The sequence below is a fragment of the Diadema antillarum genome, unplaced genomic scaffold, assembly GCF_040938485.1.
Source record: "Diadema antillarum isolate AM-2024a unplaced genomic scaffold, OU_Dant_1.0 seq00000692_RagTag, whole genome shotgun sequence".
Lineage (NCBI taxonomy): Eukaryota > Metazoa > Echinodermata > Echinoidea > Diadematoida > Diadematidae > Diadema > Diadema antillarum.
The window spans coordinates 77,365-221,543 of NW_027271597.1; the positions used below are offsets into that span (position 1 = coordinate 77,365).

At 39.3% G+C, this 144,179-nt stretch overlaps 3 protein-coding genes across 3 annotated transcripts; 2 read left to right on the forward strand and 1 right to left on the reverse strand.

Annotated features, from left to right (window-relative positions):
• Window positions 1-31,743: 31,743 nt before the first annotated feature.
• On the reverse strand, window positions 31,744-33,384 carry LOC139737397 (cytochrome b-c1 complex subunit 8-like). Its single transcript, XM_071648073.1, has 2 exons — window positions 33,196-33,384; window positions 31,744-32,082 (listed from the first exon to the last, which is right to left on the reverse strand). The coding sequence occupies exons 1-2, from the start codon at window positions 33,347-33,349 to the stop codon at window positions 31,988-31,990; spliced, it is 249 nt and encodes an 82-aa protein (XP_071504174.1). The 5' UTR covers window positions 33,350-33,384; the 3' UTR covers window positions 31,744-31,987.
• Window positions 33,385-42,842: 9,458 nt separating this feature from the next.
• On the forward strand, window positions 42,843-101,955 carry LOC139737393 (probable phosphorylase b kinase regulatory subunit alpha). Its single transcript, XM_071648068.1, has 26 exons — window positions 42,843-42,960; window positions 45,151-45,309; window positions 45,939-46,155; window positions 46,559-46,641; window positions 47,305-47,385; window positions 47,895-48,035; window positions 48,697-48,855; window positions 49,833-50,051; window positions 50,754-50,940; window positions 51,985-52,119; window positions 54,233-54,342; window positions 55,175-55,319; window positions 56,751-56,906; window positions 57,797-58,094; window positions 61,440-61,846; window positions 69,426-69,601; window positions 70,275-70,384; window positions 71,238-71,316; window positions 72,226-72,462; window positions 75,420-75,549; window positions 75,983-76,081; window positions 77,738-77,838; window positions 78,854-79,024; window positions 79,876-79,982; window positions 81,019-81,169; window positions 101,414-101,955. Exons 1-26 carry the CDS (start codon window positions 42,883-42,885, stop codon window positions 101,651-101,653), a joined length of 4,176 nt encoding a protein of 1,391 aa, XP_071504169.1. The 5' UTR covers window positions 42,843-42,882; the 3' UTR covers window positions 101,654-101,955.
• A 30,459-nt stretch (window positions 101,956-132,414) lies between these two features.
• LOC139737394 (uncharacterized protein F54H12.2-like) lies at window positions 132,415-133,743 on the forward strand. Its single transcript, XM_071648069.1, has one exon. It carries the CDS (start codon window positions 132,415-132,417, stop codon window positions 133,741-133,743), a length of 1,329 nt encoding a protein of 442 aa, XP_071504170.1.
• The last annotated feature ends 10,436 nt before the right edge of the window (window positions 133,744-144,179 follow it).

Below are 144,179 nucleotides of genomic sequence, written 5' to 3' on the forward strand. Positions count from 1 at the left end.
GATTAAATTCAAAGTTAGGTTTCATATTTTGTTCAAATTTTAACCCTCTGTACAAAACCTGAACTTTACACAGGAACTAATGATGTGTATGTGAGTGTGTACTTACAATGACCCTGAATAATGGACCTGGATACCACCTGTTCAGAGCTGTGCTCTAAAACACATGAATGCTTTATTAATTATTCATGAGAAATTGCTCTGGACACTGCTAGTCTGAATTCCTAGCAAAGGGTGAAATACATGCACATGAAAAGAGTAAGCACATGTTTCCATGTGATTGCATACACCACATTTCAGAATGAATAAAGACTAGCTGTGATAGTGAAATTCCTCATGAATAAATAATGGAGCATACAAATCCTGGCCATTGTTCAGGACCATTGTCTTGGTGTCGACTACACACTCCCATACACACCAATTGACTTCTGTGCAAAGTTAAAGTTTTGTACAGAGGGTTGAAAATAGAGCAAAATCTGAAACCTGACTGATAAATTAATGTTTAATTTAACGAAACTGGATAATGCTGTCAATTTAAAATTGCCTCCAACAAAATTGTACACTATTCAGCGATTGTTCATATCAATGTCAGTGTTATCTGATATACATAGTTTTTGAACTATCAAGAATCAAAAGTGGGAAATGTTTTTTTGTAACACCTAGTATTTGTATGCCTTTGATAACTTGAAACTAACATTTTAAATATGTAGACAGTGATAGAGATAATCGTCTCGAATTATTGCATGATTAAATTTGTGCTTGTTTTCTCTATTTTACTGTAATTCCATTATTATCTAATTTTCATCATTTTCTCATTAATTTCCAAGTTGTACCAAGATGTGAACTGAACATAGAAACCAAAATACTTTGGTTTCTCGCTAAACTGTGATGCGACCTGTCATGTTAGTCTCTGAGAAAGTCCTTTTTTTTCCTGTCTGGTGTTCGTTTCATAATAGACCAGTTCGTAATTCCACTTTGCGCATGAGCAGAAAAAGGTCATTTGTACCAACAGGCGTTTTGGTTTGTAAATTCACTGAGATTAGTATCTGCGATGCGATGAGAATTCATGTGATCCTAGTCTAAATGGTGCTAGCCAGCACATCCACCTGACAGCAAGAATGGTATTTCGCAATATAAAAGGAAATAAGCTGTTACTGCATTCAATATAAAACAATGAAATGGATGCCTGCTAAATTGTCAACAGATGGAGTATTCTGATCACCGGATCTCAACGCAAGTTAATTTTTTGTTTGAAAATGAATTCCATAAATTGTTACGTCGGGCAAGCTTATGCATTATGCCGCTTTAAAAACGAGTGAAGTGCCTAACCAACTGAGAAAAAAGAAAGGTCATTTCTACCAATGTGTACATGAGTTTATTACGAACTGGCTTAATTCACTGCTCACTAACCTCATTGACCACTATATTCTAAAGCACACAAACCCCTCTTTATATTCACTTTGACCTGATCACTTTGCATTACTGGAGTATTCTTTTATTTCAAAACCATAGAGCCAGTCTATCAATATTGGTACTGTCCATTTTGACTCAAGAAGTAATAAACGAAAATATTCGGAGTTAGCTCATGGGCACACTGGTCCGAATGACCTTTCTTCTTCTTTTTCAGTCGGTTAGGGGCACTTCACTCATTTTTGAGTGACATAATGCGTAAACTTTACGTAACAAATATTATGGAATTCATTGAACCTGTCCAACCAAAGAATGAACTTGCGTAGACCAGATGACTAGAATGATTTGTCAATTTACACCTGGGAAAGCATCCATTTCATTATTTTGCATTAAATGTATTGACAATCTCTTTCTATTGATATTGCCAAATACCACTTTTGCAGTCAGGTGGACGTGCTGGCAAGCAGCATTTATAAGGATTACATGAATAATCATTGCATCCCAGATGCTTACCCCAGTGAATTCAAACCAACATTCTTGTTGGTACGAATGACCTTTCTTCTATACTCATGCGCAAAGTGGAACTGCGGACTGGCTTATACAACATGTGTTCTGATCATGCACTTTGCCAAGGCCTAGATCAAGGACTGGCGTTGTATTTCGTCGTTGTTATTGTATGTGTGTGTGTGTGTGTGTGTGTGTGTGTGTGTGTGTGTGCGTGTAGGGGTGGGGCTATTCCCTATGTTCTTTTTTTTCACTCGCCCCAGTGATGAACTCATGTTGTGCACTTTAATGGACCTATCCACCTTTAACAAGTTCAGAGGGAACTGCTTTGCGAACAAAGGCGAATGGTGGGGAAAATTAGGATTGCATAGGGGAATGGCTACGCATCAGATTTCCATTTTTCAAACTGCTGTCGAGACCAGTGGGTCGATTCGCGAAGGGAAAGGTGATACTCTAGAAATATTAGATGCTAGCACTTCCAGCCGGGAAACCCGCTTTTATCATGCCGTAAATCAGAGTATTAAAATATTCTGCAAGATTACACTGTAAAAGCGCCATCTGGGGAAAGAGAGTGTGTGCCGTAACAAACTACCATTTTCCTCCACCAAGGCTTCCTCACACTTCTATGAAAACGACAACAACAACAAAACTCTAACTTCTTAACTCTAGCTTTACAGAGAGTTTTTTGCATTACTGAGTCATTGCACTCATAGGTAATTACGTATAATACCTTTATGCAACTGCCTGGTTTGAGACAGATTCCGGAGTTTCGAGGCTTCGCACACGAGAAGAAAAAGGTCATATAGTGGGGCGGTTTAGCTCGAAAATTTGAAGGAATTGTGCATTTTGTGATACAAGCACCAAATTTGGCACACATGCACAGTATCATGTTGCAAACATTTTTAGATATTGGGCCACTCGGAATTCTGTCTTTATGTCCGCCATATTGGATTTTAAAATGGCCGCCATTTGAAATCTACATTTGCGATTATCTCTGGGTCTAATGCTGCTGACTCGATTCTGGTGTCTAAATGTATGCTTTGGGGGACAAGGAATCCAATGGTAACAATCTCCATTGCGTATTTTCACCAATGGGCCGCCATATTGGATTTCAAAATGGCCGCCATTTGAAATCTACATTTGCGATTATGTCTGGGTCTAATGCTGCTATTGACTCGATTCTGGTGTCTAAATGTATGTTTTGGGGGGCAAGGAATCCAATGGTAACAATCTGCATTGCGTATTTTCACCAGTGGGCTGCCATATTGAATTTCAAAATGGCCGCCATTTGAAATCTACATTTGCGATTATCTCTGGGTCTAATGCTGCTATTGACTCGATTCTGGTGTCTAAATGTGTGTTTTGGGGGCAAGGAATCCAATGGTAACAATTTGCATTACGTATTTTCACCAAATTGGCTGCCATATTCGATTACAAAATGGCTGCTTTTATACACGGCCACTTCTCGATCTACATTTGTTGTTATCTTTGGATCTAATGGCTTGATTCAGGTGGTGATGGTAGTAGTAGTTGTAGTGGTAGCTGTAGTGGCACTGATGATACCAGAAATGTTACATGGTGTCATCCCAGGTTCATCGTGATGCATGCATGCCTGTAGACAGACAGAGCTGGTTTTTGTTCATGACAGTTCCACCATGCATGTCCAAGAGGTTCACACTAGCTCATGCTGTGCGAACTTCACCATCAACATCACCGTACCTCACCACAACTGACTGCAGGTTGTGCCTCATATGTCAAGAAGATAAGATGGAGACATTGGCCAAACCTGACCAATCAAAGAGGAAAGACATTGGTAGTGGGTATAGTTCACTTGCAGAGAACTTGATCAAATTCAGTGAACTTTTGGAGCTTCGCAGGATCATTTCACTTGGAAAGACTCGATGATGGTCATGACATTGAAGCTGCGATGGTTGCACACGATGTACAATATCACCAGACGTGCAGGCTCCAGTAAACAACACCAAACTACAGAGGGCACAACAGAGAGCACTCAAGAAAGAAGGGCAGAGCGATGAGGAACAATCTTTATGGAAATGCACCAGGACACATTCACGTTCATTGAGTACAGAGACGGTCCCAGAAACTTGTTTGTCTTGTGTGTCTGCTGTTTGCGGTCTACAGTATTGGTTCCCATCCTGGAATCCTTCGATCACCCTAGCAATAACCTCCGGTCCCGCAACCATCCAGCGACGAAGGCCACTAGCTAGGGTTCTCAGTGAGCCCAACTGTGCGTCACTGTCTCCTTTGATGCAGGCATTATCCTGTTCATGTGCCTGGTCAATCGGGATTGAAGAGAACACCCTCTGTGTTTTCTGAACTGTGAAGTAGCCTTCACTGAATTTCCTGGCTACGTCTGGGTGTTTGGTAGTGAGTTCGGCCATGTCCTTTAGGTGCACTGGTATCCATCAAGCATAGGTGGGACCAGCTCTGTCAGAGCATCGAGGTACATCATCAATGCTCCCTGCCTGAGAGAACGCACATACACTAGAACCAACAGTTCTAGTTCTAGCACAGTTACCCAGCAGCGAAACTGGGGGATGTTGTCTCGTCTATGGCGACACCAGTCTTCAAACGTAGAAAGGTCCTCTGCGTCCCTAGTTTCTCCCAGTCAGTAGTGGTTGTAGGCATGGTGTTGCAGGATGTACGGTGTTGTTGCAGTCACTTGATGTGCTCTTCTTGTGCGCAAAAACATGAAACGTTCGCAGGAATGAGTCTGCTGTCCCTGCTGTCACGCTCGTAAATTCAGTTTGTACATGTGCTTGCACCCAATCACTCCCTTGCAGTCAGTCCCCCAGTGTTTTCAGTACCGCCATCTCAATGTGGAGACCACCAAACATCACCACTATGTGGTCTTCACCATAACTCTCTTGCCACTTCCACTGTATCTGCTTGGCCAAAGCAAACAGTAACTGATCAAAGGTGACCACTGGTGTCTGTCCAGGATTCAGGTGTCCTACAGCATTTTTCACAACATCCATTGAATGCCGGATCATGGCCACAATGTGGGCACTTTCCAGGAAGAGTGGAAGTAGCGACATGGGCCAGATGACTCAAGTATCTGGTGGCTGTTGGCTGGCATGAAATGCAGCCCAAGATGACGAGAGAGAGAGATTCTCAGGCCAACGTGTGACAGTCTGTCGACCAATTCCTTCTTGCGTGTATGAGCATGCAGAAACGTCATCCCTATGTATGTTGAAAGTGGGGTCTCCTGTGCAACACTGTGCTTGACACAGGTGGATGATGTGGTGCCACATGTTCACCTGTGTTTGATGCTGTTGAACTTCAGTATCTGGGCTGCGGTAAGTGCTGTAGGGTTAGTGTCTGCGGTATGGGCCTTGATGCTGGGTTCCTCTAGGATCACACTGACTAGAGCAAGCAGCAACGGTGGCGCAGATTCTTCTTGACATCCTTCAGGGAATCCTGTGAAGGGCTTGGCTTCTCCAAACATGTGATGGCGAACAACGCGTGCAGCACGTACGGGCAAGATGAACTGCATCACTATCACTGTCCAGCTGGCAGGATTTGTCAAGAGCAGCACCGAGATCTTCTTTAAATGCCATCAGGATGTCTCTCCCCTTGGTGTGCGCCCGCATGTCAGGAAACTGATATAGTAGTCTCTGTTTCAGTCGTGTGGAGTGGACTTTCGTGTCGAGCTACACTCCAAGCTGTTTCATTCTGGACTGATAGAGGTGGACAAGATCGGCCAGTCTGAATACTGGTGTCGTCTCCTCATCTTGTCTGGTTTCTTCAATGTAGAGGACAAGTTAAGCGAACACAACTGCCGACATTGCAAGCTTTTTGTCTGAGTCCTGTAGTCCTGTTGACTGGACCTTTCTTGTGCAGTTGTAAAGTCCTATCAGGCACTGTGGGTGATACTGGGCGTCCAACGCTACCCTGTCCCCACCATTGAGACGGCTAAGCAGTTCTGTATCTCCAAGAAGGGTTGCACAGGCACGTACCTGTCTGTCCATTTAGAATGTTGCAGCTTTCCAAAGACTGTTAGCCCCAGTAGGCTATCCACAGTAGAAACACGTTTCTGGGACCTCTGTACTCGATGAACATGAATGTTCCCTGATGTGTTTGCATGAAGATTGTTCCTCATCGCTCTGCCCTTCTTTCTTGAGTGCTCTCTTTTGTGCCCTCTGTAATTTTGTGTTGTTGTACTGGAGCCTGCACGTCTGGTGATATTGTGCACCGTGTGCAACCATCGCAGCTTTAATGCCATGACCATCATTGAGTCTTTCCAAGTGAAATGATCCTCGAAGCTCTCAAAGTTCACTGAATTTGATCAAATTCTATGTAAGTAAACTTTACCCACTACCAATGTCTTTCCTCTTTGATTGGTCAGGTTTGGTCAGTGTCGCCATCTTGTCTTCTTGACATATGAGGCATAATTTCCAGTCAGTTGTGGTGAGTTACGGTGATATTGATGGTGAAGTTCGCTCGGCATGAGCTAATCTGAACCTCTTTGACAAAAACAAAAAACCAGCACTGTCAGTCTACAGGCATGCATACATCACAATGAACCTGGAATGACACAATGTAACAATTCTGTTATCATTACCGCCACTACAGCTACCACTACAACAACTGCCACCACCACCACCAGAATCAAGTCATTAGATCCTAAGATAACGACAAATGTAGATCGAGTAGCAGCCATTTTGAAATCCAATATGGCGGCCCATTGCTGAATATATGCAATGCAGATTGTCACCATTGGATTCCTTGCCCCCCCCCCCCCCAAAAAAAAAAAACAAAACAAAACAACAACATACATTTAGACACCAGAATCGAGTCAATAGCAGCATTAGACCCAGAGATAATTGCAAATGTAGATTTTAAATGGCGGCCATTTTGAAATCCAATATGGCGGCCCATTGGTGAAAATGCGCAATGCAGATTGTTACCATTGGATTCCTTGCCCCCCCCCCCCCAACATACATTTAGACACCAGAATCGAGTCAATAGCAGCATAGACCCAGAGATAATCAGTTCAGTTCAGTTTTTATTTCTGCATTTCAGAATCAATACAAATCAACAAATCAACAAAATACTTACATAGTCGTTTACACAGCTAATATTCGCAACGTTTGGATCTTACATACATTTTCTTTTTTTCAAGAACGAATATCATATATGAAAGGAAGCAATAGGAAATGATAAAAATGAAATGCAGGGGACCATCATCATAAGCTAAGCTTGACGAGGAAGATGGCCCCAGGTAAAGAAATACATAGAGAAAATCTTGCCACTCACTGAGTGGGGGGTAATTGTGCAAAGGGCACAATAAAGAGATACATAAAGAAAATCTTGCCACTCACTGAGTGGGAAGTAATTGTGCGAAGGACGTGCGGTGCAGTGCGGTGTGCATTGTGTTGGGATGAATCTTGGTTTGTACGTTGAGTGTTATGTTGTGTATCAGTGTGATGAGGTGAATGTTACTTCAGTTATGGCCGTGAACTAATTGTTTAGGGTGTTTATTGACCAGGTGGTATGAATATTTATGTGTCAGAAGTATACTGGGTTATGAGGGTGTTTTTTAGTTCTCGTTTGAAAATGTTCAACGACGTACATTGTTTTAAATTAGGGGGTAAAGAATTCCAAATATCTGGTCCATTATGTTTTAATGATTTTTGAGCTAAAATGATTCTGGGGTTTTCGAGATGGTAATCGGACGACTGACGTGTTGGATATGAATGAACGGTGGAATTTGGAGTGAAGAAGCCATCAAAAATTTTTGGAAGACAATTAAATGTATATTTATACATAAAAACAGCAGTTTGAAAGGTGTGAAGATCCTCAATTTTCAATGTTTTTAGTTGACGAAATAGGGGATTGGATGGGGATAAGTAACGGGAATTGGTAATCAAACGTACAGCACGTTTTTGGAGGGTAAGAATTGGATTAATTTTAGTTGAGCCACAGTTTCCCCAAACGATATTGCAGTATGTGATATGTGGTAAGATCAATGCATTGTATAGAATAGTCAGGGAATTTTGAGAAATGAAGTTTTTCAGTCGATATAAAATTCCTACAGTTCTTGAGACATACGTGTGGATATCATGAATGTGATCGTTCCAAGTTAAACTCGAGTCAATTGTGATTCCTAAAAATTTAGTAGATCTTACTTCAGTTAAGGATAATCCATCAATATTAATATTATAACTGCTGTTAATGTTCTGTGAAGCAGTAGGTTTAAAACGTATAAAATTTGTTTTAGAGACATTAAGGGATAATTTATTACATATGAACCATTGGGAGACTTTGTCTATTTCCGTGTTCAGAGTATTAAACAGTGTTTCGAGGTTCTCATGGGAGTAAAAAATATTAGTATCATCCGCAAAAAGTATAAATTGAAGAGTTTTTGATGTATTTATTATATCATTGATATATACAAGGAACAATAGGGGGCCAAGAATTGATCCCTGGGGAACACCACATACAATATTAGAATTCGGAGATTTAGATGACTTAAATAGTACATATTGCTTTCTGTTGGATAAATAATCAATAATCCAAGAAAGTGCTAAACCACGAATACCATATCTTTTTAATTTGTAAATTAATATATCATGATCTATGGTATCAAAAGCCTTTGATAAATCCATGAAAATTCCTATAAAGTGTTTTTTATTTGCACAAGATTCAGTAATCTTATCTAACAATTGAATTATAGCTAAATCGGTGGAATGGCCCTTTCTATCGCAAATGTAGATTTCAAATGGCGGCCATTTTGAAATCCAATATGGCGGTCCATTGGTGAAAATACGCAATGCAGATTGTTACCATTGGATTTATTGCCCCCCAAAACATACATTTAGACACCAGAATCGAGTCAATAGCAGCATTAAACCCAGAGATAGTCGCAAATGTAGATTTCAAATGGCGGCCATTTTGAAATCCAATATGGCGGACATAAAGAGAGAATTCCAAGTGGCCCAATATCTGAAAATGTTTGCAATATGTTAATGTACATTTGTGCCAAATTTGGTGCTTGTATCACAAAATGCACAAAAAGTTTGCTAAGCTGCCCCACTAATAAGTACCAAAAGGGCATGTTGGTTTTTACATTTGCTGTTTGAGTATCTAATGATCTAATGTTTGTTCATGTAAGTCTTATAAACGATGCTTGGCAGCACATCCACCTGACAACAAAAGTGGTATTTGGCAATATCAATGAAAGGAGACTGTTAATACATTCCATGCAAAAATAATGCAACGGATACTTTCCAAGGTGTTAATTTACTGACCATTATAGTCACCTGGTTTTCGCTACGCAAGGTCACCTTTTGCTTGAAAAGGACTGATGAATTCCATAGTTGTTACGTCAGGTAGTCTTATTGTTTACGTCACTTTGAAAACGATTGAAGTGCCTAATCAACTGAGAAAAAAAAAGACTTTTTTTCTGAACCCGTGTGCACATGAGCTAACTCCTAACTGGGTTATTGATTCACGTTGAAAATTAATTGGCATATTTTGAGGCGAATCAATTTCTTTACATTACGCAATCTACAAAAGTCAACAAACGGTATATTCAAACACACAAAGAACTCATATCGTGCACACATACATTCAAACCTCCCACAGACATCTTCCAAATTATTTCATGCGATATATGTCATGAGTACAGCTATCTGATTTTTCTCCTCCCTTTTTATCAATTTTTAATAGAAAAAATCTGACACTGCCTAATCTTTATTTTTTATTATGTATATATATATATATATATATATATATATACATAGTCACATACACACACACACACACACACACACACACACACACATATATATATATATATATATATATATATATATGTAATCAATATTAAGTTGTTTATGCAAGCACGCCAATGCTTGGGGGGGGGGGGCGGCGGTGGTGTTGGGGGTTTGAATAAACAAAATCTTTTTCAATCAGGCAACAATGAAAGAATCTATATAGTTTGGGATTTGTTGTTGTGTTCGGTGGTTGTTGTTTTGTCAACTTTGATATATAACCAATGTATCGTATTACTTTTTTTCATTGAAAGATAAAGATATATCGTCCAAATTGAGCACCAGATCGTTACATTTCAATTCTAACAACGCAAAAGCTCCCTCGTGGGGGAGGGGGGATACCCCCCTCCCTATTTCCTATTTTTAACCCCCACATAAAAAACTCCTAGATACCTGCCTGGTTTAAATATGTGAGTCTAGGAGACTTTAGGTTCATGACTTCTATAATGATTTCCAGCCCTATCTAAAGCATTCCACCTAGTAACGTCTTGGCGCCAAACTGCTTTCCAAAAATCGTTGAAAGGAATTGACTGACTGCGCCAGACTCATATTTTTTCCCTGTTCAGGTAGAAGTGTCCCTTGGTTCATTGACCGAGAGATAGTCGTTTGATGATTGTTCTTGAGACATGATCAGGGCAGTGATTTGGCTCAGTCGGTAGCGCGTCTGCCTCCAGATCCAAAGGACCCGGGTTCGATTCCCGAGTCTTAATGAGCAACGTTGTGTGTAATCATAACGTTGTGTGTAATCATATAGGCAAAACACTCTGCATGTCCCTCCGATAGGACATGAAATGGAGGTCATGTGTAAAACAGTCAAAACCCATGCCCGAAAAAGATCCCGCTTCATTCATTTATCGTAAAGAGCAGTTTAAGTAACCCGGTGAAGTGGTGCTACCTCACATTCAACTGGATCCCTTGGAAGACCAGCTAGTGCTGTTGAATATGGGTTATAGATGGAAAAATGAAGAAATGGTGGATAGCGAATGTAGTAACTGTTCATCGAAATATTTTTCAATTTTTTTTTAATTTGCACCAAATCATGCAGAATGAGAAGAGTAATGTAAAGCTTTTAGTTGTATTCTGTTACTTTGGTATTTGCCTCCGATGCACAAGACTATATTAGTGACGACACAGCTTCAAAGTAAAACAAAACTTTACAGAATGCCAGTGCAGACAGTGCAGTTGAACGCAGAACCGTCTCTTCAGGATAGTAGACAAATTCAATTCAATTCAAAGGTTTTATTTTCACTTCTTTCAACAGAATGTACAAAAAATATAGATTCGACATACGTTTGAAGGAATGATACATAGATAGCAAAGGATAACATTTGTCAATAATCATTACAAATTTAGGCATTTTTCATACAGACATATTTATACATTCTGCCAAAAAAAAAGTGGAGGTACCCACTCAAAAGACTATGCTTGTACAACGTGGGCACCTCACAGGAAGAAAAAAAAAGGTGAAAACTTAACTACAAGTGTGCAGGATGAAAAAAGAAGTGGAAAAGGGGAAAGGGAAGAAGCATAAATACAAGTAAAGAGACGAGACAACTAAGAACAAAAAGCCTAGATCAATCGGTACATTCAAGATCAAACCAACAGAGACTATTAGCCATATTAGAAGTGTAGAGCATTAAAAGCGACGAGAAAGTGATATATACAATTGTATGGAATTGCTGATAGCAGAACACATTATCTGTTCTGTGAAGGCACGTAAGTTTGCAATAGGAAAAACAGGGGATGCGATGCGGAATTCCGCGAAAGACGCGACCTAACAAGCCTATGAAAAATCAATAGCATCCTGGTGCTTACAAAACCTACTTACTGAAAAAGATAAACAAACAAAATTAATTTCTTTCTGTTACATTATAAGACTTAAGAAGGAATGATTTCAATCTTTTTTTGAATGAAAACAAAGAAGGAGCATTTTTTATGTCTGGACTAAGGGAGTTCCAGAATCTTGGGCCTGTATATATAACTGTCTGCTGAGCTAAAACCGTTCTAAGCAGGGGCAAATGAAATTAATTAGACTGTCTTGTTGGGTAACTATGGTATGTCAGGTTACGAGGAAACATAGAATCAAATATAAGCGGAAGACATTTATTATTATAACTATACATAAATTGTCCTAAATGAAATAAAAACAAATCCTTAATTTTCAGAATCTTATTTTCAGAAAACAAAGAAGCTGTATGAGAGCAAGGAGCGGCATTACAAATGATTCGAAGTGCCTTCTTTTGTAACAATAAAACCCTATCTAATAATGTTTGATGCGTGTTTCCCCATGCCAAGATTCCGTAATTTAAATAAGGTAGTATCAAAGACGAATACAGTATGAATAATGAATGTTGGGGAAGAAACAATTTGAACCTGTTAATGACGCCTATATTGCGTGAAATGATTTTACAAACATAATCTATATGAAATTTCCAAGAAAGTTTATCATCTACTGTGATTCCAAGAAATTTTGTATATGAAACACTTTCTAAAACAGTGTCATCAAAATAAATATCCATATTCAAATTATCTAAAGTGTTACTAAAAAACGTATACTTGGTTTTATTGATATTCAGGGACAGCTTATTAGCTCGTATCCAATCTCGTAAATTTTGTAACTCCGCATTTACTGTGTGCACAAGAATATTTGGATCTTCATGTGAATAAAACACATTTGAGTCATCGGCGAAAAGTATGAATGATAAAACTTGGGAGGAAGCACATAAATCATTAATATAAACAATAAACAACAACGGCCCCAATATACTACCTTGTGGCACGCCACACATTAATTCTCTCGTATCAGAGTTATAATTGTTTATTGAAACATATTGTTTACGATCAGTTAGATAACTCCTGAACCACTCCAAGGCCTTCCCACGTATACCATAGTGGGACAACTTATAAAGCAATATATTATGATTAATAGTGTCGAAGGCCTTGGAGAAGTCCAGGAAGATACCGATCAAATGAGAGTGATTATCTAAAGCATGTGCTACTTTATCAATAAAATTCAAAAATGCATGAGAGGTGCTATGCTTTTCTCGAAAACCAAACTGGGAGTTTATCAGAACACAATGCGTCTTCAAAAAATTCATTGTTCTTTTATATATAATTTTCTCTAAGATTTTTTATATACAAGATAATAAAGAAATAGGTCTATAATTACTAATATCCAGGTTGTCACCATTCTTGAATATAGGAATAACTTTTGCTATTTTCATTTGTTCCGGAAACTGACCGTTTGACATTGACAAATTGAAAATATACACCAAAGGATCCACAAGAGAATATATTGCTCCTTTTAAAATCATATTGCTTATATCATCATAACCTGGAATTTTTTTGTCTTTTATTTTTATTTTTTATTTTTATAGGAACACGTCACCGCGACAATACCTTGGATTACCCCCAAAAAATTGTTTTTATTTCCTCTGATTTGCTCAAGATATTTTAGTAATCGTTGTAATTCACAAGGTGCGAAATTCATCAGCTGCAGTAATGTTCAGCTGTTCAGTATGCTGAAGGGAAACGATATATTTGGATGGAACTGGCGCTAAACACTCAGAGAAAACAACAGAAAATTGAAAGAAGGACAATACATAGGATTGCGTTGATAAAAGTACTTGCTGTTAAAGAGGAAAAACTCCTAACTATGAATTCCACCAAAGGGCATTAGAGGTCAGCTTGAGCATGGCCAATTGGGGTGAAAGTGCGAGTGATATCGAGCACGCACGTACATCAGAGAAGGAGGGCACTTAAACCCTGGTCTTGTTTCCCCCGTCACTCCGCGTCCCCTGTCGGCGTGACGCCACGCAGTCAAGAAGGAAAAGATAGAAAGATATTGAGAAAAAGAGATAGAGATAGATAGAGAGGAGAGAGGAGAGAGAGCGAGAGAGAAAGAGACAGAGAAAAAAAAACCGATCAGTTGCGTGTCCTAATTGACAAACAGGTTTCGTGTTTTATTGTCGATCGAGATTTGGCATCGAGCATCGATGAAATTCTATGAAAAGGGAAAAAAGGACCAGACAATGAAGAAAATGTTCCGTTCAGATGGTCTATAATAGATGTATGAAAAGAATATTTGCACGTGACCTTTCATGATAGAAAGACGATGTCGCAGAGAGTTATAAGGCACTAAACTTTTTTTTCACCACATATTTTTGTCATATTCACCTTTTAGCGACAATCCCCTTACGCCATTAATGTGTGAAATCCTAGTTGGACATCTCAAACGATATTCTAGAGCAATTTCTCTTTCGGGGTGTTAAAGTTCACCTATTCTGTTTCCGCGAGCAATACCACTGTTCAGTGAAAACCTGAGAAAATCTAATATTCAGCTACTTTTGCTTTAATCTTCAAATTTCATTAATCTTCTACCATACTGTTCATTCGAGTCATTCTTTTTATCAAATTCATCTTCAACATTGAATGGCACTGTGTAATAGGTTAATGCATTTTTTCCCGACATATTATTAGAAAGGATGCTTTGCTTACAACTTTCTGGTCAAACTTTGTTCCTGATAATATGCCTCCCCGCGCGAATGCGAAACAAATCCTTTGATGTTCGCAGCATCTTTTTAACCTATTTTTAAAAGCTTTTTAGGAACTTGAAAGCTTGTCCACACGCCAATGATGAATGCGGTCTCTGACGGTAACCCAAGATATTCGTTTTAGATCGCCGACATATTTCACTTGGGGATGGCGATGTCACGGAATGGTGTTAAGATATGACATCAGTAGCTATTTATCCAATATCCAGGCGCCGCAAGCCTGGGTCAGTGGTCTACTAGTAGTTTTCTGCAATGTGCTCATGCTATTTAATGTGAATGACAATCATGCAAAGAATATAATCGTATTTGTGAGGTTTCAGCCTGTTCGAATGGGCGTGTCTTGACTTGTGTCGACGAGATTAACCCATTTCTTCACTTCTTTGCAATCATCTGTGCCATAATGTATTCCATTCGTGCCATGTACCAGGTATTTTTCAGTGGAGCTCATATATCGGATAACAGATTATTTAGTTATAGGTTCCCGTTATAACTTCCCACAGAATGTTCTCTTACTGTCTCCCACGAAAACTTCAACAATATCGAAATAAAGGAATGTTCATCCGGGCTAAGGGGCTCAGTCATCCCCAGTGGCGGATCCTAGGGCGCCCCTTTATGTATATGTATATATATATATATATATATATATATATATATATATATATATATATATATATATATATCAAAGTATGCATGAAATTGCACAATGACCAACATAAATATGAAGAAATCTGCCTGCCGTGGGAGGGGAGACATCCCCCTTGTCATCAGCCGATTGAGGTGGCACCATTTTTTTTTTTGCTTGCTTATCAGCTGATAAACCCAGAAGTGGCACCAGAAATATAAACTGCTCCCCCCCCCCCAACTTTCAAAAACGCAGCGCCAGCCGTGGCTCGGGCTTGGTCCCTACGCTTCCTTGCTTTCTTCCCCCCCCCCCCCCCCCCTTTACGGAATTCTTGGATCCGCCCCTGCATCCTTGCATCACCCTCTGGACAGGAGATGCTTTTCTCTGTGGCCTTTCTCTCTTAACTATGGGAAAAAACCATGCCAAATTTACTGAGAGTTTCTGTTTGATAAAATAGTCGTTAATCACAGCACAAAGGCTGTATGAACTGAAATGTCAGGACTTAAGGAATTTAAGAAAATTTGAGAGAATTGTGAGGGTTGTTTCAGTGGGCATGGCCTTGAAATTTCATTTCCTTGAGAAGACGGGTGTTAAGATAACATACCGCACCAGAAGGTCCTAATTAGCTACATGATGAACTTCTGAGAACCACATCAAGTGGATGATACCTAGTTCATTTCATGGCCGAAATACAATTTGATCAAATGACTCTACCAATCAAGATATGAAATTGAGGAGAAGTCTTGCATTTCTTCTTTTTTTAAATATGATTATATAGCCCCCTATCCAAGTCTTACATTTCTTTTTTAATATATGATTATATAGCCCCCTATGCAATCCCAAATCCCTTCCCTCACACCCATTCTCTCTGAGAGGCATGACGCCTCTTCCCTGGATGTGTGAAATTGGATCATCACATTCTGCCCTATTCCTCGTTTGCCTTCATTGAAAGAAAGAGGGGGAAAAAAAGAAAGACGTTCCGGAATTGGGTCAGCCACTTTCAAAGTATTATCCAACCCATTGTGAAGCTCCTTTTCCCCGAGGCTCAAACGTCTAATCTCTATCAAATCTACAATAAGTCGTGTGTCCTCGATGCCCTCGTTTCATCTTTTTCCCCCCTTCATTTTCACATTTATCCCAATGTATAAAGGAGAAGAGTTATCTCAAAAAGTTTGAATGAAGTCGGCGATATCAACGAAACAGATCAACGACAGTTTGAACTAAGTAGCAAGCTCGCCCGCTGGATAAAACACTGCTACAGAACCCCCTCCCCCTCTTCCTCTCTCTAATTCTATCTTAAACGGAACGAAACAGTTTCAAATGCACATACTGTATTGAAATGATTTAGCAGGATTCGGCAGTTATAGTGTGAAAGTTGGCTGGTTGCCTTGTGAATAGCGTGGTAGGGTGAGCTGATTTTGATATTGCTTCATTACTAAATAAAAGTTATGATTTCACGGCAGGGATTAAGGCCTGAATAGACAAAGATAGTTATAATTTTAGTCATTACTCGCAATTTTCTTAGAATGTTCCTGACATGCCAGCGGACATCCAATAACTGGGGCGCTGTGGCATAGCCGATCGGAAGACCTGAGTTCGAGTCCCGCCCAGTGCTTACGTCCTTGGACAAGATGTTTTTACCCACAATGTCCCTCTTGACCCAGGTGTATAAATGGGTACCTGGCAACGCTAGGGTAATAACAATAGCAGGGCCCTCTGGTAGAGCAGTGGCAACACTGAAGAGGCTACCCTGGATAAATAAGACCTTATTATATTACTATTATGAATAACGAACGCACAATGACACTCACATATGCAGGATAACCCTAATTTGATACTTAATCTTAGTCTTTTAAGTTTTATCTTTATTTTTTTATAGCTTAAATGGTTTACACGAACAGTAACAGTTGATTAAACCCTAAGTAGGCCGGACTAAATTAGGTACTAGTAGATACTAGAACCGAGGGAAGGGGGCTCCCCCCCCCCCCCCCGGTCTCAGGCGTCGACAATAAAATGTGACGAAAATCGGCACTCACATTTCCTACGACGTTATCAACAAAATTGTAGAGTTGATTTACCCCCAAATATTTATGCTAATTAATGCTAATTGATACATAATGCATCATCAATGAAATCAGAACGTTTCGATCACCCTGACCCAAACATTTTAATAAGAACAGTCAATGAAGAACTGAAAAAGGTTATACAATGGATATACGCAAATAAATTGTCATTAAATATTCAAAAAACAAAAGTTATGCTTTTTAGTAATTCTTTAGATAGCCTCCCAGGCAAAATAACATTTGATACTACTCCCTTAGAAGAAGTTTCTCCTTTAAAGTTCTTGGTGTTTGCGTCGATAATAAGCTTTCTTGGAGGAATCATATTGATAACATATGTAAAATTATATCACGTAACATTGGCGTAATTAATATTAGCTTCCTTCATCTGCATTATTAACTCTTTATTCTAGTTTGATATTACCTTATTTAAACTACGGGATTCTTGCTTGGGGTAGTACATATCAGATGTTACTTGATAAACTTCTTTATTGCAAAAGAAAGCGCTTAGAATGATTTTTAATTTACATACCCGAGAACATACAGATGCTTTGTTTTCTGACCATAAAATATTAAAAGTAAATGATTTGTATGTGTTTCAACTTGGCCAGTTCATGTTTAATTACAACAGTAACTTTTTACCTAAAATATTACACGATTCATTTCATCGAAACAGTCATGTTCATAACTATATATGTGTATGTGTATAACTGTATATAATTTACTCATTATTTATCTAGCGATCCACGTCCGACAAGCTTTGCTTTTTAGTGGATCACTGTTTTCCATAATTGAATTTATTTTCCGCTCGCCCACGAAGTATTTATACAGTGTTTTTCCTAAATATTGTACATGTTATATGTTGTTCTATAATTTGTCTCGTATATATATTACATGAATCTTTTGCAAACGTTTGAACAATATTTCATCACATGTATACTTTGTACTATGTTTTTTGATTTTCGATGATTGGAAATAAACTATGATTGAATTGAATTGAATTGAATTGAATTGAAAGATCCAAAAATCCATAGGTTTGTTGGACATAATTATTCTTTCAGTGTTCTTAGCAAAGTAAGTGAAAAAATTGTGCCATCAAAATATAGTTTCTCAAGTATTTCATTGTTTCTTATGTATATTTCTGTTTTTCAACTTTTTGTTTTTTATTGTTTATTCGAAGAAATGTGTCAAAGACACTGTTTAGAGCATAAATGTATGTCATTAATTGATATTATGCAATAAAAGCAAAAATAGTCATACTTTTATTCACGTTTTTGAGCAATTTTGGTCCAACATGCCTGAACACATTTATGCGTAACTTTGTGACCTTGCTCCCGAACGTCACAAATTTGGTGTCAAAAGATGCGGGAGAATTCGTGAAACATTGCAGCGATAACTTTTTTTTTGCAATGGCTACATACATGACATGGAATGTCGAGGGGCCGCTGAGCCGCCACCCCCCAGCCTAGGTAGGGTTAAATGGCCTTTTGTGAATGCAGGCCTTAATAGTGTTTCAATATTTCTGATGAATAAAATAGCATCAAGTCCTCAAACATTCGCTTATTGTGTCAACTCATTTCCGATCTCAGTATGCTCAAATCATGTAAAACCAATTACACTTTGTTCTTCATTGTACATGTTGATTGTACTGTTTGATTGTTGTGCTATCCACAATCAAAATTTAAAGAAACGTGTATCTGCTTACTCATAAAAAGATTCGTCTGGTTATGTTGTTTTTTTATGGGTGTGGGGCTGTATTTATATTAAAAAAAAAGTTTACGCGCCAGTCACGAAGTGAATTGAAATTATTTATTATATATCAAGATGAAATATCTGACAGCAAAGAATAAAAATTGGTACAAAATAATTGTAAAACACAAATAAGCCTGCAAATTAGATTAAAATATGCCATGCCTCGTTTTTAACTCTAAGCATTGTTTTGCAATATCATCATCAACCCGAATCAGTGGTCAAATCAGAATTTAAAGTCAATCATCTTGAAGATGTGTGGAAAATACGAACCACTTTGAGGTCCTGTTGATGTGCTCTCCTCGTAAAAAGTTGAATTATTTATAGTGCAGTTAGTTGATGATATATGACCACAGCTTGTGCGTGCTGATATTGTAGCACAGCTGTCGTGGGGGCTCATTTTATCGTGTTTGTCGCATGACAATCTGCTGTCTTTTCTTCTTCAGAACAATAACAGCCACCATCGTTGTCCTCATTAATGTCAATGTCTGCATGACTCTGTACGAGAGTGTCACAAAAGATTTGTTGTTGTTGTTGTTGTTGTTATTGGTGGTGGCGGTGGTGGTGGTGGTTTTGTTTTCGCTCTTTGTAAGTTGCTGCTGTGCTGGTGTTCTTCTCCTTCTTTTTTTTATAGATGTTGTTGAATTGAATGCTGTTGTGACGCAAGTAGCTTGCGGGTGGCTGTGTGCCGTGGTTCGCTGTCATCGCCCGTCCATTTTCATGATCACTCAAGAGCCGTCGCTTCCCCGCCGGGAGCATAATCCCCAGTGCCCCACCCCTTGCACTTTTAGGAGTGCGTAGACCCATCCCTGCGCTCCCAGAAGCCGTCACCGGCTGCACAGCTTCAGTGAGATGGCTCGGTGGTTCAACTAAGTTATTTAAGTCATGAATACCAATAATATATTCTAGACAGGAGACAATGATTCTTCTTTACAAGGAAAATTTCAATTTGGTTCGAAGAAGGTGACATTGAAGCACATTGAAATGAGAACTTTAAAACTTCTCTAAAGGGAACGTCGTTCATGACCTGTAGAGACATCAGCTATCTTGTTTCCATTTATCATATTTATTTATAGATCTATTCAGCAAGAACTATTGCAAGTCGATATTTAATTCTGATTTGTTTGGCGTGGCTGCTAATTACAAAGCAGCGAATGCTCGAGAGCAAGCATCCACTGGACTAAAGGGTTTATTCTGTGTTTTGTTTTTTACCACTTTGAGGGATCAGGCAGTGATAGGGGCTAGAGCCAGTGACCGTGTGATTCATGGTCCATGGTCCGCGTGTACATGTACGTCACGAGTTCAACTCCCACCAATCATACGGCCCACGAGTCATACGGCCCGTGAGTTCGACAGTAAGCAAACAGGGCCCACGAGACCGACACATTAAGTCCCGTGTTGTAATGTCGTACTCTTAGACTGTTCTTACCTGGTGTCGAGCTCGTGGGCCTAATTTACCTAGTATCGAACCCATGGGCTGTGTGACTCTTGGATCTCTTTTCAATGTCGAACTCGTGGGCTGTATGACGTGTCGGTGTCGTGTAATGACATCCATGGTCCTATACGGCGAACAACAAAACTTCTTATGCAATCGCATAAGATGTTATTTGTACAAGTTCAAAAGCTGTGCACAGTTACAAGAGGACTAACTCGAAATATCGACAATAGCAATAAGCGCAATGAGGACGCACATTACAACAAAAGCTGCATGATAACGAGCATGATTATATTCTTGGACAGAATTGGTGACAACCACATTTTGTATATTATTATCATCTGGTAGATGGGTTAATATCTCCGAACGAATAGATTTCGAAAATACACTTTTCTTAATTGATGTCAGGTAATAAAGGTAAAGAATGACTATGCGAGTATCCTTTACATTAAACTTACGTATTGAATCATGGTCCAAGGACTGTCTGAAACGGCGAGTATTTTGGGGTGGGCAAGGGAGACGGGGGGGGGGGGGGGGGGGCATGGCCACCTTCCAGAACAGTGAACTTGAAACATCCTTTGAGTGGATGACAATTGCTTTCCATTATGTTCTTGACATTCACCACTGTCCGGTTGTTTTAAAGTGCTCGAACCGAGGTCAGTTTGGGGACTTTTTTTCCGTCTGTTCAGTTTCCCCTGCATGGTTCGATCAATGCTCGCCTTTTCTTTCTTTTGTCATGTAAAAGTGTACTCGAAACAGAGCGTCATCATGTTTTCTATGATTGATTGACTAAAGGAGGAGGGGGAGGGTCATGTTAACATGTTTCTATACCTATTGTTGTTGTTGTTGTTGTTGTTGTTGTTGTTGTTGTTATTGTTGTTGTTTCATTGGAACGGACTGGCTATAGTCTTTCCAATATGACTCATCGAATCTTCATCAGCGACAGTTTCGAGATGATGATTTGCATTCATTCTTGCACCTGCTCAAGAATGTCCCCGTGAAAGCCCAACGGTTAATATTGTGCATTCTCCTCCTGAAAAAAAAACAACCCACCACTTTCTTTGATCTTTGATTTTGATAAGGTGATTCCTCTGTTGTTATTGCTGTTTCATTTTTAAAAATAATTTGTAGATACAGGTTGTGGTCGCATAAACTAACAATTCTATCAAGCTGGGAGACGTCTTTAATCAGAATTATCGTAGAAATTGCCTGTTATCATGCCGACATCTGTATGATTTTATGCGGAGCAAGAAGGATGTTTGCCATCGCATCCACTAGTGTAAAGTAAGGGGAGAAAAGAAGAAAAGAAAGATAATAAAGAAAAAAAAAGGTGGATGAAACGCAACCCTGAGGAGTACCATTCAGGGTTGCAATTATTGGGACCAAAGATTTCCGGTTTTGACTGATTGGACACAAACACTAGGGACCGTTAAACATACGGACCTTGGACGTACTTCCATATCATAAATTCCGAAAGGAGTACGATCGTACTATTCATATCAATCTAAATGTCTGTGAAAGCGTGATCAGATGTTCAAAAGACATCGTGGGCAATGTGTTTATCTACAGACAAGCACGGGGAATATTTTCGACTCTTCTGTTTGGAAGTTCTACACCTGATTGGCATCTAACGAATCATTAGCCGCTTTGGAAATCTAAATGAGGAACTATCTTAGTATTCTCGTAACATTGGATGTCAATGATTGAATTAGTTACGTAAGACTTCTCTCTGGCATTATTGATTCGCGATATATTGTGTCGATTTCTTTCTGTGATGTCACAGGTAGAAAGATCTAAGCATTCGACGTTTCCATTTGAAAATCATCCTCAGGGGTTTGCATCCCCTGGGCGTGGTTCGGTTGTTGGTGTTTGCCACAGCCTGGCAAAATTAAGACACATTTCGCAACAACAGATTCAGCTTAAAGGGATGGTAAAGTATTTGTTGAGGTGAGGATTCAGCTTCAAACTTTTTGCAAGATACTTGAAAACACTTTATGAAATGTTAACAAGCATACGATTCTAAGAATTCAATGTCTATGTGATGGAAATCAGGTCTGAAATGGCTGAGATATCTAAAAACAGAGTAAAACAAAGCATTTTAATTAAAGGTGGATCTTACCTTTGTTTTGGGTATCTCAGCCATTTCAAAACCGATTTTTATTAGCAAATTTTGAAATCCTCTTAGAATTATAACGTTCTTTTATATTTCATAAGAGGTTTCTCATTATCTCACGAAATCATCACTCAGACGTTAAGAATCTCAACCCCATCTCAAAATCGAAACTGTAGCATGCCTTTAAGGGCAAAGTAAGTTTAAGATGAAAGATTAAAATTTGATATGTAAAACAGTCAAGATTGGATCAAAATCGGATCAAAATGATTGAACATATGACATTGTAAAGTTTTGTCACCACAGTTATCGAACAGTTAATATGAGTATGCAAATGAGTGAGCTGAGTGAGTGACAATTTTCCATGGATTGTTTGATGTACATAAGAAAAAAACTGACGTAAAATTCAATATTGTTCCGCTATAAAAGTGTACAAAAATAATGATATTCCTGGCTGAATAACTCCAAAACAATGATCAACCAGCTATGATTTGGGACTGGGGCATGATTTAAGTTTGAACAAAAAAGAAGGAAATTTCAAGGATTTGTGTACAAGCTATATGACAAGCTGTGAGGCAATGACATCTTTGAGACACTCATTCGCAATTTTCATACTGACTGTTCAAGAAATGTTTTGTGAAAATTAGTTTCCCCAGCTTGGTATGTGCGCTTAGATATTAGATTTTCAAATAATTTAATCAATGGATGATAAAAATAACTCAACACTTGGGCTAGATAATTCAGTTTGTTGGGGGAGTTTTCTTGCAACTTTAATGGGTAACCAAACAATCGTCTTATCTTTTGGGCTGAAAATTTCACAAATATTCCGCTAAAAGTACGCATCACTACGTTAAATTTCAATTCTAATAAATGTAAAAGTCCCCTCGCGTGGGAGAGGGAATACCCTCTCCCGCAAACTTGATCTCCCCGCTCTGTTATTGCCGCACCTCCTCGCTAACATATTCATGCACCCCTTCCCCTCCCCCTCCCCATAACACCATTCCTGCATAATGCCCTGCTTGAACTCGACTAACGTCACTTGCACTCCATCACATTCACTAACCTGAAAGTGTTCAACCTGAAAGAGGTGGTTGACATCTTCAGCAACACAAATCCGTGAAGGATGACGCTGAACTGAGGCGCTAAACTTGTTACAGCTAGGTTACAATATAGTATCAGCACGAACATAAGAATAACGATTTTTTTTTTCATTTTCGGATTATCAATCTCAGGAACAGCGAGCCTTTGGAATAACGAACCTTTCGAACAATAACGAATCTTCGGAATAACGAACTGTAACCGAAGTCCTAATCACGGGCCTTGTACATACAAACCAGTTTTATATTCAATAATTTTTCTTTAGCCTTTCTGACATTGCCGACAGTAGACTAAACTTCGCTCAAAGTGAGTATGTAGTAATCTATCTGAGGCAAACACTATGGCCCAAATTCACAAAGGTGGTACAAATGAAACCATGGTTTAAACCATGGACAAAAACCATTGAGCGCCAAGTGTCGCATGGAATATTTCGTTACGAAATCAGTCATTTCGTCGGTGAAATGATTATTTTGTAACGAAATAACAACATTTTGTAACTAAATGAACATTTCGTCCACGAAATGATAATTTCGTTAACGAAACGGTCATTTTGTCGACGAAATGACCAATTTCGTAACGAAATATTCCGTGCGATACTTGGCACTTCATGGTTTTTGTCCATAGTTTAGACCATGGTTACATTTGTACCACCTTCGTGAATTCGGGCCTTTAAGCCTAGATTTTTTTAATAACGTCTGCTTTGACACATCATGCTAGTTTGTTAAAGAACGCGTCACCACATTGCATATATTCGTCAGCCATAAAGAAATTATTCCAGCTTGAAATCGGAGGGAGCAATGACATGCAAGGAATCGTCTTAATGTCTAACATAAGTTTTTTTTGTATGAAACATCGCGGACGACATCAAGGAGGTGAAAAAGCCTAAGTACCTCAATGCTGTCTGTCTGTCTGTCTGTCTGTCTGTCTCCCTCTCTTTTCTTATTACTTCTCTCCAGATCCTTTTCCCACTCTTCTATATTATTCTCGCGCATACACACACACACACACACACACACACACACACATAAACACACATTTATCTTTTTTTTCCATTTCTGCAGAATGTCATCCACATTCTAGGGTTTTCAGTTTCCCTTTTTTGTTTGTTTTGTTTTGTTTTTGTCGGGGTTTTTTCTTGGCGGGGGGGGGGGGGGGGGGCAAGGTTTACCGCAACTCATTTCCTGAAGTAACTCTTGTACATTTCCAACCATTTTACGAATCGATAGAGAACCTGTCTTTGCTCTGTTTCTCACAGTCTTTTCATCTCCTCACTTTTTAGATTCACACCTAATATAACCACGTACACGAATACCCGTCGATGCAATACACGTCCCCCCCCCCCCCCGTCTCTCATATACATCCTTTTTCTCTTACCTTCTGTCGCTTTCTTAATGTACTAGTAGCTCCTGCGGTTTTGTTCTCGTCAAATCAATATACTTTATAGACGAGCGGGGAAAAACCACATATTCTAATAAGGGTTTCATATATAATCTGTAGGTTGATAAAAAGATTATTCAGAGAATGCAACTGACTACGTGGAAGTTATGTTTGAATGCAAAGTAATTTCCTGTAATCTTTCCGTCAACGCACTACGGAAAGTTAACCGTTTTTAAAAGAACACAGAATGTCAGAAACACGGGTGGAGGTTCGAATGTGTGCATATCGCGATATAATCTGATATAGAAAATGATGGACTTTGCTGTGATATGACGGAATGAAACAATGATGTGCCTGGTAATATATGATACGACATGATAACGTAGTTGGCCGATGTAAACAAAACTAATGATGTAAAAACTGCGATACAATGTGTTATATCATAAAGCCATAATATGCAAGAAAAAAAAAACCCGCATTATGATCTAGTGTCGTTTAAGGGTACAAAGGCACTACTACAAAATTGTACTCATGCCTATACATTATTTGATGCTCTGCTGTGTTCCAGCCCATGATAAACTGCGAGTCTTCCCTACAATTTCACACAAAGGAGGGTGTTAATGTAATCAGGAAATATCATAGTGTTGAGCAAATAGGTATACAGGCTCAGGAAAAGAATCAATGAAGAATTAATCCGTATAAGACAGAATAATGTTTGATTGATATTTTCTGAAATAAAAGTAACCGATCAGCAAGAGCTTTTAAACAAAAAAAAAATCTAAAACGCAAGATCCTACAGAGATTAGTGAGTCTTCAACGATTCTATCTAGTATGACTTACAAGACCACTCTAGTCAAGTAATGATGCCACCGCATTATTGAAGGATTGCTTTCACGAAAATACAGAGTATTTCTACCAAAAATAATCACCATTTATGATTCGGAAATGTGTTTAAATAGGTAGCCTTGGCGCGAACTATAGGTACATGGCATACATACAGCGTCACTTTGTGCAAATACATACGAAGACGTCCGAGTTACATGAATAACGTTCCAGGGAGACTGTTCGGACACCATGATTGATCTCTAACTTTCACGATGTTATCATCATTGATGTAACAAGTAGTGATGCATTATTATAATTATAACAATAACTGCTAATACTTGTATTATCATCAGACCGCGCAAACTGCTTGTCGAAATAGAAGTTGGTCAAAGAGCAGGTGGATGGTGCACGCGATTGAATGTTGATAGTCTAAGTCATGCGGTGTGTGAGTGATTCAACATTAACAGGAAGTGTAAACACGAGATCAGAACAGAAATGGAATGTTGATTATTTCTTTTATCTTTATTGTCTTTTAAATAGCATAAATCATTCTGATTATCTTTTACTTGAATGCCAAACTTAAGGCTGATAGATTAATTTTTCTTTCTTATTAAGATGCGAGAATGATAAATTAAGGTGAGAAAAAACGGAACAGGGAGGAAAGCAATACCATTTTATCGTAAAGCTGTATTTTTTTTAAGGGACCCAAATCTATGGATTCAAATCGAATTGTTTTTGTTTGTTTACTTTGAGTATTGTTTACTTGTTTCATATGGGAAATGGTTTCAAGTTTAACGGATCCCTCTGCGGAATTTGAGTGAAGACATTTCTCCTCAGAATTTCATGACATACGTGAAATCTTGCAAGAGCAACAAGCAAATGTCTCATATTTCATGTTTTTTCGCAAACCTTTTTGTGTGTGTTTTTCTATAGCATGTGGAGAATTCTTCGGACAAAAAAAATCAACAAAGGAAGGGAACGAGAATGCTGCAAACAGCCAGAGGGGGAACAGCGCCCCCGGGCATTCAATGTTATATTGTTTGCTTTTCGTCTGCTCATCACGGATATTACACGGTTGGCGCGACAATATAAAAGATGTAAGCCTATACTATTTACAGGTGTTACTCAAAAAAAACTGCAAAGGCAAAATTAAATTCGCAAAAATTTCGATGAAAACGTCTGGCACTGCACGTTTGAAATACCGTTTGATAAACACCCAACAACGATAGACAAACACACAAAAAGACATGAAGAAAGTGATAAAATTCGGTTTATTTCAGAGGAGAGCAAGACGTCGGGAGAATAACTTGTAAAATCCAGGAGCATTTATGATGAAAAAGTAAAGATAAAGAAGGGATAATGTCAATGACTCACAGCTCACCTCCGATAGTTAAAAAGTTTGGGATGAGTTGACATTCTATTTCACCCCTTCATGCCGATAACCGAATTCAAATTGGGTTTCTGTCAACTTTGTCAGCTACAATTTGATTTACCGAATCATCTGAATTCGCGCCCATAGCAGGGTTATCTGAAAGTCATTTTGAGGGCACGTTTTAAAGTATGATTTTCAAGTCTTACCAACGAAAGGATGGAATACCCGCAGGATCAAATCGAGTGAAATGTAATTACAATCTAAAGTGACCTTAAAATCAACTAGGCAATGAGAAAGAACATCTGGTCTTTATCCACATCGTTTTTGTTCTTTTACCCCTCTAGAAAAGGGCAATTCGCCTTTGTCGTCCGGTGCAGGTTTGTTTACTCCTTATCCTTCGAGGGAAGACCCTAGGATTGTCGATCACATCACATGCAATTTCGTTACTTCTGAGGAGAGTGTTGTTTAGCAAACTTTGATTGCCCAAACTGAGCAGACGATGTCCTAATTCCAAAAAAAAAAAAAAAAAGCAAAAAAGAAGGAGAAGAAAAAACCCCAAACTGTACAAACGTGAAAATGTTTGGGCATTGTATTTATATTCGCACTGTTAGGCCCCGATCTGGTCAATGCTAATCAAATTTTCACTGTCCTGTCGTCACAGATAATTTAATGATAAGGAAGACGATACGTCCTGGCTGAAAAAACAGAGGTCAGAGAAAATCGCCCGTAGAAGATGTTATAAATACTATCGTCTATAAAAGAGTATTTACAAGCAAATCGATATATTCAAGAGAAATGTAAAACAATTCACTGAACGACCCACAGCGCATTGATATTAAAGGTGATTGTTATAATCGATTCATACGATATATATACACACACAGACACACACACAAGCACGTGCACACACACACAAACGAAAACAAGACTGCTGCATTCGAAAAGTGATAACGTTTGTTCTCTCCATGCTTTATAAATCGCGAGTAAATTGAACTGATGAGAGAGAAAAAAAATCGTTAACAATACTTCAGGTAGTTTTGTGCATGTGAGCGTACACGTGTGCGCACTCCATACCCAGAGGCCTTATTCGTATTTATATCTAGTGTCAAGTTCCCGTCTTTTTCAGCTCTCGCACAAGACTCGACGATTTTTTTTTTCTCGTAGGCCTATTGATAGCGAGTTGACATTTGTCACATCGATGTTACTTTTATCATAAACACGAAAAGATTGTCTCAGTATACATGGTTACCACACCAGCGGTCATTGAAGCCTTATTATCGCTTTAGTATTTCCAACAACCCTCGGTAGATGCGAGTTTCACGCTTCTAGAAGACTAAGAAACAAACAAAATAACCCCCCCCCCCAAAAAAAAAACACACACACACAAAACAAAAAAACCAACCCCCCCCCCCAAAAAAAAAACAAACCCCAAGGCAAGTGCCGTAATGTGTCTCGCCCACAAACGTACAATACCTTTTTTTTATGTTGTTCGCAAATGGACCTATGGATCAAAAGTTAGGAGTCATAATCGAATGCACAGTACACCCCCGCCTGTGACCTTTGACCTTGTGGTGACCATCAACTCCCCATGGTACATCTACCATCCAAGTTTGGTCACAAATAGACTTACGGATCAAAAGTTATGACCCATAATCAAAACACGTCCTAGAAACTTAACATTGGGCCCTAAAAGTTCAGTGACCCCTGCCTGTGACCTTTGACCTTGTGGTGACCATCAACTCCCCAAGGTACATTTACTATCCAAGTTTGGTTACAAATTGACTTACGGATCAAAAGTTATGGTCCATAATCAAAACGCGCCCTAAAAACTTAACATTGGGCCCTAAAAGTTCATTGACCCCTGCCTGTGACCTTTGACCGTGAGGTGACCATCAACTCCCCGAGGGACATCTACCACCTAAGTTCAGTCACAAACGAACTTATGGATCAAAAGTTATGACCCATAATCGAAATGCGCCCTGAAAAAATAACATTGGACCCTAATAGTTCATTGACCCCTGCCTGTGACCTTTGACCTTGTGGTGACCATCAACCTCCCAAGGTACATCTACCATCCAAGTTTGATGACAAATACACTTACGGATCAAAAGTTATGGCCCACAATCGAAACGCGCCCTAAAAACTTAACATTGGGCCCTAAAAGTTCATTGACCCCTGCCTGTGACCTTTGACCTTGAGGTGACCTTCATACTTGGTAAAAGGTAAAACTTTGTATGACCACTCTTCCCACCAAGTTTGATTCAAATTGAAGCCCAGATTAAAGAGTTATTCAAGTTTTTATAGCGTTACGGACAGACGACGGACGGACGGACGACGGACGGACAGACGCCGCTGGCGATACCTTAGTCTCCCCTCACCTCCGGTGGGCTCGACGAAAAAAAAAGGGGGGGGGGCTAACTTGAACATGGTGTGTTTGTGTGATTTTACACTCGATAGAAAATTTAAAAAGGAACACATGTTATTACCAAGAACAAAAAAAAAAGTGCTGTACATTTTGATTCGATCACCTTTCTCATGTTATGACTGTATGATGTATTTCGTTGTTTCGTTATTTCGTTCGAATCTTGAAATTGTATATTTGAAAAGCTTGCTTCCAAAAGGCGCTAAATCCATTGAAAAGGATGGATTTAGTGCCTTTTAGAAGCAAGCTCTTCATTTTTACTCACCATTTTTGAATTTGTTTGTTATATTTGATTAAGTTCCCCTTCAAATTCTTGTCTTGTGTTGTTGACTATTTGCTATTTCACTGTGTTTTATTCGTGTACGGACAAGTTGAAAAACAGCCTTTGGCCGATTCTTTTTGCCGTACTTAAATAAACGAACAAAACGAAACGAATCATTTACCTGATTCCAAGTATTTCCTCTGTTAGATTCAACTACAATGTATTTCTCAATAACTTTGTCAATTGATTTTGGGTTATATTCTTTCATGAAAACGGAACGCAGAAATTAAATCAAATATAAAATATAAGAATGTTCGTATCTCCCGTTTAAGTAATAAGATGAATGTGTACATGTAGGAAAGCAAACTTCCCTCTACATAAATCAATGGGACTATTGAGATTATATAATGTTCATTTTCTTCATCAAAACAGGCATACATTTATTGCTACTTTAATTCTATTGCATTTTGCTTTTGCTTTTTCTTTAATTTTTGTAATCACTTCTAATCTAGGCATTCGTTCATTACTCATTCATCATGTGCTTTCAGACAAAACTGGGGGCATTTCATGAAGCATTTTGTCCGACAAAGTTGTCTGACAAATTTGCTCTCAGCCAATCAGAAGCAAGGATTTCAGTAGCTTTTAACACTTTGTCAGAAAAATATCTAACCAAAACGCTTCATGAAATGCCCCCTGAAGTGTTTGCATAACAACATGAAAAAGTTGATCACACAGATTTTGCTGATGTATTGGTCCAGATGTTTAAAGAAAAAATGTATGTACAGGTTATACAGATATGCTCACACATGCACACACACGAACACACACACACACATACACACACACACACACATCTATTAAAGGTACATATTTGTAACAAGATGAGCATGAATCTGCAAAACATACTGAAGGTAAACACACCCACACAAAATCTCTCTCTCTCTCTCTCTCTCTCTCTCTCAATCTGTATAAAAACCTTGCTCCCTATCTGTACATTGTATCTTTCTAACTCTAATGTAAACAATACGTGTATCATTTAGAATATTGTATTGGTCTACAGAGTGTATAACATCAATTCTGGTCTCATTTCTCTCTCTCTCTCTCTCAAAAAAAAAAGCAAAACAACAACTACTGTATATATATAAACATTAGCAAACGATGTGGACACATACATGTTGTAATAATGTGTACACATGCAGCTGGCAACAAGGTCAGATTTCAGATTCTTTCAGCAACTTAAGTGGTCATTCAATGATACATGTACATTGTATTAGCTATGTCTACACTTATTATGTATACATGTACGTGCATGTATGTACATATCTATTACAAGAAATGGAATACCGTACTGTATTCAAGACAATTTCAAAATTCCCAGAAAAAGCAGCAATAATACACTGTATGTTCAATTCTAGTAATCTTCATTACTTCATCTTATGTGAACCCAGTTTCCTGCAGGCAAGGAAGTAAATGGAGAAAAAAAAATGCATCACACCTGCCCTTGTGAGTTTGTCGTACAGTGGACGACTTGTTATTATGAAGTAAAAATTCATGTTCCAAAATCATCATCTACGTATCTTTATATACTTAACTGTTCAGCTACAGGTGTATAATAAAATTTCGTTACAACCAACAAAAACTGCTGGGCCCAAGGACTTCATTCTTACAGAAGTCTCCTGTAAATGCTCAAACATGTTTGTACCTTTGAGAGATAGTTTCTAGATAAACATGTAGTGACACATAACAGATAACTCCTGACAGGTGCAGATTCACATGTGAAAACTTTCCAAAAGCATTTATTTCAAATTCTTGTTATCTCCTCAACAAGCATTCAAAGACAAGAGAAGACATGGCAGGTAAGATTGCTCTCCGGGGCTGAACCACATACATTGGAATATCCAACATTGTGGAAATCTGTGACATTCACTATTGTCAGTTCTGTTTGTAAATTCAGATTCGATCAAATACTGCCTGATCTCTAAAATCCTTGAGGAAAAATTTGATGACAAAATGCCTTGTATATTTCGTGGATTGATTAAAATGCAAGCACACTATGTGGACCAGTATGCTGTGCAAATAATATGCTTGGAACAAAACATTACCCGGTAACAGAAACTAGAGCGGCAGAATATTTCTATTTTTGCACTTGCTCCTTCTCTCAACTCTGCCAGACCACTTCTTATTTACATCAATAATTCAATCTGAACCAAGATACAATATATAATCTATCATTGTCCTCTATGTCCTCACTGGGGCACAAACTCTCAATAGTCCACGTTTCCACGGTGACAATCCTCCAAGATGACGACATGGCATGGTAGAAAGTCTGAGGACACACAGCACTGTGGACAGGGAGGACGATTCGGGTAATGAGTGCATCAGAGGACTGTGGTTATTCGTCAGCAGCAAAGTCTGCCAGGTCCTTCCTTTTCGACTTGGCGTTTTCGCTCATGCCCCAGGAGTAGATGAGATATGCAAGAACAAAAGCTGCCAAGATGGGGAGAGAGATGGAAAGAATGTAATGCGCTGAGCCATGCAGTAATGGTCAGTCACTTGCTATGTATTGCAGTCAAGCAGGACGGATGGACTACAAATAAACTTGATGCTAACCAAATGTTTCAACTGAGAGCAACAAGAATGCCCATGCTTTGACAAGTTACAACTTTCCCCCTTTTAATCCTTCTCAAATGATAACAGTATGTTCAGATGCAACACAGTCGCCTATCACAAGGGTGGAAAATTCCCCCAAACAACTACACATTCTTGAGACTATCTATTTCCAGCCGAATGAGAATGACATATATCTTAACCTGTTGAGGACGGGCCAATTTTACTACAACACACATTTCCCATGGACACTTGCCTGAGTATACTCAGGACTCGTTCTAAACGATTTTGATGAACTTTTACCCTCCTACAAGTTATCCAGATTGAAAGAAATGACTGCATGGACTTTTCCCAGCAAATTTGTTTAAACAGTGAAACTGAAGCAAGTTTTTTTTTTTTTCTTTGCAATACTTAGGCGCCCACTTTGAATAGCTTTAAGAGATTGTACAATTTCAGTTGAGATAGGGCTACAGGTTTCTAACGATTGTAATGATTTTTTTTTTTGTATAATGAGAAACCTCTTATGAAATATGAAGAGCATATAACTCTAAGACTAATTCAAAGTTTATTTGATGAAAATTGGTTTTAAAATGGCTGAGAAAATCACAACAAAGCAATTCTAATTAAAGATGGGACCTGCCTTTTGTGAGGAAAACTTTGATTTACTTTGATTTTGGATATCTCAACCATTTCAAAACTGATTTTCATCAAATGAACTTTGAATTCCAATTACAATATCGTATGTTCTTTTCATAAAGTGGTTTCTAAGTATCTTGCAAAAAGTTAAAGGCTTAATCATCATCTCAACAAATACTAACCATCCCTTTAACATGCAAAGATGCCAAAACATCATATGAACATATAATTTGTTGACTTCAATTATGCTCATTTGAAACTTTCTTAATCAGGATGGCAAAATATTTATATTGATTCAGCACAATTTTGCCAATAGATATTGACATGAAATAAAAATGGAACAGCTGGGATACTCACGTGGCGTGACGATGAAGACTTTTGCTCTGAATCTCCTGAAGAGGTTTGGGATGCCTTTGCTGAAAGCCCCCGCAAATGCCTTTTGTTCATGGGGTGAAAGGGTGTAGGTGATCACTCCCCTGAACTTGGCCAAATTTCCAAACTTGTGACCCATGGTTGCTTTTCTCTGACAGCTGACAGTTACCTGCAAATATTCTTTTAACAAAAGAAAGTAGAGAGAGCGTGCAGATATTAGTATTCCCTTAAAAATGGAACCACAACCTACAAACACCACAACGCTTGTACAAACTCTAACACAGCACCACACAATAAAGTGAATCTCTAAATGAATAAAATTCTATTGTCTTGGGGCAAGTCTGTGGTGAGCACACCGAGCTGGGCACAATTTGATCTTAAACTGAACTAGTGTACACGTACAACATTGCACGGATGTAGGTTTTGTGTGTAAAATTGTTTCATTAGCCATAATTAGACCAAAACATAATTTTCAGATACAGGTTGGAATTGGTGAAATTCTTTGTGCAACTCTTTATCAAATCCTGTGATGTGAATCCACATGTGGTACTCGGAATGTATTCACAGCACATAAACATTGAAGAGTCACTGGATCAAACTGTACTTGAACTTAGCCCAAGTTTTTTTCATAAGTGAGGTATAGGTGTGTGTGTGTGTGTGTGTGTGTGTGTGTGTTTGTGTGTTTTTATCATAGGTTATGGGGAAGGAATCTATAATAGTCAGCATTGGCTTGAAACAACAATAGCAATTTTCTTTAAAAGAGACATTATTATACATGAAACAGTACACTACATGTGTACATGGCAACTGACATACAATGTATGAAGTCTGTAATGCACAATTAAATACATTTCAAACAATAGTGCCATGGGTTTTGAATATACTGTACCTACATAAATCTGTCATGTGATATACTGTTTAGATAAGAGTGTTCTAGTGTATTCAAAGGTTGACCTTTGCCGAATAGAAATAGAAAAGTACTGAAAAAAGATTGGTATAACTTGTTTTTACTTCCAAATATTTTAGATGCACTAATAGGATTAGTAAAGGGGTGAAACACAGTAGCGGCAACTGACAAAAGCAACTGTTGTCTAGAAATGGATTAGACAATATTCACCATAATTTTCAAACAAGCCTTTTTATTTCTTCAAGACATTTTGAAGTAAAACACTGTCACAGTGAAAAACAAAAATTGTTTTTCAAATATTATTTTATTATTTCTGTAGCATCAGTTTGTGATGACACCTCATTAGATTTCCCTACAATCCCATCATGCCAACAGCTATAGTATCAAAGAATCAAGTAATCAATTCCTATGTGCCATCGTCATTTACATCAAAAGCAATGTTTATCTCTCATTGTCAAATACAATGTACATAATAGAAATTGAAATTGAAATTGAAAGGGTATTTTTATTGAATAATGTCCATTGCAGCCCGCAGGCTGGATTGCAGACATTTTACAGAAATAAGCATGAATACCATACAATATGTACAAGATTGTATAAATACTTAGAATGAAAAAAAATATCAAACATATTTGTTACACAATATTAACATTCAAAACGAAACAAACACATACATGTACGTATTATACATGTACAATTTCTAACATCACTATTCTCATTACCATAAATAATCACGATTACTTTAAAAATACCTGTAAATTGAACTTCTTTCTAATTTTCCTGTTTTCCTTTTTCTCTTCTTTTTGTGTTCTTCTTATTCTTCATTTTCTCTCTCCTTTTTTTAACTTTACATTAATATCCAGCTTTCACTTTTTTTACTTCAACCTAGAGATTATATTGAACTTTTTTTACTTCAAAATAGAGATTATATTGAATCACTTGGGACATACAATGTGCAAGCACATACACACACATATAAAAGGAATACACACAAACACACACGCGCGTGCAAAAACAGATTAGACAGAAAGACAAATAGGGCCTTCATGTATCAAGGTCACATTTTGAGACTGCACCACTACATGGCAAGGCAGCACGAGGAAAAACAAAATTGCAAGAAAGCCACCATACCATTGCACATGTATGAATTGCACTGCAAGCACTGACTTCAGCATGCAAAAGCAAAGTACAGTCAACCTCGCACAAGTCGAAAACTCGGCCAAGTCGAAGCTCCAGAAAAGTCCCAATGTTCTCTTTACTTATTTCTTTAAAATAATCTTTCAAAAGTCGAAGTTTTACGAGTTGAATCTTGTTAGTAGTTGCAATCAAATTTGTAAACAATAGCATCAAATTCCCAGACAGTTTTCACTGTCGTAAACAGTTTTTCTTGTCGCAAAGAAAATTTGAACATGTTAAAAATGTCTTTGCGACAAGAAAAACTGTTTACAACAGTGAAAACTGTCTGGGAATTCGATTGCAACTGTTAATGAACCCTGGTGGAAAATAAAATTCCCTAGAATTCGCTACGCTCACAAACATTTGCCTCTCAGTGAGATACCCCTGTAAATAATTGCAATCATGTTGCAAACAGTTTTCGTTGTCGTAACCAGTTTTTCTTGTCATTAAAAAAAAAAATAAATTGCACATGTTTGAAATTCCTTTGTGACAAAAAAAGCTGTTTACGACAGTGAAAACTGTTTGCAAATTTGATTGCAACTGTTAACAAAACCTAAAATTCCCTAGAATTCACTACGTTAGCAAACATTCGCCACTCAGTGATACAACCCCATTTTAGGACTGATTTTGTGGAGCACTTAAACAATTTGCGAAGGATGCGAATGGCAAACTCCAATATTCCGAAAAGTTTTTATGTAAATGTATTCTGACAATGAAGCTGAAAAAAAAAATTCCTGCGCAGTTTGTGCCAAGTTCTCACGATGCATGTGCGAATGTCATGTGCACCATTGCCAAAGTACAGTCAGTTAGGACCTCCATACAGGAAAAACACACGACATAATGCAAACAATGCAAATTTTTAAATGATTATCGGAGAAATGTTTCCAAGGAGATCAATAGCTATCTAATAAGGTGGAGTTTTTCTCTTTCTTGTATTTCTTTCTTTCCCTTTCATTTCTCTGTTGTGTGTGTGTGTGCCAACAGTTTTGATGACCAACACTAACAAGCATTTGTTGAAAATGTAGTGCTTTAGTTTAAGTTTAAAGAGGTCATACTTTGTACAGGGTGTGGATTTGCCCCCAAACATGCACCAAACGTCCTTGAAAATGTCTCAAAAGGTACATGTGTAGGCGCGAACAGTTAATATTGCGGTTATGTTTTAACATGATCAGAACAACTTGGGAGATTTCACGAAACATACGTGAGACATTTTCCAAAATTTCGGGGGCTGTTTGGGGTTTCAAAAAGATTTTGCGAACATCACACATATCTTGTGAAGGTCTTGCGCACATAATGAGGGTTTAAGAAATTTTTTGAGAACAAATCATTTGACTTGTGGAACAAAATCATCGCCTTGCGCCTTGTAGTTTAATGAAATGTTAAATTTTACTCTAGCTCGACTAGGATCTAGACCTCTACTCTGTTTCTACTGCTCTTCTCCTTGAGACATAAAATATAAAGTTTAGACCTAGTCTACACGAGATTTGTTATAAATATAGATCTAATACAGTCTCCATGGTCTCTAACTTCTTAGCTGGAACTCTTAGATTCTATCATGATGACCGCCATCATCATGTCCCTTGTAATGGGATAATGAATAGAATCTATCGACCTTGCCTTGGGCTTGTCTTTGATGTCCCTTGTAATGGGATAATGAATAGAATCTATCGACCTTGCCTTGGGCTTGGCTTTAATACGACCGACGTCAAAGACAAACGCTAAAATAAGTATATGGGACTACCGTCAAACCATGCCTGTCATCAATTGTCAAAGCACAAGAAATGCCCTAAAATATTATGAAAAGAATATCAAAGGGAACCAATCCGATACGTCAAGATAGAAAAGAGAATATCAACATATATTCCTCAACATTAAATCTGTCAAAAGGCAAAATATAAGGCAGTATTCTCAAAAATACATCACTTACGCAAGAAGAAGTTCACAACAGAAAGCCAGGGAGACTGTCCGACAAATCAAACGCAACGAAGTAGGCCCAGATAATTCTAAAGACGGTCCAGACCGGTGCCAATTTGAAGAGGACATATGATGATAATTATCATACTACTAGTAATTCTGTTTTGTAGTGCGTGCATGCTGTAGCCGCTGATCTTGATTAGTGGTCTTTGATATACAATGTAGTTACAAAGAGATCAGTGGCTCTCCAAGGAGGTACATACCAGGCTCGCCTAGTACAGAGCTACCAAGTCTCACACATTCCGTGTGAGACTCAAGCATTTAGGGGCCATCTCACGATCTCACGCATTGCACCCATTTTTCTCACGCATCGGGCGAAGTCTGCAACTTGGGCCTATAATAATGAGCATAGATCAAAAGATTAATGTGATAGTTGCAAATGAAGGTATATTTCCCTTAAACCTTTCTAAATAAGTAAAAAATGGTCACTTAAGTATGCACCTGATCGCACCATTAAGAGCTAAAAATTGAAAAAGCTCCATACCGTGGGAGGCCACAAGGGGAAAAAAAAACCTCCCACACCCTCGCTCGAGCGCACATTCGCATGCCAAGATGCCGAGTCATGAAAATCTCACTCATAATTTTTTTTTTTTTTATTTTTAACTTGGCATCCCTGCTAGTACCTCCTACCACAAATAATCTCATTGCATGACACAAGAGTAGCCCTGTGCAAGTCATTTCCAACAACAGTCGATCACTGCACTGCAGTGTATAGGCCTAGAGCTTACTTAGTTTGGCCCCTTTAGCAGGCTACATCGAGCTCCATCCAAACTTATGTGGATCATTTCATTCTTTTAAACTCAATTCAATTTCAATTTGTTTTCACAAACCATTCACATGAAACACAAACCCCTTGTGGGGACAAGTACATTGTTTTGCATAGTTACAAAAAATGAACTATGAGTCAATGTTTACATGGAATGTTGCGTGGGGCTTGAGAAAGCACAGCTTGTTGTAAGGTCCCTTCAAATAAAAAAAAAAAGGAAATATTACATGTAATAGATGAGTGGAAGTGATATACAGTGTATTGCAAAATAGATAAAGGGCTGACGTGAGAAACAAACAAACAAACAAAAACAAGAGGGAGATGGGGAAGCCAAGAGAAGAAAAGAAGTAAGAACGGAGAGAATAGTAACATACGGCAGTACAAGTATTAGGCGTAAATACACACGTTGGTTATTAAATCAAGGTCATACTCATCAATCAACATATGATGCAAAGAGGTGTTTCTTAAATCTTTGCTTGAATACAGATAAACTGGGGGCAGATTTAACATCAATTGGCAAATTGTTCCAAAGCTTAGGACCAGAATTAATAACAGTGTTATGTGCAAAGGTCGTGCGTGTACGAGGTATATGGAATAAGTTTTGCTGACGAGTAGAGTAATTATGAACATGACTATTCGTTGCATAAACTGAAAATTTGACACAATGAAATTTCATTAGGCCCTTTGTCAATAGGATACCTGCGATGCCAACAAAATTAATGTAAATATGTTTTGTGGTGTTTTTCATAATGCTGCATGTGTTGATGAAGCAAGGAACTTCCTCCATCTGAGCAAATACCCCCAAATTAATGTAAGCAAATTTTGTGGAATTCATCTGGCGTGCACTTCCAAGTGCAAGGTTTTGTATGCAATTGCAAAAGGTTTCAGAAAGAGAAAAAGCCTTAATCCATTATCATTATTTTGTTTGATACCAACAATAAAGTGTTATAGATGGAGTGGTAATTACCTTTAGACTTCGTAATCCTTTATGTTTGGGTTCTAAAGCATACAATGCGATGTCTAATTTTCCTCTTCGCTTTGAAGCCATGGTCAAAATGGTCGCCGCCGGTCTAGCTGCACGACGATCGAAATTCGAGAAGAAGAACTCTCCGTTTTACGTTTCATTGAATTACAAGCTGTAGGTCTTTCAACAGTAGAATTCATTTAGAAAAGTTTAGTAAAGAGTTCAAAGTTGTTTAAATGACATGTGTGCTTTTACTCCTCCTACCTCGTGATGCGCAAATTGAAATGAAATGAAAATTAGGTCCTCTCAACTGATGAGCACAATGGCGCATGTTTTTTTTTTCTATACCTAAGGATACAGGACCTAATCTTGCTTATAGGCCTGTCTGATACAGCTGTATCAGTATCTGAGCGTACTTTACCACAGCGTTATCCATGTGTTTCTGCTATTAAAAGTGTTTTTGTTCTTGTTTTTGTGTTTTGTGTTTTTATAAGGGCAGTTTGACTCGCTGCTCCAATTCGAAGTACATTTTGTATATACTACATTCATTGTTGTTGGCACATCGAGAGATGAGCGAACTGCGGGGGGGGGGGGGGGGGGAGTGGCCAGTGGGGCGGTGGGGTTATTTTCTGCTGTGGGGGCGCTAGTCCTGATTACTGAATGTTCTCTATTGTCAAGGCACTTGGGTACCACCTATACTCATTGGTGGTGCAGAGCATGACTTCTAGGAGAGCAGTTAGTTCTTTCTCCGCCGTAACACCTCCCTGGTACCGACACTATAGTGGGAAGTTTTACTCTCAATGGATGGTGTTAATCAATTGTTTGGACAAAAGAGATCACTTCTGTTTAAAGGGATAGTACAGTATTGGTGGAGATGAGAATTGGACTTTTAAATTTTTGCAAGATGCCAACAAAATACGTATGAAATAGTACAGAGCATACCCTTTAAAGAGGAATTCAAAGTTTGTTTGGTGAAAATTGGGTTATGAATGACTGAAACATCCAAAAACAAAGTAAAACAAAGCAATCGTGATAAAGTGTGGGTCCCACACTTTATTAGAATCGCTCTGTTTTGGATATCTCAGCCATTTTAAAACCAATTTTCATCAAATAAACGTTGAATTCCTCATGGAATCACATGCTCTTTCATATTTCATAAGAGGTTTCTCATTATCTCACCAAAAAATGTTAGAAACCTGTAATTAGGTCTCAACCAAAACTGCGATCCCTTTAAGCATGTATTATTTTGAACAACAAACCTGGTGAATTTTCACAATTTGCAAAGAGAGTCTTCTCCCTCTATAAAACGTTTGTGAAGAGGCTACACCCCCGTAAATAATGCCAGTGTATATCTTGGCAATCAATGACTTAAAGACCAAAGATATAAAACACTTAATTGTTTCTTGACCCTGGCCTAATCTAAGCATCAGTCATCGCCACAGCGCCACAGGGGGAGGGGGGGGGGGGCACCGCGAGAGGAGGAGATTGTTTTGGTTTTGGCATGGGCTATGTAGCTCCATGGTGCGTGTGTGTTTACGTGTGTGCACCGGCAAACTTGGGAATGCTCTCCTTCTTATTCCTGTATTTTCGTTATTTACCGGTCAATTTTTTTTCGTTCGAAATGTAAAATGGATGACCATAGAATTTCTCAATAGAATATAAAATTGAAAACTTTAGAAAGGATAGAGAAAATTGAGTTCACCTTGAATGGTCTGCCACAGGCAGATATCCTTATCATGCTCTTACGTAATACGACAGCTGCTGGAGTCATTAAACCCTGGCTTGGCCTCCAGGTTTGTCACGCCTGAGCAGAAAGTTAATTTGCAATGGACAAATACTTCGACTCCCAACTCCCAAACGAAAAATCTTTAGCGAGGTATAGCACCCCATCAGCTTCGTGGAAGTGGGGTCTCGCCTCAAACGAGGGATTGACGGCATGCGCCCTAATTCATATTTTGAGGGAAAGCTCTTACATCATGCTTGGTTCAGGCATATATTTGTTTTTGATAACTGAAAGTTGCTCAAGTTAACGAGCAATTCCAGTGTGTTAAGAATGACTATTTCCTGCACTGTGTGTTCCACCATGAAAAAAAAATAAAAATAAAAATAAAAATGTGATACTCCATGGGGGGAAACGGGTAACTGGGATCGCCCTTTGCTTACCTTCTGTTGCTGAACATGACTGTTTGGACCAGGCCAGTTTACTATAAAACGCCTATACTGATATGCAATTTTTTTTAGGTTTACACTCAGTTATAGACCTTACAGGTAACAACCGTTTCCATCTATTTGCGCAAATTCGAATATTTCGCGAGGTTTTTATTTTCGCGAATTTCGCGAGTCCGGTGCTATTCGCGAAATTAAAGACACGCGAAAATATCGATTCTGATCGCAATGTGGATGTGACGTACGCGTGTACATTTCTCCGTTCAGTACAAGACTCCACGATCGCGAATTTTCTACCACTCGCGAAATCGTCGAGAATTCCCGATTCGCGAAAATTTAGGCTCGCGAAATATATGGCGTATACAGTAGAACATTTCAATGCGTCGCAACGTGAAGTGCTATAAATGACTAGACAGTATAATAGTACTTTATTATAAAATGATGAAGCAGATTTTGTGTACGGTCAACGTTGGTTGAGAGCCTACACGTGACCAAGATTTTGCTTAATAACGCATAATTTTGCTTATGACCGGTCATTAATAAATTAAAATGATGACCGGTTGATATAGCACTTTCACTAGCTGCTTTCACATCGCGACGAAGACCGGGCAAGATTTCAAATGACAAGTATCTGCTTCATCATTCATAGGCTAAAGGAAATAATACACATCATCTTGTTTCGGCATTTGCATATCAGTGATATATACCCACACATAGTTAATGGTAATTACTATCGAAACCAATCCGAACTGGCGCTCTGCATGACCAGTACTCGCCTCGAGCTTGTTACTACGTAGTAGATTGTGTGACGTAATAATAAGTCAGAGTGGGCACGGGTAAGGGAGGGTGGATGGATGGCGGGTTTTAAACACCGAATGTTAAATGTATGAATATCAGAAATTATGTGGATGTCTGTTGGATCTCCCTGAAGGTATTTTTAAATTTATGTGTATGTATGTTTTTTTCTTGTTTAATATATTATTCTTGTATCCGTGTATATCTGCATGTTTTTATGAAATATTTTATTGTATATGTGCTTTGTATGAAGCGAATAAAGAGTATGATAATGATAATGATAATAATAATAATAATAATAATAATAATAATAATAATAAGTGGGTATCATAGAGTTATCCATCTCTATGGTGGATACTCATTGTACTGATGTCCCAAAGAGACAAATCTCTTTGTGATGTCCTCACCTACGTCATTAACGTCACCAGTGATTTGTATGTTTTTTTAAAATCAAAATCACACGGTAAGCAAAATAGATACTAGTACTTGTCACGTGTTCGCTCTTAACAGATCATGTGATTATGATCTTCTTCATTATTTTTTAAGTGTTTTCAAAATGCGCCAATTGCACCTGTACAGATATCACCCCTGTAGCCTTTTTCAAATTGGTAACAGATGTACATCGTAATCAAAATCAAGGTCTACTTTTCAAATGACCCAGTCGTACAGAAAATTTTACTTGCTCGTTTTTTTCACACATGAGTCACAAAAGATATGAATAAAAGTTCAACAATATTTCATTAAGAAACAAATTGTAACCTTATTTTTTTTTAGATCATCTGTGATCCAGCTGAATGTTTTATAGCAAGTTTTGCACGAAATATATTGACCTTATGGTAGTTTTGGTGAACGAGCCTTTATTAGCTTTACAGGGAAAAATGTAAACACCTTGATCGTCCCTCACATCGAGGAAACTTTCTCATCATGAGAAGTAGAAGTAACTCTGGTGTCCGTTTGGACTACTATTATCGTTTGGTATCAAAAACTATTCTTGCTTATCAGGTAGGTATCTCATACCCATTTTGATGACATGTATGCGATAGTATCAGACAAGCTCCGGCGCGAGATCTCGCAAGAGCTACGTGTGGAGATATGGGTGTGCATGTACCTGGTACTACAGTAGTAATGTAGGTCAACCCTGCCTGCCCTGCTCTAATATTTAGTACCCCTGCCCTGCCGCGCCTGCGGCCGCATTTGGAAGCCTGGGTAGGTCTAACGTTAGATGTAAAATGTTTATGTGGTTAGGCTGTGGGATCCATGGACCATAGGACCTTGGCTGGAGCTGTCTAGGTAACCAGTAGAAATTGTCTGCCAATGAAGCCGGTTATGTTTTCATTGGCGTGCGTTTGTTTGCTTGCTTGTGACGCGTGTGTTTTGTCTGTCTGTGTTTATAATTATAACATTAAAAGTACGGATTTGGACACAAGGAACAGTCACTTGCTGCACTAGTGTAGATGCAGTAAATTCAAGCAAGCCGCCCGTAATTTGACCATCCATAGCACCATCCAAAATTCAACCACAGGCTACATGTCGGTCCAGGAAATCGGCTCATGAATGAGGGGGCTGTATGGGTTCTTGTTAAAAGCAGCTACTACATACTGTATGCATCTGGTTGAGCTGCCAAAAAACACCCCAACAACAAAAACAACAAACAGAAACTCATGGAGTCATGCTCTACTATAATCCTGGGGCGCTCCTTGTACACAGTTATACTGTGGGGGCGCCCTGAGTCAAAAGAGTGCTGCCACTGTATGTACATTAAAAAAGAGAAACAAATTTTCGCGCCAATACAACTTACAAGTTTCGTATTTTACCAGCACAAGGCTTACTTTTATAAAATACATACGTTTCTTACCTTACTAATACAATATGTTCACTTGTTAATTTCCACATTGGTACCATGTAGTCTTGAAAAGACGTTTTTTGGAATTCATCTCCATCCCTCCCGTTCAGTCTTTGGCTTTCGATGCAACCTTTGTGTGGCACTTTGCGTGTTGGCGAAATGAATACGCATGAGAATCGCGATGAATACACATGAGAGTCATGATGATTTTAGCCTTTGAACAAGGCCCTTTCACTGCGTGCTGTGTAGTGGCGAGCGAAAGGGTTTGGGTGAAGGTGCCCACACCAGCAGAGAGTCATTGATTTGGACAGAAATGGACTATCTGCGGACTAATACGTTCCGCATATCCTCTTGTCGATAATTGGAATACATCGGGAAGTATTCAAATTGACACATTTTGTAGTATAAAGGTGAAATTTAACCGCGATACTAGGTCTTCCCAGCTCCAAAATCCTACAATGCGCAGCCCCAATGCAAAGCGTTGGGGCTGGTCGCAGTTGGCTCTACTCTAATTGTTGTCCCCGCCGAACGAGTTCGAGCAGGGGACTATGAAACGGGCTCCATACGTGTGTGTGTCTGTCTGTCCGTGTGTGCATCCGTATGTGATCAAAATGTTCAATTTGCTACTTCTCTGTCATTTATGAGCCGATTTTGATTCTGTCTGCTTTATATGAGAGCACTACATGGGAGCTTTGAAACTTCTACACAGAATTTCAGTTGTGACCTTTGACCTTGACCTTTGACCTATATTGTACATTTTGCTACAAAATGCTACTCCTTCGCCATTTCTAACCCGATTTCGATTCTGTTTGCTTTATGTGATGGCACTAGCTGAGGGCTTCAAAACTTGTACACAGAATTTTGACCTTTGACTTCTTTGACCTTTGACCTTGATTTTTTGACCTGTATTGTACCTTTTGCTACAAAATGCTACTCCTTCGCCATTTCTAACCCGATGTCGATACCGTTTCCTTTATGTGATGGCACTATGTGAGGGCTTCAAAACTTCTGCACAGAATTTTGACCTTTGACTTCTTTGACCTTTGACCTTGATTTTTGACCTATATTGTACATTTGCTACAAAATGCTACTCCTTCGCCATTTCTAACCCGATTTCGATTCTGTTGGCTTTATGTGATGGCACTAGGTTAGGGCTTCAAAACTTCTACACAGAATTTTGACCTTTGACTTCTTTGACCTTTGACCTTGATTTTTGACCTACATTGTACATTTTGCTACAAAATGCTACTTCCGACGGGGACATATATTACGCACCGCGTAATTTCTACTTTTCCTTGTTTATGTATAAATTTGTGTATTAAGTCATTGTCTTTACTCTGTCCATACAGAATCCAATCACAGGCCTGCTGCAAGCCACTGCAGATCAGAAACACGCCTGGGTAAGGGACAATGTGTACGGCATCATGTCTGTCTGGGGCCTGGCCCTGGCCTACCGCAAGCAGGCTGATCTGGATGAGGACAGAGCCAAGGCCTATGAGCTGGAGCAGGTCAGGTCAAAGTTCAGTCTTGAATGATGCATCTAATCTGTTTCTGTGGATAAATTGTGTATAGATGTTCTATTCAAAAGCAGAAAAAGATCATTTTGTTTACACAGAAATTGATGCATTTAAAGGACATTGCATGGAATGTATTAGAGTACCTTTTTCATCAGTTTGATTTGATTTCTACTTTATTTATGGAATTATTTAGAGCTCTCCTTAGATTTGGTGTCGAAATAACATAAGTAACATTGTTTAATTGTGATAATGGAGAATCTCCTTGTCTGATAACAGAAGAGTTGGTGTTCTTGATATTCTAGCTTGAGAGAAGGATTCTTTTTCATCCACCAAATTTACTCAAAGTAAAGGGAGAGTACCAATATACACAGTTGTATAAGCATTATTTCTTCCAATGCTGTAGACTTGTGCGCAAGGAATGTTGTCTTTAAGGTAAAATTTCATTCATTGTACTTGACAGACAGTTCCTGGTACACCAGACATAAAGAAGAAATTTACACAACATAGGATTGTGTACCCTAGTAATTCTATGTGTGAATTTGTGTGAAAAGTGATTACTTTCTCTTTTTCTCCCTTACAATGGCATCATTAATGTACCTTTGCTCCTGTTGCCATGGCAGCAAGTGGTAAAGCTGATGCGGGGCCTCCTAACCAGCATGATGAAGCAGGTAGCCAAGGTGGAGGCCTTCAAGCTCTCCCAGAGCCGCCTGGACTCCCTGCACGCCAAGTACGACAGCGAGACGGGCGACCCGTGCGTCAAAGACACCGAGTGGGGCCACCTCCAGATTGACGCTACCTCCCTCTACCTCCTCATGCTCTCACAGATGACTGTCTCAGGTATCCATCTTTCATGCCTTTGTGTGTGTGTGTCTGTCTGTCTGTCTGTCTGTCTGTGTGTCTGTGTGTCTGTTTACAAGTACAATGTATGTCTAGATGTCTGTTCGTGAGACTCTCATAGTTTTATAAACATTTTCAGAGATAAAAGTACTTGAAGAAATTAATTCTAGGTTTAAAAAACAAGTGGTATAGAAGGCTGGAGACCTGTGAGTAAGATCTTGTCAGATGTGAAATGATTGCATCTTGTTGAAAATCACACCCACTGTCCATGCCTGTGTCATTTAACATTGTTTTTACTTCATAAAGGAAATGTATAATGCTACAGAGAAAGCTCAAGGGAAAGAAAGATATTCATGTATTAACACTGTATGTTCTTTCTTGTACCATTCTTCCTCTGTTGCAGGTTTGCAAATAATCTTTACATTGGATGAGGTTGCGTTTGTGCAGAATCTCATCTTTTATATTGAGGAGGCATATCGCATTGGGGTAAGTACTGTCTGTCATTAGCTGCAATATTCATTGCAAGTCATTACTGTTTTAATCAACAGTGTACCATGTATGCTGCTGCCAAGTTGTTGAGCATTCATAGTTCACAAAGTTCGTCTTTGGATGGGGTTGGGGTTCTGATACCTCAAGTCTGAGAGTCAAGTGGTTTTAGATCTCTGACCAAAAGGAATATTTATTTGTTTGCATTGTTTGGCAAACACTCTACACATGTTTAAAACTATACAGATAACTGGATGAGCGTTCGTTTTATCACAATCAGTGGAAATTACCTATGCTTGTTAAGACTTTCGCCTGCTGGCTCTGCAGGCTTCTTCAGCCCGGCCCGTCGGCCCGTGGGAAGTCCTTCTCACAGCGCTCGATCTGAAGAAGCCTTCAGAGCCAGCAGGTGAAAGTCTTATCAAGCAAAGGTAATTTCCACTGATTGTGATAAAACGAATGCTCATCCAGTTGATTTTCCAATCAGATGAATCTGTTTAGTGAGTATACAGATAACTGTAGTCATGATGTCAAGACCATGGTTTACATGGTACATGTGGAATACATTAGTTTGTTTACACTAAAGATAGACTATGTTTGCATTCCTACATAGTGTGTAGGTATGGTTTGTGAAATTTATATCAGTTTTCTCTTTCGCATCCACAGGATTATGGAATCTGGGAGAGGGGTGACAAGACCAACCAAGGCTTGCCGGAGCTTAACTCAACTTCCATTGGCATGGCCAAGGTACTAGAATAGACAGAGCATTACCTTGAAAGACAGATGCGTCTCGACCATGAAGATATTACGATACGCAATGCAGAAAAACAAGTTGTACATTTTTGTTAAGTTGTCTTTGTTCCGAGGAGAACTCACTAATGATGCCATGAAAGTTACGTGTCACTGAAGAGGCACGATTACATTGATTTTAACTTACTCATTGTGCATGCAATAACTACTCTAGCACAGCGTGATTTTATAAGTGTTTTGAGAGCATAAGAACAGGTTTGAACAAATGACAGAGGTATTATGATAAAGTTTCCTCAGTCCGGTGTTTCCCATTACTTCCAAGGATGCCATATTTTTCTCACTGGTTTGAAATTCAGCGGATACTTTGATTCATCACATGCATTTCATCCTTGTCACAAGTTGGGTATTTTCACAGACTTTCTGGTGTGGAGATTTGCAGTTTGTCGCTGCTTTTTTCAAGGTTCCAGTAAGCTAGTCTGTGTCTAAATCCTGTGTGTTCATTTTAGGCTGCAATGGAGGCCATCAATGACCTAGATCTGTTTGGAGCAAGAGGCGGCCCCAGATCAATGATCCATGTCCACTCAGACAAGATTGCCCAGTGCCAAGCCATCTTACACTCAATGCTGCCCAGAGAATCTAGCTCAAAGGTGAGAGGAAATCCAGAAAATGTGTTGAAGAGGGAGGCATTTGCTTTTTGTTTGTTTTGATTTAGAAAAAGCCTAGCAAGACAATATGCATACAATTGTGATTTTCGCCAGCCAAACAGCCTTATCAGATGGTTTTCACATAGCATCGCTAGTATTATTGAGATTAGCCCTTTATGTGCCAAGTTCATGTTTTCTCCTTTGCATTGGAGTGCCAGTTACACATGTGCTGGCTTACAGTGTGGTGTTATTACCCAATCATAATACCGGTATACCCAGTGTCTATGTGTATTGTTAAGTGACTGATTCCATTGCTTAGAAGAAACAGATCATCACAGTTTTGCTTCTTTGCCCATTTGTGATTCTCTCCCTGTAGTCAACTTTTGTTATCTATTTTAAGTCTTCATATGAATCTGACACTGACTTAATACTCAATAGCCACATTTGGTATTACTCTGTTGAGCCAGAAGATCAGGTACAATCATCTCTGATACAGTCTGTGCGTAAATGAAGAAAACAAAGAATCCAGAATTGACAGCGCTTTCCTTTCGTGACAGTACCGCCAAGTTAATCGCCAGTTCCAGTGTACAAAAGTCACTGTAATCATTTCATACCGACTGATAATTTTGTCTCATGAAGTCTTGTTTGTGTAATAAACTCATAGGAAATTGATGCGGGTCTGCTGAGCATCATCAGTTACCCTGCCTTCGCAGTGGACGATGAATCTATCGTGAGCCTGACACGGCAGCAGATAGTAGACAAACTGCAGGGACGATACGGGTGCAAGAGGTTTCTGAGGGATGGACACAAGACCGCAAAGGAGGTACAGTGTGCAACATTTTCAAGACAATGACAAAACTAAAAGAGTGTGGCAAATAAAGTGCTCCATTTTGGCCCAGAAATAAGTGCTAAGTCACTGCTATAGGATATATAAGCACAGCACCTAAGATGTCACTGTAAAGCAATACTGACTCCACGTTTAGATTTAGATTGATTTGCATGCAAGAATTGCTGTGCACATAGGTGAATGACTCAGTTTTGAAAGTCAAGTTGAACACTCACAACATAAAAAAAAAAAGACATCAGATGCTGTTTCTAGGTTTAATGTGCATGCTTGTACTGCCATAGTAATGATATTTGGAAGACAGCTTTTGTATCATGTTTATTTGCTGCAGAACGTGCTTACAAAAGAATTGATTGTTTGTCAAAATGTTAGTATCAGTCAGATGCCATCTTCAAAGGTCATACATCTATCATTAATCCATTGAGGATGAGCTGATTTTGCTTTAACTAAAACTTCCCCATGACACTTGCCCAAGTATACTCGGGACTAGTCTTCAGTGGGTTAAAGGTGTTTGAATCTGGGTTCTGATGATTTCTGTCTGTGGAGCATTGATAGCCGTTGTCTCATTTGGATGTGTAGTTTGGCAAGATAGTATCTACTTGTCGTGTGGCTGCCTACTGGCTGATACATGTTTTCTAAATACAGTGTTCTGCTGATTTGTTTTTTCTTTTCATGTATTGGTAACACTCCCTGCACTTTTATCACTGTACAAGGCAAAAGTATATATATATATATATATATGTATGAAATTATTCTACTATTGGGTGCATATGTCTACATTCTTATCATGTTCCTGAAAAGGTTCTTCTTCTTGCTGTTCATTTTGACAAATGCAAGAACTTGTAGTGAGGTCTCCATCACATCAGCCTTTCATAAGAAGAACTAATCATTGTTGCAGCGCGTATTACACGTGACATTTGTAGTTGGCTTATTGTCTTGGTGTATTCTTTCTCCAGGATCCCAACAGGTTATACTATGAGCCGGCCGAGCTGAAGATCTTTGAGAACATAGAGTGTGAGTGGCCCCTCTTCTGGACCTACCTGGTGATGGACGGGGTCTTTCGGGGGTGCAAAGAGCAGGCAGACGAGTACGCCGAGGCCCTGGAAGAAATCATGGTCCGGAATAGCGATGGAACGAAGATTGTGCCTGAACTCTACTACGTGCCCTCAGACAAGGTTTGTGTACTCTGGGGCATGCACAATAGAAACTCTTTGTACTGTAGCACTGACCAATAGCTAAGTCTTGTGCAAAAGACCTAGGAAGCTGTATTTATAAGTGTATGTTACAGTGATAACTCCTGAAGATGGATATTGATTATTCTTTCACACATGCCTATAATGAATCAGAGAGGTAAACGTATGTGGGATTCCACTCAGTAGAGTGCTCAAAGCGCATACATACTAGTATCATTACCCCAGTCTCTGGATACGTTATTTTCCACCAGCACTGACGGTGCTCACACTCTCTACTCCCTGGGGAGCATTCCAGACAGTTGCTATTTTACAGGCGCGCATATGCTGATCAACCAACATAAACACTCTCATATCCTACCGGGTACCCATTTATACTCCTTGGCGGAGAGCAGCAATATAGATTAAGTGCCTTGCTGAAAGGCAAGCATGTTGGGCTTCGTGGGGCTTGAACCCACAAACCTAAATCACGCTCATGTGATTCAGAGACATGCGCTCTTATCCACTCGGCCACAACACCTCCACTTCAGATAGAAAGAAGCTATGGGTAACCTCTGATTTTGTGTCATGAGTTTAATGGCAACATTAAGATTTTGAAAAAGTAGCATCTGCAGTCTGATAGTAAGTGTTTGTTAATTTCTGAAAGTATACGTCCACATGTGTCCCCTTGTGTCCTTCCAACATCAGGTGGAACTGGAGTACAAGAACCCCCACAGTCAAGACCGGCTTCCCGGAGGGAAAATCCCCCAGCTGTGGGGACAGTCCCTCTACATCCTGGGCTCCCTCCTTAGGGAGGGATTCATAGCCCCCGGAGAGATTGACCCCCTCAACAGGAGGCTCTCCACGGAGCAGAAGCCAGACCTCGTTGTGCAAGGTGGGTCTGGGCTTGGATTGGACATTGTAGAGTATACAAATGACGCACAGGTCTGAGTGCGTCAGTCGGAATTGTGTGCATAAGGTAACTATGGATAGCCGAGTGGGTTTAGGCTAAATTCCATAGTTACCGCATGCACACTATATTCCGACTAACGCACGAAAAGACATGTGCGTCATCTGATTTATAGAATGGGTAATTTTCTTGTCAAAAACCCATTTTTCTATCGTGTTACCCGATGACAAAATTACTGGATGCATTTTCTTTTGGCTTGCCGTAAACGAGCATGCATCAGTTTTTACTGGACGCACGGCCAGCCGTGCATCAGTTTTTACTGGACGCATGGCCAACCTGAGTGCGCGAACGCTTGCTTAGTGCGCAAACCTTTGTTACAAGTACGCGTACTCTTGCTACAAGTGCGCGATAACATGTTTACCACTGTGACTCAGCGTACGTAGCGTGCGGCCAGTAAAAATCAACACATAGCTCTCGACCAATCAGATCGCAGGATTCTCGCTACCCATTCTATAATTAAAACTGCCCCACTGCAGCACATATGCTGATGAAGCCCACAGAGGTTATGATATTCTGACATTGCTGTTACGAAGGACGTGTGGCTGTATGGTGTTTACCTTGTGGACTTTGCTAGTTATGTGCTAAATGCAGAGCCCACAGTTTATACATTGATAAACAAAGTTGCAAGATCTCTCAATTCTTTTAGGATGTGAATAGAGCATCAAAGTTAACTTAATTCAACTTCATTGCCTATGATTGAAGTCAAAAGCAAAGGTCTCAAAAACAAAAATCAAAACAGTAATCAAAACATTATCGAGGGGGAAAATGTTGGTGGAATGAACAATTGAATTTACCTCACGTTATCAGTATTCATGTGTGTATGTGCATACCATGCACATACAATTTTCAAATTTATGTAGCAGGTACAGCCACTTGAGTTATCACACCCTGTGCGCATTACACGTCAAGCAACCCCCCCAGTTAATGAATATTTGCTTTGCTCTGCCATGCTATTCAAATTTTTTCCAGTTGCCTTGCTGGCTCAAGACAACTACATCCTGGACAAGATGCGAGAGCATGGCTTCCAGATTCAGACTGTGGCAGAGGTTGCCCCTCTCCAGATCCGACCAGCGAGGGCGCTATCCAGCATATCAAGACTTATGGGTAAATCTTATATGAGAGGTTGAAATTAGATAATGTAGTTGAAACATGGCTTGTTTTTTGGATAAAAGTTTCAATAGTTTGTATGAAAAGTTTTGACAGCGTGGTATCTAAAGGCTATGCAAATTCGCAGCAGTGAAAGTTTTCATTCAGAGATTTTGTCTAAAGTTTTATTTGAAGAGCTCATCATACTATGATTGTGAATTCTTCTATTCTTGCTGATTAGATTGTGTGGACCTTTGAAAGGTAAACAAGATTACATTAGTTTGTTGCGGGGAGCATATAATCTTAACAACAACAACAATGAATACAATTTGGAATCAAGGGATCAGATAAATGGACTTTTCATTATCTTATCATTTAATACACCTAAGGCAAGATTTAGCCTCATTTTTATAGGATATGTTGTCCCCCAACCTCGATATCACATTTGTTTAGTTTCTCTATTCATTTTCTCTATCACATGAATTTGAAATAAAGCTGCTACTTTGCAATGCTGTGTTGTGTTGTCTTTAGGTTTCTACCAAGTTGATGCCCAGAGCATCACATAATGTTAAGTCTAATTGTAAACTGGTTTGCCATGTATGAATACATATCAAAGATTATCATCTATGTAGGACGTTTTAGCAGTGCATTAAAAACGCGTATTGTTGTCCGCTCAATTTTTACCGTTCAATATCAGACCATATTGAACAAAACGCATAGGCCAACGTATTAATTCCTCATAGGCTGCCGTTGTTACTTGCCGTTCAAGATCATACCATATTTGATTCTGTCTCGCCTGTTGCGCGAGCGCTTGCTGAATGCTCAAATGCTTGCTACTAGTGCGCGTCATTTTGTTACAATTCACAAGTGCGCAAACATCTTGCTAGTTGCTTGTTTTATACGCAGTTTTAGGGGCTTCCCCTTTTCAGCGCTGGGATGTGACTGTCGACTGCTGAGTCAACTTCAAAGACGAGTAGAAGCTTGGTAATTTTGTGCAGTTTATGCTTGCTCTACTGATTGTATAGACAGGGCTCGACACTAACGGTGGCCCGGGGCCACCAAAAATGCACGTCAGGCCACCAAAATTTCAGAAATGAAGAATTTGGTGGCCTGATTGGGCCACCGAAAAAGGTCGGATGTTTGCCTTTGGGCCACCAAAAATAAAAGTTAGTGTGGAACCCTGGTATAGATGATAATGATTATATTGGATGGCCTTGATTCATGGAATACCATGGAATATTGCACTCGTTAGGGTTAATATTGCACTCATCTTTGATTCAAGCAATATTGGCTCTAACTCGTGCAATATTTCCTGGTATCCCATTCAAATACAAATATTGACAAATTCTTTATCAAAGGAGTGAGTGGATATTGTGGTTTTACATTCATCATATTGCCACTTTGATGCACCTAGGGCTGTCCCAGTATATTCAAAGTATGGTGAGCTACAAATTACGTAGCCCTCATACCACCTGGTTCTCAACAGATGCCAACATTTGGTCACTTATTTTTGCTTCTACCTTTGCTGCTATTTAGTTCTTTATGTGCAATGTTTGCACGACCAACTTAGTTGACGCCGCGCCAAGTTCGCATATTCTGCTCAAATGCACAAACCTGCCCAAACATGATAAATCGCCAAATGCCACAGTGCAGTGAAAGTCTTTATGGCGCATCCATTCTTGTCACATGTAGCTTGCAATTTTTTATGTGGTGATTGACTATCAAGCAGTGTGCCATAAGTTCTCTCATTGTTTTGTGTGCAAAAGTATCTTTACATTAATGTTGTTACTGGTCAATTGAAAGAAGAGCAGTCATAGCTTTGTTAATTTTCACATCAAAGCAGAGCTTGGCATTTTCTCAACAACTTTTCTCATTGCATGTCCAAGGTAATGCAAATCTATTTAAAGTTACACAGATTTGAAAAACAGAATGTTTTCCCAAAGCAAGACTACATTGCTCTCTCAGAATAATGTGGCACACAACAGGTTTACACCATGACACATAAAGAGCTAACATGCTTTTTTGAGCTCTACTGAGATTCTTTGAAGTGACGTAATTGAGACATGGATGTCTCATGAAACCCCTTGGAATCTATTCTCCTTAGAAACTATTACACATTTATTTTCTGAAGGTCACAATGAAAAGCTTGGTCTGACTGGGAACGTCAACAAGGAAGTGGGGCTGCTGAGTACCAGCAAACTCTACGCACTGCACGGGACGGTATTGGCCTTCCTGCCCCAGGTAATCCAAGCCCCAAGTGGATCCCTTTACTGGAACATGACACCCATGTTTGTACGAAGACATCCAATCCGCAAAGTTGCTCTTCACCACGGGACACAAGGAAGAAAAGTGGGATGATTCTGTGATGACTTAAGTGTTGGGATATATATCTGTAGATATGATCCCTATTCTTTAAAGCTAGGACAATAATGTGTCTTCATATATTATTGGCACTACTACAATGTAGGAAAGGCACTACAAGTTCTTGGTATTATTTTTGTCATTGCATAGATCAATATCATGTGTCATTTATGTTTTGCTTTTGTTGGACATAACTACTTATGTCTATGCGATTGACTCGTATCAAATGTATGCAACAGACAGTACTTGTTCCCATATTTCAAGAAGCAAAATATTTATTTTATCATTTTGATTGCTCTTCATTCTTTGAGATTAAGTCTGTTGAAGTTCTTGTGGATTGTTAGAAACATGAGCAAACCTCGTTTGCAATATTGCATGAGAGTTGCACATCTTTTCTTCACAAAGTCATCATTTTAATGACTTTCAATCATATCCATATAGTCACAAAAATTATCTGTTCATGAGCTTTGATAAAATTGATATAAATGTGTGGGCTGGTCTTTTGAGCACCAGCCAGGCCAGTATTATTGTCTTCAATTTTGTTTTAGTGTTGTTTTTTTCTCTACAAGGGACCAGTCACAAAACTAAATGTGCATCACTATGTTAATAAAAATGTAAGGATGTGTAATTCAGGCTTAAAACCAGTGATTATCACCAGTATTTTATCATTTGTTGAGCTGACCTGTTTCGCCTTACTCTGCTGACCCTTTAGTTCATGGACCACCACCAGTTCTATCTTGCCCTGGACAACAGCCTCCTGGCAAGCATCTCCATGAATGATGTCTCCTACCTGAGGTACAACTGGCGGGAGCTTGGCCGACCCACCATCTGCATTGAAGTCAGGCCAAGCATGATGGGTAAATAGTCTCGACAGTTTTGATAGGTTTAATGTCACTTTCAACACTGGAAGATTCATGGTGTCAGTATCGGTACTGTATCGGTACTGTTACGGTGTCAGTATCAGTACTGTTAGGGTTCAAATGTGTGTTAGTAAACTACATACAGTGCACTCCCGTAGTAACGAAATTCCGGTAAGTAAGTAAAAGGAAGTAAAAAAAAAAAAGAAGGAAGTAAAAATTCAGGCCGCAAAATCATCCGCTCTTTGTTCTTTATTTGTTCGGTTATAACGAAGTTTCGATGTAACGAAAGAAAATTGCCGGTCCTGAGGACTTCATTATAACTGGAATCCACTGTACATACATGTAATTGTTGAGGTATCTAGTTATATAATTTTGTAAGTTGGAGAATAAGAGAGAGTTTGGGTGTGTGTGTGATTGTGCTTGTGTTTGTTTCGTGTTTGTGCCGTTGTGTGTTTCTGTCGGTGTGTAAACCGTCCTGCTCTATATTTGACTCTGTCCATGATTGATAGCTTTACAGTCTGTGATTTTTCCTGCCTGGAATGGGATGCAACTCATATCAGGCATTGTCACTGGTGTATATTTCACACATCAAATCAAGCAGTGTAATCTTTATGCATTTAAAAGCATTTGGAGCCTTCATTTTATTTCATTTCATTTATTTATCGTCCATAAAATGGAAACTCTTCATGAATCAAGTGGCATACATAATTACACATATATACCTTATGTCCCCAAAAAAATTACAATGGGACCGTCTGCAACAATAACTTTAAAAATAGTGAATCAATCCAAATACAAAGGGTATGAAAATATAACTTATTACCCACATCTTACCAAAAAAAAAACCCATCCGATTTGCTTCAGTGGTCAAAGAGAAATAAGGATCTTTGTAGAGCATGTCGGGAATCCCTTCCCTCCAAGTTTTGTCCATTGTGTTCACAGTTCCAAGAGCATCAAGTACTGAACTTGGAAGAAACAGGCCCATGACATGCTTAACAACAATCCATATTTTTCTGTGACCACTTAACCAAATTGAATGGGGTTTTCTGCAAAGTGTAGGTAAGAAGTTCTAGTTTCATTCCCGAAATAGCATTTAGATTGTTCAGTTATTATGAAAGTTATCAATGCAAAAATCAATTGTAATTTTTTGGGGGGGACATACTGTAGAGCACACATTTCAAAATGAAACACAAAAGATGATAAAACCCCCCACACATTTCATTAATTCATTGTATATTAAAATAGCACAGAAATCTTGACACCCAATAACAAAAAGATACATCCACCACATAAAATATTGCACCTGTTTCTTCTGAATAAAACCCACACTTGGGGATAATGATGACTTTCATTTTTATTGCTGTCCTGAGGGGATCATTCTCATTTACCTTGCTCTGTAATTTTTCTAATCATGATTGGAATGGCCAGAGGAGGATGAGCTGCACACCTCCATGCTGAACCTCTTCAGGAAGTTCCAGTCAGGCTATGTGAACGGGGTCCAGGTTCAGATGAGGAACCTTTCGGACCTCATCAGCACGTCGTGTGTGGAGAAACTGAGCTACCTCGAGAGCAGCCACCATCCAGGTAAATTGGAGGCGGGATGAATTGGGACCGCTGAGATGCGCTTTGTAGCAATACTGTAAAACATGATATATTCGCAGCATGAAATTTTCGCGAATTGGAGCCACGGCCTTTTTCGCGGCATGAAATTTTTATGAATTGCCATTGGCATTCAATGCATACAGTTTAGACAAGAACTTTCGTGTGCATTTTAATTTCAAGAATCTTGGCGCTCACGAAATTTGCGAAATTAAAATGCACGTGAACATTCCTCATTTTACAGTAGTCTTATTGCATGTTTGGACGAAGCCGGTCCGTCTTGACGGGTGAAACGCACCAATAGTATATCAAAAAATTTGCACTCTGCCAATTTCCTGTCTCTCGCAGCATTATGTTTAAATGTCTCATGTGAATTGGGCAAATAACATGAACATTTAAATGTCCACTGCACTTCTTCACGTTCAGAAGTCATGTCTCAGTGACTTTGCAACAATGTATGTGTAGTGTGGTCCTTTTAATGTCAGAACATTATACTGTAGAAGTAATATTAGCAAGTAAAGTCAATTCAGTTACTATGAAAGGATGATAATACTGTAAACATTGAAATGTTTGTGGGACATTAATTTTCGCATATTTCGTGCTAATTTTGGCTAGCCAAATTCTAAAACCTGCAAAGATATCTTTGTGATTGTCTTTGCAAATTTTGAACTTATTGAATCGCGTGCATCGATCACACAGTGCGAATTCAAGAACTTGAAAAAAAATAATAAGTTGTGCAAAAATATTGATGTCTACAGTATACATGGGTAATAATACTTACTGGATGCTGGTTGAGGTATATATAAAGTAAAAATATTGATGTTGAGATTGACAGTGATGAACATTCCACCATTTCTCCTCTGTGTACACACAAGGCCTAGAGATTTCCCAGTTCCTGGAACCGTCCAACCATGTATCTGAGCCCAGCCTGCGAGGCGCCGTACATCACCACCCACCCCACCACCACGACCAGGACTTGGACGTGGCCCTGGTGACGTCCACGCCGATCGACATCAGGGGCCCCCAGGCTGGGGCGAAGTCGGAGCACGGCGTCAAGCGGCGCTCTTCCTTCCACGGCAGCATTCAGAGGACTCGCTCCATCCATATTGAGGACAGCTCTGCACACCAAGGTAACATATTTTTACCTGAGAGTTTTCAACTCTCAACTCTCAAGTACATGTACAACCAAAGAAGGCATTAAAGCTCTTTAAATGTGCATGATAATTGATGTTGCGTGCATGAGGATCCAAACTGATGACAGCCAGAGGTAATCCACTTAAAGGGATTTTTTTTCCCTCAATGTAGGTAGACCTTCTTTTCCATATATTTATTTTTATTTTCTGTTTTGTTGTTGTTTTTTAATATATATTTTGTGTTTACTGCAAAATAGTCACATGGTTTGTCAATGAGGAATGAAATGTTTGTGAATGTTTCTTTATTCGCATTTATGACTGTTTATAAAAGTTTTCTTTTATTCAGCTCTTGACACAATTGAAAGTATCAAATTTCATGAGTAATTTTTTTTTTCAGGATGACCCATTCAAAATGAAGGCTCTCCCCCATTCTCTTCAAGATACTGATTTTTCTTTAGACTTCATAGAGTGCCCAATCACTCTCTGTTGACAGTGTGCTAAAATACTGTCTATATAAGGCTTTAATTTAATCACTATAGGAAGTCATGTTTTAAGGCCCAAAGGCTTTATTTCACTGCAGTGAAGTATTTTTATTCTCATTTTGTTTACTCAAGATTTTGACTTTCTTACATTCCATGTCACTCAGAACAAGCAATTCACGATGTGTTCATTATCTACATACTTTATGAAGAAGTAGATGCCTTGAAGTGGACTGACATAGAACAGTGCATGAAAAGCTGCCGGATGAATGTTGGTTGTTGATTGTTATTATGGGTAAACCAAAGAAAGGAGAATATAACCCTTTTCATGTCTTTACACTGTGTGGCTATACTATCTACCCCTCTCCCCTTCCTGTGATTTCAATCTTGTCTGTTCTTTATTAAGGGTAGGATGATGAGCTTGCATTGTGTTCTGGACCAAGTGGCATCATTTATGTCTGAAAAAAAACTAAAAAATATTGTTTTTTTAACCAAGAAGATGACTGTTGCCATTAATCTATAACTCAGGATAAATGGAATGTCATTGACTTTTACTGCTGAAAGTAGAGAGCATTTAGCCATACAAGTAATTGCCATGTAAGTACCTGCAGAATTGCATATGTAGACATTTTCCTAACAGACATGAAAGCATATGAACAACTTTAGTTATAACTGCCTCATGTGAAGGTGTGAAGTGTTTGAGTGTTTTATAAATTTTGTTCAGGAAGGCACACAATGGCTAAGGATATTCAGTCGTTGCATCTAACCCTTTTGCCCAGCTGTTTGTAGTTGTGGCATGGTGGCTTCTTCATTGATATGTGAACTTACGATATTTAGTTTCAAATGAGACTTTGAAGCCAGCTAAAAATGTTGCTTCAGCTCAAAATGGTATTAGTGAAGCCTCGAGGTACACATGGCTTGCTGTTTCAGGAATTCTTTCGCCTCCGTGTGAATGGTGCCATTAGTCATTATTCTTTTTGTTCTCCCTGTAGTTCCCCAATGCATGCTCAAGCTTCCCACACTCTTAAATTATAATGCAAGATGCAGCATGTGTGCCCTTTTCTTATCTTTCACACACTTTAGTAAGATGTGTGCTCTGGATAGTTTGTATATCACAGTCCACTTTATGTGATAATGATGTTTATGAGTGCTAAACGTGATTGGGATTGTTGACTTGGTAATTATACATTTTTGGGTATAATTTGTCAATATTTTGATGTTTGCACTCACTTCTTTGTCTGTTGTGTTATGACCTGTCTTTTTGTTGTCGTTTTGTCGCTGGGAGCTTAGTCTCTGTACCAGGCTTTTCTATAATTTCCTCCTCTGGTAAGACACTGAGTTTCTATTCACTTGTGTGATGCACTCATTGCAAAGAAAGCACCTGCTAGAGCCTGCACAGTCACATCATCAGAGATGCCAACTTTTAATTCTTTGCAGTATTTTTTTTCTTCAGGTTTTTGTTTATTTTTTATTTTTTGCCAAATATACTGCAGTTGTTGTTTTTTTTTGATGGAAAATGTTGTTTTTCCCAAATTGTATTACCGGAACTACATAAATGTCTATTGCAGAAAAGGTCAAAATGCTGTTTTTCCACCAAATATATACTCATTTTCTGCCCTCAGAATACTGCAGTGTTGTTTACAAGGTTGGCATCCCTGCCTCATAATCAGCACATGAACAAATTTCAATCTTTTAATGTGCATGCAGCATTGTAGTGCATGGATCCATTAGTGAAAAAAAAACAAGTCATACAAATGGAATTAGATTAGAAGGAAACAGACAAATAAACCTGCATTGTACAGAATGTCCTCTTCATTATTGCAAAGCTACAAAAAAAAAAACCAACAACAAACAAAAAAAACCTATCGAAATATTCTCTGTTGCATACATATACATGTAAATTAAGAGGGTGAAAGGATACAAACCCTAAGTTTAAGTTTTTTTGTGACATTGCTATGATAGTTTTCATAGAGACTAGGTGGAATTTGTGTGTATGTGTGTGTTGTTGTTGTTGTTTGTGAATGACATGTTAAATCTTTATCTAACCTTGATTTCCACACACATCTCACACACACACACACAAATTATGTGTACAACACCTCACTCCCCTTTAACATGTCGGCATTCTGTATTTCATGGATCATGTTTCTTGATTGTACTGACTAATGAAGAGGAAAATGCATGTATTATGTTATCTTGGGAAAGCAAGGCAGTTAGACCCTTGGTTTTCCACTCTAAATTGGTCAGAATTGGTTACTGTGACTGAAAGATGTTTTATTTTACTTTGTTTGCAATCACTGGGATGATTCAGTCACTCCTGTATACGTACATTTAAGCAACCACTACTTATCCTCTGCTTCTGCTCTGTATGATATGGCTAAAACTTTCCATATAAGTTGTAGGTTGTTCCCTACCATCTGCCGTTGCTGTTGCTACTCCTGTTGCTCCAGTTACTTCTTTTATTGTTGCTACTCCTATTTCCCCACTACCTTTTATAACCGTCACAATGTTGCCAGTTACTGTACTTTCTGTCTTTCTGCTCCTTCTCGACACTTCAAATGATTTCACATACACTTAGTTGATTTACACGTGGGCCCCGTTTCATAAAACTTGTTATCAGTGACAACTGCCACATTTCTATGACAAATGTGCTCTCAGCCAATCAAATGCGAGGATTTCAGTAGCTTGTAACAACTATAACAACTTGTCAGCAATGACAAATTTTATGAAATGGGGCCCTGATGTATTTACTCACACGTCCAATTCTACTTGAGTATGTCAGCGCATGTCCTGACATTACACCATCACTATTGATGCAGTGTAAAGTTTGTCCCTTAGAACTTCCTCTGATATTCATCGTGTCTCTTGTTGTACGTTACATAATTGTACTGCTCTTGATACTCTCCAATCATCCACATCCTACCGCTACTCCTCTCTTTCCTTTCCCTTCTTGCCATCCATTTTCCTGTCTTCCTTTATGTCCATCGCTTGTCCTCTTCTCCCAATCAATCGTCTCTCCCCCACTCCGTCCCCGCTCGTGCCGTGGAAGACACTCGGCCTCAGATGCACCTGTTGAAGCGCAAGGCCTCCATTCACTTTAACATGCCCTCCATACGACACGTGGAGTCCCCCACCCAACACCAGCGCTCTCTCCAAGACCCCTTGGGCGGTGGCCAGCGGGGTAGATCCGCCCCGATGATGATCCCGCGGCAGAACGCCGTCGAAGGTAACGTGATCGAGGAAGACCCTGACGAGGCGTTTGGCTCCCCCTCCCCCAAGTTGGCACAAGAGCGCCACCACATGAGCAGCAGTGGTATGAAAAAAAAAAGAAAAAAAAAATCCCCCTCCCCCCCAAATTGACCCTCCTAATAATACAAATTCCCTTGAACGGTTTTGCCTGCTGTTTGCTCATCAGTGACTCAACATGTTTGGACTCTAGTCTTTGCATCATGCCTCATGGGTTATTTCCTGGTTTTATCGAGTCAAGCACATGTAAGAGCCCTGTAGAGTACCTGTGCATTGATTGGTTGATTTGTTACTTACCTTTTTTTCTTCTTGTTTTATCATTTTTATTGTTTTGGATCATGTGAAGGGATAGATGGATCTGACTTTAATACCTAGTTTTGTCTTTGGTAACTGACACGCAGTTTGGGGAGTTGCTGTGTGAAATGGGTTTCATGCCAAGACTTGTTCCGAATGCTAAATCTTCTTGAAAATATGAATGAAAGTTACAGAAAATGGTCTATAGCAGTTTCGTCTCTTTGATGCTGGTGCTTGTCCTCATTAAACACCGATCTTACTATTCACAGAAGCATAATCAGGACCATTTTTACTTGCTGAAAAGATGTTCATCCTTTTTCATTCTAATGTAGGACATTATAAATTGAGGATTTGTCCCAGTAAGCTTAGAGTTTATTAAGAAGTAAAAGTTTGTTGGGACTGGAAAGTGTCATTCTTCGGGCATACGTTTTGAGCAATATGCATGGAAACTTCTGTAATTGGTTCATCAAATTTTAAGATAGCATGCTCATGCTGGTGAGATATGTGCACATTAAGCAAAACTTCTTGGGTTTTTTCCTCCAATGTATGTACTTTGCATGCTATTGTTGAGGAAAAAAAAAATAAGGAGAACATTGGGACCTAGATTGTTGATTAATATGACTTTTTCCTGAGACTTGCATTTGGCATGCTCGCCCTTCCAGAAAAGCATGCTCTGCAATCACACAGACCGTCACAAACTCTTCACCACTAGCAGCTGGTATATCGGTCGTATCATGACATACCATCACTTATTTATTTATTCAGTCAGCCGAGGTTTTAGACACAGCCATCCATGTTAGCGGGAACGGTAGGCACTGACAAACATGCATGAGACAGTAGCTGAGAGCCTGTTGGTTACTGCAAACAACTTTTAGTATTTCTGCTTCACTCCATGGTTTCTGTTGTTTTTCTTTCATATTGGCCATCACCATTGCAACAGGCATTTCAGCGCAATAGAATACAGCGTATTTTAGACTCTCTGATCAAGTCCTTTGTATGATAGTACAAAGTATATACTTCATTAATTTTTGATATATTTTTTTTTTTTTTTTTTTGGTCTTACCTGGTTTGGACAGTTGGCCCCTTAAAAAGCCTTGTGCAGTCTTTGCCACTCTTTATAGCGCCAAACTCAGTTCCATTTATGATTCCCACTCTTCCCAGTGAAGTAAAATCAGAAGGATGTCCAAAGTGGGAATTTAGTCAAGTATATAGACACTATTAAAGAGTTGTTAAGTATGGCTTGATAGAGTTGTCTGTAATTTTGAATGTAATGCCCCTTGCTCACTATTTAGTTATATCTTTGAGAGATGTTTCATGGGCTTCACTTCGAAACTTGTAACAAGACAGGTGTTTTGCCGTGTTCTAATCAAGATGTTTTATCCAATACTGGGCCCTTGGTCTAATCAAGTGATTGTCTAATGTTGGTCCCTTTCTAATGGCTGAACTACACTTCACGCTGACTTCCTGTAACAGGTAAATATAGATTGCTTCTATCAGCTAAAAGTCTTTGAGAGTCATTACTAATAATACCCTAGTGCCCCTGTATTCTTCAGTAGCACATTTGTCATAGCAATAGTGCTCTCTCGTGTCCTGTGATTTTCCTGTCAAATGAGCTGTAGCTACTAGATGTTGCAGTACAGCCAATTTGATTCTTCTCCTTTTCAAAGTCTATCACCCCAGGAAAGATGTTAGGACTCTTCAAACTCACTTGTCTGCTGGATGGGGCAACCGCAATCAGTCTTAAACTGTAGGGCAAGTCAACTGCAAAAATTCATGCTGTAAAAATGCACATGCAATTACAATAAAGTTTGCAAATGAAATAGAGTGTTGATGGTCTTTAATTAAAATTTGGCATCAAGAGTTAATAACAGACACAGATTGAGCAGCGTGCAATTCTTGGCCTCATTTTTGTTTGTTTGTTGCTGTTTTCAGGATTTTTTTTTTTTTTTAATTTAGGCAGCCAGATTTTATCCACTTGCCCATGATGTGACCATGTCAGGAGAATGGATATGGTCAATAGTAGTGTTTTTTTTTTAATTTCTTTTATTCTTTCTTTTTTGAACTCATAAACTCAGGGGATTTTCTTCTGAAATCTAGATGCATTCAGGTTTAGATTAAGTTTTAAGAGATTAGATAGTTTGTGATACAGAAGCTAAACATTCTACAGGTTTTCATTATTCATGATTCAGAGTGGTCAAGAAGATAGAAATACAAAGATTTATTTGCTGTCTTTTTTTTCTACTTTGATGAAAATGCCATATTCTAGACTACATGTATCTTGTAACACTACATGCTGGTTACTTAAATTTTCTTAATGATACTTTGTCTGAAAGGCTACTGACGTAATAATGATGAGCAGTAAATAATGAATGAGGATCTAACATTGTGTTTGGATTATATGAATAATGTCCACAGTTTTAAAGTCTCTTTCGTAGAGATTTTCCTTAGAATTTTCTGTAGAGATATGTAAAAAAAAAAAAAAAATAGATAGAAGCCATACATCCGAGATCTGTAAGTTATGGGATTCAACTGCAGCTACTTTCACTGCAATTTGCTGAGTTTTCACCACTTGCTAAGCATTAAACGTGCTACTGCAATGTGTGCCTTTATACACTTTTCTCCTCTTTTTTTCCCCCTTTTTTTTTTCTTAGTGATAGTCAATCTGCTGTAAAATTTTCTCAAATCATGTTTGTGTTCTCCCTGTATACAATTGCAGATAGGGCTCTATGTAAGACCTGTTTATATAACTTCTCCCTTATTCCACTAAACCAGTATGTGTCAGTGGTCATAAATAGATTATGATTTGTATAGTATTTTACATCTCTCTGTCTCCAAATGTGCTGTGAGAAACTAACTCATATTGTCAATTCCACTGAATATTTTTTGCCTACTTCAGCATTTTATCCTGTCCTCTTCTGGTGAGACAATTTTTCGAGCAAATGTTTGGCAGCATGGGCCTACAAGAACTGTTTAAATCACTCCTTATACTTAATGCATGCTTCTATACCTTGTACTTAATGCATACTTCTAAACCTTGTATTCAAGTAGAGAAAGGGTGATTCTGTATATTATCAGCAAACATCTTCAACCCGAAATCAGCCGAGCTAGCCCAGGATGTCATTTTGGGACCTGACATGATATGAACACCTGTCATTTTCTATGGGTTTCGCGATGCAGGTTCAGAAATTATTAAAGAGGAAATCCACCCCCCCCCCCAAAAAAAAAAAAAAAAGAAGAAATAATAATAATAAAAAAAAATTAAAATAAAAAAAATTAAAAAAATTTTAAAAAAATTAAAAATAAAATTAAAAATAAAAAAAAATTAAAAAAATAAACTGTAAAAGAGAGAGGAAAAAAAATGCCTGCCAGAACATAGCAAAGATGACAAAAATTGAATGAGAAATAAGGAGGATATGACGTTTTGAAATTTCACATTTCCTCAGAAAACATTTCTTGACCAGTCCATATTAATATTTAAATGAGCTTTTTGATGATGTCATGCCCTCACCATTTTTCATTGTATGTTATGCATGACATTCAGAATTGTTTTTTATTTTTATTTTTTATTTTTTATTTTTTTGCTAATACAAGTAAAAGCATATTCCCATACAAAATATATCAGAGTTAACATTTGTTCTTTTTTTATTTTGGGTAGTTTTAAGGCAAGTTGTAAATTTACACAGCTGAAATATGAGTTTTTTGTCATCTTTGTATACAAAATGAGTAAGAAATTGTGAGAGCATTACATCATCAACTTTGCTGATTTGAATATTCATAACGACTGGTCAAGAAATGTTTTTCCAAAGTTTTTGGAATTCAAAAATGTCATTACTTCCCTATTTCTTATCCTATTTGATCATTTTTACACTGTTCTGCGGGGAATACTTTTCTCCCTTTTTTTTCGAGCCCAATGGAGGTTTGGGGAGACTAAGGGATCGCCTGCGGCATCTGTCCGTCCGTCGTCTGTCCGTAACGCTACAAAAACTTGAATATCTTTCTACTGAGGACTTTAATTTCAATCAAACTTGGAGGGAAGAGTGGTTATACAAAGTTACACAATTTACCAAACATGAAGGTCACCTCAAGGTCAAAGGTCACAGGCAGGGTTCAATGAACTTTAGGGCCCAATGGTGGTAATGTTAAGTTTTTACGGCGCGTTTCCATGATGGCTCATAACTTTTGATCCCTGCAGTATGTTCGTTTGTGACCAAACTTGGCTGGTAAATGTCCCTTGGGGAGTTGAAGGTCACCACAAGGTCAAAAAGTCACAGATGGGGTCAATGAACTTCCAGGATTTAGAAAAACATTCATTTCTCTATGGGAATGGGCGAGACACATTTTGCACTTGCCTTGTTTTAATGAAATTGATACAATTTTGGAGTGGATTTCTTCTTTAGAGCTACATCCCATGATGTAATGGAAAGCTGTGGCAGTGGTAGGCGATGTTATGTTTATGTCTGTAGAAAAAAACAATATACTGTGCCAAAATGTCTCGGACATTTTCTCCTTTAGTATGTCTAGATGTAGTGCAAAAGAAAAGAAAATGTTTTTTGCCTTTGTGGTTAATAGAATAGAGTTATGTGTCAAGCTTTTTCATTATAGCTCACCATCTCAGTAAAAATAAAGTTCTTAGAGTGATGTGTAAGTTTTCATGTGACTATATGTTGAACCTTGTAAAAAAAAATAAAAGAATGTGGAAGTTGTGATTGATAGTGTAAATGATGAGATAAATGACTGTTGAATATATAGTAAAAGATAAATAAGTGGAGATTATAATGCCAAGTTTTGATGAAGTGGCACCTAATGATCTAAATAAGGGGAATTATATTCAAAGTTTTACTGTGGAGTGAGAGTTTCCAGAAGCGTTTCTGGGTTGAAATATTATGCACAAAAGAAAAAAAAATTACTCTGTTGCGACTTGTAGGTGTAATGTGTGCCAAGTTCTTTCATAGAGTATTAAATTAGAATGGTAATGTGAGTACTTATTAACCCAGTGAGGACAGTCTGATTTTGCTACAACATGCATTTCTCACAGACATCTGCCTGAGTATACCCGCGACTCGTCTCCAACGGGTTAAATGTAGGATTTGGGTTGTCAACAGATTTCTGTTTCCCACATTGATATCAGTCGGGAAGGAGTATTTTAAAAAGGCAACTACCGTTAGAAGTTTGAGGTTTTTTTTATGCCTCCGCCACGAAGTGGTGCCGGAGGCATTATTTACCATCTCTTGATGCATTTATCCCTCTGATATCCACTATCATGAATTCCTTCCTCTCTTCCCATGCTTTGAAACTATTGTCATTTTATTTGTCCTTGTCATTTATTGTGGTTACATGTGTAAAAGTCACATGATTGTTTGTTTTTTTGTTTTTTTATTGTTCATGTGTGAGTTGTGCGTGTGCATGCTCAATAGTCCATTCTCAAAAGTCAGCAGTCAACTTGATGCAATAGTTGGTCTAGTATTTTTTTTTCGGGTCTTCTTCTGCATGCATGGCAGTTGTCATTTTGAATGCAATGTGCCTTGTGTCACTCTTGAACTTAGTGATGTTTTGTGCTCGTCTTGCAAGTTGTTTCATTTTTCTGTATTACTTAGCTGACCCTGACATTTCCCTATTTTGATTTCCAGATCAAGTGCATGGGATGTGCTGTGATTTGTTCTTTGTGAAAAAGTTGTGCTGCATTTGTTTTGTATCATTGCATATTTATTCTATTGTACCTGTAATTTGTAAGCAAAGTGATTTCCCATCGAATAACCCCTTTCAAGCATTCACTTTTTGCCATACAAAAAAAAAAAAAAAAGTGCTTGCAGTGGTCCCATGGAAGTTACATGAGACTCAACTGCAAATACAGGTTTAGCACATGAAACACTGGGCTGTATGCGTGCCCAGTATCACATTATTTGCACATGTAACAGTGCAAAATTTGTGTGTGCAAGCATTAAATCACTGGATATCAAAGAGCCTGGCAAACTCGCCACTGAACCAGGCTATACTGGTATTTGGCTTCTTTCTCCTTTTTCCCCCCTTTTTTACAGAAGCTTACCATCAGTCATTTTCATGGTCACATGGACACATGTTTCTCACTTTTATTTGAACGTGAAAAGTGTGTGGTGGCACCACGGGAACATAATATGTCATGTCTTCTTTCTGAAAAAAAAAAGCAGCTAAACAAAACAAAGCAAAAAAACAACAACAACATCAACAACAGAAAGTATGTGTGTTTGCATGTGTGCCAGCAAGGTCTTGGCCTGTCACTATACACTCTTCACGTTCCACTGGACTGTGATTGACTAACATTTCTGCTGAATATACGTTGTACAGCATCTCGTTTACCAGGTACATTCACTCTTGCCAGCCAGCATCTGCCCTGCAGTTGGCTAACCTGATTTTTGTCTTTTTGAATCATTTGAATTTGCATCATTTCTTCCCACTTTTGTCCCGGAGATGTGATGAAATACTGTATACGTTATATATTTAGCGAGTCTAATTTTCAGTGAACCGGGACTTCCCAACAGTTTCATGAGTGATTAAATTTGGGATTGTGGAATACAGTATTTTTCATGGAGAAATGTACATGTATGCATGCGCGTCACATTCATGTCGGGATCAAGTTGATATTTTTGTGTGATTTTAATTCTGGTCGGACTCCCGTAATTTGTGAAAATAAAAACCTCACAGAATATATGGCGTATACAGTAGTTTGTCTCACAAATCATGCTCCATGGCCTGCATTTACTAATTGCATCATATTGTCTTTGTTTTTTCAATAAAAATGAAGTTTCAGAATACAAGCATTCAGAGTTCAAAGCACTCTTTATTAACTAAAGACACCCTCCCTCTTCAAAAAAAAAAAAGAGTAATAGGTGAAGAAAAGGAAGTCAAGGTGAACACACTCCATTGCATTCTGCAACAGAGATTGTTCTTGTACACAAAAAAATTCTTTTCTTCAGACAATACCTGTCCATTGTTTTTTCACTTCATACACTATTTCTATTGAATTTTCATTTGGTATATATTTTGTGCATGAATTTAGAGTCCTTTACGGTGTAACTGAGAACAAAATGTGGCAAATAACATCTTTCCACGAATCATACTTTTCAGAAATACATTGTATATATGCCATATCCAATGCATGACTATTACCCAAGTAGCAAAACTGTTACCAAGAAGCATTTGATTATAGCAGCATTTGCTTTACATAAAACCTGTTTGATAATTCATAAGTAGGCTAAATGGGCACTTTAGATTTCTGTGACTTCCTGAGACATTTTTCTCAGACATGTAGATCTGAGATCCATATCTTGAATGTCATCCTCACTTACATTTGAGCATAACGACTTCTCCCGGTGTAGATGATGAGGATGATGCCAAAGATGAGGATGAAGCTGATTCAAGGGAAATTCTCTACACCGCTGGCAGGGGAATCCCCATCTCTTCATCACCGGGCAAGTTCCACTTGAGGCCCGATTCAGACAGCTCTGTTGGTTCACCCGTGAAGAGAATACCATCGTGGTATGAGTATAAAGAGGTAAATGATTGTGAGAAAAAAATGCATAAAATGTTAGTTAGAGGAGGCTTCTTGTTAAGTGCTCTTGATAGTGATGTGGCTCAGTTACATTTTGTAGGAGTCCGTCTGCCATGCAATCAAATACATAGCTCTGGTTCAGTGCCTGTGGTATCCAGCTGAGCATCCTTGTGTGTACTCTCTCTTTGACAACATTGGTGCAAAATCAGTGTGAAAAGTAGCTGAGAACTTCAGAGCATTCGATATCTTGTCTGAAAGCCGTGTGATTCTGCAGTAGATTGAATAAATTCATATAAGACAGGAGATTCCAACATTAGGGAGCTTTAGATTTTCGCGACGGGGACGTTCAGAGGGAAAAAAACATGTTCCGATCATGCACAGAAACGCGCATCAATTCAATGTATTTATAGCTTGCATCATCTGAGTTTTTCACTACGCGTTCTGAGCTATTTTTACGTCCGCTCAATTTGCGACGTAGAGAGCTACTTCAAGCACCGATCATATGGGGGCACCATTTTATTTTTTATGGGTTGCATCCTCGCGCGCGCAAGCGTAATCTAAAGCTACTTTTCAGCACGACGCAGGGAGGGAGGAGAACGTCCATCGCACTCGTCTCAAATGTCCGCGCCCCAAATCTAAAGCTCCCTATCATCTCTCTGGTTCCTATATGATACAGCTGCAAGAGATTTACCGTGGCCACGAGGCAGCTGACCTGGTGCTGCAACTTCAGGACTCGGACGCGCTGGACGAACAGGCAGACATCGTCCACTACCTCTTCGAGACAAAGTGAGTTCAGCCATGCCACTTGGGGACAGTGAACCTGGTGAAAATAAAACAAAACCAAATAAGACTTTATACCTCTGCACTACTGCGCTGCCTTTCATAGTAGAGTGTGGAAGGGAACACGTTGTCTTGGCTTTGCTCTCCAGATATTTTGAATGAGAGATTGAACAGAATTGGACATATTTTTATGAAAAATAGATGTAGCAGCCAGCTCTTTGAAGAAGATCTGCCTAGCCATAATATTGTAAAAATTTCCCACTAGCATAATAACATCTTTCTCAACTTGTAATGATTGTGAATTCTGTAATCTGATTGGTCAATTTACCATGCAATATATCCTGTATTACGTGAAAGAGGTCATTGTCCTTGTATTTCATGTTTCATATTGTTCATGTTGTTCATCTACGTGCATCACACTTGCATGCACTTGAATTGTTACAATTTACTACTAGCTACACTGTAGCAGCACCGTGTACTGCAGCAGTTGTTTATATGTGAAAGACAAGAAGGCACAAGTGGTTGGTACAGCTGTAGACCAAAGTTTCTGAAATATGAATTAGGGACAATATGCTTTCATAGAATATTTCCCAATGAGATTGAAGTATAATATAGAACGGCTGCTTCCCTACTTACTTGTTCTTTAGGGGAGAAGATTCAGCCTCATGACATACGGTATGGCACCAGACCATAGATATTTCCCGTATTACGTGAACAAGCAGGGGTAATTGATAGTATCTAGAAAATCACGGGTTTTCAGGAGAGCATAAGTTTTCTTTAAAAAAAAAGATGTATGCTGTGTTTCTATGATTGAGAAATAAGCCCTCCTAAATCATCACTTTCTCTATGATATTTGTAGGGGCATGGACTGGGATACGAGGATGAATGGCAAACCAGGTGTGACCGTCAAAACACTCATGGAAGAGCTCTACTACAAGGTGAGCTGGAAGTAGTGACAGTTGTCTAGTGTGTATCAGGGCAATTACCATCAGAGGGCAATCAACCCCACCCCCCCCCCCCCACCCCAGCTAAATATTGCTTAGTGATAAGGTTAGAGTAAAGATCAGGGTTAGGGTTTGGTTTAGGGTTAGAGTGTGGGTTAGGGTTAGGATTGGGTTCAGGATTAGGATTAGGGTTAGGGTCAGGGGAAGGGTCCGGGGTAATTGCCCAGGGGGTAATTGCCCTAGACTCGTCTAGTGAATGGCAAGTCCTTATCTTCAAGCAGTGCCAATGCAACATATCAGTTTACTGTAACCTCATAGAAAGGTCTGATATAACAAGACCCTCTTGCAACAAGGTGCTTTTGCAGATTTCAACTCTATGGCCCGAATTCATGAAGGTGGTACAAATGAAACCATGGTTTAAACCATGGACAAAAACCATGGAGCACCAAGTGTCGCATGGAATATTTCGTTACGAAATCAGTCATTTTGTCGATGAAATGATTATTTTGTAACAAAATGACAACATTGTGATTTTGTAACAAAATGAACATTTCGTCCACAAAATGATAATTTTGTTGACGAAACGGTCATTTTGTCGACAAAATTACCAATTTCGTAACGAAATATTCCATGCGACACTTAGCGCTCCATGGTTTTTGTCCATGGTTTAAACCATGGTTTCATTTGTACCACCTTCATGAATTCGGGCCAAAATGTTTCTGTGTTTTGTGTTGCTCCTGATACAGTGGACAAGGTACATATAATTGTCATGGTTTGTTGGTCCTTGTTATAATGGGGTTCCCCTGTGCAAGCAAGCAAAACAGAAGCAAAAAGAGCAGCAGTAAATCAAAATACAGCCCTAGTGAGTACTGAATAATTCACTCCATCAATCCCTCTTGGCAGAGCGCCCACCACAAGACTTGGTCACTTGTGCGACACACAGCAGGTATCTTGCGGAAGAGGGTGGAGCACCTGGCCAAGGCTGTGACGGACCTCTTGGTGCGGCAGAAACAGGTGTCCGTCGGTCTTCCCCCGGAGCCCCGGGAGGTCATCATCACTGCACCCCTCCCGCCGGAGGAGCTGGAGGCAGTCATCTACAAGGCCTGCGGGGAGGATCGCAGCTCGGCCGTCCTGACTCAAGTAAGGGAGATCATCCAGCATCTCTGATGATGTTCTTTAACCCCTTGAGGACGAGTCCCGAGTATACTCGGGCAGGTGTCTATGGGAAATGTGTGTTGTAGCAAAATCAGACCATCCTCAATGGGTTAACCCTATTCTAACTGCTGGGCTATTTGAGACCAAGTTTTTAACCCTAAAAAGGCCGGGGGGGGGGGGGGGGGGGGGGGGGGGGGGGGGGGGGGTTGAATCAACCCCCCCCTCGACATTTTTCGCGACTACTCCGCCGCGCGAAATTTTTTGACCGCGCCGTTCGCTGACTTTTTACTTTCAAGTCTTGCGCATCTTTTGACACCATTTTCGCAAAAATCGCGCATACCGTTACGACGCTGCATGACGTTTTATACATGCCTGTCAGGCCAAAAATGGCTCAAAAACGTGATTTTGTGTATAAAGTCTATGCAAATGGAGTTTTCTCTTCTTATTCATAAAGATATGATTATTTTCACTTTTATAGGCTGAAACTAATTAATTTTAGCATAATTATGCTCGAAATAGGTTCTGTCATAAATTTTGCGGAAAAGAAATGGTAAAACAAAAGGTCGAAAAAACAGAGAAATACATAAGAAATTCATAAAACAATAAAATACATAAGAAATTTATTATGATACCAAATTTTTTTTTCAAGTACATTGTTAGGAATGCTACAAAGAATGTTTTCACCAAATATGAAAATTCTAGGAGCTTTAATTTCTGATTTAGAGCAAAATGTATGATTTTATGCATATATTAGCATAATTAATTATTATGACGAAAATTTCCATTTGTTTTTGTATAGCGTGGTAGACTACGCCACAGGCAATGCACGTGCCAAATTTCATGGCGATTGCGCGATCGATGGCTGAGATCTCAGGGGGGGGTTGAATCAACCCCTCCCCGGCCACAGAACACCCAAAAAAGCCCGGCCTGGTTAGGGTTAAGGTGGGGGGTAAATTTGACCCCCCCTTCAGATCTCGGCCGCCGATCGCGCGATCGCCGCAAAATTTTGCCTGAACATAGAGCCGGATGTCAACTAAAAGATTACATGGTCATACAATTGAAAAATGTTGATTTTATATTTTGTAATAAATTAATCATGCACATTTACGCATGAAATCATATTTTCACCTATAACTCCATCAAAAAGAATGAAGGCTTGCTAAATTTTTATGTCAGAGTTCCTCAAGACACATCAAACAATTTTCTTTAAAGAAATAGCGCAATCAAAATCAATTTCTTTTGTTTTTTATTGTTTTGTTAATTTCTTATGTATTTTATTGTTTTTCCGACCTTTTTTTGCTATTGTTTTTTGGCCAAAATTTGTTGCAGGCACTTTTTCAAGCATATCTTCATTAGAATTGATTAATTTCAATGTTCAAAAGTTGAAATAATCTTATTTATATCAATTAAACAAAAAAACACAATTTGCATTGGATTTGCACACGAAATCATGAATTTGAGCTGTTTTTGGGTTGACATGCATATGCAAAACATTGTGTAACTTCAGAACGGTGTACCCGGACGTCGCAAATTTGGTCTCAAAATATGCGGGAGACTTCATTGAAAAAAGTCATGAAATGACGTGGCAAAATCTTTGCGCATTACGGAATCGTGGCGCGAAATGTCGAGGGGGGGGGGTCAATTTGACCCCCCCCCCCCCCAGTTAGAATAGGATTAAAGACCCAGTAGCGTGGGGGATACCATTGAGTGGAAATGTTGGCCCAGCTGGCATGTCTTTGAGAATCCCCAGAGCGAAGCCCATACAGCTTTATAACTGATCTCTATGTATTAAAGTACATACAGCTGTACGTACACCAGTGGCGGATCCAGAGGGAGGTGCACCGGGCATGCCCCCCTCCCCCCTTTTTAATTTTGTAAAGGCGCCTCCCCTTTACGGAATTCCTAGATCCGCCCCTGTACACAGCCAAAGAATCTCTTCTGGAGTCAGCTGTTTCTGATGAGCGTATGCTTTGAAGCATACATTTGCTGAAGGGTGCTATTCATAGTTTTCAAATGTGCCATGGTGGGTAGCGAATGAAGATCAATTCATCCCCATGCTACCGGGCCTTTCATGATAGCCCTCAGTTTTATAGAAACACTGTCATTGTTCCACTTGAAATACGAAGACCTCTACTCATTTGCAAATTCGTCTGGTGTCGACAAAACCATGCTGTTAGAATTCATTTGGCATTACAATAGCTTTTGGCATATGTCATATTTGATTTTCTTCATGACTGACAAGGAAGAACATACAGTCAATTTTATTTCACTAACCACTTGACAAATACAGCATCTTCTGTTTACCATTTATGATCGCTTGAAATATCTGAAATTTAGGTAAAAATTATGTTTATAAATTAAACAATTTTGTGTGTGTGTGTACAAGGGCATTTATCAGGTACGTCAGTGTAGTACCTGATTGTATTGCATGTATTGAAATTCATCAATATCATCAAATCCTGCTGATGGCAGTAGAAAAGTTCGACGTCATCAGTCACTTTGAGAGCTCATGTAACAAATAGAATGCAATTATTTATAATGATAATGGGAGATGCTGCTTATTATTGATTCTCCACAAATGTAAGAAGAATTCTGTAATTCTCACCTAATTGTCCCCTCTCTTGACTTCTTGTTTCCCTCAAATTAGCCCGACATGTATACATTTGTCTCTTCATGTTGAAACAAGCGAGCCTGCAGCAATATCACTCCATCACATGCCATCAGTTGACAGCCTATGGCACACGGTCTGAATCGAGTCTGAAAAATGCAAGAGATATTTGCTGTATCACACACGGTGTTAACTTTAGTATGTGGTGTTAAACACCCATGTGTTTCAGAAAACAAATACCTTTCCAGCTGTTATTGGGGTGTTCACATATTGACAATGGAATTTTACCAACACATATGCATGCATATTTCTTTGTCCTCTTGTGTAACCATAGGAACTTCTCATCTACTTGTCAATGTTCATCTGCACTGAGCCGAACCTCTTCACCGAGATGCTGAGACTGAGGGTGGGGCTGATCATCCAGGTCATGACCTCAGAACTCGCGAGAGCCATAGAGTGTGAGGGTAAGTCTCATTTTTGTGTTTACTGTTTATTTGTGTGTGCACAACAATTTGATATTCTGTTCATATGTTTGTTTTGCTCTCTGTATGATAAAGGGCTTATGTTTCGGTGCCTTTCTGAATTCCTGCCCAGTTCTGTGTATTTTTCCATCTTCATGATTCTTATCAATTATGGTTTATGAAAGGCAGTTGTAACATTGTTCTATGGCCTTTCTACTTTTGATAGCTTAACTTAACTGAAGACATGACAGACAAAACATACAATGCAGATGTACTTGTGTTAATCATTTCAGTGTTGCCTTTCTTTTTTGGTTAAAGAAATTATGTACCAAAAAAAAGTTATGTAGATGTACAAAGTGTTAAGTCATTTTACGCTTTCAGGTATTCTGAATCAAAATTGTGACATTTTGTTTGCTTCCTGAATACATCCTTCTAGTGGATGATGCATACGAGCAGCTGGTGACACTGAGTCCGTTTGAGATCAAAGATCTTCTCCATCACATTCTGAGCAGCAGGGAGTTCATGGTCAATGCAGGTCAGTCAATGCCCCCCCCCCCCCCAACTCTGACTCTCGTTGAGGCGTGTGTCACGCTAGCTGCACTCACACTACGCTTAGTTTGCTTCCTGATAACTCCCAGAAATTTGAGCATGCAGTCACACCACAAACAAAATTGCACATAGTTTTAGTGATACAAAACTGCCAGTTGTTAAGGCTTCCAACAAGCATGCTATTCATTAGCAAAAACTGCATGCCGTCCTTGAATATTACGAAAATGAAAATGCGCATGAGCGTACAATCTCATGCACAATTACGTTAACAACATGAATGAATGTATTATCATGTCACAGACGTTCTCAGAGGTTCAGCGGTCATGCTGCACAAAACTATGTATAGTTTCACGAGAAGTTTGTGAGAAAGTTTGTGGTTACGTTGCCCAAACTACACGAAGCAAAATAACCTGGTGGTGAAACTACGCATATTTGTATGTTGCTTCCTGATACACTGTACTCCAGTAGAAGTTTGAGCATTCGGTCGCACTGAACAAAACTATGCGTGGATTTATTGATACAACACTACCAGTAGTTAAGGCCTCTAACTCGCATGCTATTCACTGGCAAAAACCGCATCCCCTCCTTGAATATTAAAATAATTCAAATGCGCAACAGCATACAAAAGAATGCACAATGTGCATGAACAATATGAATGGTTCTGTTATCAAGTCACAGACGTCTCAAGAGTTTCAGCGGTCACACTGCACAAAACTGTGTAGTTTTGCGAGAAGTGAGAAGCTCTCCAAGTGCATGCAGAAAGTTTCGCTGGTAACTTCTTGAGGAGTTTACGGTCACGCTGCCCTAACTACGCAAAACAAAATGCCTGGTAGTGAAACTACACATAGTTTCGCGTAGTGTGACTGCGCCTAATGTGTCCTCACCCAATCTCTTGAGCTCTAGAGGATACTTGGCACTAAGTGCTTTTAGAGGGAAATAGAGATATTAAACACGTAGATATATGTACTTGACTTCAGAAAGGCATGATTATATATGGAAACCCCAGTAAAAATACAGACAGTGACATTAAATTTATCACAGTGAGAAAAATCAATCTTGCAAAAGTTTCCACTCTATTCAGTATATTAATTTTGTAATGCACTTTCCATCGCTTGACTAAATCGACCATAGATTTGTAATCATAGAACATCAAGTCTGTGTTGGCGTATTCTGAACATTGATAGTTTTCAAAGATGGGCCCAGGGTGGAGTGCTTCACCTCTTTGTATGAAAGTCCATACTGAGTGAAAAAAAAAAGCTGATGATAAGGGAATACTGCTGAGCAAGAATATGTAACACATTTGATGTTTCCTTTCCATCATGGATATCAAAAATTACTGAAAGGTAAAATCCCTAGTCATAATGCTTCTTTTCTTGTTGGTTTGTTGTTTTTCTCAAGGACAAATAATGGGTATCACTGAATTGTAGTTTGTGACATTTTCTCTACTGCCTGTCATTACTAATGTCATATGTTGATACATCCTTCTGTAAAGTGTGCACAGTGAGATATTTTGTTGTATTTGTTGATGATAGTTATGTATACTATGGTACGTGTATAGTTCCTGATTTCGTTAAAATTATGTGTGGTAGCAGAAAGTGGTCTTTAATCATGCAAAGTCTCACCCATCTGTCTCTGTGTGCAGTGAGCCATGGGTCTGGTGCAATGGAACGGCAGCTGTCCATCGTCAGTGCGCCCTCAAGCAAAGTCCACGGGTTATCCTTCTTGAAGAAGCAGTTATCTGCAGTAAGTTCCTGTGCATCTTTGTATTGCTTTGTTTCATCTTCTTGCATTGGGTGTCCCTTTGCCAACTAAAACTAGAAATCTGATGTGTGGTGATGGATATTTCTAACTTTTGGTAATAGTGGGTTGAATCAACTCAAATTTCTTGTGATTGTTGTGTGGTATTGTCACTGTTTCACAGACTTATTAAGAGTGACTTTCCCCTCATATATTAGGAAGCCACACCCAGGACCTCATCATGCTTGGTGTGGCCATAGAAGAAATAATTTGCCATTAGAATATGAGGCCCCTCTTTCCATTCCCTGGCATACCGTTAAAGTGGAAATTTTTGCAGTGTTGAAATTTTCACGCATTTCACGCAACCAGAAACTAGAGTGAATATTTTTGCTTGCTATATGCTCTAGTAGTTCATGTCTTTATTCTGCGGAGTTAGAAACATGAGAAACTCATCTTGCCTGGCAGAGCGCAAAAAATTACTCTTGCGAAGATATCCACTTTTACAGTACCCAACAAATCATTCATTTTAACCTGCCAGCAATAAAGCATCCAATTTATATTGTACAAAATGATTCATAAGTCATTCACTGTTGTTGTTGTCCTGGGGGGCGTTTCATCAACGAGTTTGTCGGAGGTTTTCACCGACAAATTTGCTATCAGCCAATCAGACGCAAGGATTTACACTGATAACTGTTAAAAGCTAATGAAATCCTTGCGTCTAATTGGCTGATAGCAAATTTGTCGGTGAAAACTCCGACGAACTCGTTGATGAAACGCCCCCCAGTTCTAAGAGTCGACAATCACTGCAGTCATTATATGTATACGTTATCCCTACTGGAAGTCCCAGTTAAGCTTTTCATAGCGTATGACGATCCACACAAAATGTATAATAACATATTTCATGTACAAACTATGTGCATATTCGTGAATAATGTATGTATATATGCATTTTGTGAATACATCAAATCGAATCAAATCAAATCAAATCAAAATCCCTCTTTAATCTGTCTACACCCCGTAGGGATCTTCTGAGAAGCAGTTCAGTCAGCTGTCTTCTTTCACCCGTGAAGACTTAATGGACGAGGAGCTGACCGAGAGGCAGGGCCAATGGCTGCGGAGACGGAGACTGGACGGCGCCCTCAACAGGGCACCACCCGACTTCTACTACAAAGTCTGGAAGATTCTGGAAAAGGTAGGGAATCTAGCTCTGTCAGAATAACTGAATCTCTTGCTCTACAATGTAGGTACTTCTAGACTACTTAATTAGTTGTCATGCGTAATGATCTCAGTTGCCCTGTTAAAGGTTGCTGACATTTTTTGTCCAAATGTCTGGACCTGCCTCTTGTGAGCAGAAGCAGTGCCGCAACCTTTGTGGTTGTTTCCTTCTCTTTTATCTGTTGATATAATTTGAAAGCATACCTGCTCTAGGATTCTATTTCACGTACCATTACTTGACAGAAGTAAAATCAGAATTGTGTCTGTGACATGTACCTTGTGAATTGAGGGTACCGTAGACTCTCAGATAAAAGGGGCACTCGTGTATAAGGTGCACCCCAACTTTGGACGTAGGGCGGGGGAAAAAAAAACACCCACGGACACATGTTTTGAAAATAAAAGGGGAGGATGTTACAAAGGTTTGGCCACATGGCAATGCTGTGCATCAGTTCATTGAAATGTGCTCATTTATGCACATTGTATTTCAACCAGTCAGGTACTTCAGGTAAGTATGTGTGGCTGAATGGTGGTACATGTACCGTACACTACATACAGTGTACCATAAGGGGGTAGTGTCGTCCCGCATCAATCGCAGATCCCACACATGCTGTAAGCATACCGGCAGTGAGTTGAGTTACGATTTATATCTGCTCAGAATTCAGTATTAGAGATTTGCTCTTGATTTCTTTCTGCTGAAGTAAAAACTGAAGACCCTTTTACTTTCTTATTCTTTTTTTTTTTTATGGTACAGTGTAGCTTAGTGGCACAATTGAGTCTTTTGAGTCACAAGTTGTAGCGGTTTGTCTTTGATGATGTGTCTCCCTCTAGTGTCAAGGCCTCCAGATAGTCAACCACTTCTTGCCCCAGCATATGACGAGAGAGATGACAGCCCACGAGTTCAAGTTTGCCATCAGGGTGGAGGAGGTCCTCAACAGGTTGGTTGGAAAAAGTGTCACAGATCTCTGAAGCAAGTGTCAATCCGCACAGCCTTGTGCCATTTCCATTACATTGTCCTGTCTTATTTTAGAACATGGACCACATCAGAACCAATGATATCCAGGTTAATGATTAAGAGTGTACTGTAGAGACAGCCTTGAACATGAATCATTCAATTACTTCCATTTCAAGGCATGTCAAAATACATTTATCGTACTACAGTATATATATGTCTTAAATGGTGGAATCATAAAAACACGCAAGAGGGAATGGGAAGGATCCCGTGCAAACATTGTTGCAATTCAACAAGAGCAATTATCAAACAAATTCTCTAGTAATGATATAAGATCTATAGAAGGTCATGAGAAAAGAAGAGATTGGAGAAGAAACATTGCTTACCCATACACATAAATTTTGGTCCATTTCATGAAAAAGGGAATGTGTGGTAAAGTCTTAAATCGACAAGTGTTTAACTGCTTTCATTGATATGAGAAAGGTATTCAGAAGATCAGAGCTTTAGTGAAATATGGGATATTGTGTTTTTCAAATTCAGTTAATATGAAATATGAACATCTTGAGCATTTGTAGTGTTATTATCGTGAATTGAACAATTCAGAGTAAAATGAGCATGAAAAAGTTAAGGAAAAATGTTACAAGGAGGTCTTGGTTTCAAATCCCAATGGGATCCCACCTTCTTTGTTCAGTTTTTCACTTAAAAATTAAAACATGGCAGAAAAAAAAAATGCTGCTGAATTTATCCCATAGTGGCAAGCCAGTGGAGTGAAATGGAGTTGTAAGGGGCCTGAGCTTTCAATCCTTACAGAGTCTTCATCGGAAGCAAAATGACATCCATAAAATTTAAACATGAAAATCACACTCTCAAAGGAAATAAGATCTTAAATAGGTAGAATATTCATTAAAAAAAACAACAAATAAAATGTTATGGAAAATGTGCTTGTTATCAGTATAGATAATGCATGGTAAAAAACATAGGAACCTTTTGGCAGACTGCAAAGTGTATTTTTTCATTCGTAGGATTCCAGAGCAAGAGTATCGCCAGCTCATGGTGGAATGTCTGATGGTCATCTCACTGGTCGTCGAGAACGAGTGGCTGCCCAGCCTGGGTGGCGTCATAGCAACGGACAAGCTGGTAGCCGATGCCAACGAGCTCTTCCTGCAAGACCAGGTAAGCCCACTCCAAAGCTTCCTGTCCGCGGCGCAAGAGTGGCGGGCGCGATGCCTGGGCGGGATTGAATTTTATGCTGTGACATTGCTCATTCAGGACATTGTCTTTGTCTGAATTATGTACATTTCCAAATATTTTCAGACATTGGCACTCATTAGTCTTCAATAGCGAATTCATACTTATCATGTGACATGATGGAAATGGACATGAGGTACTCTGATGGCAGTTGTGAGTCGTACTTTGCAAGCCCACTAGGTTTCTGGCTCGTTTTGATGGAAGGTTGCATAATAATCATGGCACCGATGGATAGTGGTGGCAACTGATTTGACAAAATATTAATTTCAAGGAAGAAAAAGGGTAATGAGTCGTACAATTTGGCAGTGAGAAATGCCCTCTTCGCTGAATTTTCTCTTATCTTGTTATAAATTTGTGGGCATTTAACCTTCAATGGGGTAGGGGGGAGACAACGTCTGTGATGACATGCATTGCAATAGTATTGAAGAAATAAACCCATTCGATCTTCAACGCAGTGGCCATTTACAGAAAAAGGGGGTGGGGTAGATTTCTTGACTGCCTTCTAATAAGTTTATATGAAGACATGCACTTGTGATTCCAGGAAGTGTCATTACCATTCCATATCCAGTATCCATTGTAGTAATATTAAGTGTCCTGTGTCTGCAGTCAACTTGCAGAACAAAAAGAGATGAGAAATAGATTTTAAAATGAGTAATTAAAAAAAAAAAAAATTGCATGACGGCACATTCCCCAGAAGACCAACCGTCCCTTACGTAAATCATTTATAAATCATTCTTCCTCACATAATGACTTCTTAAACCATGACTGCATGTGTTTCTGAATGTAACTGTCTTGTACAACATACATTTGTAATTGTAAGTATCGTTGAAACGATTCATTCATGAGTAAAAAAATGTGCATGTATTGTATATATATATTTTTTTAATCACACATTACTAGGTCAGCGATAGAAGATCACATATAAGGTTGAAAGTGTAGTGTTACAGATATCAATGTCAAGCACCACTTGGCTTTTTACAAAATTTAGTAGGAAAAGACTGTGATGGAAACTGTTGCAAAGAGCAAAACACTTCAATTACCATTGATATTAAAAGTGAAATTGGATTGAAAGTGGATTTATGAAGATTTTTGTGTTTTGTGGTCTTCTTCTCTCTTTGTGTAGAAGTAAACTGAAAGCAACTCAGTTCTGAACACGTGTAAAGCCCGATGAAACTGGTATCAAATGACTGATAGGTATTCATTTTACACAAAGCGAGTACAAATCTGACTGGCCCAAACACACAATTTGTTTGCACGTGTAAACTTGTGGCTGTGGCACTCAGATCTGTAACATGATTCAAAGTGATGACTGAATAACTTGTAGCTGTTATTTTACTGAGGGTTTAAATTTCGAGAATTTTGTTAATCACTGTTAGGCTGTAACTGTTGACAAGATGCAAAAATATTTGCGAATAGATGTAGGCATTAGTGCACTTTAATATGATAAGCATCAATGTCACATTGAGAAAACAACATCACACCAAAATGTCTGTGACCTCCTCCTTTGCGAAAATATATGTTCGCAAAAATACCAGCTTTTACGGTGTCACAAAATAACGAACCATTATCGCACGTGATATTGACACACCTGCTAACCATTCTCTTGAAGAACATTTGTTTTCTTTGTAGTACCCTTTAATCCTAGTCTTGTGCACATTTCTTACAATATTAATAATTGGAAATGAATTGAAAAAAAAAAAACGGTTTGTACTCATTTGTTCCTATTTGTTTAGCTTTAGGGTAGGAAGGTATGCATTACAAAAGTTATTGACACAGTCCACGTCTAATTGATGTGTTTAAATCTCGTGCTTTGTGTATGTTGTTGTTTGCTATTTGTAATGTCAACACATGGTGAACAAAGAGAGTACATTTCAGAGGTTATTGGGAATTCTTATCTCTAGTACAGAAATTCTGGCAGAGAGGGTAATATTTTGCCCTTCTTCAGTCCAGTTTGCAACTTACTATCCCAGTTATGCATTATGTGTGCGCGGTGTGTATGACCTTTCACAGCCCTGTCCCACTTCCTCTGGCCGTGACCCACTCAGTCTTTGGTGTAAACAACATGGCAGCAATATAAGGGCACTTCTCTCAAGAGGTAGCTTCTTCCAACTGTACAGTATATACGTGTAGTATTTATGTATAGTCCATATCATAATGACACTGAAAGGCACACTACCCCTGTTCTCCGTATGGCTAGGTGTCCATTTTCCTCCTCTGGTGCTGTGGAATTAAAGATCGACCTTTTCAACATCAGTTTTTACAGAGGTGCCAACTGTTACTTTTTGCAGTAATTTCTTACTGGAAAATAAAAAGGAAGAAAAAAATATATAAAAGATTGTCATAAAACCTGTTTCATGGTTTCATGGAAAATACAAGTGATTTTCCCAATTTTGTAATACTACCTCTTGCAGGAAAGGTAAAAATCCTGTTTTCCACCCAAATTGTATTTATGTCCCTCAGAGTACTGCAAGAGCGAAATGTTGTTTTATACAAGGAGGACATTCCTGATCTTATGTATCAAGTTGTCTGCTGCCCTTGAAATGCAGTTTATATATATATATATATATATATATATACACACTGTTGTATATATATATGTACATACAGTGATTATGTGTGCATTTCTTCCTTCCTTAAAAGGACATCTGCACATTAGTACATCTGCTGTGTAGACAACGTTAGGAGTGATCTGTAGTTTGATATCTCTTGTTTTTGTTGCTGTTTTTTTATGGAGTCCTAAAAGTCTTCAAATCTATCCCAGGTGAACAGAAAGCACTGGCATGAGTAGGATTGGTGGTAGCCAGTTTTCTAATTCAGGAAAAAATGCAATTCCCAGGCTCAACTTCTAAAAGCATAACAGGTATATATGTCAGAGGAAAATGGCTCTATGACTTATATACTGTATCTTGCAAGGTCAGTCACAGTTTCAAATGGATTTTTCTCAAAGTTTTTGAGGTTTACCAGATTTTTCATCAACAGGAATGTTATTTCAGGCTCTCACAAGTGGTCTGTAAGAAAATACTTCAGCCATGGCATGCAGAACTGATTTTCTTACTTGTTGAATGCTTGTGAAAGATATTACTAAAAGTATTTTTCAGTGGTTGCTTGGTAAAGTATTTGTGATACAAATGCATTACAAAACAACATAGACAAAAAGTGAGGATAGTTGTAGCCACCACAATAAAGATAGGAATTTGTGAAATTAAAATGATAGAAATAAATATTTCATTCACATGCATACTCATGATATACTAGTTGGAAAAAAAAAACTATCATAAAAATTTTGAGAAATGTGCATGTGCTTATAATGTTTTCATGGCAGTGTTCCAGAAAATCTTGACTGTCTCGTAAACAAAGTCTACTGAGGTGTCATGAGAAACATATCTGTTGACAGAGGGGAAGAAAAAGAACACTAGAATTGATTTCAGCCCCACGTGACTGTCTATGTGGCTCCTATGAGTCGATGTACACGTACTGTATGTAATATTTACCAGATGACTGTATCAAATTCCCATGCTACGATGTATTATACAACCAGTGAGATTGTCATTTTTTCTCTTGAATGCAGACAGAGGAATATGTGCTCTCAAAACAGATCAACAACTCCCTCTCCACTTTTTGGCAGATTTCCGTCACTTCTTTTTCTGATTTTTTTATGCTGATTACTTTGAGTGAATTAATCTAATTGATTTTTTTTCTTCTTCTTCTTTTTTGGGGGTGGGGGATGGGGGGACCTTGGTTGGCAGAGAGATTTGTCCCCTCTTCAGTGGATATGGTATAAAGTGATAATCTAGGTTTTATGAAGTGTATGATTTTTTTTTTTCAATTTTATGTGATCACTGTTTGACTAGCTACCACAAGGTCAATGGCTTTTACATCCCCTTCAACAGATGAGGCAATGAGAATATACTGTAAAACTAGAAACATTCAAGGCATGAAACTTTCATGAATTGCAACCCATGAAAAAATTGTGAGTATACTGCGTAAACTGGATTGTGTAGACAAAAATTTTGGCGTGCATTCTGCATTTGTGAATCGCGACTCCTCACGTTACTCATGAAAGTTTCATGCATGCCAAAATTTCTGATTTTAGAGTAGTGCCTTACCTTGGGGCACAACCACTGCTGTAAGGAGACTTGCACTAGAGACCTCACAATAGACCAGTTTGCACGACATTACTCATGGCAACCCTGTGTCTCATTATGTTGTTACTCTCACTTGACCTTTATCTGCTCAAGAGGGGAATGTAGCTTCGAATTGGCTTATTGACAGCCTGTGGTCTATATCCTCCTGAGCCACAATGTCTCCTCTAAAGTGGATATCTCATTGGCTTGGAGACTAGGACCTCGTTTACTCTAGAGTAATTGTGGTAACAAAGGCGGGGCCGGCCCAAGACCACCTCCATGAGGTAGTCTCAGGCCAGCCTGAGCCCCACCTTTTGTTGATGTAAATGCAAGCAGACCCAAATGCGCGGCCAAACCCACTCGGCTGTACTGTAGAGATCACTGGACAACAAACAATGTTTTACATGTATGAAGAGCACCACTACAACGAAAAAAAGGAACATGCGAAAGGAACTTCATTCGCTTGGTGCAGCTCGACATGGTAGTATAAACACACAAAGATGCCGAGCTGAGTACCGTAATGTAGATGGGTCTTTATCCGGCCCGCCAGCCAGTGTAAACGGGGTCTAGATGGCAAAGTGATGGTGAATTGAGTGTTGCTGGTCATGAAGACTACGCTGGTCTCCAGTACCGGCTGCACAGAAACGCTGTTAGTGAGAGGTTTTGTTAGCGCTATCAAGTCACTAATAAACAAATCAGCCACTAACAGCACGGGCAAAATGACCACACAGAAAGCGCTGTTAGAGCGCTGTTAGACACGTGACTGTGCTGTTACGGTGCTGTAAGTGGATTTGAGCAATAGAGTTAGGCAAAATCTGTGCGATTTGTACGTAATGATCTATTTATAGATTAATGCATCTTGTTGATGCAGAGGCAGCACAACGCAGTGCATTGTAGTCTTCGTGAGTGATGTGTATTCATATCTGTAAACAGTTGGATATTATCCGTACATTGTCGCCTTGAGAGCATGGCCGGCGCCATGTTTTCAAAAGTTTCTGGGTTTTCATGAGCTAACAAAAACAAAACAAAGCAAAACAAAACAGAACAAAAAGGACTTCAGCGCAACATTGGGTGCCACTTCCGAGTTTCTTCAGCTGACAAGCAAGCAAATAAATAAATAAATAGGTAAATAATAATAATCTTTCTCATTCCACTTTTGGGTTTCTTCTGCTGAAAGGCAAAAAAAACAAAAAACAAAAAACAAAAACAAAACATTTTAAAAAAAGGAAAGGAAGAAAAAAGGTCTTCAGGGCAAAAACAAAGCCCTTACTGTGCTCAAAGGTTTCATTCCCTTTTTTTTTCCAGCGTCATTTCCTCCGGGGTGACCGGGGCCCAAAGTAGTGACACCCTATGTCAGCCCTACTCCTATGCAGCCCTACTCCTATGTAGTCCTACGGGTGCAAAAAAGCCAGGCAACCAGTCCCCATTGCAGCATTTCTAGTGACATATTATGTATACAATAGTTGTAATAATAAAGTTCATCATCATTGACTTTAATGGGTATGTAGCCAATTTCACTATTAAAGGACCAGTCCACCTACAAATGTGGATTTAGTGAATACAGCAATGTTAGTAGAACACATTGATATGATAGGTTTTTGAATAAGTTTTTGAAGTCACTGTTGGATGAGAAAACTGCTGCAGTGTATGATATGCGTAGAACGATATAAGGAAAATATAAAGAGAATTTCATGAAAAATTGTTCACAGCAAAATCTAAGTCGCCCACTACCCGCCACATTCTTAATTAGGTCTAGGTCGATCTATTTTGAAGTATGTCCACATGGTATAGAAAAGGAGACAACTGAAGTTACAGTGCACACAAGAAATTATTCACTAACATTGTCACTATCAGTGCCCCTGGCACTGTTAGTGAGTTGTTAAAACAGCATTGTTTCCACTTTTGATTATTGAAATTAATCAAATCTAATGTAGATAAGCTCGAAAAAGTGCCTGCGACAAAATTTGGTCAAAAAGCAATAGAAAACAAAAGGTTGAAAAAACAATGAAATACATAAGAAATTAACAAAACTATAAAAACAAAAGAAATTGATTTTGATTTCGCTATTTTTTTTTACAAGAAAATTGTTCGATGTGTCTTAAGGAATTCTGACGCAAAAATTTAGCAATGCTTCAGTCTTTTTAATGCAGTTACAGGAGTTTCAAATTCCGTGCATAAATTTACATTATTAATTTACTAAAAATAGAAAATCAATAATTTTCTATTGTATGACCATGTAGTATTGTAGTTGACAACCGAATGTATGTTCAGGCAAAATTTTGCAGCGATTGCACCATCGGCGCCCGAGATCTGAAGGCTCCCCCCCCCCAACACTTGGATTCAAATAGCCCAGTTAGAATACAAAGGGTTAAAGCTACTTTAAACATCGCGTAAGATTACACTTTTGGATTCCATTTGTCATGTGATTCATCCTGTGACCTGTGTACATAGTTAACGCCCCTCATCTTTTCCTCAGAGTGACATAATTGCTTGACAGTTGATAAGATGAAGCTTTGTTTTCATTTGCGCAACAGAGAAGTCTGAAATTCCAGGAGGGTATTTGCTGTTTGCGAACCATAATGACCATTTTAATCGTTCATCTGATGCGTGAACAAAATTGTAATTACATATCACTACCGTTATGTTTACGCTTGCTTGAATAACATCCACTGGCAAACTCAAATCATGTAGTGATGTGACATAGTGCTCTGCAGTGAAGGAATCTCTCTTGCAGATGGCTTTTCAGGCAACTTCAAAACTAGAGTGTAGAATGAAGCATTAGCTCTTTCATACAATCGTGCTTTTGCTGCATGTGATATTTGTTACTGCTATCAACTCAAGACTACATCCCCAAATTTGATCGAGACATCCAGATGTCGTTCGTTTAATTACTGTTCATAAGTGTCACTTCTTGTCTTCTTCTTTTGCATGTAAGTTCAGTAAAGAAGGAAGTAGGATTTGCTTTCGTTAATTCAGGTAGCGTTGTCTCGAAATGCGCAGCAGGTAGCATTTGTTTGGATACCAGGGTGCTTTAAATCTCTTCAGGTGTAGAATTATTGAGGTGTTCACTCTCGGTGTTGCGTGCTAGACAAACAGTTTTATCACCTGACTCAATGGAGCTACCTGTGCTACCGAATGATCATGACATCCTTCCTCTGCGTGTCTTCAACTTCCTCTTCTCTCCGTCTTCCTACTTGACGGTCTGGAGGATTGGGAATCCGCTCCAGAGACTGATGAGGCTGAGAAGCCAGTGTATTAGCCTCCCCTCCAGCTCCACAGCCTGTTCGTGAAATCTGGCAGCCGCAGATCGCACGAGGCGTGCCGTCACTTTTGGCGTAACAGCGACACCACGATTCAGTTTCATGTATCACCTGCTTTCAAGTGTAGCTCATTTTGGCGCCAAAACAGTTAGGGTTGCATATATGGTTGCCTGTGGTTGCCTAGAAACCCCAGAAAATACAAATACATATTTGTTTGGTTTGGCATTGAACGAGTGAATTAGGGTTGGGTTTTGTTTTTTTAATCATTTTCTATTAGGTTTTTTTTTTCTTTCTTTCATTCTGTGCTCATCCTGTTCCTCCTCTTGTGTAAATATGAAATGTGATCTTCTTTTTATGAAGTGTTATCTTCTTTTTTTATGAAATGTTATCTTCTTTTTTATCTTCACTCGCTGTTTCCTGCTGTTATGAAGAGCTCTTTCAGGGGTATTAGATTTATTTATTTGTTATTGCTGGAAGGGCAAAGAACCTTGAAATGATTAGATGTCTCTTGGGTAAGATGTATAAGATCAAATAAAGAGAGGGCTTTTTCGTTGGGATCACCTACTTTGTTTACACTTCAGCTCCATGCATGCCTTGAAGAAAGTGTCACTGTGAAGTGGAGTCTTGGTTTCTTGTTTGTTTTGAGTTTTTTTTTTCTTCTCCTTCTTTTTTTTTTGAAAAATGACCTTAATGTATGTTTCCTCAGTCAGCATCAGATCAGAGAGTTCACTCATGGCCCTGGAATATCTGTCAATTACCGGAGGCATGAGTATGCTGGGTTTTTTAAATTAATGTTCCTCTCTTGCAGGTGATACAGTATTAAAGCCACTATTTATCATCTCCAGATTGAAAAAACAACAACAACAACAACAACAACAACAACAACAACCCAGCTTTAATGCTTCAAATTAGTTCTTAAATGGGAGTTAGGGATAGAAACAACCAACATAAAAATGTTAATCAGTATGATCAATGTTAAAGGGGTCATATAGTTTTGGTTGAGTCCTTATTTCAGGTTTCTCACATTTTTGGTGAGATAATGAAAAACCTCTCATGAAACATGAAAGAGCATGTAATTCCATGAGGAATTCAATGTTTATTTGATGAAAATTGGTTTTGAAATGGCTGAGATATCCAAAACAGAGCGATTGTAATAAGTGTGGGACCCACACTTTATCACGATTGCTTTGTTTTACTTTGTTTTTGGATGTTTTAGTCATTCCAAACCCGATTTTCATCAAATAAACTTTGAATGCCTCTTAAAATGGTATGCTCTGTACTATTTCATAAGTGTTTTCTTGGTATCTCGCAAAAAGTTTAGGGCCCATTTCTCATCTCCACCAATACTGTACTATCCCTTTAAGTATTTTTAAATGTACAAATGTGAACAGTAGTTATTTTAGAATCATTTCTAGAATAAACTATCCACAGTTATGGTTTATTGAGAAAATTAGTGATATCTCCTTATGTTTGCAGCTTTATTGCCAAATATCTATATGGTAGCATGTTTTGTGATACAACTGAACTATAAAAATGCATCAAAAGTGATAATTTTAACAGGTTTTTTTTAAATCACTGCTCCCAACGGTAAACAGTTGCTTTAATTTGGGTCAGCTTGCTCAGCTTACTTACCTATCAGCACCTGCCAAGGGGATTCCAAAACGAGAGATCGAAGTTTGTACCAAATTGGGGTAGCTCAGTGGAGAGGGGGGAGAGAAAAAAAAAAACACACCCAGATAGAAAATGACAAACTCATAAATTGAATATGTAGGCCGCTCATATTACCTGGTTGTGACGTCATTCGAAATTCTTGGGTAATTGACTCTGGCCCACTGTGTACTGCAAACCACAGCTGGGCTATCACTTTTCAGCTCATCTCAACGTAGCCGAGATTACCTGCACAACCTTTTTGGTGGACAGGGAAATGACTTCTTTTTCTACCCCCTTTTTTTTTTTGGGGGGGGGGGGGGGGAGGGGGAGGGGGTTACAACAAGATTGATCTTATTGGTAGCCTTTGCCACAAATAGTAAACATCTTGTGAATAACGTCATTCATCTACCTAGATATATCTGGCGTAATGGCAAAATATTTCCTGACAGTGCACTGTGTCGGTGCTTTTTGCAGCATCTATGGCTGAAATATGAAGTATTGCTTCGTGCTTGCCTGTTTTGCAGTGATTTAACTTACTTTGCTTACTGACCAACAGATGCCAATTTAAGTCTATGTTTATTTATTTATGTATTTATTCATTAAGTCATTCATTAATTATCTATTTATTTATTTATTCATTCATTCATTCATTCATTCATTCATTCATTCATTCATTCATTCATTCATTCATTCATTCATTCATTCATTCATTCATTCATTCATTCATTCATTCATTCATTCATTCATTCATTCATTCATTCATTCATTCATTCATTCATTCATTCATTCATGCATTCATGCATTCATTCATTCATTATAACGAATAATGTGTTGGTGATTGCACAAATTAGAGATCTGTGATAAGTAGATATATCCCTACTCTTTCCAGCCTCTTTTCTCGCTGATATCTTACTGATACCCACATTTTAGGAATTTCTAGAATCTAAGGCATTTTTTGATGTGCAAAATTATGTTTGTCATCATTATTGACATCATACTGAATTAAGTGTGGTATACTTGGCCCCAAAATAGGCCATGTCCAAGCCTCAAGATACTCTTCAACTGGTTTTGAAATTGTGCTGTGATGAACCATACCTGATATCATTCTCACACAAATTTTTTTTTTTAAAGTCTCCAGCTTGATAATGGGTCGTCATGTGATTTGGGAGAAGTCATGTCCATGTGTAAATGATATCCTAAGACTTTGTTGGAAGTGGGTGTTTCATAAAAGTCTACCTTTTACATGTCAATTTCTTACATCAAAAGGTTTTCTTTTTTTCTTTTTTTTTTCTGTTGGTTTCTGTGTGTAATTTGAGCACTGATGTCGTATAACTGCCGTATAACTGCCGTATAACTGCGCTTGTCTGTTCACCTTTTTTTTCTGTTTTATGTTTATTAGACTGCAGTACATGTATGTAAGCTAGACTAAAACTGTGATGGGGGGGGGCAGTTTTTGTGGAAGGGTCTGATTGCTTTTAGGTGCATTGAAAAATTTGCAACTCACATAGAGTATAGACTCGAACAGTAATTTTCACCATGCCTCTACACATCTCTGCCTAGATTTCAGCTTCTCTCAGTATTTAGGTCAGCAACATTGTTTTAGCAGTCTTGAAGCAAGAAAAAGAAAGAATGATCATGCTGTGCGAGGGTACTAGGTATATGATTTTGTCAGCAGATATTATTATCGTTGTGGAAGTAATATAAACACATGCTTTTTGCCAAATGACATTTGCAGTGAAACAAACAAAAACAAGATAAAACTTGAAACCGATCATTGTCGCGTAGTGGCAGCATGGCAGGCAGCCGCTTGTTATTTCATTACTCTGTCCACATGCTTGTGTGGATGGTCTCAACAGGTTTTGGGTTTCCATGTCGCCCCGGGGAAATATAGGTCATGAAAATTTACATTTTCATCAGGGCCTGCCTGTGTGTTTACACAGGGGTTGAAAAGAAAAGTTTCAATAGAGGGTTTCTGTTTCATTCTTCTACATGTTTTGTTTTGTTTTGTTTTTTGTTTGTTTTTGTTTTTTTACTTTAGAAACCATATTTGGCTTTAGAAACCATATTTGGCTTTAGAAACCATATTTGGCTTGATTAAAGTGGGTTCAATCAGGGTGGTTCAAGAGATAAGTGATGGCTATCAGTTTGGATATTGTAATAAGAATATGAGAATGAGAGGTAGCAAAAAACGTATGTCATGACATAAAAGCAGCGTTTTTATGATTTCCTTTCAAATAAGAAAAAATGATCTATAGGAATGGACACATAGCAAAGTATATTATGCAGCAAAAAGAAAAAAGGAAAAAAGAAAGAATGAATTAGTTGATAGCCACAAGAATGAATTGTACTCTGTTGATCTCAGTATATTTTTAGTAAGATAGTGACATGTTCACGTTCAAATCAGTAGGGAAAAGTGTGCAATTATACATGCTTTTGTTTGCATGTAGTCAAAATATTTCAGTGTGGATAGCAGATCGTACTAGAGAGCTTGTACATTTTGACATGGTGGTACATACCTACTATGAAGTGACATTTGTATCGGATTAGATTCAGCCCAAAGCTGATTTGATGAGAATTTTGAAACTCCATGATGTACACCTTTCTAGAGATGATGTCTCTGGAATCAGCTTTCTACTAAAGGCCAAAGCGTTACCTCCCTTCAAACATTCATAAGAGGGTCATACATATCTCTTTAAAGGGGAAGGCTAGTAACTGATCAGTGGGAATCAGTGGAAATGCTGGGAGATGATTGTTCCAATCCTTATGGGATTCATTCAAGAGTTCATTGTATATCTATTGTTGTGTGAAAATGATTTGCTTCAGAATGGTCGCATATTCAAGTAATGTGCAGTTTAATGCTTCCAGGTTAGCGTCCCTGGTCAGTGACGGGGCATTAATCTGCACATTACTTGAATATGAGACCGTTCTGAAGCAAATCATTTTCACACAACAATAGATATACAATGAACTCTTGAATGAATCCCATAAGGATTGGAACAATCATCTCCCAGCATTTCCACTGATTCCCACTGATCAGTTACTAGCCTTCCCCTTTAACAATAGAAATAGGTCAACTGGATATCCCTTTATAGTATAAGGATATCACCCTCTTTTTCATTATACTGTAATGAATGTTTTTTTTTTTTTAATCATCATAGACTGATAGTTTGCATTTGAATATTAACACACAATATTGCCATGGTTTTGTCTATTGCTACATGTACAACTGGATGTCCTTGATTTGTTTCTTTGTGTATTTCAAAGTGATTGTTACTTTGTTATTTTGTCGCAGGGCCTCAAGAATAACGGTGAATAAGCAACTTATGGGGCTATCCTGGACAAAGAATGATGAACAAATTACTAAATAGAACAATTAGAGAGAGGATAAAAAATCAGAAAGTACAGCAAAATGGCTTAATTTCAAATATTGGCTTACATTTCAGAAGTGATTATATGTTTTGACTACTTCTTGTTTCAATCTGATATTCTACCTGATGTCAAATCTCTGAGAGGGAGCAGAAATCAGTGTGAAAACTTCCTGAGTGTAATAGATGCCGAGATGTGATTGAAGTGAGCAGTCGTGATGACTCTGCCACTCTCATCGTCATCGCTGGACCGATGGTGGGCTTTTCATTCATTACCCAGCCCGGCTATCATCTAACCCCCTAATCATTTTAGCAGCACGGATGATGTCGCCATGACGATGACACGTCACTGTGAAGGAATGTGTTTTTGTTTTTGATTTTGTTTTTATTTTTATTTTTTTTTAGATTGGTGCCTACGATTTGCCTTCTCATTGAACTTCACTGGACGTGGGAGTCATTTGTTATGGTCTAGGCACTCTCTCTCTCTCTCTCTCCCCCCCCCCCCCAACATTTCTCTGCTAGGTTAATCTCTATTTAAGTTCACGGGGAGGCTAATGCATATTTTCCAAATTTAATTGCTTCAGTTGGATAGACCCTAAATTCTGATGGATTTATTGTGACCCTCTTTCTAAGTATATTCTAATTTGTCTCAATAGAATTTCTCTTTTATTTCCTAAACTTTGCCATTAATATATTTTTTATATTATCATGACTTAATCTTCTATTAATAGAATCATTAGTTATGCTGTATTGATAGTCAGTAATGCCTCAAATGTGCTTGAAATTTCATACCATCTCATTATGGGAGGGGATAGGCTTTTAATTGCATGGCCTGTGTACGCAGATACATATACCGGAGGAGCATTTAATTGCATTACTGTAGAATAATGTGCATATTTGCATTAGTCTGAATTTCTGTCACAGATATGCTTACTTTCAGTTTGTGGTTTCTTCTCATTGTTTGTGTGTGTGTGTGTGTGTGTGTGTGTGTGTGTGTGTGTGTGTGTGTGTGTTTTGAGGGGGGGGGGTGGAGATTGAAGATTAAAGGAGGCATTGCAGTTGCTGTATTGCTTTGGCAAAATACTTGTCAGCTAAATTTAGTTTCAGGCCCAAATCTGGAATCAACTATCCAGCTAGCTTTTCGACAAGCGATGTCTGTCTGTATGCATGGCGCTCTGTCGATATGCAGCAAACAGCTTGCACTGGCCATCTTTATAGATTGCCACAGTTGCCGATGCCACAAAAAGCTACACCTGTAGACTTTTCCTGAAATGCAGCAGATGCGAGTGGAACATTTGGCGGGGCAGATCGATGTTGGACGAGCGAGAGGCCGAAAGTGTTGGGATGACAAATGACCATCTAAAGACAGCCATCATCAAACTGGCCAGCTGGTAGCCAAGGGTGATTTAGGAGTCATAGGAAGACTGTCATATCTACTTTTTTAATGTGCACTCCAGATGTGCCTCTTCCTAGCAAATGGAATATTCTTCAGCCATGTTCACACAATATCTTACCATCGACGATGGCTAATATCCACGATGGGTGAAGTCGCTCTTTTTGTAACTGCAAGCTCTTTCACTCAGTGTGTGTTGGTGTTATTACTCTAAAAGCTGTTAATTTTGCAAAGGTTTGATTTTCAAGAATTTCGCAAGCATATCATGCTCTCATGGAGTAAATGGACAGGCATTGGTGCACTTACAAGCTTTGGTGTCAATGCGTGGAAACAGCAGCTCGCGAAAATGTTTGAGGCCTCCTCATTCCCAAAAATATTCTGTACATGAAAATAAGAGCTTTTACAGTAAGTCTTGTAATGTTAAACCATGGTTAAACCGACCAGCTTTGAATATTGTTTTGTCTAAATTCTAACCTTTTTTTTGTTACAACATGAATGGCACATGCAGCACCGCATAAGTTCTAGATTCTCCAGAGTTTTAGGTTTGCTGTCTTATCATATCTATAGACAAGTTAGAAAGTGATTGGCAGAGAGAGAAGGTGTGAGATGAGAGAGAGAAAGGGAAAGAGAAAGGGCCTGGCTGTCGGCCAGAAAATGATGGCTGGTTTCAAGAAGGTCATTGCTGGGATTTCAGCTCCACAGACTGGGATGATGTTAACCTCACTTCAACCTTCTCCGTCCTTGTGCCAAAAGCATCATCCTTCTTCTGGGCTTTGGTGATGGTGGTGTTTTACAGCTGTCATTCTCCTTGCATATGCTTCCTTGCAGACACATGGATGCTTATCTTTGATTTCTTACATTTTTTTTCTTCCTTTTAAAGCATTTCTCCCTTATTCTTGTGATGCAAACATATCAACACTCTGAAGTTACATGTGAATCAAAATGCGAATGTGGTGTAGCCGTTTCTTGCCGCACAAACAACAATTGTAAGTGGTATGTCACTTTTGATGTCACAGGTAATGTTATTAGTCGATGTGGTGTTGATTTCTCTGATATACCACTCATTCCAGTTAGTGTTGTACTAATGCTGATTGAGCCCACTTCCTTCACATGAATGTGCAAGTTATGCCAGTGTGTACATTCAGCCAGATAGAGCAGTAGTGTATGTGTGTCGGTGTGACCGAATTGGCATACGTATAGATATTGGCACCGTTGTTAATACAAACATTGCCGACATACATATGAGGGCATTGTATGTTAATTCTAATAGCTTTCACACACTGAATCATTTGTAAAGTTCAAATTCTGGGCTGAGTATTTCACACCTCCACTCCGTCCACGGCAAGAGTTTAATGGGTTCCACCGAAAATGGGCCAAAGGTTTGATGAATTACCTGCATTATTTCTCGCAAGTCGATGCGACCGACACCTACGTGGTGCGACCATGGCAGGGGAATCCATCAAAATCGAGGTATCTTCCAATTCCAGGGGCAAAATGATCTCTGCGTTGGAAAGATGATACCCATTCCCAAGGACTTCCTGTTGTCAGTGAGTAATGTTTTAATCGGGTCAGGTGACTGAACGCTGATCACGATTTCTGCCCCGCCTTCCACCACCCAGTAAACTGGTCACGTCCGTCGAAAGCCAACGCCGAGCTGCCTGGACGGCGGCCAAGTCAGCCTTTCTGATGACAGTGAGACTGAAGTGGTCGGCATCATTAGCTCGGACAAGTGCTGGAGATCATTTGATAAATATTTGTCTTTCTGTCGGAGAAACGGTGTCGGTTGATGGCTGACTGTGTGTAACCTTTCGTTCTCCGCATCTCCGCCCCATTTGCACATTTTTGAGGTTAAAGTGACTGAAAGATGTATCTGTTTCTGTTGATGTTTAGGGATGTTCTGGCGCCAACTGGCCAAGCCCGCCATCCTGGTGCAGTATATTGCCACTTTCGTAATGCAAAAAGTGACATAAAATCACCATGCCATTCCTAATTTTTTATCTCATAGATACATTATGACCCTGTGTAACATCATTTATCATGTCCTTACAGTAAGGGAGTTTTGTGTTGTTTTTCTGACAAGTGGATGTTTCTCTTTTTAATCTAGGTATTTTGCAATTTCTGCACCAGTTTATTGTGTGGATCCCCTAATTTACATTCATTTCTAAATAATCGGTTTTAAAGTAGGACGAGGATCGACAAATGTTTTTGTCGTCAAAGAGAATGTTTTTGTTTTTTGGGTGTGCCTTGCATTTGAATACATTTTGAAACCAATTAATTGTACCATACCCCTTTCATGCTATGGAAAGATTCTGGAGCACTCAGGAGCAGAACAGATGGAAATCTAATCTAGGTCTTTTCATGCTTTTGGAAGCAATTCCTGGCAATTCATGATAATATTTTAACCCGTTGAGGACAGGCTGATTTTGCTATAACACACATTTCCCATAGACACATGCCCGAGTATATTCGGGACTTGTCCTCAACGGGTTAATGGCAGGTTTCAGTTGCCGTGGTTATCACTCTCACACACGTGGCTTGCAAAGGTTCAACTTACTAGTAGTTAAGTTGAAATGCCGTCTGCACACATACAAAAGTGGTGTTATAAGATAGGATAAATGCTTCATACGGTGAAAGGCAGCTTTAAAAAGTAAAAAAAGTCATGCCTATAACATATTATATTATATACCAGCACAAGGTTGACAAAGTATTTCAAGGTCATCACAAACTTATTGCTGTTGTTTTTTAATCTGCTCTAATCGTCATGCAGCATTCATGCCTTTACGAAGCGGAAAAGGTTAGTGTGGATGCGTGCACCATCAGAGATCTTGTGAAGACCATTCTAAATGAAACCGTCTTATTGGCTATAAAGTTTCTTGTCATTATGACCATACTTGATATGAGAGTTTCAGTTTTGTTTGCACTGTCCCCCCCGGAAGTTTGTGCATTTCCCATATACATCTCTTTTAGAAAACAAAACTCCCATCTCCCGCGTCTTTTTCTTCATCTCTGTATGTGTTGTTTTGCTCTTCTGGCACACAACTGACCCCTGTCCAGGACAAGTCAGTGACCATTGCGAGACGAAAGCACGTGTGAACGCTTTTTCCTCCTGCGCAGGATGGAGGCACGGTGATGTCGTTAGATGAACACCCCCCTCCCCCCCCCCCCCCCCCCCCCCCCCACGACTGACTGTCCAGTGGTTAACTCATTAAAATCTGACTGCTAGTAGAAGGTGATGGAGGTTAATGCGAATGCCAAGCAAATCATCTGTGTTAAGAAATGATGGGCATGCAGAGTCATCCTTAAATGGCGAAAAATTTTTCTCCCGTAATTGGACGAGTGTTTGGTATATCAGATCTTGGTTTTGATCGTTTGGAGTGGAGATACCAAAGAGATACCAATACATCTGATGTGTTACGCAATTACTCAGCAAGTATACATTGCATGTATAATTACAGTGCCTTTTAAGGTCATAGGTCATAATGAAATATATACTTGTTTGTTGTAAAGACTACTGGAAGACACACATAAGGACTCTATGGAAATAGAGTCCTTTATGTTGAAGTAAAGAAAGTAAAAAAAAGAATAGACATCTACACTCAGATGCAAATAGAACACCCCCCCCCCCCACACACACACACACAAAGTAATGAATATCTTCTTTGCAGATAATTTCATTTTTCAGTTGTGATACAATATGCTCTTCTATAAGCAACTCCCAATTAAACAAAGTCCTTAGGATCCTCAGTTTTGATTTGTTACCTTAAAATTTCATTAAAGGTCCTGTTTACCTTTGGGAACAGTGATCTAAAAAAAAATCAAGATACGACATTTAATGCATGTATGTAGGTCTGTTGTACCACAAAAATCCTATCATATAAAATTTTCACGATAAAGCCTAAAATATAAGGAGATGTCTGTATTTTTCTCAGTAAACCGTAACTGTAGACGGTTTAGTCTGGAATTTTTTTTTTTAATTTTAACTATTGTTCACATTTTGTATATCTAACAATATTTAACATTGATTTTACCTATTCAAATTTTTTCAGTGGTTGTTTCTATCTCTAACTCACATTTTAGAACTATTTAAAAGCAGTAATGCTGGGTTTTTGTTTCATGTGCAGATGGTAAATTATGCCTTTAAAGCCAGGCAAATAAAGAACACATTATGTAAAGATATACAGATAATAATTTTGGGACCCGGGTTTTTACTTTGTTGAAACGAAACTGCGTCATAATCATGCTCGTTATAACAGGAGTGCACAGTACAATTTGTACATACACACATACACAATGCACTTGTATGAAACCAAAGTTTGTTGGGGTGGGGTGGAGGGAGGATTGAATGCGTGCAGAGTGTGGGTGCTAGCATTCATCCGCTGAATCTGCTAGTCATCTTGTTCATTCTTACATATCCTGTTGACTAGCAGTGCTTCTTTTGCATGAATATTGAATGAATATAATCACTCATCCTTGCTATAGCTTGTACTTGACCAACTTTTCAAATCCTTCCACATACAAGAATCTTCTTTCCACATACAAATATCTCCATTACACATACAAAACTTTATTTTGTTTCTTTTGGCCAGCCTGGGATAGAATGAAAGGAGTTTCTATCAAAGCCAGAAGAGGAAAAAAATTAAACATCTTTCAAAGCTGTAATCCATTCCTCATGATATATGTTTCCTGTCTCTGAAGGTTTTTTTTTTTTCTTTTAAAGTGTTTCAGTTTCTGCTTTCTTTCTAATCTATTAGCCAGGACAGTGACATGTTTCCTGTGATCATCTGCTAGTCCCTTCATATTTATTTTCACGTCTGCAACCATGTTGAGACAAGGCTATCTGTGTGTTCGCCCAAGAAATGACGAGTCTACCTCATGTTCGTCGAAGCTAATCTCGGCCCAAATGTTGTCGGGAAGCGCACGCCCTATTTTTCTCCTACAGTCTTAGCCTTGGACATGTTTCCAAGTATCACCTTCTGGAAATGTGTCCATTTTTTAATTAAGGGGGATGTTAATTAGATTAGCTTACTTGTTTTAATTTTTGAAATATGATAGTAAAGGGAAAAGTATGTGCAAATACATGTGCATCATGCCCTTTGGATCATTTGTACTTGTAACAGAGGAGCTACAACTTGTAAGTTCCGCATTACGGCTTTTTCCTGATATTAATTTGCTACGTAGGGTAAAGCCCATCCATATTCTCTCACAGTATTCATGTGAGGATAGATACACCTGTACAAGGGCAACATTTCCGTAGAGCAAGAAAGTGAGAAAGATTTTTGTATGAATGACCAGTGGGGAAGAAGGGAAGGTATCTCATCACTCACAATTGTGTACTTTGAATAATGTAAATTGCTCTGTCCTTTTCTGCAAGACCACACAGATATTAAAGGATGCTACATGTATCTCTTTACCCTGTTCTGTATTTTCTTGCCTGCTCTTGCTGGCTGTAAAGGGATCATTCTATGTCGTTAGCATTTGTGCCTTTACAAATACGGATTGAAACACCCTGGGTGTGAAAAGGAAAGTGGATGAGCTTATCAATTTTCAAAGGATACTAGTCCTGCAGCCAACATACAAACCCAGGTGCTGCCTGTTTTAGGTCCACTTTGCAAACCACTAAACCATGTTAACCTTCAAATGATTTACATTGTGGTGTCACGTCGATGTGCAATGAGGCATTTAACGTGTTGAGGACGAGTCCCGAGTATACTCGGGCAAGTGTCTATGGGAAATGCATGTTGTAGCAAAATCAGCCCGTCCTCAACGGGTTAAGATTATTGTAATTCTAAACGACTGAATTGGAATGAGGTCTTTGACTTGTCATTCAGCTATTGAAAGACACTTAAATCACTTCAGGTTTGTTTGTTTGTTGTTGTTTTTCTTTTCAAGGTCACTTCCTCATCATAGTCTTTTTCTCTCAGTCCTTAAGATTTTAGTGCCCTCATTTCTTCCATGTTTGTTTGTTTTTTGTTTTACCACAGTAAATAATCTGCCCAGAGTTGAACAGCTGTTTTTCAGCAAGGCCATGCAGTGCATGATGGTATCAGATGGTATCAGATATAATGAAAACAACAAAGTAACAGCATGCCTGCCCACCTCAAATTCCCTCATGCTTTAGAGCTTACCCATTTAAAATATGTGTGAAAGTGGACTTTCATCTTGGCCTACTTTTGTGTGTTTTGAGCTGGACAGTCACATATACCAAAATATGCAACAAATTAGCAAAATGAAATAAAAGAACAAAAAAAGGACTGAGTGTGTGTTTGTGTGTGTGTGTGTTTATGTGATAATGTGATTTCAGCGTGAGGGCTTACTAAACTGCACAATATCCAAAATAAGATTAGATTTATCTTCCCATTTGACCCCTGAAACTCCAGGTGACCTTTGATGGTGATGCCACCCTGTGCTGCGCGACGCAGGACAGACACGCCCGCGGCCGCTCCCCCCACCAACCCCTCTCCTGCGGGGGCATCGCGGGCATCTGCCTGCACTTCTACGACACCGCGCCCAGCGGCCACTACGGGACGATGACCTACCTGGCGCGGGCCGTGGCGGGCCAGCTCAACCTGACGCAGCACTTTGGCCAGGATGCCAAGGTAGAATGTAAAGTCAGCTGATTTCCGCACCTGCCATTCTTGAAGGTGCAGGAAAATGGAAACATAAACAAAACAAAAACAAATGTGTTTGTTCATATTTTGGGGCAATCTATGTACTCTGTTTTCTACCCGATTTGGTATGTGTGTAAGTTCTCAAGGTACAGAAAATTATGTGTTTGGATAAAGATAGATAAACATATATAGAGAGAGAGGGAGAGAAAGGCAAAAGGAAATGTGACAGACAGATATAAACAAAGTTGCTGTGTTTGAAATTCAGAATTGTGATAATTGCTTTTTATTAAGATGGGTAAAATGAGAGAGAGAGAGAGAGATAGGTAGAGAGTGATGCAGCCGGATGATAGGATGAGTGTGAGATCAAGAGATAGTGTATGGATAGACAGATGGGCAGATGGATTCAGAAAGAGATGAAAAGATGGAACAGTGTTTAAAATATGAAGGGGATAAAATAGAAATAGGATTAGGAGTTTTGTCATCGCAACGTAATGTATGAGCTTTCAGCAGAAATTGGTGCAAAGGTGATCTACGTGTTTCACATAGGAGAGTTGGCCATAATGTACTCGTTGAAATGTGTGTTCTTACATCAGCCATCAAGAGCAGGCACAAGTAGTTTTATCATGGACAGCAGCACTTTAAAAAGTACACTGCATATTTATTGTTGTATTTAACAAACAGACAAAATTATGAAGGTTTTTAGTAGCTTTTGGCATAGTCTTTGCTCATGTACTGATATCTTGGCTGGGTTGTGTTTCATGAAATCGCATTGAAAGAATGTGCAGTCATGCACGCTTTGATATCTTACCTCATTTTGATTCTTGTGGAGATTTAACACAGATTTATTTGGTTGAATTTTTTTTTTACTTTTTGAACAATAATTATGATGTTTTTAACAATACAGCTAACAAAACATTTCTGTTTTCGACCATTTGCTTACAAGACTTGTCTGCGTTGTCCAGGCATCTGGAAGAAGGACAGTATGAAAATTTGTTATGATTTGAAATATACCCAGCCTGTATATTAAGATGAACTGAAATGCTATAGTCGGCTGTTAATGTTGCATGTTGAGAAGATGTTTTTCATTTTACTGGCTGTGTTAACTTTTCGTGGCACAACTCCTGTGTTGCTTTTTGAAAATGTGTGCATTTTGCTTGTTGCAGGGTTAGAAGAATGCTGTTGTGTGAGAGAAAAGAAATGCTGCAAGTACGTACATGTATTTACCAGTTACAGAATAGTTTTAAGCTTCCACGTACATTGACGTTAGCCTTGCCTATTCCACAGCAGACATATTATTGTACATGGTCTAAAATTAAGCAATAATGACAGTAGTTGGATTGTAGCCCAAAGTTAATACTATTCACGTCCAGATAATTGGATATTACTATTTTTATTTTAATAAACTCAGTCCTACTATATGTTCATAAGTACTCATTCTGCACATTCATGTGTCTTTGAGTGTGACATTTTATCAAATATAGAGAAGTATTATATTACAAAACGTTTGACTTACATTTATCTAACTTGTTATGTAGAACAGAAAAAAGGTCATTAATGTTACTTCAACAGGCTCTGGTGTGTCACATTTGGGTACATATAAAAGTATTATCTTTATCTTATTGTTTTATGCTGCACAAACTTATCATGCATCAAATCAAATGCCTCTCAATTGGCAGCTGGTATACTAATTTAGATAGATCCATAGTTCGCTTCATTACATGCATTAATATGTTGTGACAGTAAACATAACAGGGGATTATGATGAGCAATGCCACAAAATCGTGAATACCAAATGTTAATGTAAACATTGGGGGGAAATGGTTGCCGTGGAAGAAAGGGTGTCACATTTCATGTCTCGAGAAGATTTTACAGTTAGTCAGTACCCTTTACTTGTGTGCTATGTGAAGAACTGTGTATGTGTGTATGTGTCTGTGTGTGTGTGCCATATCAACTCATTGCCTACTATGTAACTCTATGGAGATTTCAAATATTTGTAGTGAAGGGGTGACTACATGTATGAGCAGTATTAAAAGGGACCCCCTAAGTTGCTGAAAATTTTGCCAAAGTATTCTTGTGTTGCATGACCACTATGACTGTGCACTTCACGTGGTTTAGGAAGGTATTTTGCACATGGCACACAACTCTTCATCTTCTCTCTGTAGTCAAGAATCAACAGGGGAGTGCTCTAAAAGTTTAATGTGTGTTCTTTTTATATCATACCAACATCATTAGTTTCAGAGCGGGTCATGCGCACAACTAACTCACATGAAGAGCATGACAATGTCATTTAGTAGAAGACTGTAAATACATTGTAGTTATGTTTTACGTGTACTCTTTCATTTTTGTTAGTTTGTGAAATATGGTTTCAAATGAATCATTATTAGTACCTGTACAAATATTCAAGATGCAAGGGATCACCTTTCTTAGAACTTTATGCTTAATACTTGGTATCTTGCTAAAACATACGCTTTGTAGAGTACTCGTTACATTTCACGAGCTTCTGGGATCATAAACCCAGAGCGAACAGTACTTTGACATTCAAAAGAAAAAGAGGAAAAGCATACCAAGAGCACAATATGTCCATGACTAAACGTTTGTTTTCCCTCTGCTTCACCTTGTACGGACACCACGAGGTTCGCCAAATCACAATATTCGATACGCGGCAAAGTGCATGTAACCGCTTAGTCCGGTACCACCCAGTATCAAATACTTTTGGCAGCATTTCAAGGTACACATACTGCCTATAGTTCTTCGATATTTCTGACTGTTTCATTATAATAGTTTATATTATGATTCTCATGTGTGGAGCCTGCCGTTATGTTTATTCTGCTCTAACTTGTTAACCTCATCACAGATACAAATGATCAAATTCTTATCATAGACAAATTTGTCTGCAGACAGTAGGCTACCTAAGTCGTAAGTTATTCTGGAAGAAGACACACAACATTCTATCTGTCTTCACATAGTACAAAGTATTTTTTATATTCTTAGAAAACAAGAGTACAGTATATGTATGATATTGTAATTCACTGTTCAGTGCAAGTTTTTATGTCAGTCCAGCCTACAGCTGTCAGGGGGTTACCATACAAGCAGTACCAGACATTAGTTTGTTTCATCTATGAATGAATATCTTATCCAAGGAACCCATTGCCAATCAGCATGGAATGTAGAAGTTATTCCAACGAAATGCAGAGATGCCAATTAATACTTGTTCTTTGCAGTATTTAGTAATGTTTCTTCTTCTTCTTTTTTTTTTTTTGCCAAAAAAACCCCAAAACAAAACAAAAGGTTTCAGGGAAATTTCTGTTTTTCCTAATTGTTTCACACACATATATGTTTATTGCAGAGAAGGTAAAAATACTGTTTTTCTACCAAAAATATGCCATTTCACCCTTCAGAACACCTTGGGTAGTGCATTACAGCTTTCAAGGTTGGAATCCCTGTAACTCGATTTTGGGAGGTTATGTAGAAAGCAAGGAGAGGAAAGAAAGAGAGAGAGAGAGGGAGAAAGGATGACACAGAAAGAAAAAAAAAACCCAGAAAACCAGAAAATTAATGAAAAACCTGTATAGGGCTTGTGGTGCTAATATAATACGTGTTTGTCATAAAAAATCAGATCATATACATGCATGTTAGAGCATGAAGGAATTGCATTTTAAGCAATGTTTATAATGGTGCATTGAATATTGTTTCCTGGGTGTGTGTTGTTTTTAATTCATTTAATTATTTATTTCTTTGCTTCCATTAAAAGAATTGCTGTGTTTGAAATACATGTAGCAGCTGATATTAGTCAAGAATACAAGTAGATGCACAAAAGTAAAGGAAAAAGTAGGGAGATTGAATAATTTGACTAAATTGGCTATTATAGAAAAGCTTTATGGAAGTAGAATTCTTTGTTGTTTTTTTTTAATTGACATCCATTTAAATCAGCTGAACCACTCATCCTTGCATACAGTCTTTTGGTTCCCATGGCAACACTTCAGGAATGTTATAGTATGCACACACTACATTACACGATATACAATCAGACCGCAATAATGGCAAAACCCTGATAAATGTAGTCACATTTGTAGATAGAACAAAAAAAATTTTAAAAGAGTGCAGATGAACAGAACTGAAATATGTTCATATTTATCCCTCTCTTCTGACAATGCCTTATCTGGGGCCTCCTGTGCAACCTGGAAATGCTTTAATTACAGCACTCCAATTTGATGACATTATTGTGCTGTACACAAAACCCACATAAAAAGCAGCTTGTTTGCCATGGGACATTTTCTCAGCTTTCCGATAACTTTAAAGGTCCTGTTTACCTTTGGAAGCAGTGATTTAAAAAAATGTTCAGGATATCACTTTTGATGCATATGTGTAGGTCAATTGTATCACAAAACATCCTACCATATAAGATTTATGCAATAAAGCCTAAAAGATAAGAAGATACCACTATTTTTCTCATTAAACCATAACTGCAGACGGTTAAGTCTGGAAACATTTTTATTATAACTATTGCTCACATTCTTAATATTTAACAATACTTAACATCGATTATACTGGTTCAAATTTTTACATTGGTTGTTTCTATCCCTAACTCACATTTTAGAACTATTTTGAAGCACTAATCCTGGTTTTTTGTTTCATCTGCAAATGGTAAATTATGCCTTTAAAGGTATATTGCGGAAATCAAGGAGACTTTGGAGGACAATGAATTTCAATGAGTAGACTCATGTGATCACAGTTAAGTCTCAGGAATACTACTCTGTATTCTTTAGTATCTTGATAATGCACTCACAGAGCGTGGCTCTGTCCAAGTTGATAGGTATACAGTAGGTAGAAAACTCCATTATTGATTTGGGGCTGTAGTGTCACTCTGCATTGTGTTTTTTGTTATGAATTCACTATTGTAATCATATATTTTTTGCCTTTTTATTTCTATTTAAGTTATTCACAAAGTTGCCTTATATGGCGACACGTGAAGTGAACGAGAATTTGATAGCAGTGTAATTTGAAGAAGAATTTTTAATGTCTGCTTGCTATTGAGTTGTGAATGTGTGTGCTTCCGATCAAAGTACTGATATTGCATGCCTAACATTTGTTGTACAGCTGTAAAGTTTGAATTTATTCTTAATGTTCATCCCTTTGCCAATGTGAATCTATCATGTGTGTGTAGAAAGTGTATATTGATATGATATTATATGTATATTGAAACTTTTATCTCTGAATGATCTCTGTCTAAACTGATGTGATTGCTGTATAAAACAATGTGACATATCGTGTGTCTCAAAAGATATCATGGGGCATCTTATACTATTCATTTACAATCTTCAGTGTTTGAAAAAAAATTACTGGTGCGTATGATTCGAAAACAGTAAGTAGGGTGGAGAAATGTGACTAAAACCTTGAATACAAACACAACTTTTTACCATGTTATGAATGAAACTGTTTCCATAAGGTCTTTATAAAGAGAGTCATGGGATGCATAAAAAAAAAAAACAACAACAACCTGCTACAGTATTATGAAAGGTATACCAAAACCACCTCAGCTGTGGGAGAGGCATATTGTTATATGCAGGAAATCCAACATTAGATGATGAAAAGGTTTTACAGTTTATATTATTGCTCAGGTTTGGAGAAAGAAACCAAACATTTGAATGATATTGTCAGTTCTAGGCACTTAAAAGACAGCTTCAGTAGAATCACATGTGTTGTCTCTAGATTTATGAATAGCAACCATCAAGAGAGTCACATTTTAATAGGCAAGTATGATGATGGTGATGATGATGATGAAACAGCATTTATATAGCGCCATTTATCTGTAGAAACATTCAAAAGGGCCATGAAAACAAAGGTTTCGGGTTCCCTCCGAGGATAAAGATTAAAGGATAACTAAGGATTAAAGTGTCTTGCCCATAGGGAACTACTGGAACTTGAAGTAGAGCCCTCATTACTTTGGAGTCCATGGTGGTATCATTTTAGCCACTACACACACATACACACACACACACGCACACACACAAAACGCGTTAAATATGAAACACCGAGCTGGTGTTAAATTTCCGGTGCTCATTTGTGGTGTTAGGTTAACACCTCCGGGTGTCACTTCAAAATATACAGCTGTTTTTCGAATTACTTAGTTACTGTTCTTCTTGTTGATTTTAAACTTAACAAGACGATGAAGAACTTTCCGGTAAAGTACATGATTTAAAAAAAAAAAGAAATATGTGAACACATAATACACCACAGTAACACCAATTGGTGTGGTCTCCTATTGACAATGGACGGGTGTTATACCATTGACACCAGCAATATCAAATCAACACCATGTGGTGTTAATGTTGAATTAACACCAGCGCAGTGTCAAAAATATCACCAGCTAGTGTCAAATTGACACCATGAAGTGTTAGGTGAACACTTTTCAACACCGTCACAATATACTTTCTATACCTGTCAGTGTGGTCATTGACACTTTATTGGTGTTAGATTTCACACCCATGGTGTTCAATCTAACACCGATTTTTTTTTTTTTTTTTACTCACCTCCAAAGACATTCACTGTGTTTTGAATCTTGAAATGTAAAGTATGGAACATATTACAATGAAGAATTTGGATAATGGACGTTCAATTATATAGATGCACAGAAAAAAAAGAGATCTGCACTAAGCAATATCTATTAAGCAAGTGTCATTGATCAGTGCGGAAAAAGTTGCCAACTGGATAAAAATTAGTGGCAAGTTGCAAAAAAAAAAAAAAAAAAATCTTGACAGTTTGATCTTGAATTAGTTGCTTCCTTTAAGCATGCGATGGGCAAAATGCATCCCCTTGACAGGACTGTGCTGTCAGTTGAATGATAATATCAATACGCCATTGTTGTACATAATTTATCAAGTTCCTTATGCTGAATCCAAAGCGATACAAAACAAGACACAGGCCTATTTATGGAACAGAACAAAATAAAAGTATTTTCATCTCCAAGCAGAAGGGAGAGGTGCAGATCTCGGCCACTGGAGCATTTAAGACGGACCATGATCAAATTTTGTCGGTTGGAGGTTTTGTTGCAAACGGGTTCATGCATTTTGTACCAAAAATAGGCTGACGCTTTTTTTTTTTTTTTTAATAAATGATAGTAACAAATATGTCACGATTTTAATTGCCACGTAGATCTTCACGCCTGGTTTGTATGATATCATTTTTGTCAAATAACAATGCCCTATACATTCACTGAAAGAGAAACAATGATAGAGAAAGTAAAGATTGCTCAAATTCAGTTATTCTTAATTTACATTATTTGTGTGATTACAGCATAGCTGTATCAATATCGTGTAATTTCATCATTTCGTAGGAATGTCAGAGTGTAGGATTGTTTTTGAAGGTTTTATTTTCGATTCTATTGGGGTTTTTTTCCTGTTTTTCCTGAAATACAAAATTTGTTGTAATCACCAAATTTTGTTGTTGGACTTCTTACTTAGAGCGATGTGTGATATGCTGCATGAATGGTTTTTAAGTGATGCCTTTGACCTTCCCAGCTTTATTTACTTAAGATCGTCTGGCTAATACCCGCTGAAAACCTATATCATGCCAAGCGATGTGATTTCTTTCATCCTGTTCGATTTTCCTTTTCTTCCCGTAATATTTCTCACGTCAGCATACAGAAGCAAAACCTTGGGCGGTGTACTGATATGAAGGAAGAATTTTTGTACTGGCAGCCACGAATGCTGGACCTATGCAGTCGAGTGCTTCACGTGTTCGTGATACACGTGTTTCTTTTTCTGTGGCTGATTCTATATCTTGTTCTTACTTACTGCATGGAGATTAGAAAAATGATTGACTATTCTACACAAGCCATTTTCTCTTTAAAATCTACTAAATCGAAGATATTTCGTTACTGTTGATTTTGTGGATTGATGATTCCCATGTGGACTTGTAAAATACTGTTTGTATGGCCGCAAATGTCGTGGTTGTCTTGCGAGATCGCGTTTCTGTCTTTGTGCAGGGTATTAAGGTTTTACGATCGCTGATGATTTCATCGAAAATCACACAGTAAAGAAAAAAACCACGACAAACACTACACAGGAAAATAAACGACAAATGTGTGTTTTTTTATTATTACTATTGTTTGCAGATAAACTGATGGTGCCAGGTATTAATGTTACCCACAGTCAGAAAGACAGAATTGTCACTTTACGTATCATTTCCATTTCCTTACCAGTAATCTAGACAGTGAGACAATCGGTTCTTTTAAATGTCCTTCAAACTCTACTCAATCCGCTAACACCCGAATTACGCGCTCAAAACAAACAAACAAACCACACACACAAAACAAGACAAACCACAAACACACACACACACACACACACACACACACACACACACACACACACACACACACACACACACACACACACATACACACACAAAACAAACCAAATAAACAACACACACCAAACAAAACAAACAAACCACATACACAAAACAAACAAACTACACACACGGAACAAACCAAATAAACAAACAAACCATACACAAAACAAAAACAAACAAACAAACAAACTCACGAATTAATTAAATGTTCTGCAGAACAAACCCCTGGATCAGATCGTTTTTGCACGTCGTCCTAGGTACCATCTTGCCATTAAAAGTTCCGGGTAGTGCGTTGAGTATCATGAGACATTGGTACGAGATGAAAATGACGCCAATATTCGGTTGCCAGTGTATTTGTAAAGAGGGTGACGTTTCGCCCTGCCATTGGTGATCTCGCTCTGAAATGGCTACCTACGATTATCTGCTATAATTCACAAAACACGTGTGACTTAATGGAAAGACATATCGGGAGCCACGGAACGTGTTTGTTTGTCTGTTTGTTTGTTTGTTTTGTGTGTATGAGCGCGCGCGTGTGTGTGTGGGGGGGGGGGGTGTCGCTACGGGGTGGAAAAAAAGGGGTCAAGATTAGTGCTGGTGTTTATGTCAAAAGTGCCTCCCACATCAATTAAATTAAATTAAATTTATTTATTTCATTCTCATTTTTCTTCCAACAAAACATAACACAAAGTAAATCAAGAATAAAATTGTATCACAAATATATATGTATATTACAAGTAGGAAAATAAACGATGGTCAACAAACTACAATAAAGATATGCATATACATATCAGAAAATACTAAGTTATGTTTGGGGGGGGGAAGAGAACTCAAATATCCACTAAAAAACAATGCTTGTAGATTGTGGACCACTTCGACGGGAACCATCTCCTGGCGAAACCCTTGTCCAAAAGTCGTGGGGGTTTTGAGGTGTTTTTCCCCCCGTGGTTTACTTGTCTTTTTTCGATTTTTTTAAATACATTGTACTCAAATGTGTGGGGTTAGCACCCCACCCCCACGTTCCGCGGCCCCTGACTTATACACGAGTGTTATTATCAAGTACTATTTCGTCAGAGCGACTATGGGTGATAAAATCTTTGAAGGTTTCCGTGGCGGTAGAACGATAGTAGGTGACTTCACGGTGCACCGCGTATTCATTTTGGGTATGTATGGCCTATGTGGCCCTGAAAAGAGGCCTACCCACTCCCGAGCAAGCATATTCTTGCCGACTTCAAGAGAAAAATAATGTTTTCTCTTGAAAACCGGCCTTAGGACCCAAGGACCCGAATTCACGAAGGTGGTACACTGTTTGTCCATGGTTTAACCATGGACAAAGATTGTACCACCTTCGTGAATTCGGGCCGAGAGGTCGAGAAAACGAGATCTTAGATCTCACCTTCTCATTTCGGACGGACCCAAGAATTTGAGAAGACGAGACATCACATGTCGCCGCCTCACCTTCTCGGATCCGAAAAGATGTAGCCCTTTGCCAATGCTCTCTCGCTGTATGGTGGTGAGCAAATGGGGGCGAACGAAGCAAGGTCAGCTGAGTTATGGCATACAACCACAGTCATCCAACGACAGGGCCTAGACAAAAGGCTAGAAAAGATGGAGATGGCGAGGAATTATCTCGTCTTCGTGGTGGAAAACTGACAGGCTTCCGTAACCAGCAGGGCGCCACCACGCAGCCACACACCTCCACTGACTTGATCACGTGAATATCCATCGCTTATGATTAGTTAGATTGCTAAATCTGTAGATTCCGGTCATGCTCGTTTGTTGGGTGCCTCCGTGGTCGAGTTCCACATTCCAGATGAATAACTGTACCGTCTTGCTCGACTTCGCCATCTTGATCTTCAATAACTCGATTCACTGAGTTTATACGCACCAAAACTCATATTGCAAGTCTCCACACAAACATTTAATCATTTGGTGGCCCGACAATGAAATTTGGTCGCCCGAAAAAGAGAAAAACATTGAAACATCAAATCATTCAAAAAAAAAATTTAAGATGATAAAATAAATCATGGTGATCATTTGAAAATCAGTGGGATGTTAAAGCCCTTCAGACATGTCAGATACTACATAGGGGCCTACACTATGATTAAGAAGTCAGAAAGAAAGCATTAAAAAAATTATAATAAAAGTCATTATAAACCATAATAATTATGTGAAAATGACCAAGTGTGATAAAGGGTTTCAAATATCACATACCATTACTAAGTTAACTATACTCGATATTGTATAGGCCTATTATTGAGGCGTAAACATGATTTTCCATGACACCACATATTATTCATGAAAAATGACTCGTGTAACATACGGGTTTACGAAGTTCTATCAAATGGATACATAACATTCTATTGATCGTGAAATGAAGTTGTATTGTAGGATTAAAAAAAAAATGACAGAATTTAGCCGTAAAATAGACGAGTTTGACCATGAAAAAAGCGGCAAACTGGCAACCCTGGTCGCGGCAGCTGCATGTATATTACAGCTGAAGTACGTGCAGGTATCAAACACTTCCGCAATTTCATTCTCCCCTATGGTCTGGATGAGAAAAACACTTAAAAACAATGTACACACTCAGAAACTTTGGTGGACTGATGTCTTTTTTTGGTGCCCTGGGTCACTGATAATGTCGAGCCCTTTACAAATATATATACATATATATATATATATATTTAATATACAGAGATATTAATAATTGCTGTTTCAGCATGATCATGAGTGTTTTAATTCTCTTGATGTCGATATTGCCTCGTTTTAGGCCCAGTGTATCAAAAGCTTAACATCTGCCACAACAACATGTTCACCGGCAATTGTCATGGTATGTTTCTCCCAAAATCTTCGTTAACAGAAAAATAAATTTAAAAAAAATGGGAAAAAAATTGTCTGAACTATTTCTCTGACTTCTCTTTCAAGACTCTTCTCGTTTTCTGGTTTCTTCATCATCTTAACGAGTTTTGGTGGATGAAATTTGTTATTATCTATTTCCTCGCATCATCCATCACTTCAATAGATATCATTGTCTATTTTGCGACAACAGGAACTGAGCCAAGGGTGATATATTCGGTAAATGAGAGAACCATTCTATTTCAGGCACATAGTCCCTGGAAAGAGAAAAAGATAGAGAGAAAGAAAGAGGGGAGGGGTGGGGGGAGGGACGGTGTCTTCACGCGTCGGTCATTGACCCCTACTGGCTGTAATACCGCCCTCTCTGAACACCATGCGCCGATGCGTATCGAGGTGTGATCTAATGAAGATGGTGACATGTCTGCTCATTAGTGCCACGGTTACCCTCCCTCGTTAGCTTGTTGAAATTAAGGTCACAGTTAGCTTGTTTCTAGCTTGAAAATTTCATGAAGGCCTTGCCTTACACATACGCACACACACACACACACACACACACACACATACACACACACGCTCGCGCACACACACGCTCACAGTGACACACACATATATTATACAATGTGAAGCGGCGCAACAGAATTAGGTAGATATCCTGTTGTCCAGAAAAAAAAATGGTCTCTGATACATGATGTGGTCTGCTTTATTTTTACCCTGCGTTACATTCTTACTACTGTTACTACTAACACAATTCAAAAAGATGGATATACAATGCAAGGGTCTCTTGAGTACGTGAAAGTTGCATTTTTAATGCTTGTTTCCCATTCGGGCGTCCGAATAAGAACTTTTTTTTTTAGTTTGGTGGCCCGACATCAATTCTTAGTGGCCCCGGGCCACCAGACCACCGGGCAACCGGGCAACCGCTGTCGAGCCCTGCATAGGGGTACAGTAACCAGCAGACAATGTGCGAGAGAGTCTACAACAGAAAGCACGCATAGCCGTTTTAGAAATATATTCACAACTAGGCAAAGGCAAGAGCACAGTCCTTACTTGGAAGTCACCAACATCAAAATGATCCGTAGGTCAGTCTGCTAATGTTGTAAAGATGTCAATTTTGTTATCTTTCTACTGAATAAATTGCGGCAATCTCCACTTTTTTCTCCTAATTTGATACGTTTTCACCGTCAAATAAGGGTGATTTCCAATCGCGATCCCGCAACTGAAGCCATTTTGAAAACACTCGAGCACAACTACCCTTTTAACAACGTCACCACACACACACTCACACACACAGACACACACAGACACACACCCGCACACACACACACACACACACACACACACACACACACACACACACACACACAGAATTAGGTCAAGTGATAGCGCCTGCCTTTCATATCGTTTGATGTTAGATTTTTGTTTTGAATTGAACCCCAGCAATATCAACAAAAAATGCCCCCAAATAAATAAATAGATAAATGAAAATATTACTTAAAGCACGTGTGTCCTCTTACGTAGTCCCGGATGCGCATAGTATGGCATGATATTTGTTATTTGTACGTTTGAATGAAAATAATAGCAAATCCAGGAAATAATGTGCTGAGAAGATCGTTATTACGATAATATCATACACATGCACACATTTTGTTATTTATCTAATCTTCCCAGTTTCAATTGTTCAAGTGTTACGACTTTCAGATTCTCTCTCTCCTTCCCGCTCTTTCGATTCATCCATGTTTATCAGTCTCTCTAGTTCCTTCTCTAATAGAGAGAGCACTCAAGTGAAGACGTTGTTCTCTTTATGTAAAGCTGCTATGGAATACCATATTTTTAACTCAACAGCCTGGTATCTAAAGCCAGTAATTAACAAGGAAGGAAATTGTTGTGTTCTTCAAAAGTGTTTGTTGTTTCGTACAGCCCATCATTTTTTTCAAGGTACTTCCTAGTTTTCCGCATGATATCATTATGATCGGGAAATTTCTCTCTTGTCCATGTCTATTACTTTTTACTGTGTACTTTTTCTCAGCTCAGGTTTTTTGGTTTTTTTTCTTTTCACTCGTCAAATGCAAGTTTTGGAGGTATTGATTTTCAGCAGGAAACTGTTGCTATGGGTCTTTACCTGTATCATATCAAATAGATTGTCATATAGACCCTCGTGTACTCCATTTTTTCTTATTTGTCAAATCTTTGCAAATAAGGGTTCATATCGTCACATTAATCATTCTCAACGAAAACGTCTATAATCTTATCTCAGCTGTCCTGATAATAATGACGAGGTGTTCTTTATCCAGGAAAGCCGATTTAGTGTTGCCACTGCTCTACCAGAGGTCCCTGCCATGTCATTACCCCAGCATTGCCAGGTACCCATTTACACACCTGGGTCGGGAGGGACATTCTGGGTAAAAACATCTTGTCCAAGGACGTAAGCACTGGGACGGAATTGAACCCGGGGTCCTCCAAATGGAAGTCGGGCGTCTTATCCACTATGCCGCAGCGCCCCCATAATCCTTTCAGCATCGTATCAAGAAGGCGATGTGGAATTGCCTGCCTACTAGTTTGAATGTTACAAGGCTCTGTGGCACCACAGTGTGTGTTGTCTGTCTACGTGTATGAATAAAGTTACGTTTAAGGAGTTACTACTATTATACACGTGTCTTTAGTGGAGCGACATCAGATAACTATTCAGGAACGATGTGAAGTACATGTATGTCTTTTTTTTTATTACAGAAACGAACAAGTTGAGATTTACAAATTAGACAATTGCTGCAGATTTTATGACAGTTTTCGGAACAGATAAATGTAGCGATGTCTTAGATACATGTTGATAATCATGTCAGAGTCACCCTGTTTATCTTGGCTGTTTTATGAGCGAGACCAAAAAGATGTGTTCGACTTTATTTTCAGATTAAAAAAAAGATAGCTACAGTGTATTTTTAATGGCTTAAAATAAGCCGCTGTCGAGAATTTTGTATTCCGGTGAAGTCTGAAACGGCTAACATACTGCATAGAAGGGAAAGACGTTTCAAGCAACTCTGTCTGTATGTGTGTTGAATGTGTGTGTGTGTGTGTGTGTGTGTGTGTGTGTGTGTGTGTGTGTGTGTGTGTGTGTGTGTGTGTGTGTGTGTGTGCGTGCTGCGTGTGTGTACATGCTGAGTGTATGGTATTTGAATTTTGATGAATGAATATTTAAAACACCCTACCCCATCCCCCCTTCTCCCATGATCCCATAGTCGGTGATAGTATACTCATATCCTTTTAATTTGTGTGCTATTCTTCTCCTTAACTCTCTCCCTCACTCTCCTCCTCCTCCTCCTCCTCCTCCTCCTCTTCCTCCCCACCCCCCCCCTCCTCCTCCTCTTCCTCTTCCTCCTGCAATAGATAGTCATCATCATTCCAGCGTCACTGTCATGGCATGCGCGTTTCGGTAAACCAATATTTCCGGATCAAATTGGCCCCACCGATAAACAGACATTGTGTCCTACAGCCTGTGCCTTGCTACACTTTCATTAACGATGGTAGGAGTGCCATTAGCGATTTATTACCTTCCGCATTGCCTTCCACCCGTTTTTAGATGCCTCAGAAGATAAACGCCATTTCCATTTGAATTATGAGGTTTGAGAAAGGATATGAGAAGAAGAGAATGATCGAAACCAATCAAAAGACGCTATACTTTTTGAGTGAAAATTATCGAATGAAATCTAGAACAAAATTCCTATCGCGTCGTATAAATCAAATGAAAATTAAAAAAAATCGATCAATGATTTGAAACGTATGACTATTTTGAGTGTCACTTTAATATTATCATCTAATAACATAATCAATAGACTGCTTAAAACACTTTAACGTTCTGAAATCGCTACCTCTATCTCTATCTCTATCTCTGAAGACTCTACAATATATTACATATAGATCGAATGTATGGGGATTTGTTCAGGGTTTTTGTTTCGGATTAGTTAGGTTAGTTATAGGTCTTTTTGTCTTAGTTTCTTTGTTTCATCCATTTTCAATGTATATCAATCAATCGATCATACAATTTCTTGTATTACGTGTGGGGGGAATGCACCCTACAAGCCTAGCTGTTTAGCATTCCTCCCCATTTCCAACATTTTCGTATACTTTTTTAATTTTTCTGTAAACTTATCCTTTATTTTGTATTATGATGAAATCTATGTACTTGTATTCAATTTCTGTAATACATGTATATGCTTCTGTTGGAAATGAAAAATGAATGAATGAATGAATGAATGAACGAATGAATGAATGAATGAATGAATGAATGAATGAATGAATGAATGAATGAATGAATGAATGAATGAATGAATGAATGAATGAATGGATGGATGAATGAATGTGACTAACTACCTGGAGTTGCAAGGATGCGAGATTTTTATAGATTATTGGTTACAGGCGCAGAGACATTTGATACAGGACGCCAAGTACAAGAAGTACATTGTATCTTCTGCCGAGGTGTCACTCCGTGGGAAAGCCAACCTTGTTAAGGTAAGGATTTCTGTCCAGTGTTTGATGTTAGCAGAACGGCAAAATGTTTGATGATAATGAATAATATAACAGGATTAACGAATAAGATACATGAGTATGTCGTGACTGGATGAGAAGATGATAAACGAGGGTCGCAGAGGAGGAAGAGGAAGAATCCAAATAATAGTTGTGGTAATGATGACTTGCGAATGCCACCAATATAATTTCTAATCACCGTAATGCCTGAAGCATCGTGTTTGGCACCGATATAGAAGGAACGGCATTGTCACTTCGTTCTATTTGCAAGATGTGTAAAGCCAAAGGACAAGATGTTCTGTGACTGAGATCGAAGTTCCGCAAGCTTCTCAAATGACGTGGCTAATGGTCGTGAAATACTTTCCGGATGCAATGCGATGGTATGTTGAGAGGGACGCTGAAAGCTTTTCTCGTCAGTCAGCGATGCGGTGTACAGACTCTGACATAATTAGGTGGACGAAAAGGGTGGGGCTGTGGAGGGGGGGAGGAGGAGGAGGGGGAGTGGGGGAAGGGAAGGGGTTGTGTCGTTATACGGACAAGGGATGCGCTTGTACCATCATTGCCCTTGTTAAAGTGCTATGCTCTCGTGTCACGCGTCACTTTCATTAATTGTGACGTCAGAGAGAAGTTTAGAAATATGAAAGAGAATACAATTCTAAAATGAATTATAAGTTTATTTGATGAAAATTGGTTTTGAAATGACTGAGGTATCCAAAAACAAAGTAGAACAAAGTGGTCCTGATAAAAGGTGGGTCCCACCCTTCATGAAGAACATTTTGTATTTTGATATCTCAGCCATTTCAAACCAATTATCATCAAAAGACAAATTGAAATTGTATGCTCTTTCATGTTTTATAAAAGGTTTCTCATTTTCTCACTACAAAGTTGGATTCTTGAAGCCCCATCTCTACCAAAATCATGCCATTCTTTTAAAGCTGCTAACACCGAACTCTAACCTAGAACCTCAAATCTTGAAGTCTACACTCGATTTTTTTAGAGAGTACGGCCGTGGGTGAAGACCTTCAACAGCTCCTTTGAAAGACAATTGAAAACTGTTGCTTAAATCAGGGCACGGTACAGGCGATTGTTCGACTGCTGCGTGTATAAACGTTGAGTCTTTAATATCCGGCCAAATTTCTTACCAGGATGAGCGCCAGTCCCGACATGTTCGGTTAGGAGAGGTAGGACTGTAAAATACTTTTTTTTTCTATTTTAAGAATAAAGAAGAAAAAGAAGAAGAAGAAGAAGAAGGAGGAGAAGAAGAAGAAGAAGAAGAAGAAGATGATGATGAAGAAGAAAGAATTAACCTGCCAAATCGAACAGAGAAAGCAGACAAAATGTTGTAAAGAGCGCCACCATTGTGCAAAACGCATTCAATACGCGACAAACGGAAGGGGGGGGGGGGCGGAGTAGTGTGCCTTGTGTGATGGGCATCTTGACACATGCAGTTAGTTCTTCGGCATAATTTGGAATCGACGAGCAAGAGTTAAGAGTTTTCCTCGGTGTCTTGCAACAAGACGCGTAAATCCTAGCAAACACAAGTTACCCCTCGCATTAAAGTAGCTTCTAGAATAGGAGAGATTTTTACCTAAAAACTTGTTCACCTACCTATCTTTACATTATTTTAATTCACTTGTTTATGATGGAAATGTGATTAATCAAATTCTTTTTTCGGTTTTTTTTCCCCGTGGACTTAGGATAAGGGTTAGGGTCATGGTAGGGTTTTAAATTTAGTTTGATGTAAGGATTAGGATTGGGATTTGGTTTATGTTTCTGTATAGAATTTATGTTTGGCTCAGTGTGCAGATATTTGATGGAAGGAAATGTCACGGGACCGTTTTAGATACAATACTTAAGTCATGTAGTTTCAAAACCTTCACATGCGTTCATGAAATGATATAAAGGGACAGTATAGTATTGGTGGAGATGACAAAAGGGCTTTTAACTCTCTGCTAGATGCCAAGAAACCACTTAAGAAATAATACAGAGCATAACATTCTAAGAGGAAATCAAAGTTTATTAGATGAAAATCGGTTTTGGAATGGCTGAGAAATCCTAAAGCAAAGTAAAACAAAGCAATCTTAATTAAAGGTGCGTCCTACCTTTTATTAGAATTGCTCTGTTTTGGATGATTATCTCAGCCATTTCAAAACCAGTTTTTCATCAAATAAACGTTGAATCCCTTTTGGAATCACAATCTCTTTCATATTTCATAGGGGCTTGTCATTATCTCAACAAAAATGTTAGAAACTCGAAGTTAGGTCTCTCAACCAAAACTGTACGATCCCTTTAATCATTGAACACCAGTCACGTGACATAAGACACGACATGCCACCCGTATATGCGATTTCATATCACGTTTCTTTGGCTGCGATCTGTGACGAGGATCGTTCGTCCTGCTCGTCAGTAGACTCTGTTGCAGGAATGAGAATAGCGGCATAACTAATGAATGCCATTAATGTCCCTCACACAACCATACTTAATAATATACTTAATAAATAAATGAATACTTACATAATGCATACATCATGCCAATTTATCTATCTAATAATTTATTCATGACAATTTATGTATGTAAATTATGCATGCATATGCGTGGGTATCAATAAAAACAGAAAACGTTGAAAAGGAGATTAACAACGAACTGAACATGCGTCCTAGGAAAGACACGTGAAATCTGGCATAATATATGAATTTCATTGACTGTTTAAACATAAGCCTTTAAGAAACTTCTCAAGAAGGAGTGTATACAGGAGTGTGCCTTTCTGTTCATTTATTCATGAAAATTTACGTGTGTATGCATGCATGTTCATGGGTATCAATAAAAAAACAACCCGTTGAACAGGAGATGCGTCTTGATAGGAAAGGGACGTGAAAACTGGCATATGAATTTGATTGACTGTTTGAATATAAGCTTGTAAGAAACTTCTCCACAAGGAGTGTACACTATATCAATCCACTCCGTTTCGTGGAGACACTGCTACGTCGACCCCGAAGTAGGCTACAGTACACTGCGGAAGGAGGTAATAAACACCGGCATGATAATGTTACGATCAGATGGGGAGCCGAAGATTATTATGTCGCTGATGACTAGTCCAGCTCCTCCTCAACTTACAAACGAGGTAACGGTCATTTTTCATCTCCGATCGGTGAGCCCCGGGCAAATAATAGAACCTTATTTATTTGTTATTCCTCTTCTCCCCCAACCTCATTTACCCCTTCTTCTTCTACTGTTTCTCACTCTCTTGAACACACACACACACACACACACATAAGCACGCACAGTCACGCCCTTCCCCTCCCTAACTCCTCCCTCTCCCCCTTTTTCTTCTTGAGCCTTTCTCTTTCCCTCGCTCTCGGCCTCAATTTCAGGCCGCCTCTCTCTGCCTCGGGTTGACTTTATAGCAAACAACATTTTTGATGAACTTAACATTCGCCCGAGGACTTGGGTCAAATTGTTTTCAAAGAACTGATGGAGTGAAATTCAAAAGGACACAGTAAGGTCGGAAACAACCGCAAATTCGGATTGCAAGGTGCGGCATAGGTCATTCAAATCATCTTGTACAGAGGTTGATTTCAAGCGGAGATAATCATGACCGGACAGGCTCAACTTTAAAGGATGTTAAAACTAAAGAAAAAAAAAGAAGAAAAGTATACACATTTCGGAGAAAAACGGAAGACTTAATTTCTTCTAACTCACACCGATTATGAGTCCTTCATTCCACCCCTCCCCCCCCCCTTCCTTCACTTTCCATCTGGGATAAACTTGAGCTGGTTGAATTGAATTGAATTGAATTGAATTTAATTGAATTGAATTGATCTCTCACTTTTCGAAAGTTGGTTCGTGCGGGTGAAGAGCCTTCACCTTGTGATTATCGAAGGACAATGGTATTGTTTTCATTTTATTCTAATCGGTTGAGGCGAACAACATTCATTTAAATGTTGCTGTTATTATTCTGTTACAGATCACCTGATGATTTATCCATAAGTGCCGAATATTGCCAGCTTTGAACTTTACATGAAGTGCAGTACCGTTATTTCTGCACCCCCATGGATTAGTAGGCGAAAAAACAAAACGTATTCAATGATGATGTCAGAGACAATAACAATTGGCTGATTGTTTTCTGATAACATGCACGTGACTCATCTGGTTGGAAAGTCACCTAAGCGCTATCCCTGGCATGAATGAAAGTCAGTATAGTTAATGACCTCGCGAAACTGAAAGACCCCGTGCGAACCCGCTGGTTTCACCTGTTGATATTTCCTGCCGTTTGTGTATCTATAGTTCAATTGCTTTTCCGATCTGCCATAGGTTTCGGAACATGTGACTATAGATGTAACGATTCTTCCATCAAGTTCAGTCGTTCGCGGAACACGTATCATAATTAGAGATGATGACTTGGTTGGGGTGACATACAGAATGACTCAACCCCTCCAAAGGGCTTGAATGGTAATGATGGAGATTTAAGCAAAATGACTTAGAGCCCATACCATTTCAAACCCCTAATGTTTGAACATTCTGTACAATCTGTACATCCATGACAACAAACTTGAGAACTTTAAAAGTGATAACACAAAAAATACAGCTTGCACGAGTCGTGCTCATTTACATTTTGCGTATATAAGTTAAGGCATATGTTCTTTTATTCAAAACAGAAATTCGCAAGTACAGCTTTCTTGGAGCTGTTTAAAGGACAAGTCCACATTCATATATATTTGGTTTGAATGAATGCAACAATATTAGTAGAACACATCAGTGAAAGTTTGGGCAAAATCGGACAATCCGTTCAAAAGTTATGAATTTTTAAAGTATCTGTGCAGTCACTGCTGGATGAGAAGACTACTACAGTGTTTGATGTCAAATGCGTACAACGATATAAAGAAAATAAAAAGAGAATTCCACAAAACTGTACTTTTTGAATAAAGTGCACATTTCTTCGACTTGTTACTAACGTATGTTAAAGGTAATATTCCCCCTGTCTTTTGAAAGAGAGAAGTCGAGTATTCTTTTGTTATGCGAGAAGAGTGAAAATATGTTGAATTTTCTTTATTCTTTCTTTTTATCTTTGTATACATGTGACATCACAAGCTATATAGTAGTCTTCTCATCCAGCCGTGACTGAGCAGAAACTTCAAAAATTCATAACTTTTGAACGGATTGTCCAATTTTCCTCAAACTCTCACTGATGTGTTCTACTAATATTGCTGCATTCTCTCAATCCACATGTCTATGAAGGTGAACTTGTCCTTTAATCATTCGAAGATAAGACAATATAGACTGCAACTATATCAAGTCTGTCTCACGATATTGTTAGCCCCCCCCCCAAAAAAAAAAAAAAAAAATCAAATGTCACACATAAAGGTCATTAAACGTTTATCACACGCAAAGTCTGAACATCATCATTATATCGGATGGTGAGGCAGACAGTATTTAAGGGGATGCGGTTTATAGAAATCTTTTGTTGACTAGCCACTGTAACTGTGACAAAAGTGGCGTTTGTCAATGAAAAGAATGTGTGTTCACGAGAAGACATGCGAGATGTTATTCACCCATGGCACACAATGTCCTATCGATTGTTGTATGGAGTCACCAAGGTGAAAGAGGGAGAGAAAGAGAAGGGGGGGGGGGGGGGGATGGTCCTTTCTCGCAAGCATAAAACTAGAAACACCTTATCACAATTTCGCCTGACGAGAGAAGATCTCGCGCTTACCGGCGCCATTTCTTAGACCGTGACAGCTATCGCACCCTATCACCTATCAACTTTCATTTCGCGTTCACTCAGCGGTCACGCCTTAGTCCCGTAGGAATATGATGGATGACCGGCACTGTTGGCGTACAGACATAGTTGGTCATCGCTGCGTCAGTTACACTCAGTCAATCTAGATATCTTTCGACCAAAAAAAAAAGAACAAAGAAGCTTCATCTTATATTTCAGAGGTTATTGCTTGTTCTTTCAAGAGTTTTAGTCAATGGGTGTACTACAGTTTGTAAACCAGATGTGTGTTGAGTGAAAATGCTCCCATGCAGTGTGTTGTATAATAACTATCTGCAAATTGCCATAAAACATCATATAGTCTCTTCTGAAATATCCAAACACCACCATTTACTGATTTATATATGTAAAAGCGTCGTGCGAAACAACCATGAAATTAAATAAACGAAAAAAAAAGATAACCAGATGTATGAATCTTGGACAGCGTATTATGAGTGCGGTGATTTTCTTGGTATGACATTGACATTTTCACTTAAGTTACATGCTTCAGTGGTACATCTGTGCACTAATTTTGCGAATATTTCCCTCTTCAATCTGATTTAGGAGGATGAAATTGACCTTTTCTTTTGATGTCGTTTTGATGGATGTTTGCTTAAATTGTGAAATATATCACTTTCTAATTGAATTATCATCGCATACTACTTCTTGAGCACAAAATGTGGGGCAAGGTTGTTTGTGCGTTTGTGGTTGGCACTAGTTTGTTTCAGTATGTACATACGTTACTGCGATATTGTTTATTCTCGTTTGAAGGCCTCAAATAACATCAAAGATGTGTGCAATCAATTACTAATGTATTACCAAAACATGATTCGGGGGCTCTGAGATTCTTTAATTGAAAACACATTTGTGTCACCTGATATCAGGTAGCCGCCTGTCCTTTTCATCAGGCCGGCTGAGTCAGTCCTTTGACTCACCATTCGCTCCACACTTTCTGTCGGCTATTGAAAGCTATAGTACACCCAACTGGACGTATCGCCCAAGCGGGACTGCCGAAATGACGCCGTGACTGTGCAGTTGCCATGGAAACGAGCTATGAACCGTCCCTGGACGCGAAAAATGAAGAGAAAAAACAGCAGCAGCAGCACCAGAAGAAGAAGAAGAAGAAGAAGAAGAAGAAGAAGAAGAAGAAGAAGAAGAAGAAAAAGGTTTACTTTCTACCTGTCTGAAATCGAGAAGGGGAAATTCCCAACTGAATACCAAGAAGGCCTTCTGCCTCTGACCATGATTAATGTACCAGACATTCAAATACGAAACGTGCCCTACCAGCATTGACCAGGCCAGACTATTGTATTCTTTAAAGGGACTGTACAGTATCGGTTGAGGTGGGGATTCAGATTTATAACATTCCTAAGTGAGATAATGAGAAACCTCTTAAGAAACATGCAAGGGCATGTAATTTTAAGAAGGATTCAACGTTTATTTGATGAAAATTGGTTTTCAAATGGCTGAGACATAAAAAGGTGATAATAGTAAAAGGCGACAGGCCACGCCTTTTATTAGGATCTCTTTGTTTCACCTTGTTTTTGGATTTCTCAGACATTTCAAAAAAAATCATTTGGAATTTCATCAAATAAACTTTTGATACCCTTTAGAATTGCATGCTCTTTGACATCTCACAGAGTGGTTTCTTAATATCTCGCAAAACGTTAAAAGCTAAATCCTCACCTCACCCAGAACTGTACAGTCCCTTTAAAGGGATGATATAGTATTGGTTGAGATGAAGATTCAGCTTTTAACTTTTTGCGAGAGTCTAAGAAACCACATTGTCAAATGTTAAAGAGCGTACAATTCTAAGAGGAATTCAAAGTTTATTTGATATCCAAAAACAAAGTAAAACAAAGCGATCCTAATAGGACGTGGGTACCACCATTTATTAGGATCACTTTGTTTTGGACATCTCAGCCATTTCAAAACTAATTTTCATTAAATAAACTTTGAATTCCTCTTAGAATTATACTTTATGCTCTTTCATATTTCATAAGAGGTTTCTCATTATCTCAAAAAATCATCATTAAAAACCGCTGGAAACCTGAAGCCCCATCTCTACAGAAACTATACCATCCTTTTAATATCTCTTGGACTCTTCTCGTGTTATAGGTCGTCTCTATAAAGGTAATTGCATTATCCCTGCTCTCTTTATGTATACTGGCAAAGCAAGTAGTCGAGACACGTCACCCCACTTGATATATCGCGTTAACAGAGCCACCATATCACAAATAATTTGATACATTTCGTCACATGACTTGGCGTCTTAAAGAAAATGTTTACCATTGGGAGCAGTGATTTTAAAAATGTTTGAGTTATCACATTTGATGCATATGTATAGGTAAGTTGTACCACAAAACATCCTACCATATAAAAATAAAAAAACAAAGCCAAAAATAAAGGGGATATCACTTTTTTTCTCAATAAACCATAACTGTACACGGTTTATATAGAAACAATTTTGATAATACTATTGTTCACTTTTTTTTTATATTCAACACTACCCTAACAATTTTGATAATACTATTGTTAACTTTTTTATATTCAACAATTCCCTAACATTGATTATACTGATTAATAGTTTTACATTGGTTGGTTCTATCCCTAACTCACATTTTAGAACTATTTTGAAACACTGACGCTGAGTTTTTGTTTCATCTGCAAATAAATCGTAAGTATAGTGCCTTTAAAGGCATAATTTACCATTTGCAGATGAAACAAAAATCCAGCATTAGTGCTTCAAACATGTGAGTTAGGGGTAGAAACAACCAACGTAAAAATTTGAATCAGTACAATCGATGTTAAGTATTGTTAAATATACAAAATGTGAACAATAGTTACAATAAAGATGTTTCCCGACTAAACCGGCTACAGTTATGGTTTAATGAGAAAAATAGTGATAGTCTCCTTAGATTTTAGGCTTTATTGCAAAGAATGTATATGGTATAGGACGTTTTGTGATACAACTGACTTACACATAATGAATCAAATGTGATATCTTCAACATTTTTCAAATCACTGCTCCCAAAGGTAAGCAGGACCTGTAAGCTGACATCAAACCGTTTCTTTTTGCCCAAGAAGTAACTGTGTACTCTCATACTTCTTGCTTCAATACCTGAACAAATACACACCAACTTATCGACACACGAATGGCAAGCAGACGTATTCATATTGCTTTGGTGAATACATAAAGAAACGTTTATACAAACACATGCGATCGAATAAACAATACATTTCTCTTGACAATGTTGCTTGAGAACACGTTTCGTGGCTGAACCGGTCTGATTCACTTTTACCTTAATCATATACTAACTATCCAAGTTGAACCTGAAACCACTCAGGTTTAGACACATTATTGTGTTTACATTTGAGCGCAATAGTTCTACTCTCAGGAAGGGTGACCGGCCAATAATTCAATATTATTGTTTGCACTGCATGTAGCAGAACATTGGTTACACAAACATTGCAGAAGATATGCTAGTCTAGATAGAAAGAGGTGTTAATTGGTCACACCTCCTAATTAGCGCTAATTAACTAATTAACGTCCTCCTTCCGTTGCTTCCGGAAGTCTAGTGTTTTAAGGATGAACTAATTAATTAGTCATCCTCTTTCGTCACTCCCCTAATTAGCGAACTTCCCTCCATCTTCACGAAGGGGAGATGCGTAATATATGAATGTTTATGAAATGAACTTATGAATATATGCATCGGTAGTGTGTTGGTGAATATTGCTGCACTGTAGTTGTGTAGTGCAGTTTTGCTGGATGAGGATTGCATGAGTACTATAACGGTCCATGGTGACTTACACATTGTGTCCAGCTGCCACGATAAATGGTAATGCACAGGGTGAGTATCCAAACAGCGATCAAGAGTGTATCCACAGGCACAAAGTTTTCATTCGCGGTGTATATTGTACACAAGGGTATGCAGAATGCGAGTGTCCATCATGTACATAGATCATGGCATAAAGGAGAGAGCAAGTTCACACTGCAATAGCCTACATGAGAATGGTGAGGCGATCAGAGTTTCACTTTACCTCGCTGTGCACAATGTATAGGGAGAACAAGCCCTGCTCAAGACAGGAAACCAAGAAACAGTATTCCAGTAGCCAAGGTGGGAGAAGTTCTTTGTGAGAGTTTAAAACAAAGAGTCCAAGACAGGAAGGTAGGTATGAAAGCCCGGTTCAAGACAGGAAACCAAGAAACAATATTCCAGTAGCCATGGTAGGGGAAGTTCTTTGTGAGATTTTAAAACAAAGAGTCCAAGACAGGAAGGTAGATATATCAAGACCAGGGGAATACAATGTAGCTATACAGGGCCAAGGGATGCACGATTTAAGCAACTGTAGAGACTGAGGATGCGGGGGGAGATTGGAAAACAATGGGAGTATGGTAGAGCTATGCTGTACAAAGAGGACGTGGCCAAGTTGACTCGATGAATGGGGACAAAAGTAGGGTGCATAGATGGGGGGAGGTTGGCAGGAAGACTGGTTAAAGAGAGGGAGACAATGAAGAATGGGGGTGAAGGGGACAAAGGGCTATGGTCAATTCCAATGACCAGTGGGGGCAAGGGTGTGTGAAAATGAGGATGTGACCTGATTGGCTGGAAGTATCCCCAAGTGTTGACCAATGGGAATGAAGACAAGGCCTACTCCAGCATACCCGTTACAAAATGCCACGCTGTGATTGGTCAAGAAGGGTGACGGTGGTCAGCCCTCCGGAGATCGGGGTGAGTTGTGATTGGACGATGGAATGTCCCATAGGGTTGTGTGTTAAAGTATGAGAAGGATCGTTATAAAAGCCCGACAAAATTTGGAGCCATCATCAGTGTCAGTCTTCGAACTGTCTCTTGGATATCGCCTATACTTACATTGCGTGACCTTCAGTTTGCTTCGTTGGACCGTGTACATTATATACATCATGATGGCTACCCTGGCTCCTGGTGAATTCGACGCTAGCAACACCGAGGCAACTCCTTCTAGACCGGTATTTCAGGAGAAAACCAACACCAAGGTCCCACCCCATGTGCTTGCTATGCGGGTAAGTTGAACGATTTCAATACTATACACGTAATACCTGAATGCTCTGTAGAAATAATCATTGCATAATATATTTATGCATAAATTAAATAAGCTGCATGCGTGATTTTTTTTTAATGTATCAAATCCAACGTTTAAGATAAACGTACGTAACATAATATAGCATGAAAGTCTTGCATAGTAAATCAATGGGCATGCACGATACAGCATGATTTCTGTCAGAGTATCGACGAGAGTATTGATGGTATCCCATGTTTCTTTTGTTCTGTATAGGCAAGTGCTGATCAAAAAGGAGAAAGTAGTCTGAAGGTTGTTGAAGAGGCGGGTAGTCGGTATAGCCACGAGATAGATTACAAACTTTGCGAATTCGAATTGGGGTCAAAACCATTTCACTTGGGCGGAAAACGTTTTGCGGTAGTGAAAAAGTTCAGAGGGGTCCCCTACATTAATATTCGTGAGTACTACCAGCTGAAAGGGACAAAGAGAATGCTGCCGGGGCAAAAGGGAATCAATTTGACGGGTGAACATTGGTGGAAGCTGATGAAAGCCTCGTTTAAGATCAGCGCTGCTGTCCGTGAACTGAGCAATGTTAAGAAATAGAACAATTCAGAGATGCATTCTAAATGATTTGATCCAAAACGCAAACGTTTCGTAACTCAGTGACTATACCGTTCTACTCTTCCATCTTCACGTACCAAAGGCTGCTGCTGCTGAGGTGGATCTGCAGCAAGAGAGACCTCCTTCATCCCCGCCGTGTTTGACTCCTCCAACCCCCGATATTGGGCCGATCTACATCGATGATTCACCTTCATCGCCGCTGCTATTTTCCCCTTTCCCGTCGCCAGAGGGACCGATGCCAGCAAGACCTCAGCTACAAAGGCAGAATGCAGTGGTGGAGGAACCAATCAGCATTCCACCAACACCCGATGCCCCGGCTGTAGCGGTGCCACGTCGAATGCGACTGATGCGGCTGAGAACCCGACAGCGATACATGCAGGACCTGCAGATAGCTACACCACCCCGTGGATCAACTCAGCCACCACATGCCCCTTTACGTCAGGATAATAGAGGAGGAGGAGACCCGGCAGAGATACCAGCATCGGCCATCATCAGCCTGGAGAGTGTTCGAAAAACTCTGAACTTCGATGAGGAAAAGGAGGAGGAGGAGAGAGAGGAAGGGGAACTGATGGAGGAGGAGGAGGAGGAGCATCAGCAACGGTCGCAGCAGCCACCGCAGGAGGTAGAGGGTGAGGAGAGAGAGGAAGGGGAACTGATGGAGGAGGAGGAGGAGGAGGAGGAGGGAGGACACCTACCGGCCGGACCAGTAATGATGACGATGAGAGCACTTTCGAGCCAAATAAGTAGGCTCATCCATGACTCTTGCGTAGGTTGTCAGAATGGATATAGCAGTCAAATGGATCACGAGGACTGTACGTGGCTACTGTGGGAGGATGTGGTTGAGAAATACTTCGACCCCGCAATGGCCAAGTTGAATGAGGGCGAGTACTTTGGGTTCCTGGATGCAGTGTTTAACATTGCACAAATGTTTGACGAAGAGCGGGAGGCTTGCGTGGCTGAAGCCACGGAGTTTTTCTACTTGGACTTGCCAAAGGACTCAGTGAAATCGTACATCAAAACAAAGCTAAAGAGGCGGTAAAGGTTGAAAGGTGTGGGGGTGGGGAGGGGAAGGGAAGGGAAGGGAAGGGAAAAAAAGAAAAATGAATGCTATTTGCGTGCCTTGTATAATCATATTGTGAAGATTTGTGTGTACATATTTGCAGTTTGATGGTTTGTAACTGGGTTGAATATGTATTAAATGTTTACTCGAGATGGAGATTTGAAATCAATCGATGTCAATCGTTGCTTTCATGTTTGTGTCGAATGTAATACTCGTCATATAATAAGCGTGAGATGGATGTTGGTCGTCATTCGATGTTTGCGAGTGGTTTGCTCACGATTGAAACTTGAACGAATTGTGGTGAAGGAAAGTGCAGAGAGAGAGAGAGAGAATGGAGGAATATTTGAGTAAGATATATTACGATCCGGGACACGAAGCTGGATTTTCGGGAGTAGAAAAGTTGTATCAGTTTGCGAAGAGAGATGGTGTGCACGATGTATCGCGAAGAGAGGTTAAAAAGTGGTTAGAAAGCAATGACACGTATACTTTGCATCGTCCCGTAAGACGTAAGTTTTCTCGGAGCAGGGTAGTGGTGTATGGTATGGATGATGTGTGGCAAATGGACTTGGTAGATTTATCTTCGTTATCGAGACACAATAAGGGATACAGATACTTGCTGACTTGCATCGATGTCTTGTCAAAATATGCCTGGGCCGTACCATTAAAAGATAAAACGGGCAAGAGTTTGATCTCTGCTCTAAAAAAGATTATCCAGACATCAAATAGAGAACCGTATCACATTCACACGGATAAGGGGACTGAATTTACAAACAAGGCTTTCCAAACATTTCTCAAAGAAAAGGACATCGTGCATTACACAACCGAGAATAGTACCAAGGCATGTGTCGTAGAAAGATTTAACAGGACGTTGAAAGAAAAGATGTGGAAATATTTCACGCATCGTAACTCATTAAAGTACATTTCGGTGCTGGACAGTTTACTGAACGCGTACAATAATTCTCATCACGGGTCTATCAAAACGAAACCCATTCTGGTCACTAAAGAAAATGAGGGTGATGTTTGGGACACGCTTTACGCGGGAAGAGAAAAGAGAGGACAAACGGGTCGGTATAAAGCGGGTGATAGAGTAAGAATTAGTAAAGCCAAACAAATTTTTGAGAAGGGCTATCTCCCTAATTGGACGGAAGAGGTCTTCAACGTAGATCGAGCCAAAAGGCGAGGGGTACCCGTCTATAACTTAGTGGATGACACGGGGGAAAGCGTGTCCGGTACTTTTTACGAAGAAGAATTGCAAAAAGTGCGAAAGGATAAAGGTGGTTTGTACAGGGTGGAAAAGGTACTGAGGAAAAGAAAGAGGCGAGGGAGGACCGAATACTACGTCAAATTTTTAGGCTACCCGTCATCTTTTAACCAATGGGTGGATAATATACAAAAGTCGTACGTTGGGCAATAGAGAAAACATTCCAAAGTGTAACGATGGAGAGTGAAGATCAAATTTATGTCACCCTTCCGAGCAATAGTTCTTTCGACTATTTTCCGCATAACACCCTCACGAGTTTTACTACCAAGTTAGCAACGCCTTTACAATTAAGGGGCGAATGGGAAGTAGCCTTGGTGGATATCATCTACCCGCATTCCTGGTCGAACGTAAACAGGACCAACAACCGATACCGGATAACAGTAAATGAGGAGACTATCGTAGGACGCGTGCCGCAAGGTCATTATAGAAATGTGGCTGACGTATGCAATGCAATCAATAAGTCATTCCCCAATTCCGCGAGAAATAACGCGCACTTTGACGTCGATGCAATTTCTTGTAAAGTGACCGCCAATGTCAGAGATGATACGGAGGTTAGCCTGAGCGAGGGATTGGCGCAGTTGTTGGGATTTACTCAAAAGACTTTGAGAGAGAATATCGAAGCCTCCTATTTTCCCGATATTGACGGAGGATTATTCGCTCTGTACGTATACACCGATATCATCGATAATCAGAGAGTAGGTGATGTGAGCGCTCCGTTATTAAGAATCGTAGCTACGGATAAGGATAAGGCTGGTGGCGTAGTGCATCATTCGTACCAGACTCCGCATTATCTACCCGTCAAAATCAAATATATAGATACGATACAATTAGATATAAGGAGTGATTTTGGGGAAAAGGTGCCATTTCAAAGTGGGAAAGTCATCGTGAAACTGCACTTTCGATCTTCTCGTAAACAAACATTCTTTTAATAGTCATGACGGCTCAGGGTACATCCCTGCCCGTCTTTCGAGGAGCGCGAATGCAACGAGGGTATGGTTTGGGAAGTATGTTGAAGGGGTTACTGCGATCAGCCGTACCTTATTTGGGTAAAAAGGCGCTGCAGACTGGTCTTAACATCGCCAGTGATGTGGTTCAGGGAGACAGCTTAAAGCGCGCCACCTCGGCAAACCTTAAACATCTCGGTCGTCAGTTATCCAGCCAACCCAGGAAGAGAAATAAAGCGTTTAAAAGGAAGCGCCCCATTAAGAAAAGGGTCACTTCGAAAGGAGCAAAGAGAAGGAAGACATCGGATATTTTTGACAAGTGAACTCATTCGTATCATCCCTGGCCGTGTGCACGCTCACGTCTCGACAATATGGATAAGATCCATCGCCAATCCTGCGATTGTTCAAAGTCAGAAGTGGACCTGTTTAGCATTCCACCTACGCAAACGACGGTCGAGAGTGGGAAATGGGTCGAATATTTTCCTCTTACAAACATAGGCGATGCCACGCCTATTCAGTTTCATCTACAAGGGTCGACGGATGAATACACCGATTTATCCCAGACCTTCCTGCACCTTCAAGTCAAAGTGGTCAACGGTGATGGCACGCCTATCGGCGAAAATGAAAAGGTTGCCCCGACAAACTTGTTCATGCATTCCTTATTCAGCGATGTGGACTTGATGTTAAACGACAGACTCGTCACCCCCTCTACCAATACCTACCCTTACCGAGCCATCTTGGAAACTCTGTTAACTTACGGGCCGGCTGCGAAAGAATCCCAACTGACCTCGTCGCTCTATTTTAAAGACACACCCGGGTTTATGGATGATGGCAACCCCTTCAGCGCAACGCCTGGCAACGGAGGAATGAGACAGAGGCAAGATTACATCAAGGAGAGTCGGACTCTCGACATGGTTGGAGTTCTTCACTTGGATATGTGTTTTCAAGAACGTTTGCTCTTGGGAGGAGTGGATGTCAAACTTAAACTCAATCGCAGCAAAGATAGTTTCAGTCTAATTTCCGCTACCGACGGCGCCAGCTACAAAGTCCAGGTCACTAACGCGTCTCTGTTTGTCAGAAGGGTCAAGCTGAGTTCAGACGCTGCGCTGCTTCATGCAAAGACCTTGGAGACGCAAACGGCAAAGTACCCGCTAAGGCGTGTGGAAGTTAAGACATTCAGCATACCGCGTGGGAACCTGTCATTCACCAGAGAGAGCCTGATTCTGGGGCAAATGCCCAAACGATTAGTCATAGGATGCGTGGGTAACACAGCCTTCAACGGAGATTACTCGAAAAACCCGTTCAACTTTCATCACTACAACCTCAACTTCTTGGCGTTGTACGCCGATTCCGAGCAAGTTCCCTGGAAACCCCTCCGTCCTAAATTCGCCGAACAGAATGCGAGTTACATCTTAGCCTACCAGACTCTGTTTTCCGGAACAAATTCCCTGTACCGGGACAAAGGTAATCACATCGATCGAAAAGATTACGGGAATGGATATTCACTGTACGCCTTTGACCTGACACCCGACCTCTCGGATGGCGATTGCTTCAACCTTCGTAAACACGGAAACGTACGTCTGGAGATGCAGTTTGAGGAGGCTCTACCAGAGACTATCAACGTTCTGGTGTATGCGGAATATGAGAGCATCGTCGAAATTGATAGAAATCGAAACGTGATTGTGGATTTTGGAAACTGAGAGGAGGAGAGACAGTTAAATCTCTACGGGGCATTCACCATGAATACGGAACATCTTTTAAACTTTGTTGAACGAGACAAACTGATGAAGAAGTATTTTCTGGGCATTTTTCCCGCGGACCACGTACCTGATTATGTGAAAAGCTTACCAGCGGCGTTGATCGCCAATGTCGATAACCATAATGAACCGGGTAGTCATTGGATCGCTATGTACGTAAATAGATATGGTCAGGCAGATTTTTTTGACTCGTACGGGAGACACCCGAGGATGTATTCTAGTTATTTCACCGAGTTTTTACAATACAACTCGAACGAATGGAAATATAATACCCGATCTCTTCAATCAGACTGGTCAACGGTATGCGGGCAATATTGCTTGTACTTCTTGTTTCAGCGAGTGAGAGGAAACAGTATGCAAAGTATCGTGTCAAACTTTCATTCGAATAAACTTCAGAATGATCGAAAAGTATACGCCTTTGTCAATACGCGATATCCAAATTTAAATTCTCATATGTATGACCCGAATCTAATTTTACGGCAAATATCAAAGTCTTTAAACTAATGTATGTATGTCCTCTGTGGCTCGTGTTAGCCCTATTTGCCATCTCTCTGTATGTCGATGTATCGCAATGTCTGTGTATATATTTATATGTTGGTTAATATTCACCTACGACTTGGTCATGCGTTATATATATATATATATATATATATATATATACACGTATCGTATACTTCATTCTACTTTTCTCCCTCAGTCTCTTTCTCTCTCTCTCTCTCTCTCTTCGCCTTCCTCCTTCCTCCATAGTGCATGCGATGAGTAGTTAATGATACCGACTCGTAGATGAGTGAAAAGTCAATGTGAATCAGTAAAGTTCGTTTATACATTTGAGTTTATTTGTACAAGTTCGTTGAACGTAATAAAGATCTCCATCGTATGACAATATATACGCATCATTTGTGAATTACATTCGTCTGATTACAATGTGTTACAAAGAGTTTACGCATGTTGGGAGTGATCGATGAGAGAATGATGATGACGATGCGAGGTATTTAACCAACGCCATTTAAAACGAGTAATAACGCGTACCATGAACGTACACGTACAGTGAGAAAGATAGATTCCATGCGGATGAAAATGCATCCAGACTGAGACAAGTACATTCCTTAATACAACGTCAGTGATAAAGCATGACGCGAACATAAACGAGTACATTTAAACGGATAATTCAATCCGCAAAATGTTTACAAATACATGAGATACTTTTACACAATGTGATACAAATTTGCACGACTATAAATCCGAGTGTTTTGCATCAATGAATGGAGCGAGTATGATTTAATCAAAACTTTCCCAAGTCAACTTGGGTTTGGTGGAACGAGTCAACTTCCTCGCCTGTGTTTTTCTCTTTGGTTGTTTGAGCGTTGGTTGATCGATACGTGTAGTGAGAATAGGAGTGGAGGGTAATAGTTTGGGTGATGCACTCGCTGCCAGAATACCGCGAGGACTCTTACGTTTCAATTGTTGCAAAACACTCAGTCGTTCATTATTCGAAATCAGAGATTCCGGTACATTTGATTCGGATAACACTCGAAGAAAATGTTGCCAACCAATCGGGTTGGACGATTTACGTCCTCTCATAACATCGAGTATCAAATCAACGATATTTGAACCAGGTATGGTCCTTCCTTCGTACACCAACTCTCCGCGTTTATTCCATTGCCAGGTAGCTCCTGGTTGGCGGAGTAACACACGATCCAATAATACATCGGCGCGTTTTTTCAAACTAGCCGGTAACAGACTCAATACATTATTCTTAGCACTTTGATCGACAATCGTATTTCCTTCGGCCTCATTCTGTCGAGCATTCTCGTGTTTATCACCTTCGATACTTATATGAATGGGATTTGGTCGCATTTCGCCATGTTGCAACTGCAAATACCTTTGCAAGGCTTCGTTGTAAAGAGTAACTTTTTCTTTATCCGACATATTCTCCGAATTCAAAATAGACTGTATTTCTTCGTCCAATCTGGACAGTATGCGGGTAGAAGGTTGACTTTTCAAATTTGAAGACTGAATCGCTCGTGCAATCTCTTCGGGTACGAGCGTCATTTTCTTCGCACGTTCCATCTGTATCAATATTCTTTCCACAAATGATGTTTATTTAAACAAAAGCGATAAAATTGGACCGAGTAAAGCACCGAGAAATCCACCGTTTTGAATCAAGATTTCTTTTTTCTTGCGATGCCCGTGACGTTTATCGGCTAATGCACGAATGTGTTTCTTGCATCTAGACAAAGTCTTCTTTTGATTCGAAGTAAGAGGTACATTGCCTTTTAAAGTATTGGCGCAACATTCCGCGAGACAAGTAACCAGATCCCTCGATGCATGGCGTAGGTAGGCCTTGCGTTGTTTTGGAGCGCACTTGGCCAACACTCGCAAGACATGCTCGTGCTTCTTAAGTCTATGAACCATATTGACAGAATGATGATTTTCTCATCGCTGCAACGATTATTATACCTTACTGACATAAACTACGGTAAACTCATCTGGAAAAATCTTGGTTCGTAATCTATATTCTTCCAGAGTATTCGATTTCAAATCAATCAATAGATACCCGTACGGCTCCCTAGTAGCATCTTCGTAAGACTCTTGCACATACTTTGCATTGCCGGGATACAGCTGTCGCCCCAAATGCATTATTTGTGATTTATCCCTCGGATTCTTATACATGACTAGATATTGCGCGTTTAAACTGATTGTACGGGTCTCTTTACCCCGATGGAACAAATTTTGAACTATGAAAATAATCGACAGGTTACGATGATGGGACCCTCGGGTGAAAAGAGCGGTCATTTTTGCATTGGTCGAACACTCGGCCATTAAATCATCGACGATTAATAGATTACGAACGTTTGGATCGATCGTACTCTCAAAATTAGCCGGAAACCCATCTATAAACTCAATACCTGGAAACTCGGATAACATTTCACCGTAAGCATTTTGATACACGCCGTAACACCACATAATCTTTTGCGGTGGTCTATCGATCATACTTTGGTTATGCTTTATCAACTTACGCACAAAGACGGTCTTACCACTACCTGTGGGACCCGCTACGATGCACGTAAACGGATGTACAAATTTCAAAACCATGATTGATTGATTTCTTTCCTTCACCGGCGTCTCAAAAGCGAGCTACCCGTACTCAAGAAAAACCGAATGACAAATGACAACAATGTAGTGGGAACTGAATATAAAAAGTTATTGCCTCGATTAAGATATGAGGCGAGTGGTATCGACACGATCCACGCGCAAACATTTCTAAGACAATTCCGTAAGATTAACGTAGTGGGTTTGGATTGCGTGGGAAAAAGGCATCGCCTCGGACCCATTGCGCTTTAGTAGATAGCTTACGTTACTATGAAATGGGAGGAAGTTTGATTCCGTCAGTAATAACTCTGAAATGAGGTTTTTACCTTGAAATACACGCTCGGCGATAAAAGAAATGATCGATAACACAAACAGCGTAATAACAATTACAACGACTCGGATACCTATCGTAATTCGTCGATGTTGCAAAGTATCGTTCAAATTGAATGGCGAATCAGACATGTTGACTGAAAGGAGTCACGTGCAAATAATGATAACGAAATGAAAAGAACCCCGTATTTATGATTAGTATTCGAGGATGGTTGCTGCTCGATCAAACTATAACCCGTGAACTAATCGCGTGCGACATACCCGTAGGGAAAAGTGAAAAAATCAGGCTGAACCACTCTCTTGTCGTACACTACTCTGTAATCCTTGCGAGCTGCTTTAGTTTCTATCCGCTTTCTCTTGGCATCTTTCGTGATTTGGTAGTCATCAGTGACAGTGATGGGTCTCTCATCATCAGTTCCAAAAGTCCTAACCATAGCTCGCATGGTATCGAAATTGATCAGTTGAGAGTTTTTGTAGTTTAAGGTGATACCTTTGACCTTGCAGTGCGTCTCACCATTTTCAAGTTGGTAGGCGTAATTTTTCGGACCGCCCGAACAAAAGGTCGTAATGTGATGACCATCCAGTTCGTCCGTCAATTCTCCCAAATAATCGCCCAAAGCGGGACGCCACTCATCGGCGTTGTAATCTCTCTCTACATAAACGACGCTATCCGTATCGAAATACAAAACGCGATTGTCTAAGCGGTCAATGACATCATACAGTTTAAGACGCGCCTGCGCTGTCGTAAATGCGGCTATGACTACGTTTGATCGAGCAGCCACCTCCTCAAATTCATCCCTTTTCACCGACTTGACCTCGATCACTTCCTCCGTGACAAAGTTCAAATCGGTGACGATGATCTGATCAGAAGTCAACATATCGTACAATTTTTTAGGACAACTTATGACTTCGATACTGGGCAGATTGGTTCTCATGCCGAAACGTCCCCAAAAAGAATTCAGCATGAGTTTCGAAAGGGACCGTAAACCCTTGTTCTTTGCAATTTTGTTCGGCTCTAGCCGTATACCCTCATTTAGGTAGTAGTCCCTAACGTACTGTGCCTTGTCTTCTTCGGACTTTACCCACTCGGGCCATCCAGAGGCTTCTTGTTTTATTTTCAGGAAGGTATTGATGTAGGATGTGAATAAACCCTCCGCGTTAGTATTGGGGTCGTACTGTGCTTTTCTTGGAAAGTGCCAAACGGACTCAATTTCAAGTACTCGATAACCCTTTTCAACTGCCTTCATTAGCTCGAGGGAAACCCAAGTGCTTTGGAGCAGTCGCTCCTGAGTACCATGGTTGCACTGAGTCCTCTGTCTCGTCTCCGCGCATGTGCGACAGAGTGGAAACATTAATTTCCCATTGATTTTGATTGGCAGTACTGGATGTAAGAGGGATTTCGGGGGTAACACCTTACACCTAACTAGCCCGTAATAGGCGGATACATCTTGAAAATGCGAAGTGATGACCTCTGGATGGCCCAAGGGGTAAGACCCGTACTTGTTAATGCTCGGGTACAGGGATGTAAAGTCCACGTACCTGATTCTTTCCCCCTCCCCACATTCATAGTACAAACAATTTGCATTTGTCCTTCCACCGTAGAAGGCTTCGCGAGGGTTAAGGGTGACAACGTCGTGTGGGTTGAGAGTGTGAATGTTCTGGGTGAATTGCGCTGGCAGACCTTTTTGGATTTCCTTCCATTCGCAAGACCACATTTCAACATATTTGTGGTCGGGAAGGACTTTTTTGATGTAATTTTTCTTCATCACGGTCTCTAAGTGCAAATCACCCATACATTTACCCTCTCGACCCGACGGCGTGTTGTACTCATAACATCTCGCACAGCCGTGCCACCAGCATCCATTAAATTCATACACGGTTTTGTTTTCCCTGCAAAACCCATCCACCTTGTAAGGACCGATCCAGACTTCCCCCTTGTTCTTTGCATGCTGAATATGAATGCCTTCAGACTGACTGACGTACGCCAAATACCGCAATGCCAACTTTGACTGTATGTCTTTTGGATCGTAACCTCTGGGAGGAATGACTGCGATTGAGTATATTTGCAGAAAGTTGCGCCGAAATACGAGGTTGCAGGCAGCTGCGATCGTGATGCAGTTCTCAAAGGGATCTACGCCGGTGTCAATCACACCAAATTTGTGATATTTCGTCACATTTTTGAACAAGTTCCGAAATTCTAAACAGCACCTTCTGAGGATGTCTACATCACTGACGCAGTATTCGTGGATTTCCTTTTGCATAGAAAATACCTTCCCAGAGGCTACTTCACCCGCGTGCCACTCGAGAAATTCTTCCCGCTTCTTTGGCGACATGCCACCGGGATTATAATATCTCACGTCGGGTATGGGACCTTCATAGTCAGCATTGGCATTCGTATTGAAAAAATGAGGAAAGAAGCCCTTCTTCAATTCTTTGATCCCAAAGGTGGATGGGAGGGCTGACAGGGGCATTGGCAAAAAATTTAACGAATCGATGAATCTGATCTTGCTGAATTCAACGTACATCGTCATGATTTTACCTCCCGACATGATCAGTTTGGGGATGATGCAGTTTTCGTACAAGTAACGTTGTATAAAAACTCCATCATACCCCTTGAAGTTGTGGGCGATGACCGTACTGCCTCTATTTTCTTCGTTGCCAAACAACCACTGACAAAATTCGTTACCAGTGTCTTCCCCCTTGAATACTTTTTCTTTGGTTCCGCAAGTGTCGCACGGTGTTTCAAGGGGTAACGAACAACATTCTGAGCACGCTTTCTGAACAACGCAATAATTTGGGACGTGCGTCCCGCTCTCTTGCGTGCATTCAAAGTCAAAGAATATGAATTTGGTTGCTTCTTTCTTTTTGGCGCTGTTTTTCTTTTTCTTCCTTCTTTTCTTTTTGTTTTCCTTTCCGCGCCCTTCATGAGGCTGGTCCGTTTCATCGCTCACAACTTCAACATCATCAACACCATCTACATCTACGTGTGGTTCTGCCCCCACCCCAGTTTCCTCGGACTCACTCTGATCCAAGTTCTGCGTGGTTTTAACGGGTTGCATATAGCACATATGTCCCGGATATACAAACTTGTTACAAATCTTACACAATGTTTGCCCACACTCGTGCCACGTTTTGTGCTTCTGAAGCAACTTGACATTACATAATACGTTACAGACTGTACATTTGAAATATTTCCAACAGACCCTCGTTTCTTTGTGGGTGCGATAACAAAGGTCATTCTTGAAGTTACGATTGCACCTCAAGCAGTGTCGCAATGTTTCGTCTTGCGATGGTGCGGAACAGTGTTTCCCGTGACACAGGTTACAGGCGTTTTCACATTTGTGCTCGTGCTTTACATCGTACCCCTTCAGACACTTGTCACAGAAATAAGATCTGCGATAGAATGCGCTGAGGGAGGTAACCAAGTCGAAGTGTTCGTCATGCCAGTACAGGTATATGGCGTGATCTCGATCCTCGGGGCCTGAATATACTATCGTGTTCAAATTCTCTTTTGAAATGACTATGACTCTATAGTCTCTCATTTGAGGAGTGTTTTCAAAGGCTTTGATCTCTTCCAGACCGCATTTTCCATACGGGACATTCGCTTCCCTATGCAAGGCTCTCGCATAGTCTGCTTGTTTGCCATAACTTTGTCTTATCGAACCCCAGTCTGGGTCTTTTTCTAACCTAGCGATACCCGTTACAATCGCTCTCGCGCAACACATCTCATCCACTCCACGATTTTTGATGCGAATGATGCTGCGCATTTTCAACAGTTTTTCATTTATGTTCACAAACCTTCGACTTGATTTTCCCCCCTCAGGCATGGTCAAATGTATGACATTAAACGTACAATTTTCGTCTAGTGACAACTCCTCGTGTGATTGCAGCGTTGCCTGTAATTTGGTGCTGAAGGCGTCGTGCCTCAACTGGTCCTTCCTAACAAATGGCATGCTGATTGGTTTATCCAGTCTTGGGGCATTAAAAACAACTCTAACGAAATCTCTGTCCCGAGCACCCTCTATCATCTCATCTACAATGTTATCGAACATCCCATTCACACGAGGTAGCATGTCAATCATGGGGCCGTTTCTTCCAACCGGGTTAAAAGAAACTGTGTAATCAGTCATGGCGGCATTATACTTTTTACAATGTCTCTGACTGACCTTTCTCACATTGTACAATGGTAACTGTTGAGCGTGTAGTTGGGGGAGAGCGTGCTCCTCGGCCTGCCGCTTCCTGCCTGCGATGGATGACGTACTCCCTCTCCCGGCTCCGGATGTTTGAGGCCTCTCAGCTCTACGTGTCATTGCTGCTGGCACTGTCGTTGGATGTTCCTCCTCGCTTGGATGAGTTGAACTGCCACCAGTTGACCGTGCTCCTCCGATATGACTGGTACTCGGACCGGGTTGGGGACTCCTCCTCCAGCTGTGGTCATCTATGACGTGAAATATATCGAAGAGCGGATTAGCATCAACGCTAAGAATTGCTTATTGAGATGTGTCTAACATACATACCATTTGCGTATTGCATTCTTGCACTCTCACTGTGAACCTCTTTAACGTATAGTCCTACGAGCGAAATCACTTTCAACGGCGAATTTTACATGTACCGGATACAAATTGAAACAATCTACAAAACATAAAAAAGAAAGAAAGAAATGATGTAACGTACCTGTACTCGGGTGATTGTGGAAACTCTGCGGGGCATCTTCCTGTTGTAAAAAGTGAGTTGTCCTCGTGAAAATCAAACAGTGCTGTTCAGGTTCTAACTCTTCGTAGAGTTCCTCTCTAAGAGCAGACACGTCAGCGAGGCATTTACAATCGTGCAAACGCTGTACAAGTTCAGCCGTGGTGATCATGGTGACTCAGCGTTGCCCCCTCTCCATCGATATAACGTTGACGCAGCGAAAAAAATGTCAATGTCATGAACGAAGATCATCGAATGTTGAGAAAGCCTAAAAGTTTAAATCTATATATATCTTCATTTTGCCACTTTTATTACACTGCGTATGTGCCTTCTCCACAGGTTTGTATTACCCGCCATACATACATTCACTCACTACCACCAATCACAACTCACCCCGATCTCCAGAGGGCTGACCACCGTCACCCTTCTTGACCAATCACAGCGCGGCATTTTGTAACGGGTATGCTGGAGTAGGCCTTGTCTTCATTCCCATTGGTCACACACCCTTGCCCCCACTGGTCATTGGAATTGACCATAGCCCTTTGTCCCCTTCACCCCCATTCTTCATTGTCTCCCTCTCTTTAACCAGTCTTCCTGCCAACCTCCCCCCATCTATGCACCCTGCTTTTGTCCCCATTCATCGAGTCAACTTGGCCACGTCCTCTTTGTACAGCATAGCTCTACCATACTCCCATTGTTTTCCAATCTCCCCCCGCATCCTCAGTCTCTACAGTTGCTTAAATCGTGCATCCCTTGGCCCTGTATAGCTACATTGTATTCCCCCCGGTCTTGATATATCTACCTTCCTGTCTTGGACTCTTTGTTTTAAAATCTCACAAAGAACTTCCCCTACCATGGCTACTGGAATATTGTTTCTTGGTTTCCTGTCTTGAACCGGGCTTTCATACCTACCTTCCTGTCTTGGACTCTTTGTTTTAAAATCTCACAAAGAACTTCTCCCACCGTGGCTACTGGAATATTGTTTCTTGGTTTCCTGTCTTGAACCGGGCTTGTTCTCCCTATACATTGTGCACAGCGAGGTAAAGTGAAACTCTGATCGCCTCACCATTCTCATGTAGGCTATTGCAGTGTGAACTTGCTCTCTCCTTTATGCCATGATCTATGTACATGATGGACACTCGCATTCTGCATACCCTTGTGTACAATATACACCGAGAATGAAAACTTTGTGCCTGTGGATACACTCTTGATCGCTGTTTGGATACTCACCCTGTGCATTACCATTTATCGTGGCAGCTGGACACAATGTGTAAGTCACCATGGACCGTTATAGTACTCATGCAATCCTCATCCAGCAAAACTGCACTACACAACTACAGTGCAGCAATATTCACCAACACACTACCGATGCATATATTCATAAGTTCATTTCATAAACATTCATATATTACGCATCTCCCCTTCGTGAAGATGGAGGGAAGTTCGCTAATTAGGGGAGTGACGAAAGAGGATGACTAATTAATTAGTTCATCCTTAAAACACTAGACTTCCGGAAGCAACGGAAGGAGGACGTTAATTAGTTAATTAGCGCTAATTAGGAGGTGTGACCAATTAACACCTCTTTCTATCTAGACTAGCATATCTTCTCATTGCCATCATAGAAAGAAATATGATACATCTATCTGGTATCGTTTCTTACATTATTAAAGTGTTTGAAGGTATTCAAACACATATAATTAATTTTGCCTGTTACATTATCTGAGACCCACTGGAGAATTCAATGTGCATATCAGAATGACTGTCATGGTTTTGATGGCTACACAGAGATTAATCAATAATAATCACCTCAAATATACATGAAGATTATTTGAATGGAGGAATATTAGCATATAGTATATACGCATAAGTGAACGTTTAGGTAAATCGCGCATTTCGTTCAATTATAGTTATGAGTTTTAATTCTGCATAAGAAGACAATACAACCATTACTTTTAGGTAAATCGCGCATTCCGTTCAATTATAGTTATGAGTTTTATGTCTGCATAAGAAGACTATACAGCCATTCGTGATTAATCAATAATTAACTCATTTTATTCATTGACGAAACTATCATCAGCCAGAGGCCGATTTTAGCCAGTCTGTGCCATAAAAATGCAACATACATGCAAGATACAAAATGACACAGTAGACAGATATGCCAGCGTAGCTACAGGCGTGAGATTTTGTGGCGCATTATAGAGCGGGTGTAGAAAGTGGTGTCCCTAAGCCCCTCCCACGGTACTCAATATAATGTCTTTACTCACTGT

Bases quoted from the DNA above. Each gene is read 5' to 3' on its own strand.
- LOC139737393 (XM_071648068.1), top strand. From the start codon at position 42,883: ATGAGAAGTAGAAGTAACTCTGGTGTCCGTTTGGACTACTATTATCGT. The intron at 48,856-49,832 runs GTACAGTGTGCA...TTCTTTCTCCAG, and splicing joins GACACAAGACCGCAAAGGAG to GATCCCAACAGGTTATACTA. The intron at 58,095-61,439 runs GTACATGTACAA...TTGATACTCTCC, and splicing joins TTTCAACTCTCAACTCTCAA to AATCATCCACATCCTACCGC.
- LOC139737397 (XM_071648073.1), bottom strand. From the start codon at position 33,349: ATGGGTCACAAGTTTGGAAATTTGGCCAAGTTCAGGGGAGTGATCACC. The intron at 32,083-33,195 runs GTGAGTATCCCA...CCATCTTGGCAG, and splicing joins AGTCTTCATCGTCACGCCAC to CTTTTGTTCTTGCATATCTC.
- LOC139737394 (XM_071648069.1), top strand. From the start codon at position 132,415: ATGGATAAGATCCATCGCCAATCCTGCGATTGTTCAAAGTCAGAAGTG.